The 130,494-nt window shown below is 45.8% G+C and overlaps 3 protein-coding genes and 1 pseudogene across 3 annotated transcripts; 2 read left to right on the top strand and 2 right to left on the bottom strand.

The window, feature by feature from the left end:
- Window positions 1–3,295: 3,295 nt before the first annotated feature.
- LOC144115634 (uncharacterized) lies at window positions 3,296–4,916 on the bottom strand (annotated as a pseudogene).
- A 42,989-nt stretch (window positions 4,917–47,905) lies between these two features.
- LOC144112829 (tyrosine--tRNA ligase, cytoplasmic-like) lies at window positions 47,906–50,543 on the top strand. The gene is made up of 2 exons (XM_077645641.1): window positions 47,906–49,414; window positions 49,854–50,543. The coding sequence occupies exons 1-2, from the start codon at window positions 48,042–48,044 to the stop codon at window positions 50,068–50,070; spliced, it is 1,590 nt and encodes a 529-aa protein (XP_077501767.1). The 5' UTR covers window positions 47,906–48,041; the 3' UTR covers window positions 50,071–50,543.
- Window positions 50,544–63,806: 13,263 nt separating this feature from the next.
- On the bottom strand, window positions 63,807–119,503 carry LOC144112828 (zinc metalloproteinase-disintegrin-like protein F1). Its single transcript, XM_077645640.1, has 19 exons — window positions 119,354–119,503; window positions 119,189–119,271; window positions 117,974–118,077; window positions 117,743–117,791; window positions 117,565–117,646; window positions 117,396–117,467; window positions 116,979–117,148; window positions 114,413–114,497; window positions 106,862–106,998; window positions 104,373–104,544; window positions 101,200–101,295; window positions 98,807–98,938; window positions 97,447–97,619; window positions 90,726–90,927; window positions 85,553–85,630; window positions 85,111–85,222; window positions 84,092–84,233; window positions 80,325–80,688; window positions 63,807–65,478 (listed from the first exon to the last, which is right to left on the bottom strand). Exons 1-19 carry the CDS (start codon window positions 119,435–119,437, stop codon window positions 65,062–65,064), a joined length of 2,754 nt encoding a protein of 917 aa, XP_077501766.1. The 5' UTR covers window positions 119,438–119,503; the 3' UTR covers window positions 63,807–65,061.
- LOC144115605 (uncharacterized) lies at window positions 69,171–74,798 on the top strand. The gene is made up of 3 exons (XM_077650027.1): window positions 69,171–69,194; window positions 69,668–71,512; window positions 74,793–74,798. The coding sequence occupies exons 1-3, from the start codon at window positions 69,171–69,173 to the stop codon at window positions 74,796–74,798; spliced, it is 1,875 nt and encodes a 624-aa protein (XP_077506153.1).
- Window positions 119,504–130,494: the final 10,991 nt, after the last annotated feature.

The raw sequence follows: 130,494 nt of genomic DNA, 5'->3' as shown, positions 1-130,494 counted from the left end.
ACTTACTAAAGTCATCTGCTCGACATGTGTTTAAAAAGATCCCGTAGAGCTTTTCTTTCGGTTTAATTTCATGGTGTAACTCAGATATTATCCAGGGTTTGCGAGTTTTACGTTTTTTCCACGCACTTTTAATGGGAAGAATTAATGTTATAGTTGCGTAAATACTTAGAGAAACTTATTGTAAGCCTCAGTTACGTCACTGGTATTGTCAGTGATATTCTACTTAACTTGTGGCAGTGCACTTTGATATAAATTGAGCGTAGCATTAGTTATATATTACTACATAGCTTTTTCCTTTCGGTACTTTAGCGGTCCAGTCCTATACATACATACAAACACTGGAAGATGGTCACTGAGTGCACATGATATTACTCCTTTGTCAGCTATTGGTTGGGGGGAGTTCGTAATCACCAGATCGAGAAGAGACTCGGTTGCTTGTGTAATTCTAGTTGGAGCGGTCTCAAGGTTAATGAAGCCATTCAATGCCAAGACAGGGTTAAAGTCTTTAACCAAAGAATTGTCCCTCAACGTACCAATATTAAAATCCCCTCCAGCTATTAGAGTGTATTTGCCGTCTGTTATAAACGAAACAAAGCAGTCGTGCAATTTCAAAAAACTTAACCACATTTCCCTTCGGAGGACGATAGCAAACCGAAAACACGAACCTGTCGGTACAGACAAATAGGACCTCAAAATCATCAGTAAGTAGACTATATGAGTCCAGCTTGTCGCGTTCAATGTCATTAGACACCAATAATGCTACTCCACCCCGACGGAGACCAGAGGGTTTCAAGTAGCAAGTTGTATAGTTGGTCATCCTAAAAATGTCAAAATCATTTGTGCTCCATGTTTCACTGAGCATGATCAGAGAAAAAGGGAACGAAAATTTATTTATTTATTTCAGTACCCTCATGGCCCGAGGGCATTACAGAGGGGAGTGGGGTACAATAGACAAACTAACAAAGGAACAGCAGTCACAGTAACACAAAAATGTGAACAAAAATATGGCTCGCGCAAATCAGTAGGTTAGAGCAAATACAATCAAACAAATTAACAGTCATTTAACACGAAATTATGAGCAAAGAATAAAAGTAAGCATAAAAGTAAGCATACCACGCAAAGAAGCATACCACGCAGACCAGGTCTGTTTGAACTACCACATAAGCTGAAAAGAATAAATGGCAGGGCGCAAGAATTACATGTACTATGTTACCATCAAGTTAGTTAAAGGCGATTTAAACGCAGAATGGTCACTTATTTCGACGACCGATCGGGGAAGGTGATTCCATTGTGCCGATGTGCTGGGGATGAATGAGTTGTAAAAGTGGTTTGTTTGGCATGAAAGAATACCAACTTTATGACGATGATCGATCCGAGCTGAAACGTAGCAAGGTGGCGTTATAAATTTTCTCTTAAGGATGGGGTTATCGTAGTAAATCTTATGGAATAGACAAAGGCGGGATATATTTCTACGTTGTGACAGTAGTGGGAGTGATAACCTTGATTTCATGCAACTGACACTACAGTTACGGTGATAATTCGAGAGAATGAAACAGGCCGCACGGTTCTGTATAGATTCGAGTTGGTATATTAGTGTCTCTTGATAGGGGTCCCAGATAGATGCAGCATATTCTAGTTTACTACGAACCAACGACTTGTAGAGAAGCAGTTTTACGGAGCTAGAAGAAAGATTAAAGTTACGGCGTATGTAGCCCAGCATGCAGTTAGCGTTATTGTTACATAGTCTATGTGCACTTTCCAAGAAAGATTATGGGAAATGAAGACACCTAAATATCTGTAAAAAGGCACAGACTCAAGGCTGCAATTATTAAGACGATATGAAGGCAATGTGGTGTTACGACGAGAAACCCGCATGTACTTGCACTTTTTTATGTTTAGTTCCATGTTTCATTTGTTAGTCCATTCAAGAGCATGATCAATATCCGATTGAAGAAGAGCTATATCAGAGTCACTGTTAATTTTGCGGTATATGAAGCAATCATCAGCAAAAAGATTTATTGTTGAACATAGATTGTCAGGTAAGTCATTGATATATATATAAGAAAAAGCAAGGGCCCTAAAACAGAGCCTTGTGGTACTCCAGATCCAACTGGAGAAGTGAAGGAAGAAGCATTATTAGCGGTGACAAATTGTGAACGATTAGTGAGAAACGAATGCAGCCACCTAAGAACGTTAGGGTGGAGGTTAAGTTTACTAAGTGTAAAAAAAGCAGTTGATGAGAGACCTTGTCAAACGCCTTTGAGAAATCGAGGAATATGCAGTCGACAACGGAACCACTGTCGAGGAATGAGTTTAGATCATGTGTGACGGTTAAAAGCTGTGTTTCGCAAGAAAACCACTTCCGAAATCCATGTTGACTGTCCGTAAAAAAGCATTAGAATCAAGGAACGATGCAAGGTGAGAGTAAATAACATGCTCCATGATTTTACACGGAATGCAGGTAAGTCAGATGGGTCGATAATTATGCGGGGAATGTTGATAACCAGATTTATGCAAGGGAATGACCTTCCCAACCTTCCAGTCATCAGGTGTACATGCTGTTTCAAGAGATTGCTGAAATAGGTTAGAGAGTAGTATTGCGCTGTATACTTTGGTATTAATCAAGAACTTAGAACTAATGTTATCAACACCACATGATGAAAAAACCTTTTGTTTTTCGACTATTTTTTCCACTCCAGCAGGATCAAAGACAATAGAATCCATCGGTAAAAGTCAGTACTGGTATATGCAGGGGTTACCGAACACTGATTTTTGGAAAAAGCTGAAACGAATACACTGTTTAGAACATTTGCACATTCATTAGGATGAATTAGTTGGTCACTGGAGTCTTTAAGGCTGATGGATGAATTGTCTTTTTTGTTAACGACGCTCCAAAATTGCCTAGGGTTATTTATCAAAAGGGAAGGTAATGTGTCATTGAAAAACAAATCTTTGGCATCCTTCAGTGCACTTTTATATTCAAGGGCCGCGGCCTGATAAGCAGTCCAACGTTCTTGGGAACCGGTTAGTTTTACAGAGCGGAACATGTGTTTTTTCTTATTACAGAGTCGTTTTAGCGATTTAGTGAACCATGGTGATTGACGGTTAGAGGTTATGACTAAGCGTGGAACATATTTTTCAGTGAGCGCAGCAACTTTTTCTTTAAACAGGCTCCAGTTAGCATTCACGCAGCGATCATGAAAGCTTAGCAAGTAATGGTCTAGAAAAAGAGACTGTTCAAGGTTAATAGCATCTAAAATCAGCATTTTTGTAATCATGGATATATTTACTGTGGTTACGTTGATGGGGAACTGCGCAGGTCAAAGCAAAATGAAGGAGTAGGTGATCACTTAACCCCGGCAAGTATGATATGGGCTGGAAAAAATCAGGCGATGTGGTGACTACCAGATTGAGGATATTAGACGCAGTAGGTGAAATTCGAGTTGCCTGCGTTACAAGCTGGGATAAGTTAAAATCACTGCACAAATTCAAGAACATGTCGCATTCACTTGAAAAAGGTTCACAATAAGAACTCACATTAGACCACACTATGTTGGGGAAATTAAAATCACCCAGTAAGATAAAGGGACTGCTCGGATAACGGACTGTAATCATATGAATGACATCATGAAGATCGTTCACAAAGGTGGGGGAGGTAGACGGCGGACGATAGCAAACGCCCACTATCAATTTCCTAGAGCATGTGCGAATTTCAACCAGTACAAGTTCCAATGCGCTTACAAAATGGATCTGAAAAGACATAACAATATCAGCAACAGCTACAAGCACGCCTCCGCCACATCTAGAACCCCTGTCCCACCGATAAATGTTATATCTCTTTTTACAGGTAAGAAGTTCACAGCTATCTATCTTCGCCGATAGCCAGGTTTCAGTAAGACATACAATGTCAGCATCGCAAGCATCAACTACAGAACAAAGATCATCTCGTTCAGGTATTATGCTGCGAATATTTGTGAACAAAAAAGATAGTGGGGTAATGGCCGGGGACTTAGTTCCACTGTCCCTCGCGCAGTGATAATTGGTAACAAGTTCGGTCGGTGGCGCGGAGGCGCTGTGGGTATCATTCGTAGGGTCCTCAGAACGGTCGGTTGGCAACGGGAAGGCGCTTGGGATTTCATGAACGGAGTCATCAGAGTGATTGTAGGAGTAGCATTTATTTTTTATGTAAAGCTTATTGAAGCGAAGCTTGAAAGTGAGCGGCTGGGATTTGCCAAATTCGACCAGTTTTTTCTAACGTGACGGGTGGCGAAAGAAAAATCCTCGCTAAGCGTAATTTTTTCATCCTTGAGCTTAGAACAGTTAAGCAGTATCCTCTGCTTTACCTTGAAAGATGAAAATTTGGCAATAATTGGTCGACATTTTTCCGATGTGAACCCACCGAGCCTGTGCGCTCTATCGATCAAAATTTCAGAGGACGGAATTTCCAAGCAGGATGAAAGAACCTTGACTAGCTTTTCTTCTGACTGAGCCCAGTACTCTGATTGCGCGTCAGGTATGCCATAGAACAGAAGGTTATCGCGTCGCTGCCTGTCTTCAAGCTCAGACAGGCGCGCGCGCAGCTGAGAGTTTTCACTAGAGAGTTGGTCAACTAACTGCTGAAAAGGATGTACTTCCTTCTCGGTTTCGTCAATGGTAACAGTTTTGCGCTCAACGTTAATCTTTTGTTCATTTCACTCAAATCTTCTAACTTCAGCTGGGACTTCTTAAGATCATCAATAGACTTTATGAAAGCCTTTTGGTCCAGTTGCATTTTCGCAGTTCGCGTGTTCAAAGTCTCCAGTATTGCAAACATATCTTCCAACTGCTTAGACGACGTCAGGAAGAGAGTCCTGTACCTGATGCCTCGTGTTAGGCCCAGGGTTGAGCTCGACGTCCCCGGACAACGCCAGCAGTTGGTTTACAATATCAAAGCATTCACTGAACACACAAAGCAAAACTCCCGGGCGTGGGAACAGCAACAGGCACACGTCCTTAGATTTCTTAGCGTACAGGGAAGTAACAGAACTAACCTGGACGAAGAAGCAGAGCGGATTAGGTGGCCGCATCCTGGTGCTGTTCTCACGCCCACTAAGGGCGCCGGGGGCCCGCCAGCTGTTCTATAGGCAGCAAATGATGTCGCTGTTGATCTGGATCTTTCATGCGATGGTGGGACGGCGATGAAAATGTGCCTGTCTTGCGGGCATGCGGCATCACAAGTGTCGTTGAAGTGGCAGGGCAGCTTGCTGATCTCATGGGTAGGTGACGATAGCGGCGCATTGCTGAATAGAGCCCATGCCGTAACCTGGACGAAGAAGCAGAGCGGATTAGGTGGCCGCATCCTGGTGCTGTTCTCACGCCCACTAAGGGCGCCGGGGGCCCGCCAGCTGTTCTATAGGCAGCAAATGATATCGCTGTTGATCTGGATCTTTCATGCGATGGTGGGACGGCGATGAAAATGTGCCTGTCTTGCGGGCATGCGGCATCACAAGTGTCGTTGAAGTGGCAGGGCAGCTTGCTGATCTCATGGGTAGGTGACGATAGCGGCCTATTGCTGAACAGAGCCCATGCCGTAACCTGGACGAAGAAGCAGAGCGGATTAGGTGGCCGCATCCTGGTGCTGTTCTCACGCCCACTAAGGGCGCCGGGGGCCCGCCAGCTGTTCTATAGGCAGCAAATGATGTCGCTGTTGATCTGGATCTTTCATGCGATGGAGGGACGGCAATGAAAATGTGCCTGTCTTGCGGGCATGCGGCATCACAAGTGTCGTTGAAGTGGCAGGGCAGCTTGCTGATCTCATGGGTAGGTGACGATAGCGGCGCATTGCTGAACAGAGCCCATGCCGTAACCTGGACGAAGAAGCAGAGCGGATTAGGTGGCCGCATCCTGGTGCTGTTCTCACGCCCACTCTCACCAAAGAATTCCTCTAAACACATTGTCTTGTTTTTTTACAGAACGTTCATTCAAGTGAACAGCTTTAAGCGATGTCGGCGCAACACACGAAGCAGTGCGGTTCAGGTCGCTGGGCAGGTAATAACACATGTGATGCATTTTGGTTATGTTTCAAGAAGAAAACACGAAAGATAAGATCAAAAATGCTATAACTGACCCTATGTCGCTCTTTCCCCTCACATGAATGGCACTCATTCCTTCACTTTTTGTGGCGAAAATCTTTCCGTTGACATACCAAGTAAACTTATAGCCTTTATCTTTGCCGCAGTCTTTCGTTGCTTGAAGGAGTTCTCTGTTTCGGCATGTTAAGTTTTCCTGCAAGAATATGGGTTGATCGCTTTCCTTAAGGTTTTTCTTATTCTTAATCCAGTTTTTTCTTATCGCTTGCCTCACGAAATGCACAATGATGCCTAACACCTTATCACGTTTGGCTGGGAGTCGATGAACGTGTGCAATTTCCTGTTCCGTCAAGTGAGGCACTCGAAGTTTATCATCAACGTTATTCAATGTGGCCGTCAGGTCCTCATCGTGTGCTTCTTTTATTCCATCCATTTCTAAGTTCAGCTGCCTGCTCCTGAATTCGAGGTGATGTATGTCCATTTCCAACAGGGCTTGGGCTACCTCTATAAGGCCATCTTTTTCTTCAAACTCCGTCATCCTCTTTTTAGGTCTTCAATGTCAGCCTCTTGATGGCAAAACTTTTGCTCAAATTCATCGAACTTCTTAGATATGAAGTTAGGACTCTCTTTCATGCTCTCAGTTTTTCCTGCCAGGGTCACCAGCCGTTATAGTTTTTGATTAAGTGATATGAGTGCGATTTTAATATCTTTACTATTCAGTTTATTGGTGTACTATTCATTTACTATCTTAAGGAGACTACCATGCACAGAATTGATACCAAGGAACTGATGTGAAAAAGTACTACTGATGGCCTTTCCCTTTCTTCCACAGTACTCATTAAGAACACTGAATTCTCTGGGCAGTTCTTCACTCTACATGTGCTCATTCGCTCCTCCCACTGGTTGGTTCTTTTTCAGAGGACGTCAATATCGTTCCCTTGCACAGCGTATTCCTCGCCTGTGAGAAGTGCGGAGGCCTCTTCTTTATACAATACAACTTATAAATGCATACCCGGTGGAAACGCCGGCATAGGACGCAGGGAATCTGCAGCTGCGCGTACTGCACCTACACGAGCAGTGGCAGGTAGGCCTTAAATCGTTTTATGGCGCCGTTCCTTGCTTGAGGCCATTGTGGCTAGTTAACATGAGAAATGCCCTTTCTGATGCCGAGCCACCTTTTCAAGGCGTACATATGTTATAAAAGCACAAATCGTGAAGTCGCCGTACAAGTACACAATGAACGCTCGAATGCAACGATTTTCGGACAAAGCACAAAGCAGTCATCAGCATCACTAGTAGCAGTAACCCACTCGAAAGTGTCCTTTCGCGCTTGTTGTGCTCGCTTTGTGTTCATTTTCCATCAAGAAACAGTGCCCGCTTTTTTACAGCAAGCTAACAATTACAGTCCAAACGTGCCTCACGGTCGCCCTGATTGTGTTCGCTGTATCCGATGTTTGTAGTGAGTGAACTTCTAGTATTACACCCAAATTATAAAATCAGACAAACAATAGATATAGTTTGTTAGTTACGTGCGCCTGATACTTTAAAGTAAGCCCTATCAAAGTGCATTCTCAGCTGTCCACGGGGTTCATGTGCTCCCCGCCGAGAACCTTGCCGCCAACAATCTGCTTTAGGGATGCGACATATCTAATTAAGGTTGAAGCGTTCAAGGCTGGTGGCAATAGGTCGACCTCCGCGTCGTGGTCTTCATAATGTTCCTAACAGTCTGGGAGTGCTCGTACTTCGCGTCAGTGCTTCATCAGTTCGTGGCTCAGTGATGTCGGCGTTAACGATGTCACCCATGCTGGCCAGCTGCTCAATAACGACACGTTGCCACAAACACCAGGTGCGTCACCGTCGTCTGCCATGCCTGGGTCTATACGGCCATGAAACTAGCGCAAATACTCGCAGAACGTATCAACTGCACAGTCTTGGCATTGTCTACTTACGGTGGCAGCGCAGAATGTGGAGAGCCGATTGGGCTGGTGACGCCACGTGACCGGCTGGGCAAGCTAGGCATGTCACGTGACTGCTATTCAAACTTCTATAATCGCTACCATTGGTTGATTGCCGACCCCGCTCTAATATCACTTGCACTTTAGAGGCTTTGCCCAGCCGGCACAGCCTTACGCAGTGATGAGCGTTGTATGCGTTAACCCGCCGGCGCGCGCTTCGCCGGCGAGTTTTTGTAGTTTTAATGCTGCCGTTTGTTGCTTTTTTGTGTCTCGAAGTTCTCTCCAGAGCGATGTCACCGGGGCTGGGTGGCGCTGTTCGCCATCTGCGGTCACGGGAAGCGCGAGTTTTTAGACATCGGGGTCGAGTTCACGGCGCCTGCTTGTTCGTCCTAACCGAGTTGCACGGCTGCAGTCGTTCGTTATATCTGAGACGCGGTGCCATTCCTCTTATACACATTTTTGCTATAGCGCCGCCTTCATTCGTAATAAGCGAGTGTTCGTTATAACCGCGGCCGTTATTTGCTGCCTCCGCTGTATGGAAATTGGTAGGTCGAAGCCGCTCTTGCGGTGTCAGAATGGAGTGAATCTATAATAATATTAATTGGTTTTTTGGGGAAAGGAAATGGCCCAGTATCTGTCTCATATATCGTTGGACACCTGAACCGCGCAGTTAGGGAAGGGATAAGGAAGGGAGTGAAAGAAGAAATGAAGAATGAGGTGCAGTAGTGGAGGGCTCCGGAATAATTTCGACCACCTGGGGATCTTTAACGTGCACTGACATCGCACAGCACACGGGCGCCTTAGCGTTTTTCCTCCATAAAAACGCAGCCGCCGCGGTCGGAATCTCCCGTGTACGAAACGCCCCTGCTGGTGCTTTTGGTAGCGGCCTCTCACGAGGACTGGCGCATGTGTACGAGCCGCCCGCGAAATCTGGTCGCCTCGTAGCCAGCCCCTCATAAGCACCGACCTTTATTGGACGCTTAAGAATTGAGCGTGACATGGCGCGTGTGTGTTTCAATACTTGCAGAGCTGAACTGAGCAGTGGCGCCTCAGACACTCCTCAATAAGCCTGATTAGCATTACTCCTGAGTCGCTCACATTACAACTGAAGTACGGGTCTACCGCGGTTCCCTTAGCAAGGACCTAGGAACGAAACGTCAATAGGAGACGTTCGCTCATGCAGAAGAGCTGCTTCAGAAACAGGCAAAGATGCGCCTGGCACCAGCGTCAGTGGTATAGATGAAGGTGTGAACATCATTGGCAAAACCATATCCTTGGAAGGGATGTGCAGACATAACTAGACACCTTTAGCCTACCGTCTATCTTGTAACTGTTGCTGAATCACCGGGAGCCCGCCCACCGCCGGTGAGCACGCGCTGATTATTCCTGATGCTGCATGCGCACGCGCAGCTGCCGGGTACCTGGTTCCAACTGGGGCCGTCAAAGCAATATGCGAATGTGCATTGGCTGCGCGGGCTCCCGGTACTACGGTACCGGTAAGTACCGGTAACGGTAACAAGGTAGATGATATGCTAAAGGTGCCTAGTAACGGAGGCATCGGGAGCAGAATTTCGTAGTCGTGTGGTAATTCTGCTTATCCTTGCCCTTCATGTACGCAGGGCTCATATCATCAGGCACGAGCGTACCCACGTTGACAAGGAAAACTCAGTGTGCAATTTGTGTCAGAAGAGGTTCTCCCAGCCGGGCAATCTCAAGGTTCACATGAAGATTCACACTGGTGAGAAGCCCTACGAGTGCGGCCAGTGTGTCAAGAGGTTCAGGCAACGCGTCCATGCAAGGAGGCACGAGCAGATTATACACTTCCGCCGGTACCCGCTGCACTGCCCGCGGTGTGGGGCTGGTGCCGAGGACGTCACCAAGCTCAGGCGCCACCCATGCAAGCCGCTGGGCACGACGGAGGGTAAAGAAGGATTCAAGCTGGGCCTAGAACGGCCACGCTTAAAGGCAGATGGAAGTGCGCCAACGGTACGACCGCGAAACACAACGGAGGGTACGCCGCTGGAAGGAGGAGTGAAACGGGGCCGACGTCGACCACGTAAAGCAGTAGCGCAAGATACGTAAGCGTCGAGACCGCAGAAGCCTACGAGACTTGCACTACCGCAGCAAGGATTGAAGCCACGTCGAAGCCGACCACGTAAAGCAGTAGCGCAAGATGCGTCAACGTAGAGACCGCAGAAGCCTACGGGATTTGCTCTACCGCACCAAGGAGTGAAGCCAGGTCGCAGTCGACCACGTAAAGAGGTAGCGCAAGATGTGTCAATGATGTATCGAGATGTAGCGAGATGTAGCGTTCTCTACTGAATAAATAACCTTTTTGTCACATACACTTTACATCTCCTTTCCTCAAATGCAAAGCAAGAAGTCAAACATTAATGCAGAAGACGAAGCCGTAGATAAGGCCCCGGAATGTGATTACACTCAATGACAGCCTGTTTTGACAATGAAGGGAAGGCTATATGGGGAGCCTGCCAGGGACTCCGGAACTTGTTTTTGATTGGTAGGGGGGGGGGGGGGGGGGTGCAAGACTTCGAGCCTATTTTGCTAGTTATTTATGCTCATTTACATAAATTTTTATTTTTATTTTTCAATGTTCAAAGGTTGATGCAAATTGTCACAATGTGGTGACGAACCGCCGCGGTCGCTCAGGGGTTATGGCGCTCGGCTACTGACCCGAAAGACGCGGGCTCGATCCCGGCCGCGGTGGTCGAATTTCGATGGAGGCAAAATTCTAGAGGCCCGTGTACTGTGCGATGTCAGTGCGCGTTAAAGAACCCCAGGTGGTCGAAATTTCCGAAGCCCTCCACTACGGCGTCCCTCATAGCCTGAATTGCTTTGGGATGTTAAACCCCAATAAACCAAACCAACAACGTGGTGACGACACTCCCGCAGTCAGGAAGGCAACGAAAAAACTTTCAAAAGAAACTGTTTAAGGGGCTGACACGCGCCCAATAAGAACTGAATGCCTCTTCGGCGGTGATACCCACAAGCGTGCTCGGTGGTCATAGAACTGAATGCTTGCAGTTCTTGGCCACGGTCAAATTAAAGGAGGCAAGGAACCTTTGAGATAATGAACTAAAAGCAACTACAACAATCTGGAAAAATTTGGAAGCATTTGCACCTGGCCACGATCAATGGAGATAAGTCTGGTCGCATCTGGCGTCACAAAGCAAAATGATAAAGCCGCATGCCGGCGGGTTTGAGTGCGAACGAAAAAACAGTGCGAAGATCCACGACAATATAAAATGAAGTGGAACGGGACGCTTTATAGACGGGAAGCATTACAAACGAGGAGTGGTCAGTTGCATAAAAATTTTCTGCATAATTTGTTTAAATTCTGCTAATCATGATCATGTACACAGAACAGACAGTCCACTTCTGTTGGGACATGGCTGTTTTACGTTAGTCATATACGAAATGTTCACAACTGGCTACGAAACCAAATAGCTCAGTCCAATTGTGTTTGCATGAAAAGATTCCAAGCACTGAAGTGTTTCAATTGTCAGAAATTTGATCCAAGTGCAAGAAATTGGAGACACCTAGGGGGCGAGGCGCTGCCTCCTCTAGAAAAATGGTGGGGGGGGGCGATTTTCCTCCTTTCCACCACTGTTCCGGGGTCCCTGAAGCCTCCGTAACATTGTCACGCCGTCAAATAATTCTGCCATAGGACGGTACGTGCGCCTTTATGGTCTGCGCTTTCATGCTCGATAGCTACAGCCCATTGATGGGGTCATCATCATCATCATCATCAGCCTTACTACACCCACTGCAGGGCAAAGGCCTCTCCCATGTCTCTCCAATTAACCCTATCCTTTGCCAGCTGCATCCACCCTTTGCCTGCAAACTTCTTAATCTCATCCGCCCACCTAACTTTCTGCCGCCCCCTGCTACGCTTACTTTCTCTTGGAATCCACTCCGTTACCCTTAAGGACCAGCGGTTATCTTGCCTTCGCATTACATGCCCTGCCCAAGCCCATTTCTTTCTCTTGATTTCGATTAGGATGTCATTAACCCGTGTCTGTTCCCTCACCCACTCTGCCCGCTTGCGATCTCTTAACGTTACACCTATCATTTTTCTTTCCATGGCTCGCTGCGTTGTCCTTAACTTAAGCTGAACTCTCTTCGTTAGCCTCCACGTTTCTGCCCCATAGGTGAGTACCGGTAAGATTATGCTGTTGTACACTTTCCTCTTGAGGGAAATTGGTAAACTGCCACTCATGGTCTGCGAGAATTTGCCACATGCGCTCCACCCCATTCTTATCCTTCTAGTTATCTCCCTCTCATGATCCGGATCAGCTGTCACTACCTGCCCTAAGTAGACGTATTCCATCACTATTTCTAGGCTCTCGCTGCCAATTGTGAACTGTTGTTCCCTTGCTAAGCTGTTGAACATTATTCTGCATGTTAATTTTTAGACCCATCGATCTGCTCTGCCTGTCTAACTCATTGATCATGATTTGCAGTTCACCTCCTGAGTGACTCAGCAAGGCAATGTCATCAGCAAATCGCAGATTATTTAGGTATTCTTCATTTATTCTTATTCCCAACTGTTCCCAATTCAGGCCTCGAAATACCTCCTATAAACATGCGGTGAACAGCATTGGCAAGATCGTGTCTCCTTGCCTGACGCCCTTCCTTATTGGAATTTTATTGCTGACTTTATGGAGGACTATAGTAGCTGTGCAGTTGCTATATATATCTTCCAGTATTTGGACATAAGGCTCTTCTACCCCCTGATTACGCAATGCCTGTATGACTGCTGAGGTTTCCACTGAGTCGAATCCTTTCTCGTAATCAATGAAAGCTATATATAGAGGTTGGTTATTTTCTGCGCATTTCTCTATCACCTGATTGATAGTGTGAATATGATCTATTGTGGAATATCCTTTACGAAAGCCTGCCTCATCATTTGGTTAATTAAAGTCTAACGTTGCCCTGACTCTATTAGCGATTACCTTAGTAAATACTTTGTAGGCAACGGATAGTAAGTTGATCGGCCTGTAATTTTTCAAGTCCTTGGCGTCTCCCTTCTTATGAATTAAGATAATGTTTGCATTCTTCCAAGCTTCTGGTACAGTCGAGGTCATAAGGCATTGCGTATTCAGGGTGGCTAGTTTTTCAAGCACGATGTTCCCTCCATCCTTCAACAGATCTGCTGTTACCCGATCTTCCCCAGCTGCTTCCCCCCTTTTCATTGCTTCTAAGGCTTTCTTTACTTCATCTTTCGTTACTGGCGGGATGACGCATTGCTCTGCACTGCTGTCTTTCTCATTAGCACTCTGATTACATTGGCTACTGTACAGGTCTGTGTAGAACTCTTCGGCTACGTTAACTATCTTATCCATATTGTTAATGACATTGCCCTGTTTGTCTCTTAATGCATACATCTGGTTTTTACCTATGGTTTTTACCTAGAATGGTAAGGTCTAGAATTAGCTTAGACTTGAAGAGGGAACGGAAGAAGCTAGTGAAGAGGAAGACCATTAACGAGTTAGCCGTAAGAGGGAAAGCACAGGAGTTTAGGATAGCGCTGCAAAACCGATATTCGGCTTTAACTGAGGAAGATGATCTTGATGTTCATTCAATGCACGATAATCTGACATCAATAATTACGGAGTGCGCAGTAGAAGTAGGCGGTAAGACAGTTCGAAAGGATACCGGGAAGCTATCTCAGGTAACGAAAGATCTGATTAAGAAGCGCCAAAACATGAGGGCATCTAACCCTACCGATAGAATAGAACTAACGGAGATATCAATGTTAATAAATAAGCGCAAGGTAGCCGACATAAGGAAGTTTAATATGGAGAGAATCGAGCATGCTATAAAGAACGGAGGTAGCCTAAAAACAGTGAAGAGGAAACTAGGCATTGATGGGGTAGCTGGCGTCATCTACCGAAGCATCTTGACACGAGACCTGCCTAGCAAATTCATTTCAATAAAAAAGATTTTTTTTTTACTTTGTATGGTTTTAGGTTGGCGGTTGTTTTACAGATATGACTTCCAGAAAGGAGAATGTTCCACCGCGTAAGAAGAAAGGGAGGGTTTCGACTTTGTAACTTCCAATCCACTGGGAAAGCTGGGCGGATTCTAGGAATACCTCCGCGGACCTAGCCGTGGAGGCGAAACTAGACACTAAAGCGGCCTACGCTTTCAGAGAATCTGAGCCATTTCTGAGAAATTAAGCCTATTCGCTGAAATTAGCGCAGCTGCCAACAGTTGACGTCTTTTATTGTCTTACATCTGCAATTCACTCTCGCCCTACCATATGCTTTCTGTCCCGGTTAGCTCAGTTGTTAGAGCGACTGCTCCGGTTACGCGGTGGTCCCAGGTTCAAACCCCCGACCGGGACGAACTTAACTGAGAAGTTTCTGAGAAAGTTTTACAATAGCCTTTCTTTATAGGCGTATGTTAGCGGTTGGGTGGAGTAATTACTCCCTTATTACCAACCTAAGAGGCATGGGAATCCAGACTTTATGCCATACATTCAACCGTATCGCAGTGTAAGTGATGAACAAAGCTCTTGCCGGGGCGACGTCATCACGTGCATTCTAACACGGCGAAAATGGGGGCTGGTTGGCTAATATTTATTGTACAGGACTGGACTGTTTGCAATACGATAAATACATGAACGTACAATTGTTGTTAATTCGTGCGGTCTTCGTTTTTAACCAGTTTTGAAGGATTCCCTGTACAACGATGTGCATTCTCTCTACGTGACAGTAAACTGTGACACCCGCATGACTGTGACACACTTTCCATCCAGGCAGTATGAGGGTGGTACGCATTAGGAATGGGCGAGGATGCCACCTGCTTAATTTCAGGGTGAAAAGAAACAGTAAAACTGCGTCTTCCTGCCCCACTCAGGCATAACAGTATAAATCAGACCTATTAAAAGAATTGGATCCTAGAGAAAGAGCAGAATATATCTATTTACATATAGGCGAGAAATAATTAAAAGAAACCATTAAAGGCTTGGTTCTTTTACTCCAAAGGCCAGCATATACCACGTGAAGGCTCCTTTTGCTCTAGTAGACCAGAATCTACCAGGACATCAGTAGACCAGAATCTACATTGCATTATGAGCGCTTAAGCATCATCGTCACTACCATGTGTAGCCAATTCGCATTTAAGCCAAGCCAAAGACTGCATCCACAACGCGGTACAGTGATCAAATGCTCTAGCTCACTATAACGCCGACTCATGTAAGCGACTCCCACGAGCCCATTGTGGCACGATGGATAATTCTCAGAAAAATGAGTGATGCCTTTGTACATTTGCATAAGGTCAGCCGAAAGTCATGCGCAGAAATTTCGCCGCACGAAGAAAAGGCGCGTTGACGTTAGCCTGCAGCTCCCTGCGTGTACCGAAGCTGGCTCTGATCCAATGTCAAAATGGTGCAACCAGCTACAGCGTGTTGTGTGTGGAAGGAAACATTTTGTTCCCGACACTGAGGACGTGCGGAGCCCTGGCCCCAGGAGTGAATACGTTGAACCTGGGACCTCATCGGTTTTTTGTAGATTTAAGCACTTATTGACATCATCAGGAGCTTTGTCCTTTAAAGGAAGGCTGTTGTAAAACCTACTCAGAAATTTCTGTTAAGTTCGTCCCGGCCGGGGATTTGAACCAGGGACCACCGCGTCACCGGAGCAGTCGCTCTAACAACTGAGCTAACCGGGACAGAAAGCATATGGTAGGGCGAGAGTGAATTGCAGATGTAAGACAAGAAAAGACGTCAACTGTTGGCAGCTGCGCTAATTTCGGCGAATAGGCTTAATTTCTCGGAAATGGCTCAGATTCTCTGAAAGCGTAGGCAGCTTTCGAGTCTAGTTTCGCCTCTAAGAACAAACCCCACTGCAGAGAAAATGCTTCCCCCATGTCTCTCCAATTAACCCGGTCCTTTGCCATCTGCATCCACCCTTTTCGTGCAAACTTCTTAATCTCTTCCGCCCGCCTATTCTTCGGCCGCACCCTGCCACGCTTTTTCTCTTGGAACCCACTCCGTTACGGGTAAGGACCAGCGGCTATCTTGCCTTCGCATTACATGTCCTGCCCAAGCCCATTTCTTCCTTTTGATTTCGACTAGGATGTCATCACCCCGCGTTTGTTTCCTCACCCACTCTGCCCGCTTCCGGTCTCTTAACGTTACACCTATAGTTTTCTTTCCATGGTTCGCTGCGTTGTCCTTAACTTAAGCTTAACCCTTTTCGTGAGCCTCTACGTTTCTGCCCCGGAGGTGAGTACCGGTAAGATGTAAAGCAGATCACGAAAACGATAATGAGGACCAGTTAAAAATGTGGGCAATAGAAACTGGGTGTTCGCACGCCGCGGCCACGTCGCTTTTGGAAGTTCTCAGCAGCCACAGGCGTTTTTGTTCCCGATCTGTCTTATATCGGCGGACACCTGAACCATGCCGTAAGAGAAGGAATATAGGAGGGAGTGAAAGAAGAAAGAGGGAAAGAGGTGCTGTAGTAGAGGGCTCCGGAATAATTTCGACCACCTGGGGATCTTCAACGTCAGGGCACGTTAAACAGCCCCAGAAAACCAGGCAATCGCGCGGATGTGTGTTCCCTTCAGCGTACGCACAACTGTTCAATATGCGGTATGCCGCACCCCCAAGAGGGCACACCGACATGCTCCCCAGCCTGCATAGTCTGTGGAGGCGCCCACATCACGGGTACTAAAGGTTGCAAAGAAAGGGGACGCCGCTCACCGCCCGCTTTACCGCACCAGCACATCTCCCGCACACCGAAGCGAGACGCGGACCGCGCCAGCGTCGGTCGCTCCAAGTCTCGCTCATCGTCTCATCGTCGCCAGGACCAAGAGTCTCCACAACTTTCCTGGGCGGACAAAGTAGTAGCAGGCAACAGACTCAACTCTACCAGCAAGCCCTCAACTCCCCCGCCCACACAGGTCGGCCCCCGTGACTGGGAGCTCCAGGCCCTGAGAGTGAGTCGTCTTACCTCTCTCATCAAGACCCCACCTCCACCCCTCTACCGCTCCCGCCAATAGTCCCTCCCACGCAACCTACGCTGCTACCTCAAACACCCACTCAAAACATGGAACAATCGGACTCCCAAACCTCCACCTCACCCCCACCCTGGAAAAAATGTACAAGAGCACCCACCCGTCACCCAGACCGACCTTCAATCCTTAGAGGTCCGCATGGACACTAATCTCGCCGAAATGGACGCGCGTCTAGAGGTCAAATTCAATCACCTCATCGACCACCTGTCCCAACGCTTCGGGCAACAAATTGAAGCGAGATTTAAGCGCATGGTGCACATTCTTGAGATGGGTCTTGCACGCTACAACACCTGCCTCCAAACAATAGAGCAGGCCCTTCCATCGCTGCACCTACCCAATCCCCCATCAATCCCACCCACCTACGCCGCAGAACTCCCTACCCAAACCACCTACCCTCACCCTACCCAAGCTACAGTATGGCGGGGAGGCCATCTAATTCCTTATCAGTGCTGCAATGGAACTTGCCAATCTTGACGCGGAGATTACGAAAGCAGAAGTCAAAGCGGCCCTCCTGACTCCCCGCCCTGACTCCTTTTCTGGAGTAGACCGTATCTCCAATAGCATGCTCCGCAATTTGGACGATCAGTCGATTGCCCAGCTCACGAGGTACTTCGACACATGCTGGCGGGAGGGCACACTTCCGCGATCCTGGCGTCACGCCAAAATCTTATTCACACACAAGCCACACAAACCCCTTACACCTACAAAACATCGTCCCATCTCACTAACGTCATGCCTGGGCAAGCTTTTGGAGCATGTCGCACTCGTCCGACTCACCCAACACATGGCGGAGCAAGACCTCTACCCGCACAGCATGGTGGGTTTCCGTCCCCACCTGTCGGCACAGGAAACCATACTCCAGCTCACACAGGATATATTCGAACCCCTCATACCAGGCCACGCAAAAGCTGTCCTCGCCTTGGATCTCTCCAAGGCCTTTGGTCGCCTAGACCATCAAGCAATCATAGCGGCGCTCTCCTCTTTGGACATTGGTGAACGTATGTACACCTGCATTCGGCAATACTCTGCAGTCGGCAGCTACCCTCACTCAAACACATGCGCGGAGTATCAGACTCTCATGCTCTCCGGAGAAGTCGGAGCTACTAATACTCCGCCCCACAACCCGAAACTGCCCCACAGCCCCCATAATCATGACACTCGAAAACCGGTACACCCCGGAGGTACACACTCTCTGGGTAATGGGCCTCCAGATCCAGAACAACGGGAAAAACACTCTCACCATCGACAAACTCAAGCAGACGGCGATGTCGATATCCCACTTAATCCGCCGAGTTTTTGCACACCACCGGGGCATGAAGGAGCATGACCTATGTGGTCTCATTCATGCCTTCGTCCTCAGCCGCTTTCTCTTCACGCTTCCTTACCCTCCAAGCCAGAGAAATCTCCACCCTGGATGCCATGATCCGAACAGCATTTAAAACAGCACTACACCTACCCCTAAATACCTCAACCGAAAAACCGCTCCAGCTAAGCCTACACAAGACGATAAGTGAGCTTATCGAGGCCCACCGACAGACACAATACATACGTCTCGCGAGAACCACCACCGGCAGACACATCCTAACCACCCTCGGCATCAAGATACCAGTCACGATCCCACACAGCTCCAGGTCCCCCACCGTATTCACCGCGAACTATTTATTAAACCTCTCCCCAAAAACATGCACCCCACCTACCAAGAACCCCGCCGCAGAGCTCGCGCACGGGCGTTTCACATACACTATGGCACGGAACCGGATGTCGTGTGGGTGGATGCCGCAGGCACAGGCGAGTACGCGGTTGTAGCCATCACGAACCCCTCCCTACAACCGATTGCCACTCTTCACATATCCCCCATTGCCACTTCGGAGGAGGCTCAAGAGGCCGCCATTGCCCTAGCCATCACGCGCACGGATGCCCGTTGTATACTATCAGACTCCAAAATTGCCATACTAAATTTTGCTCGCGCGAGAGTTCACGTCCCTGCAATTCGCATACTGAACTCCCTCGCCGCACTCCCGCCCCACCACATGGAGCTCATATGGGTACCTGCCCACTCCGGGAATCCCGGAAACGAGGCTGCCAATGCTTTAGCCCGAGGTTCTCTCAACCGGGCACCGACGGCTTCCGATCTAAGGTTCTCTCGGGAGCGCATGCATTCATTTAGTGAACTGACACAGACCTGCAAAGGCGAGCGTCGGCTCTACCCCCCATCCCATCCCTCCCTCAACAATTACTTTCAGACACTTTGGAGGCGCCTCCAAACACGCACCCTCCCCTTATATACGCTCGCGCTATCACCAAGTCCACAAAGACCCCGCCTGTACCCTCTGCCACCACCCCAAAGCCACTCTTGATCATATCCTTTTCCTCTGCCCTGCGGATTCTCTGCCGCGGGGCCTGGAGCACCTTAACACTTGGGAGGGTTGGGTGACCTTACTGCGCTCCGAGGACCCAGCCAAGAGAGCCATCGTCACAGGTCGGGCTGCCAGCGTCATGAGCCCCCGGGACATGAACGTTTCAGTGCATTTGGGCCGTGCGGGTGCCCAAGTTCCTGCGTGTCCTAAACAGAGGTGGGCAAATGCTCTCATTTTTACTTTTCCTTCCTCACCCTCACTTTTGAATCCATGGCCCTCACTCACCTTCGCCCTCAATTTGAAAAGTTATCCGGCCCTCCCTCGCCCTCACCCTCACTACAAAAAATTTGCGGGGCCTCCCTCGCCCTCACCCTCACATCGGCGGCCCTCCCTCACCCTCACTAACAGTCATTTTAAAATTCCAGTTATTTTTCCTAGTCTGCAACTTCTCGCAATATTACTTAGTAACAAACATACAAGGCAAGCCCTCGAGGCTCTGTTGAACAAGAGGCTGGATGCTTATATTGTTGTGTGTGTGCGGGTACGTGTGTGTGAGGTGTTTGAGCTAATACGTGAGGCAAAACCGAGACAGTTACGAGTTGGGCCTAAAATATCATTCTGCCTTTACTTCTGGCACGCACTGCATGCATACATGTGCCCTGCACTTCATTGTTATCTATATTTATTGTGCTTAGACTGCAATCCCCACTGGCAATTTTAACAGGGAGGGATACAAGTCCAAGTGAAGTCATTAGGGATCAAGAGTCCGAGATACTTATAATGTATCTCGATAAAAACTCGAGAAAAGTTTCGATAGGATGAATGCTCAGGTTTCTTATCTAAAGTGGCGTCTGTAGTAGTGAGCAGTACAGCTTTGTGGTCCTGTATTTTATCTACTATCTTGCTTTTTGTTTTGGCAGTAATTGATCGGCTAACAAAAAAGAGGTGGAGCATTGATGAGAATTGCCCTGAAATATGCTATTTTTTTTCTGCAATCTGCAATAAGTCGAAGGGGAAACTTGAAAAGCATTGCCAGACATAGCTTCACTTTGGGGGTCGTGATGTTTAAGTGAAAAATTTTACCGGTCTACTCAGCCAAATTAAAATATGCTGAGAGTATAATACGATTATCGGGTTTAAAATTCGTGCAAAATTATTGTTTCAGTTCCTATACTGCTGCAACGGTAGAGTTTGGGGGCCTGCATATTGCTCCAATAATATATCTCATGCTTCCACACTATTTTGTGCAAAAAATGCACTCTGCATTGGATACATCAGGTACATCAGGCATTGGTAAAATTCACAGGGATGATTTAAACAAAATTCTGACATCTCCATCTCTACCGTCACGATCCTTTCGGTACGAACTGTAGCCAGTGTGAACAAACTCACTGTCAAACACTGTATTGTTAAGCCCAGTTTCTGTCAAAACCGCTATTTCAGGGTCGTGCAAAAGCAGAAGGGCCTCCAACTCAGTTGTCTTGTTTATGACACTTCTGCAATTAACACTTAGTATTTACAGGGTCCGAAGTCTTTTATTCCGGAGTCAGTTTCATTTCTTTCTAAGCCTGAATCGAGGAGCTCTTGTTTCATCCCAACCATACAGTACGCTATTAACGCTTAGCTTATAATAGATTAGCTTTAAAGTCTGGCGTCCTCTTTCCCCTCTTCTTCACAGATTTTCAACTCCTGTTTCCGTATTTCCATAACTCGTTTAGAAAAGTCCTCAGCTAATGATTTTGACCTTTTTTTGGTGTTTGGATTTTGAGCTGATTTTGGTGTTTTTGAGCTAAAAGCATGATCGTAAAATTAAAGCTTTTTCACAGAAGTCGAGGAGTTTCAAAACGGCCTTTCGCGCCTTATTTATTCTTTTTCTCCCACCCTGTGGCATCTTTCGACACCACTCACTGCTAAACCTTGTTCCAGAAAAAAACACCATCAATTGCATCCTTTCCCAGTTCCTCGCTAGTCTCCTCGCTAAGCTTTTTTATTCCGTAAATGATCAGGTTATTTCCCCTGCCTCTCTTTTCTGAACCGTCTATCTGGTTTCTAACAGCACTAAGCTGCTCGTGAAATTCCGATATTGCCGATTTCATGTCTTGTACCTTCGTGGCTAAGACATTTAGGCCCGACTTTTTCTCAGTGCCATCAATTCAGTGAGTTAAACAGGAATGTTTACTTTCAGTTATGTTTTGAGACGTCTTCAGACCCCTAATTGTTGGGTTAATCTTGCTCTGGCCTTCTAGCAATTCCGATCGCATTTGTTTTTCAATCGGGCCAAGATTTGTTTCAACACCGCCACAAGACAACAGATATTTTGATAATGCGATCACGCAAGAAAGGAAACGCTGAACACAGAGTGAGCAGGGCAGCAGCACTAGCAAGCGATCGTCACTCCTGTTACAATGTGCAGATTTGGAATCACTAGCCTGCATGGCAAAGCAAAAAGGATTGCTTAGCATGCTGCCTTGTTTGCTGCTGCCAGCCCACTGTGAGAAGATTAGGGAAGACGATGGCGAAAAAAAGAAGGAAAGAGAAAAAGAAAAGGTGAATGGTGAAATCAAGCGCGCACATACACACGCACACACGCACGCACACGATTGTCAAAGAATGTCCACCAAACCCGTGTTTCTTAAAGACACTAAAAATTTTGTCCCGCGCACACCCGAAGTCGCGTCCCTCCAGGGTCCAAGGACATGCTCCAGGTGCACGGGGCCGTTCTGTCGGAGTCCTAAATCACTTAAAAGTGTCTTGCGATGATTGTTGAAGACTTGGCAGCGGGAGATCAAATGTTGAATATCCTAGGGCACGCCACATATGAGGCACAGAAGGCTACCTGATGCACCAATTTTATGTAAACAGTATTTAGTGAAGGCAACGGCCAGGCGAATTCGGTGGAGGCAATTTCGATCACGTCTGTCTATACTGCGTGGCAAGCGCAAGTCACAAGTGGGGTCGATACGTAGAAGGGGTCTGTATTGACGCTGCGGATCACACCACAAGGAGCGTTGCGTCTGCCAGGATTTTTTAGCTAGGAGCCTGGCGCCATCACTGCGAGAAAATGGTATCGGTAGGAGCAAGGAGGTGTCACCATGCGCCGACCTCGCTGCACCGTCAGCGTGATCGTTGCCTGCAAGGCCGCAATGAGCGCGTAACCACGTTGCAGTAAAACACGGTGACCAAGCTCACAGGCCCCCCGGAGTTAATCGGAAGATTAAGCAGTCGTGGCCTAGTGGCCTGGGCGTCCGCTTCGGTTGCGGGAGGTGGTTGGTTCGAAACCCACCGCCGGACACCCACCGGTAAAAATGGGTACAAGCCACTCCTGCCCGGCGCCCGGCTTCTTCAGAGGTGTGTGCTTGCAGGAGGCTCCGCAAACGCCGCTGCGTCCTTTCGGTGGCAAACCCAGTTTCGAACACTCAGCCTGCAAAGGTGGTTCGTGTTTCACTGCAAAGTGAAGAGTTCGACTCAAAGCTCGTACGCTCTAACCAGCGTCAAGTTCAACACTGCTGTAAGCGATGCTCCCTCAGAAGCTTCATCAGAAGCGTCAACTTGAGTATCACTGCGGTCCTGGGCAAGTCCGGTTTTTCCGGCTGTCCGTTGTCGTCCGTGGCTGTCCGTGGCTGTCCGTGTCCGGAGCCGTCTGTCGGACACAGTGTCGGACAGCCGAAAAAAAACGGACTTGTCCAGGACCGCAGTGATACTCAAGTTGACCCTTCAGACGGATCGAGCTTCAGCACTGTTGAACTTGACGCTGCTTAGTCCGTACGAGCTTTGAGCCGAACTCTTCACTTTGCAGTGAAACACGAACCACCTTTGCAGGCTGAGTGTTCGAAACTTGCTTTGCCCCCGAAAGGGCGGAGGGGGGTTTGCGGAGCCTCCTCCAAGCACAGCACAGCCACCAGACGAGAAGAGTTAATCTTCTCTTGTCTATACCGCCATTTAGCAACGGCTGGACTCTCCTTCTGTGCATCCATATCAAACGTTGTGATACAGCCGCCCATTAAATTCCCGCCTTTTATACGCAATGCTGCGCATACGACGCGCGGTGCGGGTGATAGAGCGCCTTGCGGCGAGGCGGACATGAAGCGCGCAGAGCACCTGTGGGCTCTCTCTGGTTACCATGGTATCGGCGCATGCGCACAACTGCTCATCCGCGTGACGTCACGCGCGGCTCCTACGGTGGAGTGGGCATGCGGCCGCGGTGACAGAGCACCTGCTGCTCCTCTCCGGTTGTCATGGTAACGGCACATGCACACAACTTTCCTCTCCAGACCACAGCGAAATGATCATGGGGATTCCTTAAGGAAGTTGCTGACACCTTCTATTTCCTCACTGTGCGCTTTTATTTAGACTACCTCTATAGCCTCTCCAGAGGGCAGATGACTCAGGCACTTACAGAGTATTTGTTCTCTGTACCGTTGTATCAGAAGCCTTTTCTGGAGTTCCTTGACACCAGTGTTTTAAAACGTCTTAGGCGAATGTGCATTTTTTCTACGCAAAAACATTCTTCTTTAAACTGCACACATCCACGCTGCCTGTGAAGGCATGGCTTCATGCTATAAGGAGATGCTTGCGCCATGGACGGTGAATTACCGCCTGTGCAATACGCCAGAGACAACTGGCCATTGTTTTATTCTGTGCATTGATGCTATATTCTTGTCGGATATTTTACAACGAACAGTTAAGAAGGACATTGACGTCACACTCTACGGTACCCGTTTTTTGCGTGTGGAGAAAAACTGTGTGGCGCCATATGATCTATTTATGTTGCTGGCACTATTTAGTCTCTGCAAAAGCCGCTTGATGGACCGTCATGCCGAATCACCCGTGTCGTCGAAATCTTTGTATCGTGAACAATGCGCTCTGGTGCGGGGAGTATATGCGGTCCTTCAAGCGCCGCCTAGCTGGCTCCCCTATCTGGGTGGCCTGGTGTTTTGTGGCGCAAGCGCGCTTAAACTTTTCTTTTCGGCAATATTTCCATGCATTAAAGAAAAAAATAGCCGTCATGGTGAATTGGTAGCGCTTCCAACGCCAAAGGCCCTGGTTCGATTCCCAGCCTCGACGCAGGTTTTTTTTATTTTTATTCAGTGAGTGTGCTGAGGTTTCAGTAGCTCCCATAGATAGCGCCACCGAATACGTTGGTTAGTGGTTAAGCGCGTAAGGGCGGGCTCCGCGGCGAGGCGCGCAGTGTGACGTCATGTCAGAGGGCGCGGCGAGCGTGCGTCGTCCGCCAGATAGAGTCGTTGCTAAGCAACGGCTCTGTGCCTCCTTCTCAGGAGTGCCACAGCGAAATCAAAAGTTCGTGGCCAATGTAGCTTTCGGTACAGAAAATTAAGCCTACACACCACCAAGCAATGGACATTGCTACCGTGAACTACGCTACGGTTTCCTGTCCGGCAGTATATACGCGGGCCGCGAGTGGATATATGGTACACGCTAACGCGACTCAGCAGATCCTATCTACCGCGAGGAATTCGCAACGCAATTCGGTGCTTTCATGACGATAAGAATCATCTGAATTCGGAATGTACGAGTTCACAGCAGTGGACGACCCTACTTATAGATTGCCGAAACGTGCAGAAATGCGTATGCGAAGGCGTGACCATATACTCCGTTTCAAACATCATGTGCAACGCTGCCAAAGCTAGCGCTCTTTTTTGCGCTGCCTGCATCCCCGACACAAAATTGTGCGTTGCTTATGGTGAGCGAAAAATAACAAATGCTTTGCCGGCAGGCTTCGTAGATAATACATTTGTCATAAGCGTGACAAAAAACGCTTTTATTGCGAGCGAATCGATCGAGATCTGTGATTTTGTATTTTGCGTTTGTCGTCTTTTTCCATTTCACGTTTTCGCTGTCCCCGCAACCCTGCCCGCCGTTACCGCCATGTTTACTTTCCCGGCTCCCTTTCACTCTTAATTTTTAATTGGTTTTTTGGGGGAAAGGAAATGGCGCAGTATCTGTCTCATATATCGTTGGACACCTGAACCGCGCCGTAAGGGAAGGGAGAAAGGAGGGAGCGAAAGAAGAAAGGAAGTGAGAGGTGCCGTAGTGGAGGGCTCCGGAATAATTTCGACCACCTGGGGATCTTTAACGTGCACTGACATCGCACAGCACACGGGCGCCTTAGCGTTTTTCCTCCATAAAAACGCAGCCCCCGCGGTCGGGTGTCCAGCACAGCGGCACAAGAAAATGGTGTACAGCACAGCGGCCGCGGCCACCTCTCCTGTACGCATTTTCTCGAAGGTTCGTACATCCAAACTGTCAAGGCACGCCAAGCAAGTAATTGCAAATGTGTACTCCCGTACCAGGACCCTTTTTCCGGAGAAGTCTGTTCGAGAAGCACTGAGTGCTGCGAGCGAGGATACCGGAGTGTCTCCCCATACCGTTGCCAAAATCAAGGCGGAGCGTCTGTGTGGGCCTTTGGCGTCTCCGAAGAAAAGACCTCGCGACGTGAAGATTTCAAGCTAGCGAACAGTAAAAAATGACAGCTTCACAGTCCATGCCATCCGCCTGAAAGTGCACAGTATGTACAAGAGGGAACTCCCAACTCTGGACAGTGTGCTAAAGGCTGTCAATGAGGACGGCGACCTGCCGAACTTCAAGAAAACGACGTTGTGGATGTTGATGAAGGACGTCGGATTCACATTTGAAAAAAGAAAACGGATCCTTGCTCTGATCGAGCGAATTGACATCATGCCTGGCATCGCAGGTGCCTGCGGGCGATCAAGGAATTCCGAAGACAGGGCTGGTACGAGTCGTTCCATGTTTATTTTCTTACGCGCCACGTTTAGACTGGCTTCATATAGAGCTTGATGTTAGCGTTGCAACCTCGTAGTCGTAACAGTGAGTGTTGCTTCAGAATAACACATTTAAAAGAAATCGTCTTGACCGCATTGCTGTGGCCGACCTTTTCGTACAGGTGACGTTTCACGACCAGTTTTGCGCCACGTTTGTGTGGGGCACGTGTCTGCACGAGTCAGATTTAATCGCTAAATCCCAGTTGGTGCGGCAAGCAAAAACAACAAAACTGCCAAAATTGTCTCAGCATTGCAATGAGTAGTGCTATCTCGTCGTCACAGGAGGAACGAATGAACGCCCACTGTACGCTGCCCATTGATCCGGTGGTGCGAGTTACTGGCGCTACTGCTGAGAACGTTGGCAGTTTTTGTTCGCAGTCGCCGCGAGTGACGATATTTCAAATGTTGCCGAATTAGTCAAGCACCCCATGCAAACATACAGTGAATATAAACTGGCTACCAAATGCCGCCTGGGCGCGAAATATAAGCCGGAACAATTGAGCAATAAAGCAGAGATAATTCTTTTTCTCGATTGTCTTTGAGCGGCTGTTTGTGAGACAGTGGTCAGCAGTGTGTTTGTTTCAGTGCGTTGCCTACTTACATGCTGCAGTTTGTTTGTTTACTTGAAGCATAACTCGTGCGCTCAGTTGCTTCGCATTTACAGGTGCATCATCTACCTAGATGAAACCTGGGTCAACGCAGGGCACACAAAAGAATACTTCTGGCAGGACAAGACTGAATTCATCTCAGGATGCCTTCCCGTAAGGTTTAACAGCAGGATTGGCAGCGCCTTGGGGCAAAGGGTCCCGTTTGTTCCTTGTACATGCTGGGAGCAGTGCAACAGGATTCGTGCAAGACGCTGCTGACTTCTTCAGAGGAAAAAAGGAACCTGTTTGACTTCAAATGGATGTGTAATACACATCCTACTGAGAAGAGAGAGATGACTCATCTGCATGCTGTGATCACCTTTGGGCGTGCGTGGGTGGAAAGGAGAAAATATGTGTGCATGTTTGTGTTTGTGTTGACCAGTCTACCGAGGAAAGAGAGAAGACTCATCGGCATGCTGTGACCACTCTTGTGTGTGCATATGTGTAAAAGCACATGCTCATTAGCATCAAATTGTATGAGGCAGTAACTTGTAGTATAGGTGTTGAGGTGGATGAGAAGGACGTGGTGGTGGTGTTGGTGGTGTGTGGTCGTGTTAATAGTATCTGTATAGAAGTAGAATTTGTAAGGGGAGTGCAAATAGTACTTCTTCCAATTAGAATATGAGTAGTGTTACACGCCGTCAATGTGGGCAATTTTTGGGAGATTCATTGCAGAAAAATACAGTAGAGCTTAATCAAGCGTTGTGTCAATTATTCGAAAAGTATCTGAAAATCTGAGAGCAAATTCGATTGGTTTAAAATAATTTTGAACATGTACTGTTTGATTCATTCGACTAATTTAACAGGAATTTATTCAATTTGCAGTCCAGAAATTTCGAACATTCCCATACCCCTAAGAATGGACCTCATTTTGTGTGTGAGGGTTGGGAATAGTATGGGTGTCTGATCTTCATGTCCTGGAAAGGGAGTCCTGGTTTGGTGTTGTCTTGCGATACTGTCAATCTCGGGTCGTTTTGACATGTTATGCAATGCTGCAGTGCCAGTTTTGAGGTAGCCAGTACTGATGTTTTGTCCTTAATTTTTGGGGCTGTGAATGATTTCAAGCTGGCTCTTGCTCGGTTCAGTGTGAATTTGTTTCGAGTCATGTCATTGTTAGTACATGTCCCAGGAATTTGATTTTGTTGACTGAAAATGCACTGCTTTTTGAACCCTGTCCAGACATTGGTCAGGTTCTCGTTTATGAAATAATGTTGTTCAATGGCCTGCACATTTTTTTCAATTTGGGAACACTTGACTGATTGTGCCTTGATGTACCTCCACTGCACGTGTCCTTTAATTTGTATGCTCTGTGTTCCATGCCACTGGCTGTTTCCAGAATAAAACATTTCTCGCAAACATTGCTGGGTCAACATTGTTAATTGCCCTGGCTTATTTATTGTTTGCTCTTTCGAAATATTTCTTCATAGCGTTGTACAACTTTTACTGCATTCTTACTTGGCGCTTCCACAGCTCGGAACTCTTTTTGCCTGGCTGCATGAAAATCCTGCCTGAGCAGCTTCTGCTCTTCTATAGTAGGATACAATTTTAAAAAGCAGCAGTTGTTAACATTGGGCCACGGTCCACAACGTACTGTATTACTCCGCTAGCCAGTCACAAAAGTGAACGAAATCAGCTTTTTAATATTTGACTTTATTAAGCAAGCCAGGTATCGAAATTCAAGAGCTTATAACTTTTTTCTCATGGTTAGCTTCTTGTTTAGGTGACAAGAGAAGTTTTAACAACGGCCTACATTTTTGTCGTGGAGGAATTCTGTGCGCCGGTCCTGAATTTGGGCGGAGCTTCACTGCAGACTTAAATTGTATCCGACTATAGCAGAGCAGGGAAATCGAGACAAGCTGACTTTCCTCTGTATTGCCTTCATATACATTTGTGCATGACAACAAATCTGTAACTCTTGAGGCAGTACTATTTTCTGTCACTGTGTGAATTAAGACTATGTTCTAAATTTAACACTTAACACGGGAAAACAGGCCATATTGGGGTGGTGTGTGTATAAATAATTTGACCCATCAATTTAAATATACTGCTCTTCTGCCGCATATCATAGCCCCGTTATAGAGCTCTCTTTTCAATGACAAAGAAAAATGCGCTTTGCTTAAGAACGAAAAATATCTTACCAAAGACAAAACAATTGCAGATATGCACAAGAATTTTGCGTATATACAGTCAGAAAATAGGCGATTAAGAAGTCTAGAATATGTTTTCTGCGCTCATGTATGATAAACCAGCTTTCTAAATTAACAGACATCTTCCTTCTGAACTTTACGATCAGTAAAAAATAATTGCTCTCGCCAAGTCCTTTGGGCTACTCTACAGTACAGTGCCAAAGTCGGTCCCAGACTCTTTATTGATGAGCCTTATGGATGAGTCACTGCCTAGGGTTGGCCTGGCTCTTGATCCCGGGTGGTGGCCAACAGTCCATGACGTGCGGCGACCTCTCCAGCCCACTCTACCAGCCGCCTTTGTGAGGCCGGTTCGGAGCTGAAGACCGCGATCTCCCAACCCTCTTTGTCCGTGAGGTTCCAGCGAGATGGTGGTTGGAATTCTCGGCAGAACTAAAAAATGTGGTCAACGTTGGCTCTCGGAGCCCCACAAAGAGAGCATTCGGGCCTGTATTGGCCTGGGTGGATAAGGGCTAACAAAGCCGGTGAAGGGAATGTACGAGCCTGGAGCTGTCTCCAGACAGTTTGTTGTTCTTTCGAGAGGCACATATGTGGTGGGGAATAGACGAGTCTTTGCTCCCTGTAATGGAGGGTTATTTCATGATAGGTGACGAGCCGGTCCCTAGCGTTACAATTCATGACATGCCAGATACCTCAAGAGAGGCCCACAAAGGAGTGGGTCAATTGCAAAATCGAAATTTGCAGACGGCCACTTGTTAATCGGGGCACGGCGGAGGACTCACCACTGTGCTAATTGATTAAGCCCGACGAATGAACATCATCTTTTCACACAAATCTCTCGCTTGCATCTAAGTCCCAATGCTGCAGAATTGGGAAGAAAACCGCCACTGCTGGCCAAAAGCCGGTGCGAGCTCACTGACAACGGATTTCGGACAGCTCACATTAACGCGGTATGCATCAAATGAACAGGTGCATGCAGTTCATTTCAGAACGCGGCATAATATTCAAGCGATACTGAACAAAACGAGCTTTCTCATTCAAGTCACGCGAAATGAAACTTGCGATGAAAAAAAGTTTCACCATGCGGGATTCGAACCCACGCACCCCCAGTTGCATGTCGACTCTCCGGAGCGACGCGATAGAGCACACGGCCACAGAACAGCGCGGAGTGATACGCCTCTCTTTGTTTTTATTTTACAATTTCCGTAGCCTTCACAGCGTTGCACTTGATGTTTGAAACGGGGTATAGGTGCAGCTTTCTTTTGTAAATTGACGTAGAAATCGTTCGCGTGAAAAGACTACATTTGCATGTGCAGCGGAATAGATACACTCTTCAGTGTATGCACACCGAAAGGCAGAATCTGACTGTATGTTGAACCACGCCTGTTACGGCAGCTGCTCTGACATGCCATTCTGTAGAAAGCGCAAAGGCGCTCTGGTTTCCAGCTTAAGTTCAGCTTCACTACGTGTGGTATTTAAAATACACACATTATCCCGCAGACTTACCGGAATCGCTTGTAAACGAAGGTCTTAGTCTTTAATCCAGAGGTTAGGCAGAGAACCTCACAACGAAATAAAACAAATATAGGCTGTTGCTTTTGCAGTACTTTGAAGGTTGACGTTTCTCAGAGCCTCCATCTCTGCGCAGAGCGCGAGGCAGTGAAAAAAAAAAGGAAATTGGTTTAGAGGAAAGGAAATGGCGCAGTAAATCTCTCCCACGTCTTGGTGGACACCCGAACAGCGTCGTAAGGGAAGGGATAAAGGAGGGAGTGAAAGAAGAAAGGAAGAACAAAAGTATAGCAGTGAGTGGGTTCCGGAATAATTTCGACAATGGGGGATCTTGACTTACACTGACATCATACAGCACACGAAAAAAATTGGTTTTGGGGGGAACTAAATGGCGCATTATCTGTCTCACATCTCGGCTCGGACCTGAACCTCGCCTTAAGGGAAGGGATAAAGGAGGGAGAGAAACAAAAAAGGAAGGAAGAGGTACCGTAGTGGAGGGCTCCGGAATAATTTCGAACGCATGGCGATCTCTAACGTGCACTGACATCGCACAGCACCAGGGCGCATTTGTGTTTCGCCTTCATCGAAACGCGGCCGCCTCCATCCTTTCCCCCAAAACCAATTATATATAACGCAGTAATTAACTCATCTTTCGGAACGACACTCGAACCGCACGGTTCGGCTGTCCAAGAAGAAAGAGAAAACAGGTGCCGTAGTGGAGGTCTGTGGATTATTTTCAACCACCTGGAGATCTTTAACCTGCACTGATATCGCACAGCACACGGGCGGCTTCGCATTTCGTCTCCATCGAAACGCGGCCGCCGCGGCTGATGTTCGAACAAGGGAACTCCGGCTCAGTAGCCGAGCGCCTCACTACTGAGCCACCGCAGCGGGTGCCAGCCGTGACACCTACGCCGCTTTGTGAGAAAAAAATAATTGGCAGTGGCTTAGCTCCGCTATGCCAGGATATGCGTAGCGGGAGGTACGTTTCCCTGGCTGAGCTTGTTGTTCTGGTAAGGCGTTTTCATACATTGGATCACTCACTGGTGTCAAGTCCTTTTGGTGCCACAGTCTGCCGCACACACTACAAATAATAATTGGTTTTGGGGGAAAGGAAATGGCACAGTATCTGCCCGATATATCGTTGGACACCTGAACCGTGTCGTAAGGGAAGGGTTAAAGGAGAGAGTGAAAAAAGAAAGGAAGAGAGAGGTGCCGTAGTGCAGAGCTCCGGAATAATTTCGACCACCTGTGGATCTTTAATGTGCACTGACATCGCACAGCAGACGGGCGCCTTAGCGTAATGCCTCCATAAAAACGCAGCTGCCGCGGTCGGGTTTGAACCCGGCAACTCCGGATCAGTAGCCGAGCGCCCTAACCACTGAGCCATCGCGGCAGTTTCTCCAAACGGATTGTTCACAAAGTCTTCTTCAAATGTCCGGGTCCCAGATGCACTTTCGGAAGTTCGAACGGTGTGATCAGACACACGACGGGCCTTCACATCCTCTTCGGTTGGTTCCCGTTGACTGACGCCTTCCATAGGCTGCATCTCGGCGGCTATGAGGCGTCTACTACGCTTGGCAGTGTGGCGTCTCCGTTTGGCAAGGCGTTCCTCTCTCTGTTCGGTCGTCTCCGCTGCTCTCTTCGCCTTCTGACGGACGCTCATTCTCTGTTTGTTGAGTAGCCAACTGCCAGGCGAGAACCTCCAAATAGGAAGAGTTATTGTTCTCTTGTCCATACCGCCGTTTAGCAGCGGCTGGACCCTCCTTCTATGCATCCATATCAATCGTTGCGATACAGCCGCTGGATACATCTCCGCCTTTTATACGCAATGCTGCTCATGCGACGACGCGCGGTTAGGGTGATTGAGCGGCGTGGGGCGAGGCGGTGGTAACGAACGCAGCACAGGTGTGGGTTCTCTCTGGTTACGATAGTATCGGCGCATGCGCACAACCGCTCATCTGCATGACGTCAAATTCATCTTCGACCATAGAGTTTCTTACTATTAACTAGAGGGAAAGCTGGCGGCGCTGCACCTGTATCTCCATGGGCGCGCAAAGCATCATGGGGCGATGAGCTACTTGGTGCGGGACAGTAGGTTTTTTCAGGAATATAGAGTGGCGTTACTGAGGTGTACCATTCCGTATCCACGGCGCGCTTCGCGCGCAAACGACGTCGGCGTAAAAGTAGTGTGCAAAAGCCATAGTAGCGAAAACGCAACAGCACACGACGCCAATACAAGGTTATTGTTTTCCGAAATGCTGTGGGAAAACCTTTTAAATTGTTGAAGTGACAACAATTTTTTCAAAAACATATTTCTTTTTAAAAGTGCGCCTGTTAAGCACGAAATGATGGCTTTTGTGGTCTGCTATGCTTGGCGAATAGGAGAGCAAGCCATCGGTTATTCTGGGCAAACTTTACATTCACGTGTTTTTCTTTTTGTTTCTTGCAATTTATAGACAGAATATTAAATGATATGACATTCTTGATTATCGAGCAACGGTTGTTTTTCATTATTTTTTGGGCAAAAGTTGCAGTTCAGCAGTCGGTAGCTCTCCGCCCCATGATGCTTATAGCGCCCATGGTGGTACAGGTGGTCTCGAGGAAGCTCCATGCAGACTCCCATAGGCGGGGCGCCAGCTTTCCCTCTAGTTAATAGTAAGAAACTCGATGCCTTCGACGGTGGAGCGGGCGCGCGACCTCGGCGACGAAGCGCGCGGGGCAGCCACTGCTCCTCTCCGGTTGCCATGGCAACGGCGCATGCGCACAACAGGCACTACGGCGCATCAAAGCAGACGGTAATAATGATCATGACAACATGGATGGATGGATGGATGGATGGATGGATGGATGGATGGATGGATGGATGGATGGATGGATGGATGGATGGATGGATGGATGGATGGATACGGCTGAACCCTTTAAATCGGGCGGTGGCTCAAGCCACCTAGCCATGTCTTGTGAAATTTTACTCCTGTCTTGCTTTTAGCCACCAATCGTATAACCTGCGCTTGGTTACTTCTACCCACTTAAAATCTACTATCCCTTCACTCAGCTCAAACCCCAATGCCTTGGGTAAATCAGCCCCGCTGCTTTCCACTGTAGGGTGAAGCCCTTTACAGGAAAGTATCAAGTGTTCAGCCGTTTCCTCCTCCTCTTCGCACGCAACGCACAACGTGTCTATCTCGTGGTACCTCACTCTATATGTCTTAGTCCGCAAATCTCCCGTCCTGGCCTCAAATAACAAAGAGCTTCCCCTACAATTATCATAGATATTTTCTTTGGCAATTTCCTGTTTAAAGGTCCGGTATGTTCCCAGTGCCGCTTTCGTCAACATTCCTGTTTTCCACAGAACTCTCTGTTTCTTTAACCTTTTTCTTAACCGATAATTGCTGATTTGCCCCCGTGCTGCTGTCCAGATATTTGCTTGTCAATTTTCTAGTTCGCTTTCTCCATTTCGTGTCAACATTCTTTATATACAGGTATCTGGAAACTTTCGTAGCCTACTCCTTTTCCTCCATCTTTCTCAATCGTTCCCCAAATGCTATCTATCTTACTGCTAGCTTCTCTGTTCTCGAACGACGCCCATCCCATATCATCCTGTACCCCCTGATTTGGTGTATTGCCATGTGCTCCCAAAGCTAGCCTCCCTACTCCCCGTTGTTTAACAAACAGGGCAACCGAACGCCCTCAACGGCCAAAAAGTTAACGAAAGTTGGCGCACGCAGTCCCATAGGACCCCGCCAAGTGTGCAGGTCTCTAGTTCAGTAGGTCTTGGTCATAACATTAACAAAGCTGTGTCATGTAAGGCTCCAAACATTGCATATGCGATAGGCGGTAGTGGGGGAACGGTTTATTGTTTAAAGACGACGTTCCCCTCACTGAATCATTTTAGTGCGCGACGTTGCCGTGTACTCATTTTCGTGTTACAGCGAAAGCTGTATGTGGTACGTTACATGTTTTTTTTTTTCGTTGCGCAGCCACACGCGTACGTGTCGCTTCGCACTGGTCTGCACACGGCGCTGGTCAAGGGAGCTGGTATAGTACGACTTAGCCAAGACTCATCTTTCTCTCAAGAGAATGACAAGTCATATAAATGAAAGAGAGAGGGACATGGACACGCTTGTGCGAAATAAATGAAAAGGACGCTCGTCGCGCTCGTGCTCGCCAGGCTCGCCGTCGGCTAGACCCAGTTGGGCTGCTGCCGAACGAGACGCCGATCGTCGGCGTAGCCAGAGCGAGGAACGGCAGGCGACGAAGACCTCGCCGCAGCGAGAGCGGCCCCGACAACGGGAGCATCGCCCATCTGCCGGCTGCTCATGCCCATTGTCTAACTGGGCCACTGCCCATTTCAGCCAACGTTTTGGGCTCTTTCACGCTGTGCGCGACCCTCCCTCGGTGTGCCTGCATTTTTGCGCTGGGTACAGTTGCCCGAGAGCAGTAAATGCGAGTAGACGACTCACATTTATCCCCTCTGACCCGAACCCGCTGTGGTGGTGGCTCATCGCATCGCGGGTTGGGGCTCACAGCTCTCACTATCCGGGCTGACATGCAGGTGTTTCGCGCGTTCGGTGATTACGCGAGGAGTAGTCGTTCGATGCCAGGCGTAGCCGGTAAGCTACGCATGCCGTGTTAATTAACAGGTAACAATACCCCAACTGCTTTTATAGACTCGGAAAGAAGAATGCAAAAGGTTTTGAAAGAGCGGATTAATGAATATTTTACAAAACGGTAACACTGCGAATCGTAAACGCAGTGAATTCAGTTTGCATTGAAATAAGCACTGGTCTGCACAGATCAAGACATGTGCCCAACTAGTTCAATCGAAAAGAAAGCTGAAGGGAGCAAACACATACATCTGGGCGGGGAGTGCGGCGGCAGTCCGTCTACAAAGAGAACGCGAGCGGAGCGGCCCTCGAAGGCGACCGTCCTGCCGGAGCGGCGCGGCGGAGGCTGTACCCCCGACGAGCGGACTCAAGGTAGTGTCGATTCGGCCCCTTTTTAAGCCATCGGGCGCTAAAGGAGGAGGCACTCGTCGAGGCTTGTTTGCGCACGGAGTTGTAGTCCAAGCATCGACATCATCATCAGCTTGACTACGCCCACTGCAGGGCAAAGACCTCTCCCATATCTTCCCAATGAACCCTATCCCGCGCCAGCCGCGGCCACCGTATCCCCGCAAACATTTTAATCTCATCCCCCCACCTAACTTTCTGCCACCCCTGCTACGCTTCCCTTCTCTTAGAATTCAGTCCGTTAATTACTCTTAAGGACAATCGGTTATATTGCCTTCGCGTTAAATGCCCTGCCCAAGCCAATTTTTTACTCTTGATTTCGACGATGTCTTTAACCCGCGTTTGTTCCCTGACCCACTCCGTCCTAGTCTCTAACGTTACATGTATACCATTTTCCTTTCCCTACCTGACTGCGTTGTCCTTAACGTGACACTGAGGAGAAATTGAAGTTGTCTTGTATCGATAGAACAGCAGCTCCTGATCCCAAAAACGCCACTCTTACTGAAAACAAAGCTCTTGTAATGTAGAAAATAGCAAGAACCAAAATACAGGTATCGCCGCCACAGGCCAATCTCGCAAGTACAAGCGTGATGACTTCCTAGGACAAGAGGCGCCACCTTGGAGGAGTTCTCCTTACTTTATGGATGTCGCGAATCTCTGAGGCTGGCAAAGGAAGGTTGCACACCGAACCGCTAGCCGTCAGAAATCACGGAGTCTGCGTTTACATCACGTGTCACGTCACTCCGTTCTGAGACGTCGTAAGAGTTGCCGTGGCGTCATAAGTTTCCTGAGTTTGAATCAGAGCGGCGGGAAAAACTTTTTCATCTTCGAATCCAAATTTCTTTGAAATAAATGCATCTTTCGCGCCCGGACAAGCCGCAACAAAGCCATGAAATGCCGAACTATCAGATTTTGCTAAGAATAAAAAATTGATAGAGTTCTCCTCAGTGCCCTTTAAGTTGAACCATTTTCGTTATCCTCCACGCTTCTGCCCCATAGGTGAGTTCTGGTAAGATACAAAACTCTGCTATATGTACACTTTTCTCTTGAGGGAAATTGGTAAACTGCCATTCATGATCTGAGAGAACCTGCCAAATGCGCTTCACCCCATTCTTATTCTAATAATTATTTCACTCACGTGATTCGGATCCGCGGTCACTATCTGCCCTTATTAAGTAGACGTATTCCCTTACCACTTCCAGCAACTGCCCACTAATTGTAAACTGCTGTTCCCTTCCGAGACTGTTGAACATTACCTTGGTTTTCTGCATGTTAATTTTTAACGCGATAGCGTTAAGGAGCGTATGTCGCAGAAAATTCGGCGTCTTAAGTGGTCGGCGTATTTGAGCGTGAGCTAAAAATCCCCGAAAAATTCACCGAGAAGCAACCCAGGAGGCAGATGGGCCACCTAGGTGACGTGACCTTGCGGCGTCATCACAACCTGCCCAACGGATTGTGAGCAAACTGTGGACTGTGGCAGGTGGCTGTTAGATTAATGATCGGTCACGAGAGGTTGCTGGGAAGAGAAACCAGCATCGCAGAAGTCCCTCCGTTGGCAGCAACTGTCATCGCAAGCCAGCGGCGCATCACTTAAACGGACTATGCAATAAATTAATTCACATTACGTAAAGCAGACCAGAGATAGGCATTCGATCACTCGTCACCCAGTGCAAGAATTTTTGAGCTAGCATCAACTACAGCGAAGATATAGACGATTAAAAATTACGCTCCTCCTCTCCCCCCTCAACTCGTACACGAGGAGCACCAGAAAAAAAATAAAGAAAACAGCTCTGGGACTGGGCCCCGCCCATGAAAACGTCATCCGCTGACGTTCCTTTTGCAACTTCCGGTTGTCGCTCCTAGCCCCCCAGCAGCAGCGTCGGCGGCGTGGCGGCATCTCTCCGGTCTCTTCTCCTTCCTGGATTGCGGCGCGCGTCGGGTTTCTTTGCTTGTCATCTGTGGTAATTAGCAGTAATAAACCCGGACCTCGAGGTGCAACTGCTCGCTTTTACGAGCGCGACGGGCATCGAGCCCTATGCGTGCGCACGAAGAACCGTGCGAGTGGCTCCGGAACTCCCGACAGAAGGAGGCGGCAGAGGAAAATTGAAACCATATGCGCGAAGGCAATGCCCTGGCTCGCGCTTGCCCGAGAAGGTCGTGCGGCGGCACAAGCAGACGATTTTCACGGCTACCGGAAGTGTGCCCGTGTCGTCGTGGCTGCCGTGGCTCCAGCGAATGAGAGCGTGTGGTGGCCTGGCGACGTCATGGGTAGTGTGACGTCTTTGTTTCACGATTTTAGTTCCAAAATCGGTCACTACGAGCACACCAATAGGCCCGCGAATTTTAAGAAACACGGTTTTTAAAAGGTCATAATAAATTACCAGCTCAGTTCTGAAGACTCATACTTGGTGTGAATGCCTCTTAGCATCATTTCTAAGCACTGAAAACATTTACAAGTGACTTTTTATTCGTTGCATAGTCCCTTTAACCGTTGCGCCAGGAGGGGTATGAGGTGTCAGCGATCTCTAATTGTTATGCAGAGAATGAGCAATTCTTAATATATGGGCATTAACTCTTCAGCTACCGCGTCATGCCCTTAAGGCGGAGCTTAAGTGTCCCCTCCAGTTTTTTAGACCCACCGTTCTGCTCTGCCTGTCTAACTCATTGATCATGCGCTTTACAGTTCATCTCCTGAGTTAGCAAGACAATGTCATCAGCGAATCGCAGATTACCAAGGTATTCTCCATTAACTCTTATCCCCAACTGTTCCCAATCCAGGCCTATGAATACCTCCTGTCAACAGCCGGGGAATAGCATTAGCGAGATCGTGTCTGCTTGACTGACAGCCTTACTAATTGGAATTTTACTGCTCGCTTTATGGAGGATTATGGTAGCTGTGCAGCCGTTACAGATATCTCCCAGTATTTTTACATAAGGCTGAGACAGATGCTTTTTCGTAATCTATGAAGGCTCTATATAGGGGTTGGTTACACTCTGCCCGTTTCTCAATTGCCTGATTGTTATTGAACATAGTCATTTGTCGAGTATCCTTTAAGAAATCCTGCCTGATCAACTGTTTGATTGAAGCCTAAGGTTGTCCTGATTCTATTAGCGATTACCTTAGTAAATACGTTATCGCAAACGGAAAGTAAGCTGAGTGGTCTGTAATTTTTCAAATCCTTGACGTCTCTTTTCTTATGGATTAACATAATGTTAGCGCTCTTTCGGGCTCCTGGTACGCGCTCGAGTTAATAACACATTGCGTATGCAGGGTGGCTAGTTTTTCTAGCACAATCTCCCCTCCGTCCTGCAACAGATCTGCTGTTACTTGATCCTCACCAGCTGCTTTCCCTATTTTCATTGCTCGTAAGGCCTTCTCGGTTTCTTCACTTCTTCTTTCGTTACTGGCGGGATGACTTATTGTTGTGTGCTACTGCATATCTCATTTAGGTCCTGATTCCATTGGTTACTGTATAGATTTGTGTAGAACTCTTCGGCTACTTTAACTATCTTATCCATATTGCTAATGAAACTGCCCTCTTTGTCTCTTAACGCATACATCTAGTTTTTGCCTATACATATTTTACTCTCTACTGCTTTTACGTTACCTCCGTTCTTTAGAGCACGTTCGATTCTATCCATATTAAACGTCCTTATGTCAGTTACCTTGCGCTTATTGATTAACTATGATAGCTCTGCCAGTTCTATTCCGGGTTTGTTGCTTTCATGCTTTGGGGCTTCTTAATCAGATCTTTCTTCTCCTGAGGGAGATTGACGGTATCCGTACGAAAAATCCTGCCGCCTACCTATGCTCAGCAGTGTTTATGTGAAATTATCGTTTATAGCGCACGCCAAAAAGCGCACCAAATACTACAGGCACAAAAGAGGGGCCACGTAGAAACCACATTTCGACTAGTACTACTGCATGGCTGCCATGTTGAAGCTGACAAAAAGTGACAGATAAATAAAACACGGCTTTGGCTCTGGATGGGGTGACTTTGGGGCAGAAAAAACAACGCACAGCAAAAAAGGAGACACGTACGCCAACGACTTCCGTCCTGCTAGTGGTCGTCTTGCAGGCGAGAAAAGTTTGCGAGTATACGAATGGAGCTCGAGAGTTTGGCCGTAGTAGGAGTGACTTTGATCGAAATAGTGAGAGACAAAACAAGCAGCACGTACGCCCTCGCCCATGCACTGGAAGCGGGTGAGCTGACTGGAAGAAACTACCACAACTGGAACAACGCGCTCGTACTATTGATTTCTTCAATGACCGAACCGGAGACACATATATACAAGCTACGTGGACGCATGTTCAAAGGCAACTGATCAGGCGTTAGAATTAGACGAGTTTAAAAGGGTGGAATGTGCGAAACCTGAAGGTAGGTAATGCGAAGGCTTTTGGTGCTAGCATTTGAAATGGGGACGTAATTGCCGAATAAAGCCACGCCGACGTTCAGGCTTCTCTGCAGTGCACAGCGACGAGCAGAGGCCTCAGTGATGACGTCACTTACGGCGGCGTCATGTTTTCAGAGAAGAAACGGTTGTTCCAAGGAAGGAAACCAAAGCCACCGAAGGTGAAGCCCACGAAGCATTGTTTGACGGTAACGGACGACTCATGGCAGCATGTGGGCAAAGGCAGAGGACATCTGAAATTTCGGCAGCAATGACGTCATCATCAGTTTCTGCGCACTTAATTCTCCAACGCCGTGAGGAGAAGCCTGAACATCGGCGATTACGTGGCCATTTTAAATTCTAGCGCAATACTGCTTGGCATGCTTTAACTAGAAGCTTCATACATTCGAATTCTCGATTCACCTCGAATTCTCAAAAACATTTCAGCTTCCCTTTAAGGAAACGAGGACGCATCAGTTTTACATAAACACAACATAAGTAAATTCAAGGATGCCGACACTTCTGTGAGGAGGTGCTGCAGATGGCGACTACCGCGTCTATCTCTTTGAGAGTTATTGCAAGAATAACTCTCATTTACTCTATCGACACGCAGAAATGGCTCAGTGGTTAAGGCGCTCGGCTTCTGAGTCAGAGTAGCCGGGTTCGAACCCGACCCCGGCTGCCGCGTTACGATGAAGGCGAAACGCAAAAGACGCCCACGTGCTGTGCGGTGTCAGTGCACGTTAAAGATCCTCAGGTGGTCGAAATTATTCCGGAGGCCTCCACTACTGCACCTCTCTCTCTTTCCTCTTTCACTACCACGTTCATCCCTTTCCTCACGGCGCGGTTGAGGTGTCCACAGAGAAGTGAGACAGTACCGCGCCTTTCCTTTCCTAAAGGAGGGAGTGAAAGAAGAGAGGAACAAATAAGTCCGTAGTGGAGGGCTCCGGAATAATTTCGACCACCTGGGGATCTTTAACGTGCACTGACATCGCACAGCACACGGGCGCCTTAGCGTTTTTCCTCCATAAAAACGCAGCCGCCGCGGTCGGGTTCGAACCCGGCATCAGTGAAGAAGTACACATTTTAGCGTGTTTACGATATATGAGACAGATACTGCGCCATTTCCTTTCCACCAAAAACCAATTATATATATTCACTGATGGCGTCGCGTGACCTGACAAAAATCACAGTGAGAGAGCATGTTCCGAGTCCCGATCGGAGCCGGTGAACTGGACGGCGAACAATAAGGTGTGTACCATCAGCGTCAAATGAAGCGCGAAAAAAACAGCTGAAACGCGAGCACGAAGGTCAAAAATATTAGCGCCCGGAGAAGATATACAGGCGTGGCCTATTAACAATTGCAAAGAGCGGTCTTTACGCCTTCAATGCGAAAATCAACAGCTCTAGTATTCTGCTTCCCTAGTGTATAATGCCTCCCAGTTTTGCAGTTCGCGTTTCAATTCTCGCGTTCGCGTTTCATGTGACGCTGAAAGTGCATGCCATTTCGTCACGCAATTTCAGTTGTGTCCTCCAAAGTCATGAGTGGCGTACTCTATCGCTTTCTCAGGGTCTGGATGGCGCATCGGGCGCTCTAAAGTGAAGCCACCGGAAGTAAGCGGCCTCGTCCTTTTGGCCACTTTGGCAGTGCCCGAAACGGAACACCAGCACAGTTTTTCAGTCTCATTTTCCGTTATCACATTGGCGTTCCGTCTTTCCGTCGTTATCGTCTCTTATCATGACAATGCCTACCTGATGCGCCGTCAACTGCATGAGAGATCAGCAAAGCCTTCGGGAAAGGCGTTTGAAAAAAATAAAAAAGGCTACTTACCATTGCAATGGGACATTACATTAGACGCTGAGAGTATTCGCACTAACAGGGGCTCAGATACACGCACATCTTACACTCACGCTATAGTATCTACTAATGCAGTGACACACACGAGGCCTCACATTCACAGTGGATCACGGAGTACGCTCACTTCCTTACTTGTACTCACATCAACTGGCTTCGTTGTCAGGCGAGTACAGTTATGAGTACGCCGGCCTGAGCATGTGGATAATCCCAAGGAGATTGAAATTAAACTCGATCCGAATCCTCCGCTACTACGTCCACTCCCTTAATTCCCTCACGTTTCAGGTATTCACAGTCGCGAGGCGGGTGCTGCGCATTTGCCTTTGCCATCAGGAGCCGAGTCAACCATCCCCTCATTTCGGCCTAGGTGAAACAATGTTTCGCTCTGATGATCAGCAAAGACCCGCGTCTTGGCTGATCGCAGCAGTCATTTTGCGCAGCCTGTTCCCCGCGCGTCACTCAGTGAAAGTGGACCGAGGCACGCCTCATATGCCAGGTATGCTGCGCGGGATAGAACATGATCGAGCGGATCTTTTATTCTTATAAGTCACAAAGACTCCGAATACATTTAGCGCTGCATGCTTATGAAACCACGTTTAAGGTGCTCACAACAAGCGTAAAGAAATTTCACATGGCTGCACCACCATCTCAAAGGAGATATGATCAATCTGCATGCGGTTATCTTCATCAGAGGACAAGACGCTATGAAAAACCGCCACGAACTTGCCAACACGCTTCGCATAAAACTCACTTTACGTACTTGCTGAGGCTGGAGCGGCATTCCGCGGACCGCGCAGTCTAGTGGCGTCGACAGGGAACGAGGATCTCACAAGCCGCCATGAACAGTACGGAGCAAGGCGGTGACTCTGCGTCAGTCCGAAGTGACAGAAAACCCTGCGGAGCGAGGACACCACCGGCTCTACTGGCAAGATATGACACGTACACAACGTAAAACTGCATAACATGCTTTATTATTGCGCTATCCAAAGCATAAGCAGCACATTTAATAAAATACAATGAAAATATTATAATCTGGCACAAAGGGGTAGCCTGCGCAACGGGGCTCAAAGCGTATATTCTGCGCTCGTTGGTTCCCGCCAAAGAAGTTCATTTTTAGTACTTGACTCGGTTCGATGGGGCCGCGTATAGATGTGCCAGCTGGCTCTGTGCCCATGTGCCCCCGTAGATTACGGCAGTCTTCGGGATGGAGTCGTGGGCGTGTAGTAGTCGCTGGCCGTAGCGGACGACCCCATCCCGAAGTACATATATAGACCATTTCAGTTTGCTGCACGGCCGTAACCAATCTGAAAAGTCGTTTATCCTACACTCGTTGGTTCGTTCCCGCCAATGACAAGGAAGTTCCTCTTCTCCTTTAGTCCTTGAGTCGGTTTGTTGTGGCCACTTAGATGTGGCAGCTGCTCCCAGCCAATGTGTGCCCCCGTGACTGAGGGTGGTCTTCGGGATGGAGTCGAGGGCTTGTGGGAGTCGCAGGCCGCAGCGGACGACCCCATTCCGAAGTACATATATAGACCATATCAGTTTGCTGCACGGCCGTAACCAATCTGAAAAGTCGTTTATCCTACACTCGTTGGTTGGCTCCCGCCAATGACAAGGAAGTTCCTCTTCTCCTTTAGTCCTTGAGTCGGTTTGTTGTGGCCACTTAGATGTGGCAGCTGCTCCCAGCCAATGTGTGCCCCCGTGACTGAGGGTGGTCTTCGGGATGGAGTCGAGGGCTTGTGGGAGTCGCAGGCCGCAGCGGACGACCCCATTCCGAAGTACATATATAGACCATTGCAGTTTGCTGCACGGCCGTAACCAATCTGAAAAGTCGTTTATCCTACACTCGTTGGTTGGCTCCCGCCAATGACAAGGAAGTTCCTCTTCTCCTTTAGTCCTTGAGTCGGTTTGTTGTGGCCACTTAAATGTGGCAGCTGCTCCCAGCCAATCTGTGCCCCCGTGAATGAGGGTGGTCTTCGGGATGGAGTCGAGGGCTTGTGGGAGTCGCAGGCCGCAGCGGACGACCCCATTCCGAAGTACATATATAGACCATTGCAGTTTGCTGCACGGCCGTAACCAATCTGAAAAGTCGTTTATCCTACACTCGTTGGTTGGTTCCCGCCAATGACAAGGAAGTTCCTCTTCTCCTTTAGTCCTTGAGTCGGTTTGTTGTGGCCACTTAGATGTGGCAGCTGCTCCCAGCCAATGTGTGCCCCCGTGAATGAGGGTGGTCTTCGGGATGGAGTCGAGGGCTTGTGGGAGTGGCAGGCCGCAGCGGACGACCCCATTCCGAAGTACATATATAGACCATTGCAGTTTGCTGCACGGCCGTAACCAATCTGAAAAGTCGTTTATCCTACACTCGTTGGTTGGTTCCCGCCAATGACAAGGAAGTTCCTCTTCTCCTTTAGTCCTTGAGTCAGTTTGTTGTGGCCACTTAGATGTGGCAGCTGCTCCCAGCCAATCTGTGCCCCCGTGAATGAGGGTGGTCTTCGGGATGGAGTCGAGGGCTTGTGGGAGTCGCAGGCCGCAGCGGACGACCCCATTCCGAAGTACATATATAGACCATTGCAGTTTGCTGCACGGCCGTAACCAATCTGAAAAGTCGTTTATCCTACACTCGTTGGTTGGTTCCCGCCAATGACAAGGAAGTTCCTCTTCTCCTTTAGTCCTTGAGTCGGTTTGTTGTGGCCACTTAGATGTGGCAGCTGCTCCAAGCCAATGTGTGCCCCCGTGAATGAGGGTGGTCTTCGGGATGGAGTCGAGGGCTTGTGGGAGTGGCAGGCCGCAGCGAACGACCCCATTCCGAAGTACATATATAGACCATTGGAGTTTGCTGCACGGCCGTAACCAATCTGAAAAGTCGTTTATCCTACACTCGTTGGTTTGTTCCCGCCAATGACAAGGAAGTTCCTCTTCTCCTTTAGTCCTTGAGTCGGTTTGTTGTGGCCACTTAGATGTGGCAGCTGCTCCCAGCCAATGTGTGCCCCCGTGAATGAGGGTGGTCTTCGGGATGGAGTCGAGGGCTTGTGGGAGTCGCAGGCCGCAGCGGACGACCCCATTCCGAAGTACATATATAGACCATTTCAGTTAGCTGGACGGCCGTAACCAACCTGAAAAGTCGCAGCTCTTAGTGCATGAGTTACGTTGGCGTGGCCCTCGGCTGAGCTAACTTGACGCACCTGTCATGATGCAATAGAATGTTTAATGAAGATCTCAGGGATGTTTGGGGCACGGGCAAAAAGCCAGAAGGCTTTACTAAGGCCCGTACCCCAATACATGGTAAGCAAAGGCAACGTAGGAGGAAAAAAAAACTGCTACTACAGCGTAAAGATTTTCTAAGCATAATGTACAGCTATATTCTGTCGTGGTTAAAAATAAATAAGAAATGAAAATGCTGTCAGGTAAAACACTACGGGACAGCACAACACAGACAAGTCAAATATGAGCATACATGAAAATAAAGCGCACCTTAATGAAATTATTAGTTTAACGTGGTGAAGCGTATACAAGTTTAGCCATACAAGCAACATGATTCAAAGACATCAGCAATAAATAAAGTAGCTAAAAAGTAAAATTAAAAAAGTAATAAAAGCGAGAAAAGTAAAGCAGAGAGCGGCCGCGGAGCTTTTAAGCACGGATTCCTCCCCTCCCGCATTCCTAGTGGCGTCGAAAACTGCACTTTGGCGCATGGCTTCATGGTGCATGCAGCTGGGAAGGGAGGCCAAACGGAGCCGACCACACCGGCTGAGGTGCGCTGGTCCCACTCCTCGATCAGAACGGCCGGCGAAGGTTCCATTAAATGCAGGTCATTAAGTCCTATAGTTCCGACGCCAATAAGTCGCTGCGCTGAAAGCCGAATCGAAGTTCCGCACCAACCTTTGAACGTTCGGTCAATTGAAGATTTCCTTCCACCGTGACGTTGCCTTGGGTCACTAAAAGATGTGCGGCGTAGATGCTGATGCCCTACTTTTCCCGTCTTCATGGCGCGGCAAGCCTAAGCCGTGGTTCGCTTGCCGACATGTCATACACACAATGCACTCAATAAACGCGTCAGGCCACCCCAGCCAATGTTCTATTGCATGGTCTATTGGCTCTATCATGGCCGACGTGGTCATAACGTTCATACAGTAATCAGTTTCGCAGCCTCCCATACTCGTCCGCTAGCTCGCGCGGAGACCGTGGATTTCACTGAAACTAACTGAAACTAAAGTCCGGCTTTCCTACATGTCTCGCGCATCGTCTGCTACACCTCTGGAAAGCGGCACCCTTATCTGCCGGTAAATCCCTTTTTTTTTCTTGCGTCAACAAAACAAGAATCTGGCTTTGCTGGTGCATTTTTTTTATTGCGAGAGTGCGCCTCCTGGCATAAATGTATTATCTAAGTTTAGATACACACTGGACTCTCGAAGGAAGTCCAGTGTGACGTCCTGTGGCGCGGGCCCAAAATACAGTCTTCTACATCCGGTGGATCCACACCGGTGCTGGTGCTGGTGCATGATGAAAAAACCACCCTGCTTGGAGGGCTCAAGTGTACATTGAGATTGGGACGAACAACATGGTACTGGACGAGGCACGCTTCGCCCTCCTACGTGTTGCGCGTGTCGGATAACTTAAAAACACTGTACTTTGTCACTATGTTCTTTTCAGCGGTTATAGCACCCAACACCAATCGGATGTTTTTACAGAATTGCTTCAGTGCAGAGGCGATGAGCTGTTCACTATCATGCAACATGCTGATGGCACCAACGCCAGGCGCTGAAAAGGTAGGAGATCAACCAGTGCCCTTTCATTTCCTTGGTCTGTAAATACTGAGAGTGCTCCTTTCAGAGCCAGGACCTTGCTCCTTTTTTCCACGCGGCAGTTGTCTGTGATGAACAGTTTCCAATTTCACTGCCTGTACGTCAAGATTTGTCTTTTCACCTGCGCATAATTTAAACCACATCCATCATGATTCTCTCAAGGACAGTGATCGAGGCTGGAGTTTTAAACTGTTGCTTGTGCAGCTTGTTGCAGCCATTCACGACGCAGCTACCATTTTCCTGAAAACAGCCTCCTGAATGATAAGACGGCCTGCCGCTAGCTTTCTGGTGCAGAAAACTCCACATAATTTCCCTATTAATTCATCGTTCATAGCTTCATGTCACCTGTCCGTAGAGGGTGGCGTCACAGCCGGAAGGTCACCAAGCCACCAAGCTTCAGTGCAGACGTAATACTTGTTTCAGCCGAGCAGGAAAGTGGCCCCAACTCATTCGGAATGAGTGCATACGAACGGCTCGCTTGAAAACGACGAAAGTACTGCCGACGCAAGATTCTCCGGACTTATAAGCCTGCATGAAATCACGCTTTTTGGATGACTTCGGCCTGCACTGCACATTTTTTTGTTTTGAGAATCGCTCTAGAAGACAGGGAAAGAGTTTAGGGATATGGCACCGGGCAGCGCGCCGTCCTGCGAGGGATGCGCATCTACTGACCGCTCATAACATGCGCTTGTAGTCATTGATAATATCATTATGTTCTAAATGACGCTCACACATCTTAGACGTGCGAGACAGCTGTTCTTAGGATGCAATATCCGCTTCCACTTTCACTTTTTAAATAGGCTGTCATCGCGTGGCGGTGTGAGAAAATGATCGGTGGCATCGTTTCTGTTGCCACTTATGCAGATAGGCGCAAAGCAGGATGTCATGTGTAACACTCGCTTGAAGTCATTTGGTGCACAAATTTCACCACAAAGATGCTTTCCCAGTCCCTACGAGCCCCATCCATGCAAGAACTAGCCTGAAAATCCGACTAGCCTGTTACCGCTGTTATTGCAGCGAACGAAAGTGCCGCGCTGGCAGACGACGTAGAAAAGCTCGACTACAGCGCCAGTAGTTCCGGCGTCCAACGCTCCAAGGGAGCAACAGCCACTTCAGCACCGATCGGAGCAGCGAAGCTGACCTGTTTTGGAAACAAATGTGCTAAAATTAGCGTTTATTTGATTGTTTTATTTGTTTTGCAAAACGTTTCCGAGACATTGTGCAGTAAAGTAAGTAGTTTATTATTTAGGTTAACTGCCATATAACACACCGTGAACTATTGCGCAGGGCGCCCTCAGGCGCCGCCCACGATCGGTGTTCACGTCAATGCCTTTCGAGTGTTGCGTCGGTTGCGTGGAACAGCTGCCACACGTGTCTACGTACCGTATGTTCGTTGTGCGGTTGTCGCATTAGTAGGTCAGATTTATTTCACCTCGCTCGTTTTGCACTTCACCGCCTACAATGGCAGAACACACCGTTGAAGCGAATGGCGGGAGCGCAGCTGTTTCGGCAAAGGTGAACTTTGTTACAAGAAACCTCCAGGAAGTGCTCGGTGAAGCCCGAATGAATGAAATCATGAAGGAACGAGATCTGAAAATCTACTGGGGCACAGCCACAACCGGCAAGCCCCATGTGGCTTATTTCGTTCCTATGTCGAAGATTGCCGACTTCTTGAAAGCAGGATGCGAGGTAACCATTCTTTTCGCTGACTTGCATGCATACTTGGACAACATGAAAGCTCCTTGGGGCCTGCTAGAACTGCGTACTCAATACTATGAGCAAGTAATTAAGGCGATGCTGAAGTCGATCGGGGTGCCGTTGGAAAAGCTAAAATTTGTGAAAGGCTCCACGTACCAGCTGAGTAAGGAGTTCTCAATGGACGTCTACCGGCTTGTGTCTTTGGTAACTGAGCACGACGCAAAGAAGGCTGGGGCCGAGGTGGTTAAGCAAGTCGAGCATCCACTTCTGAGCAGTATGCTGTACCCATTGTTGCAAGCCCTGGACGAAGAATATTTGCATGTCGATGCGCAGTTTGGGGGAGTTGACCAGCGCAAGATTTTCACTTTCGCCGAGAAGTATCTGCCTCAACTGGGCTATGAAAAGCGCATTCATTTCATGAATCCCATGGTGCCTGGCCTGTCGGGCGTCAAGATGAGCTCATCGGAGGAGGACTCAAAGATTGACTTGCTTGAATCGCCGGCGGCTGTCAAAAAGAAGCTGAAGAAAGCCTTCTGCGTGCCGGGAAACCTGGAGGACAACGGCGTTCTTGCTTTTGTGAAGCATGTGCTGGTGCCTCTTCAGAAGGGCGCTGAGCTGGTCATCGAGCGTGATGAGGCACACGGCGGGAACATCACCTACTCGAGCTACGAAGAGCTAGAAGAGGACTTCAAGAATCTGAAGTTGCACCCGGGTGATTTGAAGGCCATGGTCGAGGTGCACTTGAACCGGCTTCTAGATCCGATCAGGGAAACATTCAGCGACCCGAAACTCCAGAAGCTGGCCGCTGATGCCTACCCTCCGCCAACGAAAGCTGTGTTTGATGAAGTGACTCCGCAGCGCCTCGATTTGAGGGTTGGACGGTTCATCGAAGTGAATGACCACCCGGACGCGGACACGTTGTATGTGTCTCGTGTGGACTTGGGTGAACCTGCTGGACCCCGCACTGTGGTCAGTGGCCTGCGGAACTTGGTACCAAAAGAGGCGCTTCTCAACCAGAATTTTGTTTTCCTGTGCAACTTGAAGCCATCAAAGATGCGAGGCGCGGAATCACAAGCCATGGTTCTCTGTGCTTCAGTCCAGGAGCCACGGCAGGTCGAGCCCCTCAAACCACCAAGGTGAGCAGAAGCATGCTTTTGGACGTGTTGCAGCAAGCTTAGTGTGCACTAGTGCTTTCTTTCCCTAATGACAGACATTGCTACTTAGCATTGCGGTGAAAATGTGTGTGCAACAAATATGTGTTATGCAATTAAATAAACTATCAGTTTATTAATTGCACAACACCATGCTGTCCTCTGCACCTCCATCTCAGTGTTGTGTGCTCCTGTTACGAGTGCCTGTTACTGCATCAGAATGTACTTTCAGCAAGTTTATTTTGGCGGTGCGAGCAGTAAGCATAGCCAGATATTAACATGCATTCTCTCTAGATGCTATCACGAGTACTAAGTGGAATGCTGCCCCAGTGGTCACCGACGTTAGCCTCTAGTGGAATGGTAGCTCAGAGGAGTCCATTTTTAATTTGGCAATTTGAAGCAAATGTGTTCTTTCTGTTTGCAGCAACTGCACTCCAGGAGACCGAGTGTTTGTTGAAGGCTATGAGGATGCCAGCATTCAGCCAGATGGCCAGCTAAACCCCAAAAAGAAGATTTGGGAGAAGTTGCAGGTGGACATGAAGGTTTCTGCATCCCTGGTGGCCGAGTGGAGAGGCTGTGCATTCCTAGTGAATGGTCAACCTGTCACCTGTACTTCACTCAAGGGAGCACCCATCAAATAAGAGCCTTCACTTATAGGGCAACACCTTAACTTATGCATCCTACACTCAAGTTGATCTTACCCGAGTCCCATTACTCTGGGTAGCTTGAAAGCATCAGAATTGGTGGAATTTGGTTTCATTGGTCTTTGATTGGTCTGTGTTTATTGTGATAAGTAAATTCAGAGTCAAGTATAAGCCCTTTCACTGTTTGCGATGATTTCTTTGATCAAGGTCAGCAACAACGGCTATAATGTGAGAACTCCATCTGTTATGCGTTTGCACTGCACCTGGGAACTATACCAAAGGAGTAAACGCACATGCATGCATTGATATTTTGTACCTGTTACTTGTTAAGCAAGTAAGAATATTTTTGCAGGAATTTTGTATCAAATGTATGCTTTGTATGGGTATCTACACTGACAGATGCATTCATATATCTTGTAAAGGCTTGTATTTCTACTACTCCTGCAATAAAGTGGCGTGCTCCCAGGGAATATTGTCTTTACCTTGCTGACTTGCACAAGAAGTGATGCACGCCGACATGCCATTGTGCCTGTATTACACAATTTTTTTTTCTGCCCCCTTACAAGGCACATCAAATGGTGCTCTCGCAGGCAGAAGTCTTAAGCAGCTCATCTTGCCACGGGGGCTCTTGTCACCCACAGGCCAGTAGCTAAAAAGGAAGGTACAGGGCAGTGCACCCCTCCTGCTGTCTATTGAATAGTGCAAAGATAGGCGATTCCAACCTCCAGGTTTTTATGCAAAGTATGTCTAGGCACTGACTAAAAGCATGGCATGATGAGTGGGTGTTGTGGATAGCGATAAAGATGTCAGAAAAGATTAACAAAGATGGTTCTGTCAAGTGACAAGGTGAGGCCTTGTCGCTTGGCTTGCAAAAATGCAGCCCAAGGGCTGCATTTTTGGGACATCTGTACTGTAGCATCACCAGTGTTTAGTTTTATACTTAAAAGCCCAATGTGCATGTCATCATCAAATATCATCATTTAGAACAAAAGTAGTGCAGGTTTTTTGGCTTATCTAGTGCGTGGCAGCATTCTAACTAGATATGAAGTTTCAGAATGGTTGTTGTACATGCCTTCTGACCAGTGGAAATGGAAAGCTAGTGGTTCTGGCTCTGCTTCATTAAAAAAAATTCACAAATTGTTATGCTACTAACTTAACACGGCCTATTACAGCAAAAAGTTGTTTACAGCAGGGATGTCTCCATGTTGTCCACATTCCCACCTTCATTGTTCACTGTGGTGTTTGTGGGTACGAGTAAGGCAGAAACGGCACGATTGTAATTATTGGCTTAGCTTTATGTTTGGCCATTATCAATAATCTTTATTATTGCAAGCTGTTCATTATAGGGTCGCAGGTTAAATAAGGTGTAGAGAACTTGGCACAGCTGGCATAAGGGGGTTTGTAATCGGCCTTGCTGCCAGGCACTGCACAACTGATATTAAAGTGAAAGGTATTGGCGCTCCATGTTCTTTGCTGGGGTGGCATGGGTGTTGTGTACCTTGCTGTTATGAGGCAAGAGCCATATGGATTGGCAACGTGCTAGTTAATTTTGTGTTGTTGACACGTAATTAGCAGAGGTACATCTCCTTTTTTCACATCTTCCATTTTCCAGTACTTCAAATGCATATACCTGCAAATTTACTGCGTCACCAAACTCAAGTTGGAATAAAATCTTTCACCCCTCATCTCATGCTGCAAAATAGCCAGACAATGTCTATCACTCCTCGCTTGGAAATTGTGTTATCACACCAGCCCACCATGCTTCTGACTGCTTTAATAATCATAAAGCAGTTTTACTCAACATCTGCTCATACCATGCTTTCTTTCACCAGATAACCAGTGAATGGAATCAACTTCCTACTGGTGCAGTTCATCACGCTAATACAGCATATTTAAGGCATTCATTGTAAAAATTGACAATGCTGCAATGATCCACCCCTCATTTAATACCCCAACAGGGGCGTTCGAAGTATCGATAAATAAATAAATAAATCACCTGCATGAAACGGGCTTCCTTGGCACCTTCATCACCAAGCCCTGAAGTGCTATGTTACTCTGCTGGCATGCAATGTAGACATGCCATTTCAGTAACGTTACGTTGCCGGGCTAGTTGGTTTTGCGTGTGAAAGTGGGCGTAGCTCGATGCTACGTGCTTCACTTTCAGAATAAACATAAATTATGGTGAGGCATAAAAAAAGAAGAAAAAAAAGAGAGCCATTGGAAGCTGGCGCCTGTCCTTTGTCTCCTCGTCTTTTTGGCGTGTACTTGTAGCGCCATGTCTTTTAAAAAAAATAAACATACGCCATGTTTTTGAGCTTCATCTGGAGATAAATAATGTAGCGTGAAAGGGTTATAGCAAAACAAAAGCAGTTTGAAGTGATATTACAACAAAAGAATAAGAGATGTGTGACTGCTGTGTCAAGCTCTGCATCGCAAAATATAGATGATTTTATAAAGCATAAATTTTCTGATTAGTTGATCTTGCTTGTTCCATTAATAGGGGATGTGGGAATCAAATCATGATAATCTTGAAAAAAAAAGTGGATGTTAGAAAACACCAGATTTGGTATCTATACAGTCTCTTTAATTACGTCACAAAATATTTTCCCTTGAAAAGAGCCCCAAACTGACTAAAAAAATGTTACCATAGGTAGCCAAAAACTGGCTGAGATATCTGTGAAAGTGCCAGGAGTTTCTTGATTCGACTTCCCTGCTTGCAGAAAGCACAGCATGGCAATGGCTTCACAGATTTTCATGCGGTTTGTTGCACTGTGTTTCTCGATAAATTCTTTATGCAGTGAAGCTAGTATATGATTGGTTTGCTAAATGGCAAGTGAGTATTATCGAAAAATCAGCCATCTTGCAAATTACTAGGAAACATAACGTATTGGACTTTTCATACATACTAAACAATATCCCGCTTCCCGCAGTTACACAGCACAAATACCTAGGTTTAATTTTATTATCTGATCTTAAATGGGACTCGCACGTGAACTGCATTATGTCATCTGCACTGAAACGACTTTTCTTTCTCAAGAGGTGCCATCAGACATTAAATTACTTTCCTATAATACTTTAGTGAGACCTGTGCTTGAATATCTGAATATAGCCTAGTTTCCGTTTACAGATAAACTAATAAAGAAACTAGACGGAGTTGAAAGGAAAGCTGTAAAATTTACAATAAATACAGACAAACTGAATCACCCACAAAACTGATAAACAACACTGGAATACTCACATTACAGAACCGTGCCAGGCTTGCACGACAGAAACTACTTTACAACTTATTCATAACACGGTGAACATAGATAGTACAAGGTATATTTCAAAACCAGAAACAAGAACAACGAGACATAAGCACTCACAAACAGTGGAAGAATATCGATTCAGCACAGACTGTTTTAGACAGTCTTTTTTTCCGTTAGCTATTAGAGAATGGAATAACCTACCATCAACTGTAACCAGCTCAACCTTAGGAAAAATTTTAGCGACATATGAAGCGCACCTACTAGCTCTGCAATGTGCATTATGAACACCATTTCGTCAGCTCCAGTGCTCCATTTTAAGTAATGAAAATTGTTCTTTCAATCTAGTGTAATGCGTCATGCTGTTCTTATTTATTTTTCCCTTATTGTTGCTCCCAAGTTATTTCTCACTGATTATTATTATTGCTACTAACCTAACAGCCTGTGTTCACATATAGTTGCAACGCTGTGTTTTATGTACGTGCTTTGTTGAATTCTGTTTTTGCCCTTTCTGCAATGATCCCGATTGGGATTGGCAGTATTTTAAAATAAATAAATAAACATTCCTATATTTTTGATTTTCTCATTTTTTCACTCTGTCACTAATTTCACATGACGATAATGAGTGCATTATGAAAGCATGGTTGTATACATTCTGTGTAGAAAAAAAATAAGGTTGCTAAAACTATTCAGCAACTATTTGGAGAACTTCACTGCATCAAAAAATTCTTTGGGTAAAACTTAGGAGTGACTGCAGACTCCTACCATGTTTTGCTGTCACGCCAGTCTTTCTGCAAGCTTGGTATAGCAGTAAAGCATATAAAAAATTTTATGTCAAAACTACTCAAAATATTGCAGAGAAACTTTTTTATTTAGGCATTCAGTCAACTTGCCACGTAGCATCCCAAATTTCATTGCTCTACACAAAAAAAAATTAATTTTGCCTGTAATCCCTGCATCCTCCATAAGTGGTTGAACAGCACTAGAATTGCCAAAGCATGCATTTGCTGTATGTCGGTGGTGATCTTTGCAAGCCTCGATTTGGTGCGATGCAGTTTAGTGGTAGCACATCCAAGGCATTGCCTTTCCTCAGTGTGCTTTTGGATGCTATACATGCCATTGATCTAATGGTATTGGTTTCCTTCTGGCATCTTGACGAGGGTGGCCCTGAAATTTTATTTTCTCAAGGAAAAAGGAGCCTTTCGTGTGGGACTGCTCGCTTCACCAATTTGGTTTATTCAGAACTAATTTTAATTAAAGCATTGAATACTTTAATATTTCAAACAAATATTAACCAAGGCATCTATATAATCAACCTCTTAAACTTGAGCAGAATATCAGAATGAAATTGGAGCAAGAGATGCTTTAAAAATAAGGCTTGGAGATCTCAGTACACGAACATTTCGGCACATGTTGTGACCAACTGCAAGTGCCACAAGGCAAACAGGTGCATATTTCACATTGGCTAAGACACACATTGCCAGCCGTGATTCTGTCGCAGTTAAGGGCAGTCCGGAATGATTAACTGCAGAGCTCCTTGCTCTTGGGAAAAAGTGGACAGGCAGACAACCGAGAAAGGTCGTAGTAGGAAATGGTTATCACTATGGCCATGTAAAATCCAATGCAGAACCAAGACCAACTGCTTTCTGCTCAGTCCCATCCTCTGGCAGGCATATGCAGCCTACCCTAGAAAATTGCCCGATTTTATCTCCCCACCCGATTATACGCTGACACAGCTGTTTCCCTTGCCTTGATATCCATTATTAACTGAAGACTGCCACATATTTGCCATTTGCATCACAAGTTTTGTGCAAGTTAGTTTTCTCTTTATTTCAGCTGGGATATCAACTCACATTTTTTGTTCTCCATTTATTATGCTGCTGTCAATTACCCTTATCAGTTTTCTTTCTGTAGGTTGTTGAGCTGTCCCTACGAGTTTTTTTTTTCGCAAGCCTCAAAGTTTTGGCCCCTATAAAAGAGTTCCGGCATGTTACGTCCCTTATACTTTCCTTTTGAGGGATTTGATAGGCCACTTCTGGGAACTTAAGAGTCTGCTAAATGCATTCCATAGCATTGTTTTTTGCTAATCTACTGCTTTTTACTTTCTGCTGAAATTAACATGTAATAAGAAGTGAAGAGAGATAAATTCCCTTCGATAGACACGCTCCAAATGTAGAGAGATCACAGGTAGTGTTCATGAAGCAGTCTTGGCGAGGAGGGACCACGAGTACCCAAGGACTCAATGCCTGCTAGTGCCAGCTGTCCTCTGAACAAGGGAGGCATAATAATGATATGTACACGGAAAAGCTGCGTAAAGGATTAGCCGATAGATGCCCCCAAGCTTCCTCTGCTGTGGTAAGGTCTTGAGCCTTCTGGAAGCAATTGGTGGTAGAGGAATGCCACATCTTCAAGTCAGGATCTCCTGCACTAAATCTGCGACAAAGTTTCGTTAGTACCTACCATTGCCTTTTTGCTGTAAATGGACACAAAGCCCCTAGTCAAAATTTGTTGAAAATGCCAAGAAATTGTGCTGGCGCAAAATGGGTGCTTATGAATGCTGAAGTTATGAAATAGAAATGCCGAGAAGTACCGGCTGAATTTTGTAAAAATCAAGTGCTGAAAGTTTAACCACTCCTATAGTTACCATTCACCCTGCTGGCTAAGGAGGCAAGTCATTCTGCTGCTAAGTGCAGCATTACAGGCTTTATGGCCACAGTTGCCAGATTTACTTTCAGGCGATGCATAAGTGACATAAGTATCGATTACGATATCAACGAATAATTTCAAGTTGAGAGAAATTAGATTTTAGCCAAAACAAAGGGTGTTACATACCGTATTTACTCGTGTAATTTGTGCACCCCTAATTTATTACCTGGGTTCCTAAAAAAATGCATATTTTATGCTCCCTGCTGCGCCAGACCACCAGCATGCACACGGGTTCGCGCAGGGCAGTGCGGCTGTGAAAGGTGCGATTGGCGAGAGGTCAACTGCGTGCAGTTTACCCAGCTTGCTTGCGCTGGCAGTCACTTTCCTGGGCGTACAGTTGCAAGAGCAAACTTCCGGTAACCTCCAGCTTGTGCCGAATTCTGAAACTACCTAACAGTTTGCTGCTAGTTGGCAGAGCCGCACGCGAGGGTGTCGTTCCATTGCTTTTTATCTCCATTTTCTTTGGACTGCTGGCTTTGAGACTGTATCGTTGCGCGTGTATTGCTCTGAGCTGCGCACATGCAGTCATGCCATCAGACAGGGAACTACATAACATGCCACAGAGTGGGAAGGGGTGCGAGTCTTATGTTTGGAATAGTTTTTTTTTTAGCCAGTGAGGAGAGTTGGGGGGTCAACGTATAGGTGGAAATATATAGTACATATTGTGCGCAATGAGCTTTGTAGAGCTTTTTCGGACATGTTCACAAAATTTTTGCGTAATTTGCACTCCCCCTTTTTAAAGCCGTAACATACAAGAAAAAAGTGCACAAATTATGTGAGTAAATGCGGTATATAAAGTACTTACATCATTAACTAGTAATCCATACCAAGTAACCGGTAAGCACCTAAAGCTGTGACAAACAACAGGGATTGAAGAAATAAGATACATAAACACGAAGCAATACCAGCAGTTTTATGATAAATTTGTAGCAACAGCCAGCCATTATGTGGCAGTCACTGAGGCTGAATTTAATGTACAGGCATGTGCAAATGAGGAGAGACCACACAAATGATAGAGTGTGTTTTTTTGTCGAAAAAGCAGTGCCCGACGGAAATGCACAGGCAAGCAGGCTAGCATATTAGGGAGGGCTTACAGCGCATATATCAACAACAACAACATGCACCCACCGCCAGATAGCCCTAACAAGCAGTTTTGCCTCAGTTCGCGTGGTCTATACTTTTGCGCATGCCTGCACATCTGTGAAATGTACAGAAATGTCATTCAGGCTGCAGCAGTGTACGTACAATGCAAGGCAAAAGCCACTCAGAGAATGAGAGCCATGGACAAGCAGGAAATAAAATGTTGCATTTTCCGATCTTCTCCCGCATCAATATGTCTACAAAGAAGCAGAGACCAGTCAGACCACACAAAGTTCATAAATAAACGGTTTATTATGTACATATGTATACGTCTATATATATATATATTTATATATATACTTAATTATTTATATATGCTTGTTCACAGAAGCAACCTTTGCTCAACACAGTAAATACATATGTACAGGGAAAAAATAAAACTGTGACATTCACACTTTGAAACTGCACTAGTGGTAGTCCTGCACAAGAAATGTACAGCTTGTCTATATTGCACACGGGCATGGGTGTAAACTTCAGTTATCTCACAAGACTGAAAGTCATTGTGTGCTCTAACCTATTACAGCATTCTATTGTAACAACTGCCACATGCACTAGAAATGCGTGGCCTGCACATGCCAGTCAGAAACAATGGCTGAGGAAAAGCCTTTTGAAGGAAACACATGCCTCCTGTTCACGCGCAGAGAAACAAGAAATGAATAGATGTAAAATGTCTATAAATAGGCACTTACAAAAACAAACATGCACAGCTAGGAGTTGTGGCAGGAGGATCACGGATGTAGAACCCAGAAGCTTGTTCTCATTTTGCTTCGCCATTGCCAATGAACACAGTGCCACTCTTATGTGCGCTTCATTATGACTTGTCTTTGTATCACACACAAAGAAACTTGTGCCAATCCAGCATCGACGACTGCTCTTTTTCCCAGTCACAGCATTCTCTAATACTGGTTGCAAAATGAAGTCTGCCAAGTTGTCCTCTACAGAAATTAATGTTGCAATGTGGACTCGCACATGCTGTAACTTGAAGAACAAAAAAAGTGTCGCAACACTATGTTCACTTCATGGCACACGGCACAATATGGCCAACTTTGTAACTCTATTTCACATATTGCATAACCAAACATGGCTCACACATGCCGCACCCAAAAACCTTGTCTTGTTCTGGCTCGCTTTAGGATAACAACTGCAGGTTACTGCATTATTACAAAGCCACTCTATGGTGAATGGTAAGGCTCCTGTACAGATAGCTTTGCTGTCCTGTATTTCAAGGATTGGAAATTCTAAGAACCTACATGCTTCTTCATTTATTAAAACATACAACCACTGGATATCAAAAAAGCCAAGAACGCAGACAGAAGTTGCACTACCTATCACCTGACCAATGTCTACCATGCGAGAGCAATGAGAGCAATAGTAGACTCACCTTGAATGAACAAATGAAATGTCAAAGCTAGCACAGCAGCATTCATTCAAAGGCATTATGGTGCAAGACTACTTGTACAGCTTTTCAAGCCTTGCAAACTGTCATACGATTATAAAGGTTGAAAGCACACTACATCAAAACAGCATGCAATGAGCTTTGTACCATGGCAGAACATTAAGTAGGAGTGCATCCTCAAAACAGCCAAGCAGCACTACACTCAACGCAGAAATCTGCCCACAACAGATTCCTGCTCAACACTGGATGCAAAACAACCAACTTCAACTTATACCAGCGTAAGGGGAAGGTCATGCTCCACAAATGCAGGGCCATAAATACAGCAAGCCAAGGGCACAGCCCATTATGCACCGAGTATTGGTGTTCTTCTCCACCCTGCCCTGGAAACTGCAAACACCAGCATACCGCTTGCCACATATGTACAAGGACTCCCACGGGGAAATGTTTTTGGGTGCCCCAGAGACTTCACAAGACTTCCTGCATGTCAGAACAAGTCCCCATGAGCACACTGGCATGCACATCTGCAAGGCACAGTTCTTGTGGCTACTGACTACAGCATTGTATCTAAAGAAGACAAGACAAATGTGCAGCTGTCAGGCACGTGCACTCCATGATGTTAAAGCCCATGTACGTGACAGATGTTCCCACCTTGGGTTTTCACTCGGGTCAAGAGGCACGAGTGAAACGGGTTGCAAATTGTTTTCTTGTTAAAGCAAACAAATTTAGAATGTATGCATGCATGCTTGAATATACCTGCAACCTTAAAAAGTATGTCAGAAGAACTGCTTGCTACCTTTTAGGAAAACCTGCCAATGCACCTAGTACACAAAGTACACGCTAGCCTTTCCGGCCATCTGTCGGGCATTGTCAGACAGTGGAAAAGTGTGCATCCGGTCAGCGGCCGGGCATTGCTTGACGCATTTTATGTAGTGAAAAGAGCCCCCCATCTCATGGGGACAGCTGTAGCCTGCAGATTAGCATTTTTTTTTCTCCCGATAGATGGGTGCATTGTACCAATGCAGAAATATATCTTATCAGGTGATTTTGGAGGCCCTGAAATAGTATGAAAACAATGCGGCGTGGCTTGCGTCCCACTGCTCGTCTTTTCCGGACAGCTGTCAAATGATTTTGCTGAAAGCGAAGATGACTTCAATGCTGATGAAAACTATGTGCGTCCTTTGATAATAAAATTAGCGGTGATCAACTGGACCACACAGAAGAAATGCGATAGCATGTTTCTTTCATTTATCAATCTATTCCAGTTCCCGATTCTATTCCCATTCAGAGTTCATAGTCGTTCACTCTCCAATCTATTCCAATTCAGACTACGCAACTACACAAGATATATCGCACTGTCAGATCGTAGAGAGTCCTCATGCCATTATCGGCACAGTGGCACAGCAGTTAAGCAATGTGTTACCGTACTGGCAGGTGACTGCTTCAAACACAGCCACCGGCGGCACCTGCAAGACACAGGTTGCCCTTCCCGAGCAATGTGAGATGCGATAGCTCCGGCAAGCTTCATTTTTGCGCTGGTAGTTCTTCGGGAGGCTGTATGGTTTGCAGGTAGACCTACTGTTGTCCGAGTCACTTTCTGCTTAGTCATTTTCATTTTTGCAGAGTCATCCTTCATCCCTCCTCTCTCCTACAAGTTGAGAGGAGGAGGAGGAGAGGGGGTCAGATGGAAACAGTCACATCTCCCTAAACACCATCTAGCAGGTGGAGGATTTACACAGATGCCGCCGGACAGTTTTCACCTTCATGGCACTCCTAATGTTCTCGCATTAAAAAGTTGATGTCAAGAGTAACTTCAGACAGTGAAACTGAGGAATGCAGCAGTGAAACCTGCAGCGATGATGATATACCGAAGAACGGTCCTAGAAATACCACACATCGAAGAAGTTCCGTAGAAGACATAGCAAAGCAGAAAAAATGCTGTAGATAACTATTTACAACCAAATTACCCTTTCCTTATGAGGGGCAAGGCCCAAAGGAATGCTGACTGGACCACTAGTTGGTGGGGAAACTACACCCGACAGGAAAGGGTTAATGCCCTTTGAGGACTGTGAGCACAAGGTACCTGGTGAGCAGTATCTAGTCCATGAAGAGCAGACCGGTGACTGAGTAACACATTTGCTTGCAGTTTACGTTGTGCCCAAACAGATTTAACTCCCATCAAATGAACAACTTCAATAGCAGCTCTTCCAGGGTTGAAATAGACATAGTTCAAAACAAGGATGGTGATAAATTTCAAGACAAATTATTAGATTTTATTGCTAAGCATTAACGATAAGTGTACTCAAAAGTAAACAACATATCCAACAATTTTCCCTCTCTGAGCACTGGATGTGCATCATGCTTGTCTTTGCTTGCTATGTTTGATTACATTGGTAAGGTTGTGGCAGCTGTTTTTGTTAATAAAATAAGGCCTTGTAAAAAGCACGTAGTATAAAAGTGATGCAACCCAAGAAATTGTGAGCACCTAAAATTTTTGAGCACGTATGAGCTTTACCTGCTGTTATCAACATAATTTTGGACGACATACTTCAGCGGTGTAGCACTGCAATAGCGAAGCGACACTCCACGAGACAAAAGAGCACTCATAGAAAGTGACATAGCAATTTCCCGCTCAATTGGGGTATTAAACACCTATCACTCACAATAACACTTCGTGGCCTTACTAGCAAAGCTCAAAGGACGAATGCCAGAATCCAGTGCTGTGTAGATGTCGAACCAATCGCTTGTGCATACAAGTTCGCTGAACACCCAAGGCACTCACTGTGCTGGTCATCGCAATGCCAAATGTTACTGTCACAGTAAACGATCCATTGTTCATTCTAGCTGCAGCTGCAGCTGACCCAGCATTAGAAACCAATCATGGAGCTATTTGCAAAAATTTTTGTGATTGCCCACTGCTGTATACTGTGTCACAAGTGGTGAAAGAATGCAACAGCGGAATGAACACAGCAAAAGATACAGCCTCAGTATAGTAAAAGGTCATTAAAAAATTTGGCCCCCATTATTTCAGACATCCTGATAACTCAACTGCTGGCTTGGTCCCGGCCAACCCCCATGTAAGTCTGTGGCATTAGACGCTCATTAATTCGTGTGCTACAGGTCTTGCACAGGTTGATTCGAGAAGGCTCCCAAAGGGAAGCCACGCCCAAGTATGACCGGTGCAGGCACAGCAAAAGATCATCGAAACAGCCCTACTCAAAACCTGAATTCCATGCTGCAGAGTCGCTCGTGCACTTCTGACGTGTGCGTGATGGCCGGTGTGATAACAAACAGGCGGCCCTGTGTCAGAGAACAGTCTGACCGCTTAGTTTCGGTTTCGTTTTTCCAAGCTTTGCATTGCACAGCAGCGACGGTGGATCGACTAGCCAGCATAAGCCAGCCATGCTAGCCCAGCAGAGTACCGTTCCGAACGCTGATTGGTACATCGCTCAAGTTTTCTACCCCCCCCCCCCCCCGCCCATTTTTTTTCTTGCTGTTTCGTCGCCGCTAAGCAATTGCCTTCATTTTCATACTCGTGGTTCTGTACTTCCAGTGCGCCAAAACTGCGTGCTCTTCATGTGCCGTTCGCATTTGTGTGGTGAAGCCTCCTCACCCATGACAGTACCATTTATGATTGGTGTGACACGGTAGCAGCGGGGCTTTACCACGTCACACCATGAAGGTTGCAGGAGGCGCTCACGATTCTGAAGGAGCTCTGCTTTGTTGGTCCCGAAAGTATGCATGCAATAAAGCACTGATGGAAACGTGAAAAACAGTCATTGCCGCGCTGTTCTCATCCCAGATTCAGGCACTTGTTGCCCAGTCTTTCGCCAAATAAATTTACCTTGATGCAAGCAGTTCTTGACAGCTTTTTCGGGGTCACTAGATAGTTTGAACATTTTCCCCTGCCCCTTGAAGTTTGAAAATAAGGAGTTTATACTGTACTTGTAATGACTTAAAGCAGTGTAGGAACATAAACAAGGATTAGGTGTGCATGTGTGTGTATGTGTGTTTGTGCTTGGAAGTGTGCCAATGTTGTAGTTCTTGCAAGTTGGTCAAACTGAGCACACATGCATACTTCAAAACAGTGTGGAAAGTTTGTATGACCGTACTACAGTAGAACCATGCTGTTACATTTTTCATGAGACCACGAAAAAGAACTGTACCAGCCGGGTAATACAGCAGCTGAATACAGTGCGTGAAGAGATAATGCAGCATTGTCTGCCTTTTTTTTTAATACGGTAAGCGCAACATGCTTTTTTCGAATTTGCAAGGCTTTGCGACTCTCTTCATCGAGAGCACCTTAAATGCCCCATAATGGCTCTGTTTGCCTGAACAGCTGCCGGTGAAAGGGTGGCAGCATCAAGGAGGGAGTGTGCACAGAGCGGTCCATATTGTGACATACATTTGCTTCTACACTGTTTTCTCAGCGGCCACACATGACCCTTGCCTATTGGAATTTAGAAATTTAGTCCTTTAAGCTGCAGGCTACAAGAAAAAAGTGGATGATAAAACGAAAGCCTTGGAGCCAACCCGTCAACCGCGTCTTGTACAATGCTGTCCGAGTGACATAGCTTTGTTTTTGTGCTTTCAGTTATTTGCATGCATATCGCAGCAGCAATGAGACTGCACCAACTGCTGAAACAAAATTCATGCTGCCCATAAGCGTGCATGCGGCAGCATGGCTGCGGTGTGCCGTTGGAGTGTGGAGTTCCATTTTGGAGCTGCTGTGCCATCACTGTAGCGTGTGTGCTAAACATAGGATGCCAAAATGCCAGCATGGAGTAAAGCACCTGAGCGAGGCTACATTTGCAGCATTTCATGTGGGAACACTACTGAAATTGAGATGCGACGGCCGAGTTTGTATCACACGAGTTTCTATGGGGGCTATAGTAGGACTGACTCACTACAACAAGATTGTGCAAGTTCCAGAAAAGAACTAACCGACTACAATTACAATTACTCCACCTGAAATGCAACTGTTTTCAGTGGTCAATTGCAGCCCCGAAAAAAGTAACTGAACAATTACAAGAAAGTAATCGATTACTACTACGTTAGTTTCCTTCTAACTTTTATTAGCATGAGGGAAATATATATGTAGAATAAGCTAGTGCAGCTACCTTGATCTGTTGTCTATTGCAATTCATACACTGTAAATTTTTAACCAGCAGTTTTTTTTCCAAATTTTCACCGGTATTTTTCCCATGCTTCCTTGTCACTGTGACATCAGCAGCGACACTGACGGCTCTCTCTGTGTATGCACTGGAGGGAAGGGTGAGTTATAACTTAAAAAGACCTTGTGTACCAGCTTGTATTTACGCAAGGCTTCACGCTTCGTTGCTAACGCACTCTAAGGGGAAAAGGCTCAAGCTCACTAAACCTGACATTCCGTTGTGCCATCATGAAGAAATGCAAACCACAGAACACAGGGTTAGTCAAATGCAGGCCGCTCAGGCTTGCATGTCCCAACATTATTGTGCACATAGCTTTTACGCAACCTGACCATTGTCTCTCTATCGCGAAGGAATATTCGGCACTAGAACTAGTGTTTCCCAGCATGTTCCGGTTCTCGAAGTCATACTGGTGGTTACGACTCGTTTTTCGAACAGAAGGTAACTTTTACAAATAACTGATTCTTTGAAGAAGAAAAAATAAATAAATAAAAAATTGAATTACTGCGAATGTTACTCCTTGAAAAAAATAATAAACGCATTACAAGAAATCAATTACTTGTAATGCCGTACGCACAACTCTGACTACAGCGTAGCAGTTGGGAAAATGCAGCATTCAATAATATAACAGCAGGATTCTATTGTATAACTTTGCCTTATAACAAAACAAGATTCACAATGAAATGCAGGGCTTACTGCTTCCCGAAAAAGTATACAATGGTTGAGAAGTGGTGAAATGAAATTTAGCAATTAAAAAATGCAGCATAAAGGCCAAGTTCTGCAGCTGGGCACAAGCCCTTTTTGCACAAGCCATTTTTGTCCAGTTCGATTGCCTAAACTTGAGACATGGCATCTCCAAGCCAAAACAACGAATTGCCCATGTGCCAGAGCATAGGTGGAATTCACTACCTTTTATTCTGACTCAGTTGCCACATGTATTGTGTCAGCTTGGTATATGCAGATGTCTGCATTTAACTAATTCCTGCAGGCTCCTGTTTGTAAAACAGTGTCAGCCAAAATAAAGATATACTATTAAAAAACTAATCATGGCAGCCAAATCCGGTCCTTAGTCTTTCAGTAATGCCACAAGCTGTGCAAACATGAAATCTTCATGATCACATGACCCCTGCTTGGACTATGAGACGCAGTGAGGATTTATGATGAGTTCAACAGCCAATGCGCAACAATGTCACAACCTGCGGTGCTCGACATGCAGAGGTGTACAGTTCTCCTATGCCTTGCACCTCAGATGTGGCCACGGCAGAGAGTTAAATCCAGGCCAAGCAACCACATGCCTAGTGCAGTGTACAATGCCAGTGTGCTATGAGGATGCTCATGAAAGTGTTGTTGTGTAAGACCGCTGCCCTGGTGTGGGCTGTACTCTCCCGTGATGTGGCTGGGAAGACTCTGTTGCATTCCTTTCAAACTTCTGCGCCAGCGCGGCTACCCCTCCTACAGTGGAGCGCGAGTTGACTGGTGTGGGTCGGGAGTTGACTGGTGTGGGTTGTGAGCTGGCAGGTGTGGGTCGTGCAGGCAACGGCCTATTCACAACACGGTTCTGCGCACTGTTTGGCTCATCATGCACAAAGGCTAGTGGGGTGCCTGCAAACTCTAGACTTGTGGCACAGTCATCGTACAGAGGCCCGTCAGGGGGTGCAGGTGGCCGTGGCGGGGGTGGATGTGCTGGCCGAGGACCGTTGCTGCGCTGGCTTGCCGAGCGTGCTACTCGCGGGCGCCCACGCATGCTCCCCTGCACAGAAGTCACACAGCCAGAACACAATTGGTGAACTGAAGACAAGCATTAAAAGAAAGCAGCACTATGCCAGCACAAAGAAGGTAGTTTTTACTCCCAAGAGGACCTTACGGTGACTGACCAGAATAAAGAGCTAAGCAAGTATGCACAAATGCAGATAAGGTTATCGTGCCATATCAATTACAAAGCTCATCATCTTACAGCAACCAGGCTGCTACTAATGACTGAGAACTATAAATTGTAGGGCCATATACTATGCACTGCAAAGCACACACAATTAATGTATAAATAGGATTCTGTGCTTCTTAATTTTTCTTTGAAGTGAATATAGAAGGCGTTTTTGGAAAAAATTTGTATTTTTTCACAACTTTCATCTGCTGTGCATCAAAATTAGGAGTTTTCCAGATCTTTGATGGCACTGATCTTGAAGCACATAGACAAGTGTTTGCATTTATGAGCAATGAGTGAACATAGAAAGACAACTACAGTAACACCTGGATCATTTGAACTCTCTTAATTTGAAATCCCATAATTTCGAATATAAATTTGACCGGATAATTCGAAGCGGCGGCCTGCATCAAACCGGTTGATTCGAAGATCTTGGGTGCTATGTGGGAATGCCCGATCCCAATTTCCCCACAAATTGGTGAAATGCTGGCCTATCGGATCCGTAAGGCGGCGCCGCAGAATGTTGCAGCTGCTCGACAGGCCAATATTGATGCAAAGCCCCAGTACTCCTAGCACAAAAACCAGCCTATGGTATGGTCTGTGGAATGCTGAAGAGTGCATCTGCAGAGGAAACAATGTACTTCACTATAATGCAACCGTGGATATCAGTTTCAAAGTAACACGCTCTTGGGGCTTCGTCCCGGCACGGCAAGACTGAAAACAGCTATGTGCACGCTCCTTGGTCCTCTCCAGCCTGTCAGTGATCAAAGCAGTGTCTATCTAGTGGAGGTGCTGACATCGAAACATCTCCTAACCCTAGTAGCGTCAGAGAGTGTACGCGACTTGTTGGCTGCGCGCAATGGAGCGCCATTTCTTTGAATGATGTTCTGTGGTTAGAGGGTTACAGACATCTTTGAGTACCGCCGCACATCAGTCGACCTTCAGAAAAATGAGCATTCGAAATGGGGGGGGGGGTCGACCTATATGCGGAGCCAACCTATTGTGGGGTCTAAGATAGTCTTGGACGAGCAGAGGGCTGTACCCTCATGCTGATGCCCGTTCCTGGCAGGAAGCGTGGGGCTCCATGCGTTGAAAAAAGTTAATTCGTAAGCAGATTGGTTACGATGAAGAAAATTCAAATTGCATGCCGTTTACTTGGCTTGTTTTATTAACGGTTGCTTCCTCAGACAAGTAGTAGGTTGCACGAAATCAAGCTTCCGATTAGAGTCACTGGATAAGTTTTTAGAGTATTAGATCCTCCTCTCCTCGCCAGTGGATTCAGAAGCTTCATGGCTTCCCCTGCCTGATGTTCTTGGCATTGCATATATCCGTGTTTCCCTGCGTATCTGCCGCCGCAACTCATTATAATTGACAAATTAAACTTCGGCGCAGTTGTCATAGCTGTCTTCGGAAATATTTTGAATGGATACTCTAATAAACCAAGAAATAATTTTCGTACCAGTTGACGCAGTACCTTGTGCATGCACGCGGGTTCTAGAGGAAAGCCCAGAGGCTTTGGCAGCCCGCTGCTCTATGGAAACCGCCTTCAAATACTGGTGCTGGCTGTTTAGGCAGCACTGGGCTGTGGCAGCCATGTTTGATCCAAGTCTGGTGGCACGGGCAAAAGGAATGTGGTATTCTGCAAACTTATCCAGTGACTTCACTTCCGATAATAACCGGGGCATGCATCGTGCCGGAATCTGAAACTACAGGACCGTTTGCAGTTCGGTTTGCCGCCAGTCAGCAAGGCTGCACGCGAGTGTGGAAGGCAGAGGAGAGTGCTGTTTTTTCACTCGTGGTCTCCACTAGCTTCAGACTGCTATCCTTATAATTGCTTGAAGCAACAAAACAGTGTGGCGGCGGAATGAGGCGGGCAAGGGAATGGGTGCTCCAAATAAAGGCACGCATTGACCTATATTTGGAGTCAATTTTTTTTTCTTGCCCAGCAAGGATAATGAGTTTGGGGGTCGACTTTTAAACAGCAATATATGGTAACTGCAAAGTTCATCTAATATAGGTAGTGCGTTCCCGCAGCAGAATTTTCTGCTTGGGTCCCATTTGTTTGGTGTACTTGGTTAACTTGAAAACCCGGTTAATTCAAATATTTTTCACGGTCCCGATGATTTTGAATTAACGAGGTTTCAGAGTATGATTATCAGGTTGATAGGTCTTTGCACTGCCAGCTGTATCATCTATTTTGTGCTTATCTGAATAAATACGCACACATTCCACAGTATTGTGGCCCATGACCACAGTTCAATGTTGTCATGTGAAAGCAAAATACATCAAATTTTTTTTGGGCTATTACTACTGGCGAGCACTGCACATGGTGCACAACACGAAAGGGCCAGTCAGTTACAAGCTAAGTCTTACAAGCTAAGTCCTTCTGCTGTGTTCGGAGTCTACAATTTCCTTTTCAGCATGCACCTCATAAACTTAAAACGTAACTAACTGTGCAGTCTCAGCAGTGAAGCCTGTGAGTGGGTCTGAGGAACGATGTCCATGCCCTGTGGGAAACTATTCTCTAGCTCCATCGCTGCACATGCCATACATGGCTCTTGTAGGGTTCGGCGCGCTGTCGCATCTTTTTGAACATGTGTTGCGAATATTCCGCGAGAGGGCAGTGACCTAGGCTGCGCATCCGGTTTTGTTTTATTTTGTTTTGCTTTGGTGAACGCCGTTAGAAGGGGACTCGTGCCTTTTTGGTTAGTCTCCCCATTCGTCCTTGCGGTTTCCTTCGCCGCTCCGGACGGCGGGGCTATCTGCCGGCCTCGACCTTGGACCCCTGTCCCCTTGGCGGATTGTGAGACCACCTAGGGAGCAACTCGTGGGTAAGGGAAAACGCTGACATCAGTTCTGAGCTTTCCTATTCGTCAAAACTGATGAGCCGCAGTTAGCAGTTTATTTTTACGTGTGGAAAGGGGCGCGGGCATCTTCGGGGTGTACCCGCGAAGGGAGCCGCACCCGTGTGCTTTGGTCTCTAGCGACTCCTAGCTGGCAGGCGCTCGGTCTGGCCGAGTGCGGAGGGAGTGACCGTTGAGAGCTGGTGCAAGGCGCGCCAGTTTGACTGTTGGGACGCAGTGTCCCTCGCCTCTGTGCAGGCGGTCGGCTAGGCCGGCCGCGGATAGCTGTGGCCGTATACTGACTTATTTGTACCCAGCTGTAAATAGCCTGAATAAAAGTTCGTTTCTCACTAAATTGCTTCGCCTGCAAGTCATATCATCGAGAAGCCTTCAAGCGGTGCATCTAGTTTCTGGAAATCACCGGACCAACACCATCGGCAAACCTTTACTGGCGCAGTCGACAGTACTGGTGCTCTGCAGCGGCCCCGAGGAACGGACGAAGACATCCACGGAGAGAACGACGAAGTTCGGCATCCAAGGCGAGATACCGAAAGGACGACAGGCTACGGGGTACGAAGGTGCGAACCGCATCGGGCGTGAAACGCCGAAGACAAGGCCTTCAACAGACACAGAGTGGTATTCCTGAGCAACGGCGGCAGTTGGAAGATTCAAGCGGACATGGCCTTCAGCGGACAGAAAACGGCATCCCCGAGTAAAGGCAGCAGCTAGCGGCTTCAGTCGACACCTGGTCCGAGGTCGCTTCCATCCCTGCCCGAAAAGAGGACCCTGAGCGCAGCTCCGAGTGAGTTCCCTGGTTCCTTCGTTTTCTTAGCGGTCACTGTTTGACTAAGGCTTGCGTAGTTGATGATAACCCGATTTGGTCATCTTAACCCCGACAAGGCATCTATGATTGACAGCGGTAGTGACAGTGGTGACAGGGGGGACGGTGGAGACAGGGGCAGCAACGAGGCGTCGGGGTCACGGCATGGCCAAAACATTGAGAAAGAGTTGGAATTGTATAAAAAAAAATAAGAGCCATAGAGCTCGAGATGCAAATCATGCGTGCTCGAAGCCAGAATGCGGCGCTTTCCGAGGACGAGCGGTTGAGACAGTATGCTAAGCTACTCGCCGGCGCGTTCCCCAAATTGCCGGCAGACGGTGAAGTACCCGTCTAGTTTGAGTCAGTGGAATGCTCGCTCGTGGCTTACAACGTGTCGAAGGAACATTGGGCGCAGCTTGTGTTCCCGGTGCTGGCTGAGCGGGTAGCCTACTTATCGACACGGTTCACCGCAGAGCAGCACAGGGACTATGACAAGTTGAAGGCGGTGGTCCTAGACGTGTTGAAACTTTCAGCCGCAGAGTATCAAAGGCGGTTTTCTGGGGCCACCAAGCGCCGCGAAGAAACCTGGAAGGCTTTTGCCACACGCGTCCAGAGTTACTTAAATTTTTATTTAAAGTCACGATGCGTGTCGTCTTTTGACGGATTATTGAAGCTACTGGTTGCCGACCAGCTCAAGGCGGGGCTATCAGAAGAAGCACATAAATATGTCAAGCTGCGCGAGGGTGAGAAATGGCTGAATGTGGATGAGATAGCTGCACTGCTACAGACATACGAGGAGGCCGCCGGGAAGGGAAGCGCTCAGAAGAAAGCCGACAGCATTAAAGGTTTTGACACGCCCCCAAAACCGAGAACTGAAGCCCCACCCACGCGGAAGCATGGAGCAGAGCGAGGAGACAGAATAGCCGCAGTCAGGCCAGGAGGAGAAAAGAAAAAGGTATCGCGGTCGGGTGGCTGTTTCCGATGCGGAAGCTGGAGACATGTCGCGAACTGCCCATTTGATCGTGAGAACCCAGCTGATAGACGAGAGAATTTACCGCGCGATGATAGGCTAACGGCACGCGTGTCCACCCATGCCTTGCAATCCACGCGTCCAGCGCTCAGGGACATTAAAATCTGCTCTAGGGAAGCGGTTATTGGCGCTATTGTGGACACCGGTGCAGATATCACCGTAGTGCGCGAAAGCCTTGTACCTGAGGAGTTCGTATCCCCACATGGGACGATCGATCTCGTCTCCGCTTTCGGAGAGAAGGTAGAGGCAAAACTGGCAGTAGTTCCATTGGCGCTGTGTCGTGGCGCTCCCCTGATCGAAAATGTGGACGATGCGACACCGGTGTTGTGTACGCTCACCGACAAGCTCACACAAGCCGACTGTCTAATTTCCGCAGACGCATGGGAACAGCTGCACGACTCGGGCAAGACTGACAGTGAGAGTCTCGTGCAGGCGGTGGGAACTCTGTCGCCGCCGGCTGAAGACAGACCAGATAGATCAGGGCCAGACGTGGGCACCGAGCCCGTCCTGGCGTTCGCAGACGAAACCCTGCCCCAGCAGACAGTTGACAGTAATGAGGTCGAGCCATCACAGGCGGGCGGCACGGCTGAGCTTAGCGGGGCACAGAAGTTTCGCGCGGAGCAGCATGAGGATGAGACTCTGCGTCAGGCCTGGCAGAACGCCAAGCAAGGAAAGGCGGGCATGTCTATCGTAGACGGAGTTTTGTATCATAAAGACCAGGTGCTAGGCCAAGGGGTACAGCAGTTAGTACTGCCAAGATTACGGTGCGAGGCCGCACTCAGCCTAGCACACGAGTCCTATTGGGGGGGACAGCTGGGCTTTCGCAAGACTAAAGCTCGCCTAAAGTACAGTTTCTACTGGCCGGGCATGGAGTCGGATATTCGCAAACACTGTGACAGCTGCCATAGCTGTCAAGTGCGTTCAGACCACCGGCGAACCGATAGGGTACCGATAACGCCTCTCACTCGCCCGAAGTTTCCCTTTCAGAAAGTGAACGCGGATATCATAGGTCCGATTGAGCCATCATCTGGCCGAGGACATCGGTATGCGCTTTGCATAATAGATCTGTACACGCGTTGGCCAGAAGTAGTTTGCCTAAGGTCTTTGTCCGCCAGGGCAACCTGCGACGCGCTGCTTTCGGTGTTTAGCCGGACTGGGGTTCCCGAGGTGGTGTGTTCGGACTGCGGCACCAATTTCACAGCCGCACTTACGAAGGAGTTCCTCGAAAGACTCGGCTGTACCCCGCGCTTTTCTGCTCCCAATCATCCGGAGAGCAATGGGGCGGTGGAGAGGTGGAACAGAGTCTTTAAGACCACGCTCTCACACGTATATGAAAATGAACCGAAAGACTGGGACAAGTTCGTTCCCTTTCTTCTTTGGGCCTATAGGGCGGTGCCACACGACACCACTGGCGTGTCACCCTTCCGAATGCTTTACGGCCGAGACCCAGTAGGACCACTCGGTATCCTGAAGCAAAGCTGGGCAGGAGACATTGAGGTACTCAGGGAGCTAGCGAGTGCTCCCGCTGAGTATTTGAAAAATTTGAAAGCACAGCTCGAGATCGCGGCCGACATTGCGGAGCTAACGACTAGAAAACAGCAAGAGGCGTACTCGTCGCACTACAACAAGCACGCAATGGTAAAAACCTTTCGCGAAGGTGAGGCGGTCCTCGTCTTTGATGACAAGAGGCCAGAGAAAATGTACCCGAAGTGGCTAGGGCCGGCGGCGGTGACAAAAAGGTACCGCGAGCACTCGTACTATGTGCAGATGAGTGACGGTCACCGCATGCTAGTACATGCAAATAAGCTACGCCCTTACGTCGGGAAGGTAGGTTCGGCGAGCGTCATATTTGATGACGACTGCGATTTTGGAGAAATCGAATATACCCCGCACGCAAGCAACGTCCCGAAGGACTGGGTAATGCCTACGCCGGATAAAACAAGCCACTTAGACAGGGATGCAGCGGAGCTGGTGCACGCCACGTTCGAGCAGCACCAGGCATTATTTGCGAACGAACCGTCGATCGCGCACGTGGGCAAGCACAGCATAAAGCTCGCGGAGGGGGCAACTCCAAGGCGAGGCCACCCTTATAGGATCCCAGAGGCTTTAAAAGACGAAGTAACGAGGCACATTGATGAGCTCCTTGCACAAGGCCTCATCTACCCCTGTAAAAGCTCTTTTGCACACCGGATCGTGTGCGTTCCCAAAAAAGGCGGGTCGGTACGTCTTTGCATAGACTACCAAGCGCTGAACGCGGTGACCGAGATGGACGCATTTCCTATGGTTTGCCCCCAGGAGCTGATCATGCGAGTCGGAGCCGCGATGTTCATAACACTTCTAGACCTCAGGCGTGGCTATTGGCAGCTGCCACTCACTCAGGATTCTCAGCTTCCGACAGCGTTCATCTCGCACCTAGGTCAATTTGCCTGGCGGGTGATGCCTTTCGGTCTTAAGAACACAGCGGCAACCTTCCAAAGGATCATGAACCAGTTGCTAGCCGGGCAAGAAGAATACGCTTGCGCCTATCTAGACGATATCGCCGTATTCAGCCAATCTCTAGAAGCGCATATCCATCATTTAAAGCGGGTGTTTTGCACTCTGGAGGAGGTAGGCCTGCACGCTAGCTGGGAGAAGTGCCAGGTAGCGATGCCTTCAATCCGCTACCTGGGGCACGTTGTCGGCTCAGGCCGGCATGGCCCAGCCAAAGAGAAAATTGAGGCCATCGAAGGAATTCAAGCCCCTAAGACAAAGAAAGAATTGAGGAGCACCCTTGGGCTGTGCGGCTACTACCGTAGCTATGTTCCCAATTTTGCAGAAATCGCTCTTCCACTGACACACCTGACAGGAAAAGGCGTGCCGAACAAAATACCGTGGCCAGATGACGCGGCCAAAGCCTTGAAAGCCCCGAAGAAAGCTCTAAGCGTGGCGGTTTCACTGACCACTCCGGACCCACGAAAGCCGTATCTGCTTTTTACAGACGCGTCGGCAGTAGCAGCCGGTGCCTGTTTAACACAGGTGCCTGTTTAGCGCAGCTTTCTGACAACGGCACTGAGGCGCCGATAGCCTTCGCCAGTCGCAAGTTCACACCATCGCAGATGCGGTGGGCGGCAATCGAGAGGGAGGCATTCGGGGTAATCTGGGCATTAAAAAAGTTTGAGACGTGGGTGTTCGCCGCCCCCGTGACTGTCATCACTGACCGCAATCCGCTCTCCTTTCTTACGAGCAGTGTGCCTCAAAGTGCAAAGCTTACGCGCTGGGCTCTTGCGCTCCAACGCTACAATGTTGCCATTGAACGTCGCAGAGGAACCGACCATGCTAACGCAGATGCCTTGTCTAGAATACCCAACGCTTGATGGGATAGTGCACTGGCTGACGTCCCGCAGTGACCGCTGGGGATAGTGGACCAGGGAACTGCGTACATGGACAACAAACTGTACTCGTTGTACTCAAGAAAGGCGCACGTCGATCGAACGAAAGTGTGGGATTTCTTTGCGTGTTTTTTTGTCTATATTTTTGTGGACCTTAGTAGCATGTATCTGTGTGTGGGACGAAGGGTCGCAGCATGCGGTCTCGCAGGCTTCGGTTGCTTGCTCGTGCAGAGGTACTCAACCGCCACTTGCCGAACCCTTTTTGTTGTTTGTTGTCTCGGCTTATCTCTGAATAGATTAGCCGAGTCTTGGGGGGAAGGTGTAGGGTTCGGCGCGCTGTCGCATCTTTTTGTACATGTGTTGCGAATATTTCGCGAGAGGGCAGTGACCTAGGCTGCGCGTCCGGTTTTGTTTTATTTTGTTTTGCTTTGGTGCACGCCGTTAGAAGGGAACTCGTGCCTTTTTGGTTAGTCTCCCAATTCGTCCTTGCGGTTTCCTTCGCCGCTCTGGATGGCGGGGCTATCTGCCGGCCTCGACCTTGGACCCCTGTCCCCTTGGCGGATTGCGAGACCACCTAGGGAGTAACTCGTGGGTAAGGGAAAACGCTGACATCTGTTCTGAGCTTTCCTATTCGTCAAAACTGATGAGCCGCAGTTAGTTTATTTTTACGTGTGGAAAGGGGCGCGGGCATCTTCGGGGTGTACCCGCGAAGGGAGCCGCGCCTGTGTGCTTTGGTCTCTAGCGACTCCTAGCTGGCAGGCGCTCGGTCTGGCCGAGTGCGGAGGGAGTGACCGTTGAGAGCTGGTGCAAGGCGCGCCAGTTTGACTGTTGGGACGCGGTGTCCCTCGCCTCTGTGCAAGCGGTCGGCTAGGCCGGCCGCGGATAGCTGTGGCCGTATACTGACTTTTGTTTGTGCCCAGCTGTAAATAGCCTGTATAAAAGTTCGTTTCTCACTAAATCGCTTCACCTGCAAGTCATATCATCGAGGAGCCTTCAAGCGGTGCATCCAGTTTCTGGAAATCACCGGACGAACACCACCGGCAAACCTTTACTCCTCTTTTGCCATAAATGCAACAATGCAGAGGTAGTGGGATCAGGTGCGGCTGCTAACAGGCATCCACTGCCTCCCCAGCAATAAATAAAACAAGAGTACTCCATTCAAGGCTTAACTGCAGTTGAACTCGCATATAATGAACTCGCAAAAAATGGCTAGTTTATGGTTTATGGGGGTTTAACATCCCAACGCGACTCAGGCTACAAGAAACACCGTAGTGAAGGGCTCCGGAAATTTCGACCACCTGGGGTTCTTTAACGTGCACTGACATCACACAGTACACGGGCCTCTGGAATTTCGCCTGTACTGAAATTCGACCGCTGCGGCGAGGATCGAGCCTGCGTCTTTCGGGTCAGCAGCCGAGCACCTTAACCGTTGAGCCACCGTGTTGGCTTTTGAACGCAGCCGCGCTTCTCCGGGTGAAATTCGCGAATCAAGCACAACAGTGCAAGCACGAGAAACAGAGACGGGTGCCCTTTCCGACGATGTGGGCTGGTGCTGGGCTGCTGGGCATGCGGTGCGTATGCCTAGTAAGTGTTCGTGGAGTCATTGCTTAAAAGTATATAACAGCTTTGTGTGTTTGAAAAATACATTATTTCGAATATGCCTATCGTGCTGTTCAACCTTTTTTTGTGTGCCTGAAGCATTCCAAATATTCGCTTTGAAATTATTCACAGAGAATTACTATTCGCTCTGAACCAAGAAACCCCTATTCGCACATACGTACTAAAAGACGGTGTGTAATGCGCCTGCAAAGGCATTAGTTTTATGCGTAGAAAGCCACACAGGCTATTACAGTTGGAAGAAGTGCACTGTTAAGGGCGCCCACATTGAAGGAAGAGTCTGTTTCCCAAACATTAGCAGTGAGCTGCGAACGGACCATAGTTTTAGGCACAGGACACAGCAGCAGTATCATACTGGTAGCAGTATTGTAGAGGAAGTGCCAATAGACATTGTGAGGGATGTCCCTTCAGATGACCTGCATTTCGTTTGCCTAGACGTGGTGCGCAAGTTGCTTGTGTTGTGGTTCCGTGTTTCGAAAGCTAGAAGGCTTGGCAGCAAAGTCCACATGGAACTCTGAGAGAGAAATGTCAAGGCTGCACAGTTTGTTCCTTGCGAATTTAACCGAAAGCCACACAGTCTTAAAGATCTAGATTTATGGAAGGGCAGAGTTTCGTTTCTTCTAGCTGTATGGAGGGCTTGTGCTACTATCACCTCTTCCATTAGCGAGGTATGGGAATTTTATATTTATTTTATTTAAACATACTGCAGCCACTGAAGACCAAGCAGGAGGGCTATACATGAATATATAAATAAATGCAACGCAGCACTACTATGAGCAAGCAACAAAACAAAAACAAAACTAACAGAAGTGCATTGGGACAAGAACATCTCAAAAAGAGGAGGGAATCCAGCTGTGTGATAGACAAGAGACCTTTAGCGGAATCTATGCTGCAAACAAGTTTTGCATGCGGCTATTACCATTCTTTCAAGGCCTAATGCCACACAAAGTGAAGGGCAGTACGCAGGGGGGTTTTTGAGTCATTTTGTAAAAGGCTTAGCAAAATACCTCTATGGTAAGGAGCATGTTTCACACAATGTACATGGACTATATCATCTGGCATCCGATGTTGAGCATCTGGGGCCATTGAAATCATGCAGCATGTTCCCATTTAAGAACCATATGTCTACTCTGACAAGGCTGCTCTAAAAACCAAAGCATTCACTTGATCAGCTCACTAACAAACTATCAGAGCAAGAAGCCATACTGAAGGAGGCTCAGCAGATGCCAAATTTCCCACTGCTCACTGCCCAACACAAGTCTGGGCCCCTTATTGCTCCATGTCAAGGGCCTCAGCTTAAAGTGAGAAATGGGAGAAAAAGGGAGAAATGAAGGCATGAAGACACGATTTGTGTGGCACTATTTTCACCTTTGTCGACATTTGCACTTTGCACGCAGCTTGAAATAATGTTATTTTTATTTTTGTATGTGCAGCAACTGCATGGCCTTGAGGGAATGGCTGCACCACAGGCCACTAGAAATATGCTAGAGTCCTTCATGACACCAGAAGTGGTTGTAAATTTGGCTGGGCCAAAAGGGCAAGAAAAGAAATTTTGCAGCCTTAATGTTGCACATGCGATCCTGAGTACGCTACTATTATTGATTTGGTTTTTCTGTGCACTGACATCCCTGTTACATGGGCATTTTCAGTGGTAACTGAAAATGCCCATGTTTGCAGACCATAGGTTAAACTCAATGCTTCTTTTGGGCTTAGTAGGTAAATCACACATTAAGTAACATTCATATCTGCATCACGTTTGACAGGCGATTGCTATACTCATGAATGCTTATGGCACAGATATATATGGTGTAGATGCGTTATATAAGTAATGTGTGGATTTGCAAGAATACATAATAACACAGCTCGAAAACAAAGGCATTGTGGTTGGAGTTTTAGTGGATTTTTCGAAGGCTTTTGACCTGGTAAATCACAAAATCTTGCTAAATAAATTGCAGTGCTATGGTATCCGAGGAAAAACACTATCATTATTGAACTCTTATTTACCATTTAGACAGCAAGTGGTATTGATTAATGGCATGCAGTCTGAACCGAAACCTCTTTTATGTGGTGCCCCGCAGGGGAGTACGCTGGGGACTTTACTGTTTTAATATTTACATAAATGATATTGTCAATATTAGCCACAATGCAAAGTTTGTCATCTATGCTGATGATATGGGTCTATTTTTTGCTGGTAATGACATCCATGATCTTATCTATCAGTGTAATTTGTGTTTTTGCGTTTATTTTTTGTGCAAATTTCACATGTGGTCAATTGCTATGTATATTTCCTGCTCAATCGCTGTTTGCCTTGTAATGGAGGCTGCGGGCTCTAGTCAAGTCGCTTGCCTCTAAAGCGACTTTTACTCGCAGTCTCCTCCATCACTGATGGAAATAAAGAAGTTATGATGATTATTATTATTATTATTATTATTATTATTATTATTATTAATACCACAATGAAAGCTCTCTAGGATTGGTGCACAGATAATTTACTGCAGATAAACGAGTGTAAGACTAAAGAGGTCATATTCAGGCCGAAAAATGGACTCATACCACCGCATCAAAATATTATTTTAAACTAGCGTCTTGTAATAGTGGAGCAGTTCAAATGTCTCGGGCTAATATTTTCCTCAAGTATGTCATGGGACTATCATGTTAATCATGTGTTACAAAAAATTTCTCATATCACTGGTGCAATAGGTCATTTAAAATATATCCTTCCTACACAAACTAAAATGATAATTTACAACTCAATCTTCAATTCTCGTTTAAATTATTTCCAGTTAAGTGTGGAGCACTACAACATTCACTAACCTTGAACGTATTTAATTAATCCAAAAAGGTATCTCAGACATGCATATAATTCATCGTGCCGACATCCGAGCGCAGCCTTCTTTAGCCGTTCTAGAGAAGTACATGTTCTGTATAAATACTGCCTTAGTGTCACCTTTAAAACACAAATTAGGAACAATACAACCAACCTATGGAAATTAGCTGAACTAAGGAACAAAGCATTAGGCTATCCAACAAGACATGGCGAGGAATGGATAGTGCCGACACCTCGACTGAACCTAGGGAAACAATCATTACACTCCTCCATCTCTTCTTAACATTTATGCTCTCATTAATTTCGATTTGTTTTCCTGCTTCCACCAAGAACTTCACACATTGTATTTAAAAAACATGGCTTAAATTTACTTCTGTGTACACATTGCTGTTTTGTATGTTCTTTGGTGGTTCTTTGATGTAAGTTTCAGTTCTGCCTCCCTGCTGAACATTAGGTTTGTAGACTCGTCAAGCTGCTCATTGGCAGCTTTTTTCTACAACCCCTCCATCTGTACTGTTAGATGGGGAAATAAATTGATTGAAAAAATATAACTGCTATGATATTTTTTCTTCACAGGCCATGAAGAAGAATTTTTCTGATGGCAAACAGTGCAACATCATAATGTTGTGAAGGTGTGGTTTCACCACTCGGATGAAGAGCTAAAGAAAAAAGAGGCAAAAGCGACAAAAGTCCTGCACAAAGGTGACTTTCGGACTAAGCCCAACTGATGTAGACTTTGAATGGAGGTCTTTCTTTTCTTAATGTTTTAGGTCGTGCAGCAGAACTATTTTGCTATGGAAAAACACTGCTTCAGTGCATGCGGTCATTTTATTCTAATATGAACCTATGAATACATGCCATAGTGACTAATTTTTATAGCAGTTGCCTATGCTGAAGAGCAGTGTTGCATTGTAAGTTGTAAGCTATGTTCAGTATGTGTACACTTATAACCACACTGAAAGTCATATTTGCAGCCCCTTATTGCACTAGCAACATAAAGAACAGTGCGCTTGAACTGAATTACACATATTCAACTGCTGATTTTCCATTTACATTTCGTTAGGCAGCACAGAATACAGCAGCTCAAAAGAGATGTAAAGAGGCCAGCACAGCACACCACACACAGCACACCAGCATCCAGCTAAAATCTCCTTAGAATGTACTCAAAACATCATGAATTGTCCTTTTGAGGACATTCTGAGGCTGTCCTGAGACCAGACACGAGGATCTCTAATACTTATTGAGGATCATTTGAGGATGTCCTTAGGATAAAGAATATGTTCAAAAAATGTCCTCAGTACATCCTCAGGACATTTCAGTGTTGTCTGGGACACATCTGCGCTTATAGAAGCAAATTCCACCATTAAAAAAAACAGAAGTTAAGAAGGAAATCACACAAAAACGCAAGTGGAAGTTTATTTCCAAAAAGTTAGAATTCCCTGTTTTTTGTTGGGATATTGCCCTGGATTGAGCAAGGGCGCAAGGTATCACGTGACCTTAGTGTTGACTGCTGTGATGGAACTGCAGCTGAAACATTGCGATAGCCAGAACATAATTTTTCGAGATGCGTAGGCATGATTCTGCTTCAGTATCGTTACACACAGCAGAGGAACCCACTTAACCAAGTAACTGCCCAAAGCAGGTGATGACAGTGAATAAACAGTGCTACAGTAGCAAACAACATTTGGCAAGGAGATGCAGCACCCTGGTCTGCAAATGTGTGCAAGGTAGCAGCACAATGCCTCTAAATGCACAACTGCGTTACTTAGTCCAACGGTACTATGTCTCACAGCACCCCTACCTTGTCAAGGATGCATGTCAAGGACACTGACCTTTTTCTGGTTATAAAACTGAATTTCGAAAATTGAAGTCAGTGTACTTTTATTGTTTTCTTTTCGGTTTAAACAGAAAACTCCAACCTCTATAGATATATGATTAAGGCTACATTTACTATGAGCTACTTCTGTTCAATCAGTTTCTGAAAATTGCTCAATAAAACTCAATTTACATTGTATTTTATTCTCTTATGCTGCCAAAAATAAAAGAATAGCAAAAAAAAACAATACTGTTTGCTGCCACCTGACTAAGCCCCAGACCCCAAATGATGTCCGTAGCCAATGGCAAAGTTTTGTAAAATTGGGCCCCGTGAACAATAATCGAGCACACCGACCTGTGATGGACACGAAGGAGCCCTCTGGACACCCGTGGGCCGCCCTGGGGCAGGCCGGGCAGGTGCGGGTCTGGCAGGCGCTGGCCGTGTCGGGGCCACATGGCTGTTGCTTGAGCTCTGCAGCACTGGCCCCGAGATGTCCACATTACGGAAGCTGCCACGCTCACGGCTGACACTGCGGTGCGGCTTTTGGTGCTGCGAAGGTGGCATTGGCGGCGCGCTTGGTGCTAGCGGCTGCTGTGGGACCATGGGCTGGGTCACTGGAGCCGAAATGTTGAGTGCCTTGATGGCCTCGGCATCTATATTAAACTTGGACAGGGGGCGGCCCCCACGCCGATCAAGGCCCACCTGCTGGGCACGGCTCCTGAAGAATGAAAGAGACGCAGTCCACATCACGGTCCAAGCAATGCACCAGTGCACAACTCCTCCCTTTAACTTAAGAACACCGAACCGAATCCAAGCTGAACTACGCCGTGCTCCAGCTTTCCACAGCCTGCAGCTATAGCACTGGAAAAGTGCCAACTCGTACATCCAGTGCACTCCAAGTCTGAGCTCTTTTTTTTGCTGCAAAATTATCAATATATTGTTATCAATAACTCAGCTCCAGCGAGCTAAATGCACCTTCGTCTTTGTTAAAAGGGCACTACTATTTATTTGAGAAAAAAAAAGGCTGTCAAAGCAGCAGGAAATCAGGCCAAGTACAACCATCTAAACAGATGCACCATAATGACTCCCTACAGCAGCACTACCATGTACAATACTGGCTAATTTTTGTTTCTGGCTCAGCTGTTCATTGCTGAGCTTTAGATTTTTTTCGTAATTATTTACTAATACCTCTTCCATCAATAATGTAAAAAGGAACTTAAGAGAATTGGCCAAAGTGCTGCAACAGGTTGGAAGTATGTTCTCTCAGTGGAGCTACATATGCAAGGCACAGAAGTCTGCACGTTGCTGCGAACAAGTCCACGTCTTTTTTCTCTTCAAAAAATGGTGATATGAAATTGGGGGATGGAGTCTACCTATCTGCAGGGTCTAAGGTAGTCATGGCCGAGCCACGGGTAGTACGTGTCTCGGGCCAGTGCCCATTCCTGGCATGATGCATGGAGCTCCATGTGTGAAAAAAAATGTTAATTCATGTGCACATCAGTTCCACTATGAAAATTCGAAATGCGCACCATTTACCCGACTCACTCATGCTGGCTGCCACTTTCCCTGATGAGCAATAAACAACACGAGAGCTAGCTTCCGGTAATCTCCGAAGCGCGCACATCGCGCAGGATTCCGAAAGCACAGGATCGTTGGCTCGGTTTGCCGCTAGTCAGCCAGCCACATGCAAGCATGGAAGGCAGGATGGGGCACCGTTTGACCGCCTTTGACATCCATTTGCCTCAGAGTCCTGGCCTTGAGACTGCATCGTTACGAGTTTTTTACTTTGCACTGTGCAAACCGCGATGCCATTCCGCGGAGGACGGGACGTGCCAGATTATATTTGGAGTCAACTTTTTCTTTTTAGTCGGCGAGGGCTGCAAGTTTAAGGCTCGGCTTACAACGGCGCAATATACCACATCTGAAGCATTTAACGTGCACCTGCTAACAATTCTTGGCTTTGCAGGATTGTTTATGTGATGCATAGCATGCATTCATGTTACGCTGCCAGGTGCTCTGAATTCATCTCCCGTCAGCACACACTATCACAGCCACTGCACCTGCGTGCCACTCCTCCTCCAGCTTCTCCTGTGCATGTGCAGTTTAAATTAGTAACAGGCGCATGCGACAGACTACAGCTGTAAAGCACATCTGCCACCTCACAACCGTAGCTGGCAACTCGCGGAACCGGATATCACCTGCGTCTCACACATGCGTTTGTTTTCAACCAGTAGCAGACAAATTTTTTGCCACTTCCCAGAAAGCACCATATCCTGTAAAAAAGGCGGATTCCTAAAGGACAGTACAATAAATTATGACTGTGGAGGTATGTTCTAGAACAACCTATGTCAAATTGCACTGCACGATTCAGCCATACTCTATAAAAATGCAGAGTTGAGAGGACTCCTCTCAACAATATCAGTACTTGAATGAACTACTTGCGTCAAAACAGATCACATGGCCATCTTTGCCACGTTGGCTTGAGCACGCAACCAGTGAACCATGCTATTGGATAAGCCCCAATAACCATGTCAAAGCAAACAGATGGCTTCTGTTGTATTAAAAACTAATACTTAACTACGACAACTTTCATAGTGACATCAACGACGATGTCAAAAATTTACTGACGATTTACAAACCGAGAAGCATGCAGTAGCAAAGCTATCCCTGAAGGTTTTAGAGATCACTGGGCTTCTGCAACAGTGGTAGAAGGTACTTGTTTTTTTACTGGGACACAGGTGGAGCAACTGCCAACATGCTAAATGTAAAGTTCTAACATATTAACCTCGCCACCATTAGCACAAAAAATACAAACAGTATCCTTGAAAGTGCCCTTTTCGAGAAAAATTTGTCTAAACATACATAAAATGTAGTGAAATAGGTCCTCTAAACCAAGTTCAATGGTTCCATAAGCCATGGGAATGCTCTGAACTGTGGTTTCCAAGTGGAAGTGGAAAAAATTGGAGGGGACACTTAAGCTCTGCCTCAAGGATATGACGTGATAGCGTTAATGGGTTAATGCCCATTTATGCAGAATTGGTCATTCTGTACTTACAGTCATAGACTGCTGAGAGTCCCCATATCTTTCCTGGCGCAGTGGTGCAGTGGTTAAGCGATGTGCCACAAACCTGCAGATGGCAGTTGCTACCACCGGTCGGCCTTCTGCAACCCAGGTTGCTCTTACCGAGCAACCTCTCACTACCAATCATTAATTTAACTGCCACCTGCCATGGTAGACAGTTTGCTCACAGTCCGGTGGACAGGCTGTGATGATGCCACAAGGTCATGTGAATTATGTGGCCCTGCCCCTTAGGTTTCTTCTCTAGAGATTTTTCGCAGGTTTTTCGCTCACGGCCAACGATGCAGACGCCACAGACGCCGACGACAGCTTTTCTGTGACACACGCTCCTTAACACTATTGCATTAAAATTGATGAAATTTGTCTTTAGTGTCCCTTTACCTCAACACACTTGGAACCCAATCTGACCCCGTATAGGTTATGGTTTACGGGGTTTAATGTCCCAAAGCGACAGGCTATGGGGGACACCGTGGTGGAGGGCTGTGTATAATTTCAACCAGCTGGGGTTCTTTCATATGCACTGCCATCACACTGTATACAGGCCTCTATCATTCGTCTCCATTGAAATAAGAGTGCCGTGGCCGGGATTGAACCTGCATCTTTCAGGTCAGCAAGTGAGCCCCATAACCACTGAGTTACCACGGTGGCCTTGACCAAGTTTAGCAGCATAAAGGAGACGTACTCGTCAAAGCCAAGGAGCATGCATACAGTTGCAGACAACCAGCGCAAACGCACTAGGCTGCAGCTGAAAATATTAGCAACAAGAACCAATTGTGTGGAAAAATATTGTGCACGTACACTACTTACCATGCAACCAAATCCTGTGTTAGCACACATATCCTGTGTATGCTAACATTGGATTTGGGCACAATGTTTCCGATAAGAGCATAAATGACCATATACCCCAACATATCATGGCACAAAAGCCAAATACAAAGAAAGTGCAAAACATGCTCTTATTAGTGTGCAGCATAAGCAAAAGTATTCACTAATTAGACTCGTTACTGCATGCCTACTGCAACATAACAAAAATCTGGCATACTTTATTGCTGCCTTGCGAGCTTTCGTCATCCACCATGTCTTCAGGTGACGTCGGAAGTAGTATATGGAGAAACTGGTGATCACAGCCAGAGGCACAATGCAGAGGAAAATTATGTACATGGACACCATAAAACTGTAACCGGCTGTAAGAAAAAAACAGAGTGAAACATACATTAGTCTATCTGCTCATCAATACACATACATTTAATTGATAAATATGGTGTGTACCGTAAATACGTAGCTATTTTTCCGTATGCAGTAAAAGCTTGCTAATTTGACCCCAGTCAAATTGGAAATCAGGATAATTTGAAGTGCTGGCTCAGTCCTGGCCAACAAAAGCCATATAAGTCTATGGCATCGTACACTTGCTACTTCCGATGCTACGGGTCTCGCATCAGTTAATTTGAACGGGCTCCCAAAGAGAAGACGCATCCAGGTATGACTGGCGTGGCAAGAGATGATTGAAATAGCCCTCCTCGGAACCTGAATTCCATGCTGCAGAGTCACTCGTGCACCTCTGACAATAGCGTGCAATGGTAGGAGTGAAGGCGTGACTACGGACGGACGGTGCCATCTCCGTAAACAGTCCAACTGCTCATGTTTGGTTTTCTAAGCTTCACGCAGCCTGCGTCACTCAGCCAACCATCCTTCCAGACGCTGATTAATGCATCGCTGGTATCCCCCACAGTAATTATGGCACAGCCTCAAGTGTGTGAGCAATTCAGTAAAGCCCAATTATTAAGGCAATGTGAGCTTTAAACAGGACAGGGAATTTTATGACTTATATCATACTGAAATTTCCTATCAGAAACAATCGTATCATAAAGATTCCACTGTATATTCCCAAAATACAGCTGTCCATACCATCCACAACAAGATTCAAGTAAGAGTATGAAAGCTGAACTGAAAAATAAAGACAATTTTGTACGATTCTATAACACTGTTGAAAGCACGCTTCCAATGAGCATTTTACAGTACAACTATCACGCAAGTTATCCACTGGCACACATCAGTACGTACCTGATGGGTCTGAAGCTGGGCCACTGTCTGAACTCCCACCGGGTCCTGGGTAATTGCAGTATGGAGGAGCATAGCCCACCATGCAATGGCAATTGCCACGGCTGTTGCAAACCTGCACAACCAGCAGGTCATCATGCTGCCAGCAATTTGTGCAACACCATAACAAATAGAGCTTTAATGGCAGTTTATTTCTCAGCTTGAGAAATATTCTCAAGCTGAGAAAAATAGCTTGACAAATTTCTCAGCTTGCTCCATGTTGCTAGGCCTTATGTTGTGACACTATCCTTTCGAGCAGTGGGCCTCTTTATTGAGGCCTTAATAAAGAGGCCTGCTGATAAAAAAGAACAAAAAAAAATGAAAATAGAAAGAACGAATAATAAAAACCTATCTCTAGTATGAAAACAGACTACGATAATTAACAAAATGATAAAGGACAACTTACCCCATTATTATAACAGTCATAAGGGCATTTGACTCCATAGATTTTTTCAAGAGGGACGCACTTCTGGTTCATACAAGCCTGCAATGCATCCAAAAAATGCTTTTGTTTGCACAGTTATTTAGGCACCACCTGCTCCTCTTTGGCCACACAGATGCTATGGTAAGTAGGACCATTCTATAGTAAAGTTGCTTGGCCCAGCAAAAACATTTGCTATATCAGTGTCTATATCAGTAAAAGGGTACCGTTTTATTGTCATCAAAATTAATTTGCCTTGCTATTACGCTGTTATGTGTCTGTTGCTCCAAGGCGTCCTAGATTGTGCGTGTGCTGCGATCACATCGTTATGTGAGTACACTGCATGGGTGAACACTCTTAAGTATAACTTTGTTTATTAAAGCTGCCATTAAAATAAAAGAAAAAAATGCACAATCATCCACGGAAGGTGAAATGTTTCACTGGACTATACTAGTGTTTTTGCTATATGCAAAATTGCTATGGTGGGGTTCCACTGCACATAGAAATCGCACAACATACAAAGCTGCACAAGTGAACAGTGGTGAAGTAGTATTTAAGCAAGATTCTCCAACGGCTTTTTGACCGTCCTGGCAGAAGACTGACAAAAACTAAGGTGAGTTACCTCTTTCTCTCTCGTGAGAGAAGTGAACTCATTTTTCTGTCAGGTTGAAATTTTTAAAAAGATAGAAAGCTTGATAAATGCTTAAAAAGAGAGACAGAGGCAGAAAGAGGTTCCAAATTTTACCACTATAGTGGGACCTTTTAGAATGAAATGCGAAAGTAATTAATAACATGAAACCGCTGTACATGTCAATACAAAAATTTCTGTGACAGTTGAATAAAAGCATGATAAGATACCCAATCATTGAAAACAATTCAACGTGAAAATTCCAAGGACAAAAGAGAAGACGAACAAACACAGTAAAATCTTGTTGATACCCTCCCAGTTCCCAAGTACAGAATCCCGGCCATTAAAAATGTTCCACAGAGTTCACTATTTTTTTTTCAGTTAATAAATTCTGGATATCACAGATCCCTGCAACTGCACTGAAAATTCTAGCAAATCCTAGTTGCATAGTACGTTTAGCAACCAGCTTCATGTGTGCAAACATACCACTGGGCCAAACCAGGGGGCACGCGACATGAAAAGTTGCAATTCAACCACAGTCGCCCGCCATGGCGTTTTTCTCTGTACTGCCTTAATTAAAAGGGGCGAAGCATTAAAATTAAAAAGTAAAGTGCATTTACGTATGAACGGTCATTCCCGCAAGGACGCCACAAAAAGAGCAGAAACGCAGCGGCTTCTTCAGAGTGCCTTAGAGCAAGCAGGCGAAGCATCTGAGAACTACATGGATGCGCTAACATGCAAGCAGGGCTGGGTATGGGGAATGCAAACCAAGGATGCTGCGACAGTAACCTGCATGGCGGCGTTTCTGCAGTGCATTCATGCAAGAGGGCAAATCATCCTTAAACAGGGAAGAGATCGCTAATTTTGCCACTGCCGTAAATAGACCGGATGGGTTATGAAGTTTCTTCCCTGCCAAGAACAACGCAAATATGCAATCAGTTCTGTGGGCACTCTAAAAGGGGCTGCTCAGACCTTGGACCTAGGAATTCTAACAGAGATTTTTATGAAGTAAAAATGCCAATAAATAGTTTTGTATCTTACTGAACAGTTACATTTTAAAAAATTGAGCAGTTTGGATCGTATGTTTTTCTATGGCGTTTTTTGTTTTAACATTTCAACGAGGTTTTACTGCAGTAGGCTTTAAAAATAATGAATTTCAACAGTTAAAAATGAACCAGTGAAGTTCACATTTAAAGGAGGATGGGGATGACATGGCTTAGCTATAAGGTAAAGTATTTCACAACTTGGTTAGAGAAAACTCTACCATTTCAATTCTGTAGTCAGTAAAAACTTAGAGGAGTACAAAATATCTCTGCAATGAAAATCTAGCAGGATTATGGTTACTTAGTCTTCACATATGAATACGCTGAAGAAAAAATTTTGAGAGGATACACAAGCTCTGCCTTAAGGGTATGACGTGATATTGTATTGAATTCATTCCCATATATGCAGATTGTCATTCTCTACTTTACATTCATAAATCCCCAGGAGTCCTCATACCCCTCCTCCTGCACAGTGGTGCAGAGGTTAAGCGATGCGCCAGTACAATTTGCAATGGCAGGTGCTCCCAGTAGTGGGGTTTGTGCTCTGGCTGCTCTTCCCGAGCAACCAATCATTAGTTGGTTGCAAACTGCCACCTGCCATGGTGGGCAGTTTGCTATCTGGTGATCAGGTTGTGATGATGTCGCAAGGTCACATGACCTATGTGGCCCACCTGCCTCCTAGGTTGCTCTCTGGGGACCGCCTGCCTGTGCCATGCCCTTGATTTTTTGCTCACAATGCCGATGCTGACGCTAACACGGATGCCGACACAAATACTGGATTTTCTGGACAATGAGGCCTTTAACCCTACCATGTCAATATGGTTATTTATCGCACGATATGCAAACACACCAAGATTAAATTTTTTTAGCTCTGGTATACAAAGAATGGTTTGGTTTGGTCTGGTCTGGTTTATAGGGTTTAGCATACCAAAGCGACTAAGGCAATGAGGAATGCTGCAGTGGAGGGCTCCGGATAATTGCGACCAACTGTGATTCTTTAACGTGCACGGACAATGCACAGTACAAGGGCCTCTAGCCGTTGACCTCCATCGAAATGCGACCGCCATGGCCGGGACCGAACCCACGTATTTCGGGTCAGCAACCGAGCACCACAAACACTAGCCACCACGGCAGCTTAAATGGAGGTGTGTACAGAGCATAATTAAAGTGTATAAACCAAACTAATGTCGTATTTAACAGAACTAATTCCATAAGAGGTTTTTATTCGTACCTGTTGAATATACAAGTTTAATCTGAAGTAATTATACAGTCTGGCATTATGAAATGAACAATGGTAAGGGCATGCGGGATAAGAGCTGATAGAGGACATGAGTGTTGTTACATGCTTGGAAGCGAAAACAATGTAATTAATTGCATTCAGCTCGATTGAATAGGAGTCCATCGTAACATTAATAGAAACACCAATAAACATTAACATTAATAAAATCTAAAGTAAGCTTTGAAGTTAACATATTCAAGGAATTCTGCTAATGCAGTAAGGCATTAACTACCTATGTAGATAGCATTAGTAATTAATTTATTAATGTCTAATTTGCATTAAACAGCAATGTTTGCTTCCATATTTTCTGCAGACTTCATTATATGCATTATCAACTTGTGCTTTTGTCACATTATCCTAAATTCTATAGCTATAAGTTGAACATTGTTATGATGTTTTTCTCTCGATTTTAACATGATGTTTATATCCTGCATTGATGCTTTGTAAATGCATATTGTTAAATAACATTCCTTTCTGTTATAAAGATGTTGATAGGCATATTATATGCTGTAGTGTTGAATGAAGCGTTGTGTACTTTTAGGTTCTGTTCTCAATTAAGCTGCTGTAGGGGGCGAGGACCCCACGTCAAGCCTATACCTAGGCTTTCTGTCCCAGCCTCTCACATCTCTGGTGTGGAATAAACCTGATTGATTGATTGACTGACTGACTGACTGACTGACTGATTGATTGAAATCGAAGCAATTCAGTGCAGCAACTTTGCCAAACATCAAATTGTTTACAGTGCAGGACATTAAATTTTTCTAGATGATTAAACAATCTTAGATATCTACATAAAGTTTCTAAATTATTTTACTGAAAAAAAAAGGAAGACTGGGGGTGGCCCAAAAATTACTGATGATATTTTATTCCCTTTTGAAAACAGACAAATAAATTTTTTTCTCTTGGGGGAAACACACCTAATTAAAAATTAAGCTCATTATGAGTGTGAAGATATAAGCAATGACATCTGCAATCAGTTTCCTACCATTTTCTTAGATACCATCTAGGCCAGAAGTGGAAATATTTATTTATAATATACTTCTCACTTCAGTAGATGATGTGAGGAAGAGGAAGATTCAATGCTGACAACAGACAGTTGGGACAGTTGCAGAACAGTTGGCAATGGTCATTAGAGGAGCAGCTGAAGCAGAGGATTGGCACTAAAATTACGAGCAATTTCCAGGGGGCTACAGAGAGTTACTCTGTCGTGAGTGATAGTTGGTATGGAAAAGTTGTTAGATTTCTTGTTGAGGAAGAGTTAGACGCCACTGCTGATTAGAGTCTGAGCAAAAAATTTCATTTTCATAGTAGCATTCTTTAACAGTATGTTCTAGCAAAATAATATACGACCAACACAAGGAAGCTATCAAATGACGGAACTTTGGATGATTAAAGATAAGTCTTTGAGAAGCTGGTAGTAGTACTTGTGACATGTGGACTTTGGGTCATTCCACGCGAAAGGAGACGCGCCAAATTTTCGACATCTTAGATTTGGCTGACAAAATTTATATCAGTTAAGACAAGTTCCAACAGAAGTGTACAGACCTTCTTTTGAAGAAAAAAAACTTTCTCTCCAAATATCGCGCTCCAAAGTGCAAGAAATCGCCTTAGTCTGGGCATTTTTAGAAAATTATTGCTCAGGAACTGTTCCTTGCCGAAAAAGTTTCTCTCTTCATGCATTCAGGTATTGAGATGCCTTGTGTCCCAAAAGGTAAACTGTGGATGACGCCAATTTGGTCCAAAATAGAAGTGCTTAACAGGAGAAAAATTTCAAGATTTCCACATTTTTTAAAGTAAACTTTTAGTCTAAATTTTGAGACAACTTTTTGGAGCATTGTCTGAAACCCTGTTATAGCAATGTTTGTGTTCAACTTGACTACTACGCTTGCGTTGTTGTGTAATTCGTTGTTCTAGAACTCTGCCATTGGTCCATGCAACCAAACACAACATGTCTATTCCAAAAACTGAGCAATGAATTTCTATCCAAACAAAATCACTGACATTCACTCTCAAGCAAAAGCCCAACCTTCAGTTCACTCATATTTCACACCAGTAGATATGGCAATTACACCAGCAGTATATGGCTAAACCACCATGATCTGAAGAAATGTGATGACAGTAATCAGGGGAGTAGTATCCTATACATAACAAAAGAAGCTGACTCTTTCAGGCAACATAATGGCAAATATGCACTACAAGTCAACAAACCTTGTTGTTGCCACAATTTGCACCATTCGGCGACTGGCCAACATCGGCAGTGAATAAGCCCAAGTCCACAATGGCTGATCGACACGTGTATCGTTTGTCATTTTCATCAATGTAAAATTTGGACTGCACAGCTGCTGACTCTATGCCGAAATCCAGTCGTTCATTCAGGTGCACACAGTGCAGTGTTCCACACATAACATCCCTGAAAAAGTTTATGGCAAAGTTAGCACCTTTCTCGCTAGCAAGATAGTTTCACTGATAAGTCACACAAGAAGTTTTCGTGAGCCTTCCTATTTTATTTTCATTTCCAATCATCCCCACCTTTATAATTACAACCATTTCTCATATTACATGAACTAATCCCAAAGGAAAAGAATGTCTACAGCAGATTACACGGGCACAATAAAACATGCACTGTGGCAACAAAGGCTTTGATGATGTGCAATAATGCATACATTTCTTATAGCAGAATAGCAGCATCAGCACATCACAGTTAAAGGTTTCAAAACGAGAAACCTTTGCCAAATAGACCAAATTGATTTCATATACCCACAGGAAGCATCAAACAGCTTGAACATTTCTTCTATCGGGACATACTGAATTCAACACAAGGGTATTTTTTCTATAGCCAATAATAGGCAGCTCCCACAGGCTGACCACTTAAATTTACTTGATATTATCGTATGTTGTCGACTGATGCCTAAAATAAAGAGTTCTGCAATATAGTTTTGCATCCAAAATTTTTTTCCGTGCACAGAACACTTTGTAAGATGAAGAGGTTCAGCGCCACGCTTATGCACTCTGCTTTCTCGGCAATTTTGGTTATGAATAAATTAAAATGTAATAACAATCGGTACCTTAAAGTTACTAGAGTGAAACTAAAGATGCTTTTGCCTGTGCCTTGCTTATTTTTTCTGTTTCAAAAACTAAAGTCTTTTTTTACTAAAATTTGACAAACTTGGCCCAAGTCACATTTTTTTATCGACTTTAAAGGTCTGTGTCTCAAGAAAGGAGTGTGCCAGAGCTACCACAATTATACATTGCGTTTTACACAAGTGGGACTATTGAAGTGAAGAGTGTCATGTTTACAGAGTTTATGGATAATGAGATGCAGCCACGCAAAATTCAAAAAAACACAGAACAATGAAAACTGACTACCATTTAGAAAAACATTTTTGATATTTCTAAACTTTGTTTTTATATTCTTTGCAACAATGTTTATAATCATCAAATGCATATTAAATAGCGCTGACAGTGTAGTAATTTCAGCCCTTTAATGAGACCCTTGTACAAGGCTCGGCACATCATGTAGCTCTGAGGAGAGTCCTTGTGTGCGACTGTAGAATGCGGGCAATACTAGGATAGTAAATAGGTAGGTAAATGAGCAAAATATTCCAAAAAATTACCAATCCAGACGTAATTTCAAGCAGCGCTTGAAATAAAGCCCCGCTAAAAGCGTGTCTTACATATGCAGGCAGCAGAGCAAGTCTGAGGACAACGCACTTTCAAGGATGGGCTGGAAGGTTGTCTTGCTTCGGATGTATGGGTGACACAGCACAGACTTCATACAGCAGTGCTCGTGAAAGCAAAGAGTCCTTGGCTCCCAGTTCTTTCTTTTAGTGCACGCGACGCTCCCCCTGCACTGCGCACCACGATAACACCACACGGTGCACCGCGCTCTGGCAGCAACAAACCTTCCTTCCGGGCTGTTCTTGTTCTCCTCACTGTGTTGGTTTTGATGAAAAATATAAGGCACCGGAAGCTATACTGACATAACAAACAGGGTGTACACTTCCCCCCAAACTTCAAAGCCGACTGCACAGCGCAAACGTGTTCATGCAAGGCTTGTTTTTGTCTGCCCTCGGCAGCCACGTTGTCTTTTCAAAAATTAACTATACAAATGCTATGTTAACAAACGCTCCCAGTCCTTGTTGCAGAGAAGACAACACATGTAGGCTTCCCCTTTTCCCCTCTCACTCGGGGTGAAGCCTCCTGGCAGTTGTTGACATTCACTTTCGTCACAGATCAGCGAGACAGCTGAGACTCTGTAGTGGAATTTTCCTCTTACTTCGCTGTTCACGTGCACCCCATGGAGATGGAAGAACAGCTCTCAGCGACTGTTTTGTGCAGGTTGGTACTTCAAGTCACCCATACATCCAAAGCACAAGAACCTCCCAGCCTGTCCTTGAAAGAGCGCTGTCCTCTGTATTGCATGGCGGCCTGCAGATGTACAACATGCTTTCAGCGGCTTTACTTCAGGCACTGCTTCCAATAATTGTGCCTAGACTGGGAATTGTTTGGAATATTTTTTTCATGTAGCAATCTTTTTACTGTCCTAGAATTGTAAGCCTGTTATACTTAGTGGTACAGGCAGGGCCACTTTCCTTTTCGTTCTTTTTATCGCCCCACAATATCTTTTGTTCTAGTATTGCAAGCCCGTTACGCGTAGTGGAACGGGCAGCAACACTTTATTTTTTGTTCTTTTTGTAGTCCCACAATAATTTTTGTCCTAGTATTTCCCGCATTCTACAGTAGTCGCATACAAGGAGTCTCCTCAGAGCTACATGATGTGCTGAGCCTTGCGCAAGGGTCTCATTAAAAGGCTGAAACTGCTGCAGTGTCAACATTAGAGAACATGTTTTTGACGATTATAAACATTGGTGCAAAGACGAATACGTGGACTAAGTTTTAAAAATATCAAAATGTTTTTTTTAACTGTCGTCGGAAATTATTGCTGTTCTGTGTTTTTTGAAATTCTGCGCGACCATATCCCATTATCCATAAACCCTATAAATATGACTGCCTTCACTTTGAAAGACATGCTTGTGTAGAACAGAATGTATAATTATGGCAGCTCTTACACACTCCTTTCATGATATACAGACCTTTAAAGTAGACAAAAAACAAGCATTACTTCGGCCAAGTTTGACAAATTTCAGTAAAAAGGCTGAGTTCTTCAAACAGACAAAAATAACCAGGCACAGACTTAAGCATATATAGTTTCCCTCTAAAAATTTTCAGGTATCGTTAGTTATTATATTTTCATTTATTCACAACCAAATTTGACCAAAACAGCAGAGTGCTAAAGTGCGACACACTACCTCTTCCTAATAAAAAATTTTCTACGCTTTGAAAAAATTTTGGGGACAACACCAATTGTAGAACTCTTTATGCTAGTCATCAGAAAATAACATATAAAAATATCACGTAAATTTAAGAGGTTGACCATCCACCCTTTGGTTGATCTTGCCTGGAACTACCCCGCAGACAAACTAAATCTATGTGGCTAGTGGCGGCAGTAGCGTAGTGCTCATCCTTTAAAAAAAATTTGATTTCTACATTGACTTATTGGCTGATATAATCACAGACTGCTATTGGCAGGCAGCCTGGTAAACTAAGGGGTCACAGTGGCTGGCTACACTACAACTGCAGTGTCCAGGTAGGAACTTTAGATAGAAAGGACCTTTCTCCAATTGCAATATTCCACACAGCTGATAACAGCCATTTGCACTTATATATTTGTGTTAAGACAATATGTGCACCCCATAACAAATTACGCAGACAGTGAGGCACAGTACCACTATATGTCAGAAATGGTTTATGGTTTATGGGGATTCAGCGTCTCAAAGCGACTCAAACTATGAGGGACGCCGTAGTGAAGAGCTCCGGAAATTTCGATCACCTGGGGTTCTTTGACATGTGCTGACATCGCACAGTACACAAGCCTCTAGAATTTCACCTACATCGAAATTCGACCGCTGCAGCCGGGATCGAACCCGCGTTTTTCGGGTCAGCAGCCGAGCGCCATAACCACTGAGCCACCACGGCGGCTATATGTCAGAAACAGGCTGCAGGACTTTCTACTGCTGCTGCTTTTGCAGGAGAGTCTGTTATGAATTTTAAGTGGTGAAATCTAATGCTATAGCTTTTACTTTGCATTAAGAAGTTCAAGCACACAAACCCATATACATGCAAATCATTTGGGACTAAACAGCAACTGATCTTTAACAACCCTGTTTTATGTGCTGCAACAGAACCTATCACCCAAAGTGCCTAAATAATTTTAGAATGACTGCATAGACAATATGATAAAAATTTTCAACATCATTGTCTATGCACATTCTCTTGCATAAACAAAATGTTGACACTGTAAGTGCATAAACTGGAACAATAGTAATTCCATGCAGGGAAAATTAAGAAACCGACAATGAATGCGGTTGCAAAAAAGAAAACTTCCTTTTTCTTGCCGATGAACGTGATTGTTATTTTAGGGAGTGTCCTTGATATTGAACAGGCAGCTATATCATTTCCTATGCTAATACGATGAATGGTGCGAGTGCAGTTGGATGGCGGATGGTGTGACTGCATTGGCTGCAGTGCCACATTTCTATGATTCCAGCGAGCCATTGTCCCACTGAAGAACAACAATGGCAGATGCACCTACAGTGCATTCCCCACAGGCATGCACAATGCCATTGCTGGTGAAAAGAAAGCATATGGCAATAATGCTGGAAACAAAGTGCAAAGTTGTAAAGAACCACAAGCATGACCAGAAAGTGTCAGCCGTCATTTTAAATACGGACAGCCTCGACCAACAATTTCGACAATCATATGCTCCGCAAGCAAGCTGCTTGAGAAAGAATGGAGTAGTTCAAAGAACAATGCATGGAAAATAGATTCGACAGGGAACCTACAAAGAAATGGAAGAAGCCTTATACCAATCATTTCTTGGTGCCCAAGTGATGAATCTGCCCATCAGGAGGCCGATTCTGGCAGCAAAGGTGAATCATTTTGACTTTTATTTTTCTTGCCTTTCTTCTAATCTTCTAATGTTCACTTCCAGCCAAGTGGCGGCTAGATCACACAGTTCAAAGACAGGCACGGGATCAAGTACGAAGCCATCACCAGTGAGGAAGCATCACATGATGTGAAAACAAGACAATCCAGAGAAAAAAAACAGCGTCACAATCTTTGAAAAGTAAGCGAACAGAAATATCTTCAATGGCAATGAAACTGAACTTCTTTTACAAACGCTCCCTCAAAAACCCATGTGCTCAAGGGGGCCCATGCAAGGGTGACAAGCACAGCAAGTTGCATGTGACCATATTTTGTAGCGAGAGCTACACTGGGCTACCAGTTGAGCATTTCGCAGTGGCCAGGAGAGGCCAGTTGTGCGCATGCGCCGTTACCATGGAAACCGGAGAGGAGTAGCAGGAGCGAGTGTGCTCTTTGCCATCACCGCGGCTGCGCGCCCGCTCCACCGTCGGAGCCGCGCATGATGTCGCGCAGATGAGCAGTTGTGTGCATGCACCGATACCATGGTAACCAGAGAGAACTTACAGGCGTGCCGCGCGCTTCGTCGCCGCCTCGCCACACGCTGCTCAATCACCTGAACCACGCGTCACATGCGCAGCATTGCGTATAAAAGGCAGAGATGTAATGGGTGGCTGTATCACAACGTTTGACATGGATGCACAGAAGGAGAGTCTAGCCGCTGCTAAACGGCGGTATAGACAAGAGAAGATTAACTCTTCCGATCATGAGGTTGTCGCCTGGCACTTGGCTACTCAACAAAGAGAGAATGAGCGTAAGAAGGCAAAGAGAGCAGCGGAGACGCCCAAACAGAGAGAGGTACGGCTTGCCAAATGGAGATGCCAGACTGCCGAGCGTAATAGATGGCGCATAGCCGTCGAGATGGAGCCTATATGTCTCTCATTGCTAAACATACAGTGACCACAACAAGCTCAGCCAGGGAAACGTACCTCTCGCTATGTATACCCTTACATTGCCGAGCTAAGCCACTGCCATTTTTTTTTGTGCAAGTACGGACGCAAGCGGTAAGTGCATCTCATCTGTCACCGGAAAGTCGAAGCTTCCCCGCAGCTTCCGAGGTGCCATCAGAATCCCTGTGCACTACTGCCACAATAGAAAAGCATGGATGGCGCAAGCGCTTTTTCACAAGAGGCTCGCAGAATTCAATGGGCACACGGAACGACAGAAGAGAAAGGTTTCAATGGCCCTTGACAACTGCAGTGTGCATCGTTCCATGCTAGAGCACATGCAAGCCTTCTTTCTTCCTCCAAACACCACTGCAGGCTTGTAGCCCATGGATATTGGTGTTATCGCCCATTTTAATTAAGCTCCTGTACTACTGCTGCGTCCTGAACAGGGCCACTGACGAGGCAACAAGGCAAACAGGTATGTGCGAGCGGTGAGAAAGAGTGACAGTGATGATGCCACTGATGACGACACGGTAGATCAGGTTTGTTGGTTTTATGTGGTTTAATGTCCCAAAGCAACTCAGGCTATGAGGGACGCTGTAGTGGAGAGCTGACGTGAACTGACATCGTACAGTACATGGGCATCAAGCATTTTGCCTCTAACAAAATGCGACCACCAAGCCAGGGTCGAACCAGAGCCTTTTGGGTCTAGATCAGTTTGTCCAGGTTGTGTTCTCGCAAGATGCCCTGCAGATGGTTCAGTGCCCCTGGGACTTCGTTTTCTCAAAGGGCTTTCTACCTGACCATGTAGAGCAACTAGGTGCTCTCGAGAAAAATGTCAGTCAGCTTTGCGTGAAACAAGCAAAGCTTGGAGTTGATTAAAATGTTTGAATCATTGCTTTGTGTTTTTTTTGCTAACCCGATGAGAACTGGCATTTCCATGGCACTTGAATGTTGTTATAAGAAAATGTTTTGAACACTTATAGCCCAGTGGAACTTACTCTTTGTTGCACTTCTTGTAGGTCTTGTTGAGACGGTTATATCCACAATTGGCATTTACCTCACCATCATCATTGCGCTTAAAGCATCGCTGATCCGCCATACGCCCACTGGAACCCCACAGCAGCTGGCACTGGTCATCATGAGAGCGGCACTGCTTACCGAAGCAGTAAGCCTATCCAAGGAAACAATTCACCATGAAACACCTCATGCTTGCACACTATATTCCATGAAGAAAAAGTTCACTGTCGAATAATTTCAGCTCACTCCAGCTCTGGAGAAAAATGTGCTGTAAAAATAGCTCAATAAAATAATAAAATAGTCTAGAACTGCTTAACATTCTAAGGCAGCCATTAATGAGTACACTAGCACAGAAAAGTCTGCTAGATTTTTATGGTGCAAGAGCCTCTCGGGCTAAAGAGCGCCATGGCGCATTGTATTTTTCTTCTTCTCAAGGTGGGGCCAAAGACCCATTTCCCAAGCAATTCACCCTAAAGAAGCCGAGCACCAGGCCAGGTGAAAGCTCGTACCCATTGTATCACTGGTGGGTACTCAGCGGCAATGGGTATTGAACCCCGCACCCACCGCATGCGAGGTGGGTGCTCAAACCACTCGGCCACTGCTGTGGTCAAGTCTGCTATATGAGTAACAGATATGCTCCCACAGTTCAAAGTTTATGGAATGCAAAATGAATTAAATTTCATCACTGTCCTCGCACAGAGCCTAGAACAGATATGCAGTGCCTAATTCTGTGCATGCAAATTGCAAAGTGCACCATTAAATATCAAGCAATGCATCCTGGATGCCAGGAAATTAAATTCCTTTTCCAAAGAAATTAAATTCCTTTTCCAAAGTTGCATTTCAGAAATTCATGGCAGCAGGCGCACATAACTCAATATACAGAAAGAAGGTGTAGCTAACCTTTGCTATACAGATACAGTTTAATGTACAGACAGAAGAAAATGTACTACAATATTTACATGAGATGAAACTGCTGAATCTCTTCTTTTTAGAAGTTTGCATGAAAAAGCATATATGTGTGCAATTTCAAACAGAAAAAAAATTGAACTGAAACTTAATTTGCAGTGATTCTTCATTGCTTTCACCAAGGAAGATAGCAAAAATTACATGTTCAGAGTAAACAGGAACAGGGGGGGGGGAGGGGGGCTTGCTAGGATATATACTAAAGTATTCAGTCCTTAAAACTGCGAGACATACAGAGAGGGTATTATTTCCCTTTTGCTTTCCTTGCTTTGAAGCTGAAGACTACAGGCTTCTTTAGCATAAAATTACACAGAGATTTCCACAAGCGACTAGTAAAAAAGCATAAAGAGAGCTTTGTCCAAATATTCAGCCTCTTACCTTGCCTCCTCCACATTCTGTTCCATCTTGTACAAAGACATCTACTGGACAGAACTCCGAAACTCCATCACAGTATTCTGGCAGATCGCACTCCGTCACAGTATCTCGACATAATGTGGCTGCTTTGACCACCTAAATGAAAATGAAAAATGAAATATGACTGCTCGCATGCTGACAACACTATAGAAAGCTATAACATTTGCAATGGCTAACATCAATGAGCCCTTCTTTTATTCTATCAATAATGTGGCCATTGATAAGTTCCTGCAACAAAATACCTAGGAGTTCACGTTTCTTCAGGCTTGACATGACACAAACACATTGATTACATAACCACCAAAGTGTCCAAGACCACCAGTTTCGTTAGGCATCACCTGCACTTTGCAAATCAGGAGCATACACTACTTTTGTTAAATTACAACTAGTATACACCGGTATCATTTGGAATCCGCATCAAGCCTATCTTGCCAGAAAACTCAAATCACTGCAGAATAAGATTGCTATATTTATCAAAAGGAAGTACTCTCTCTACTCCAGCCTTACTGACATAAATCATCTCTGAATTTATGCTCACTCAAAAACAAAAACTTGTTATGCTGCTGTCTCACTTTCGCAGACTTTATCACAACCCTTCGCTATTCACAGAACCTCATCTCAAACCGTCCCATCGTATCTGTCCCTGATTAGACCACCCCCTTTAAGGTGCAACCCAAGGTTGCTCGTACCAAACTTGTGCAGAATTCACCACTGTTCCTGGCCATTTACCACTGGAATAAGCTGCCTGAAGAAACTGTTCCCGGGAACAATTATGACTCTTGTCAGCAAACTGAAGCGCTTACTCTGTGCCGACTCTTCACAGACTGTTGCGAGAATTGCATTCTGTTATTTTTATCGCTAGCGCTGTTGTTACTTTTTTCAGTGTGTGTTCTCAACCCATCTAGTTTTATTGCTGGTTTATCAGTGCATGTTCTGTCCATGTTCTCTGGTTTAATGATTCCCTGTGTTGTGTATTGCAGCTCTTAAGTGCGTTATTTTCAACCCACCTACATAATGCCCATAAAGGGCATTTAGAGTACATGAATACAGTTGGCGAACAATTTTTCGGACTCGGTGGGACCCGGAAAATGGTCCGAATAATCGAACAGGCCGAAAAATCTGTGAACTTAAAAAAAAAAACTTCCTGTGGAAAACCGGGTTTAAAAATCGCGAACTTCACCGTTTCCCATGTTCTACTTGCAAGCGACAATATTACACTTCAACTGAGCCACATTCATGTTTTCATCATGTCCGCAGCACCTCGTGTCACGGATAGTCACTCTATGTCACGATACCCGACAGTGCGAAGCGGCCGCAGATCATGCCACAAGTGAATGCATATGCCGCGCAAAGGAAGAACAGCCCGTTTCCGTGGGCAACGAGGCTTGCAAAGACCGAGAGAGGTAATCCACAGGCTGCTCGTGCCTCTGAATGCACCCCCCCCCTCACACAGTCCGAAATATTGGTCGTAAAAATGTACACATTCCTAAGAGGTGTGTGACGGTTCCTCAGCAAGGTCCGAAATATCCCATAGGTGCGAATTATTGGAGTCTGAAAAATCAGTTGGCTATTGTACAAAAAAAAATAATCTGTGCACATGAGCAGAAAAAACAAAGCAATTATAAACGAGTAGTAGGTGGCTTACCTTAAATGTACAGTATTCATGTCACCCTTAAATGAACTAAGATATATCCAAAATCTCAAATTTTCAGAAGAGAAACTTAACGATGAAACTTTTTGAGAACGTTAGTGATCAATAAAAATTTACCGCAATGTTAACAATGATACAGGCTTCAGCCTCAGCTGACATTGCATGTAACAATGCAGTATTGTTATGCACGTGACACCACCTGAAATTTTCATAATTTTGAGTTACCATTGCTGCAAGCTTTATTTTGTTACCTACTCTGCATGCAAACACGGGCACATCATAAGCTGCTTTACATTACAATGACAGACCACAGTACTCTACCAGCACAGAGGATGTTCACTATCAAACATGACCCCGTCACATCTGCGGACAGAGCTTGTCTGGCCTGCTTGCCACAATCACGTGGCCAGGCCTCTTACCAGTGCAGCTTATTTACATGTTCACTCAACACACATTTGCGCAACAAAAATTTCAGATAGAGAAATTCATATCAGCTCTGTAAACGAGATGCACAACAGGAAAAATGCTTATGCTGTTGGAGTTCTCTTTCTGCCCATAAATGCAAGGTTGCGCTAATGGACAGCTACCACACAGGGGTTTTATAAATTGACTCAGCAGGTGCCACCGTTCCAGTCATTGTAGAGGTTTTGTGTGGACAATGTGATTAGCAGACAACACCCCAAAAACAGCTTGTGCTAAAAATTACCTGACAGGTAGAAACATCACAGCAGGCACCGATAGCACACGCAGCGTGTGGTTTGAACTTGCAGGTTGCTGCATCACAGCATGGAGTTTTGCAAAACTGAAAGCCAAAAGTGAAAAGGATGTGACATTCTTTTCAATTTTCAATGTAAATTCCTTGCTGCCATAGCCTTATTAAAATCATGCAGTAGTGGCTTTAAGTCTATTTCAGCTGAGGGCTCAGAATGCATGAGGATGATATAAATATTTGCAATTTTAAATTAAGTTAAACCAAATGACATGCATTCATATTATATAGTAATGAAAGATGAAACCTACCACCACTATGCAGCTGAGCAAAGATACTGCAACTAAAATCAGCTTAAACTGAAAGAATATGGTTATATGAATCCCTGAAACCTTTTACACACTTGTTTAGAATTTATTTTGTGCAAATTGTTCATTGTAATGCATATCTTATAAAGCAGCATCAGTTGAAAGATATTAAAAAATATACATTCAATTTTTTTGCAAACACAAAGTAGAAGAGGAATCTTACTGTATTTAATCTGTGAATTTGTACTAATTTATTTCATTAAAGACATAAAAACAATGAACTCTTTTATAACTAATAATTATCCCATGTTCAGTGCCCACTGCCTCCACTGCAGTATACATGTACGTTGCCCATAAAACAGCAGCCAAACAACACGGACAGAATTTACTAAGCACAGAAGACGTGAGCAGCTTCCTGGGGGCTACCTGCTGTAAGCAGCTTTTCAAGAAACTGTGGAGAAGGATTCCACTTGCTAGAGTCCCTCATAACCTGAATGTGCAGTCTATACATTTCCCAATGCTCGTGTCCTGCATTTCCTTGAATTCTTGCTCAAAAGTTGCTTTCTGGGTGCACATAATTCCACCGGAAAATTCACACTGTAGTGGAGGGCTCCAGATAATTTCTACCACCTGGGGTTCTTTAACATGCACCGACATCGCGCAGCATACGGGCGTCCAGTATTTTGCCTCCATCGAAATGTGACCGCCGCAGCCAAGATCAACGTTTTTAGATAGGGGCAGTTGGGGGAGAACACTGTTGGTGCGCCAGGGAGCAGAGCGGAACCACGCAATCGTCGCCTGGGCGGTGGCGCTGCGGTTGCTTTAGGATGGGTGTGACATCTGCTACTCCCAGCTTGAGGAGCGTCAGCAGATAGCGGCTCGCGTGCGTACAAAAATGTATTTAAGAAATACAAGCATAGTTTTTGCCTTGATCTCTTTTGTATTAACGAAACAAGATGGTTTAGTAACATTTAAAACCATAACATTAGCCGGGCACGTTAAAGACGCGTTGCTCGTCTCATCGCGACTTCTTAGCTGGACAAATTTTCAGGGAGCCGATATATTGGGGGAATGCAGTGTTCAGTCATGGAAGCTTAAAAGCTCATTGTTCAGGCTTCTTTAACCATATCTGCATGCATGCCGGGGCAAGTTAGTTTCTTTAGCCTCCTAGAATCTGGTTGTGGCAGCTTGTAAACATCAAATTTCATATTTAACGAGGTAATTTTATGAAGTAAATGGGAGTTTGCACCCAGGCCGAGGCTGCGAAATTCAGTAGGTATTTCAACTGCTTCCAAAAATGTCAATCAGTCAGTGTTTTATTCCTTAACACAACTGTTAAAAGAAGCCAAGGGAAAATCTCCTAATATGGTGCCTTTCACCTGCAGTCGGTGCTGCAAGGTGAGCAAGGCGGAAGTTAGTACTCTTACTGAGACTTCAGCCACAGTTTTAGAGGTGTTCTAAGCAACATGCAAGAGTTGTTGCACTTCACATTGCCAGTAAGATAAGGAGGAAGGTAAGCATCAACAGTCAGCAGAGATGTGGCATACACTCAGCTGATGAAGGGGTCCTGCAAACTACTTTGCGCAGCCACATAATAGCCAAGTGAAGAATTTTATCATGCCAAACTACAAGGGAGCAAGCGGTATGTTGTGTTCTTCGATTTTTCCGTGTGGAACCACGGAAAGAAGGGCTTTTCGTTTCGGCCGAGATCTTCACCCCAAAGATCAACCCCGAGCATCCTGCCCTCTCGTACCCCTGGCGTAGAGCGCACGTGAATTTCGCAATACATAGACGAAATCCAAGCAATGAACAACACTAGCTACGTAGGGCTTCAAGAAGCTCCACCTGGCGTAGACGATGCAAGGTGCGAGCCAGCTTTGACCAGTTATGCAGCAAACTGACCACGTGACCAAGCACAGCCAATGGGCATCGCGGTGGTGAAGAGAAAAACAAGAAAAGTAACCCAGTATTGTCACAACCCTTGACATGGAGCTTGAGTCTCCGAGAATAAAGCGGCTACAGAATGGGGCTGCATCCCTGGAGCAAGTTTTACAACTGTCCTTATCTACAAACGTTGGCCGAGTTCGAACCCGCGTCTTTCGGGCCAGCAGCCGAGCACTGTAGCCACTGAGCCACCGCGGCGACTGTAAGAGGCCCCAGCAGAGCTTTTCACATTGGCTATAGTTACTCATTTTTACAATCAAAATTTAATACTAATAATGCCGCATATAAGTCGACCTTTTTTATGAAAGCAGCCATCCAAAACTGGAGAGTTGACCTATATGCAGAGACAATCTACTGCAGGATCTAATGTAGTTTCAACAGAGGCACAGGTAGTATATGCTCCATGCCAGAGCCTAGTCCCAGCAGGAAGCACGGAGTTCCATGTGTCAAAGAAATTGTTCATTTGTATGCAAATCGGCCCAGCTAAAAAAATTTAAATTGCGCGCCATTTACCTGGCTCGCCCAAGCTGGCAGTAGCATTCACAAATGAGCGGAAAAGAGTGTGAGGGCAAACTTCTGGTAATCTCCAGAGTGCAGTGGAGGCTTTGAACTGTGCTTCCTGCTAGAATCTGAAACTACAGTACTGCTAGGCAGTTAGGTCATTTCAGTTTGCTGTTGGCCAACGGAGCTGCATGTAACTCTTTTATCGCCTTTGATTGCCACCTGACTGACTGCTAGCCTTACGATTGCATTGCTATGCTATTTATTGCTTAGAGCAATCTGACTTATATGCGGCACAATACGGTAATTATATGAAGAAACCTACCTTCACAATAATTCTGAGAATTCAGCATGCGATCAACTAGCAGAACTACACCTTTGCAAGCCTAGATAGCCAACAACTTGTAAGAAGCGCACCTCCATGGGCCCGCAGTCGCACTGTTCACCCTCTTCAAGGAAGCCATTGCCACAGACGGGACCCATGATGTCCTCAGGGAGGTTCCAGAGGCAGAAGTCCATGCCCTGCTCAAATGATGACTGCAGGTACTGCTTAGAGCATGACGACCACTGGCTTGGACTAGGTGGGTTGCTGCCGGGGGCAAAATGGTTATCAAATGATGTTCCCCACACATCATGAAAATGCGCACCACTGCCTCTAATGAATGTTGATAATACGCTCCATGCAGAAGTGAATATTAAAATAGCAGACTGTGCACCTTATTTGGTGTGTCTGCATTCCTACAAACACAATGCCATAGGCTTATTTTTTGCCTTCATGAACAGTCAGCACAAGGGAAGATTAACAAAAGGGATGGGGGCAGGGGAAGGGGCAGTCAAGTAAAAAATTTTCCGTTGAAAAAGCACAATGATTGTTTTCCCTCCATATTGTTTTTTTTTACGATTCAAGAAGGTATTATTCAGTGACAACAAGGAAAATTTTTACACAGATATTTGGACCGATAGCCTGTTGGCTTGTCAGAGGTCCAATACAAACATAAAGCAACCGCACATAGGGTCAGCCATTACAAATACAATGAGTATCAAATCAAAGTTGCAACCATGCTTGTATTTCAAGGAAGTGTTGCTTACAGGCAAGTTTACAATTCCTAGCCTCTTTTATTTCAAAGTAGAAGACTGGGTGAGTTGGTTTGTACTCATACTGAAAAACAGCGCGCATAAAGCAGAGACGAAGAAAAGGAACGAAAACACGAGCACTCGTGTTGTCACTTCTTTTCTTCGTCTCTGTTTTGTGTGCGCTGTTTTTCAGTATGAGTCTTTTATTTCAATCGGTAACGAGCTCCAAAATTTTGTTCCACAAAATTCTATTAGTCTTTCTACATACACAATGCAACAGATAGATTAATTGCTGGCTTTCCTCGTATTGCGAACAGGCATACAGAATGCACGAAGAGGCAGGAGGTAGTTCATATTAATGGTATTGTTAACAATGAGAGATGTTTTTAATCGTGTAAAGCATTCAACGACATTACATGATGAGCTTCAAACATGACATTCCTAGAACTTTCAGAGAGAGCATGACCTATGCTTAGCAAAGAGCATTTTTAGTCTCAGCAATGGCAATAAATATGTTTCGTATGTTACTCCCCATGATTCACTGCTGTAACCGAGATGGCTATGACACTATGAAAAGTAAAATGACCAAAGCATGGTGCATGAAAAGCGGTGGCATGCCTTTGCCAGAGTATGCAACCTTTTTACAGGCACTGAGCACTTGTTCCTTCCAAAGTTAGCGGCAATCAAATATAACTCCTAAATATTTAAAAGAGAACACACTCTAAATAACATTATTATCAGCAGACACAGAAATAACACTTACATCAATAAACCTTCGTTTTGAGCAGAAAACCACATACTTTGTTTTTTAGCTAAGTGTTAAGAGAAGCCATGTCAAAATTCATTGTAGTTCATTATTTATAGCATTTCTATTACGAGAAGTGAGTTGCCATTAAATACCAGTGCAGTGTCACCTGCATACATCAAAACCTCCGAGCACTGCAATGCCTTCCAGAGGCCCCAAAATGGACCTCGGTGGTGTACCACAAGTAATGTTTTGATATTTAGACTGAAATGCTGAAAGACCCCATGTTTTTTTACACTTGAATAAAGTGTAAAAAAGTACAGTGCAAGGTGTTCCATATGTTGTTACACCTCTCTTCCCTCCAGTGCATACACTGGAAAAGCGTTCAGTCAGCTTCAAGAGGAAATATGAAAAAAAAAATAAGCGACGACAACTTTGAAAAACATTTACTCTTGATAAATAACAACATGTAGGAAAATATCAAGCAAAAACTAATTCATTGTAGTCTGAGTAAATTTGTGTTATGACAATAAAAGTTGGAAGGAAAAATTGCAACTGAAATCGATTACTTTTCTGTAATTGTTCAGTTACTTTTCTGGGACAGCATCCGTATTGTCTTCTTTCATGTGTGTTGTATGTCTTGGCACCAGAATCCTTTTATTATGGCTGTAATTGATCAATGTAATCAGTTACATTTCTGATGTAGTAATTGTAACTGTAATCGGCTACTTATTTTCTGTCGGGACATACCTAAGAGCCAGGTATACTTTTAGCTATCAATGTCGAGCTCTGCAAGCACATCATACATCATACTTTTTTCTTCAGAACTTTGAAGCGCTGCAAGTCTTGCCGACTCCAGAGCTTATTGCAGATGTGAGGCATGAATAAAATGCGAGCAGCTGTTCACGAAACTGGCTATAATATTGTGAGCTACTGAGCAAACTCGGCCTGAATGCACCCTTTGTAGGCTTTGAAATTAAACCAAAAGTCATTAATAAGTAAATTACCCACCAACATAATCCAGCGATTAAAGCTTCTTTCAACAAGCAGTAGTAAGAGGCAAAACAGTCAACAAATGGAAGCCAACCTTGTTGATGACGCCATGATACACCTCTTTTCGGGGCAGTGGCACTTAGTGTCCTTGTCATCATGCTCCATGCCAAAGTTGTGGCCCAATTCATGTGCCACAGTAGTGGCGACAACGCCAACCACTTCATGATGGTCCTGAAAAAGGAAGTAACAGAAAAAAAAAAAACAGGCAAAGAGTTAAGGCAATCAATTTTCTATACTGCTACAGAACACAACCACATTTAAATAATATGTGAATGAGCGATGAAAAATAGAATACAGATGCTTGAATGTGTGTTCGATCATTCTTGGTACTGTGTTGCCTAAAATTCCACTCGGTGTAGTCACAATATCAATTACCCTTACAGTCTATGGCACAAAGCTTAATTTGTTTTGGACAATTGGTTCTTTCTATGTTTTTCCCTCCTCACTGATGATCAACAAGCAATCCGTAGTAACCACATCACCACTGTGGCATGTAAAGCAAGGGTCTATTCTTTCTGTCATGAAAATACAGAACCCAAAAGAAAGAAAATAAGTACTTTTCTCACATGCTGCTTCGTTTTTTTTATTTAAGTCAGTGCTGTAGCACTCAACTCAATCAGTGCACACAACCATCATAACCAAATAACATGCATGAATTATTTAATCCATTAAACAAGCAGACTACATGAGCGACATTTGCCATTGATGTTCTCTATGTATTTTCTTAATGAAATAAAAGAACTTTTGGCCATGTTTCAGAGATAATTCTGTGCACAGCTCATTCTGTACTATACAGTCATGAACTAAATTCACTTCACACTCCTAAGAAGGTAATGTACGAAAAAAAAACAGACAAATGAGGCTGTGTAAAGGAGTTACATATTCAAATATTTTCAATATTTATGCAGGTTAGTCAGAATGTAATACGTGCTACTCATTCTATTCTTACTCTGCCAGTGTCACCCCCAGCTCTTCTTGTGAGTGTAAGAGCTCATGCATGTGGCAGTCAACCTGTGTTTCGTAGGCGTTATCGGTTCAATTTATTACATTGTTTCGCATTTTATTTTTTGCTGTTACTTGTATGTGGTGACGTCGAGGTGAATCCGGGCCTTGACAATACTGTTCTTAAGCAACGTTTAAAAGGTCAAAAGGAAATGACAAAAATGTTGGAGGCTACTGGAAAACACCAAGCCAAAATTAAGGCTGCTATGTCTAACCTGAATGAACGTATGACTAAGTTAGAAACGTCACTCTCAAAACTTCAAGATTTGCACAGCGTGGTCAAAGAATGCAGAGAGATTTGCGAAGTACAGCAGGTCCAGCTACTGTTCCTTACTGATAAGGCTGACGACCTTGAAAACCAATGTACGCGGTGCAATTTAATTTTTTTTATTGTGTGAAAGATGACGATTAGCACAAAACGTATGAAAAGGCTGAAGAACCCATCTGAGAAATTTGTCAGTGGAAGCTACTATGTGAAAAGTTTCCAGTTGAAATAGCACATCGTCTTGGAAGATTTAGTTCCAGTAAAAAGCGGCCAATAATAGTCAAGTTCCTCGCTTTCAAGGACAAGCAGGCAGTGTTATCAAAGAAATTAAAAGGCACAGATATTGGCATTTCAGTGGACTTTTCGGAAAATGTGAGGAAAAGCAGAAACGACTGTGGGATTACGCTAAAGGCAATCAAGTGAAGACTGACAAAGTAAATCTTAAGTTTACTACTCTTTACATAAATAAAGTGAAGTACATCTATGATGAATCCCTAGACACAGTTGTGCAAGCACATTGACAGGGACTGAAAACGGACGAGTCAGTTCTTTCTTTCCTTGTTGTGAATAGCAGAAGTATTCGAAACAAAAGCGATGAATTTTTTAGCCTCATTGATATTGTAAATAAAGTGAAGTACATCTATGATGAATCCCTAGACCAAGTTGTGCAAGCAGATTGACAGGGACTGAAAACGGACGAGTCAGTTCTTTCTTTCCTTGTTGTGAATAGCAGAAGTATTCGAAACAAAAGCGATGAATTTTTTAGCCTCATTGATATGTCTAGACCAGCGTCGTTCTTGGATCTGAATCCTGGCTCGATATTGACGTCACGGATGACGAAGTATTTCCCAAGGGCTTTACTACCGTAGGGATCACAATTGTTTCTGCGTAGGCATTTTTATTTTAGTAAGTGCGGCAATGTGCTGCCGAAAGATCGAAATTGAAGGCAGTCAAAGTGAAATGCTGTAAATTGAGATTAGATTGAAGAACAGCAGGTCACTGTCGGTATGTTCGTTTTATCGCCCGCCAGGAAGTAAGGTTAATAGTCTAGATGAGCTTACCAATGTTACAGAAGCAGTGAGCACCGATTATCTATTTACAGGCGGAGAGTTCAATCATCAGAAACCAATTGGTCATTGGCTGACCCCAGTTCTAGTGCTTGCAGCCAGTCTACCAAAGAAATGTTTACTGTCTGTCACCTTTTCGATCTAACACAACTAGTTTTAGGGCCTACAAGAGCAACTAATGTTTTAGATTTGCTTTTCGCTAACATGCCTCAGTTGGCGCGGTCTACAATAGTGCTACCTGGCATAAGTGACCACCGAGCTGAATTGTGAGATATGAATCTGCAGTACGTGAAGGCGCTCAACAGTGGTATGCGGCATGTTTATAGCTATCACAGAGCACCTACAAATGATATGTCCTTAGCTTTGGATTCCTACTTCGATGTATTTGAGACACTGGCCGAATTTGTGAATACGGAAAAGTTGTGAAAAATTTTTAAAGCCAAGATGCTCGAGATACGTGAAAGATATGTACCGTCATGGGTTATGACTGCGTGGCGGAGCAAAAGCAAGCTGTGGTGTTCGCGAGACGCTAAACGCAAGGCCAGATAGAGTGCGCACGTTTACGCTGCTTATAAGAAAAACCTCTCATTGAAGCTTAAAGGTAAACTCAAGCAAAAGACTGACTATGAAAACTGCATTAAAAACAGCTAAAGATAAATTATTTGACACATTCCATCTGTGTATACAGAAAAGACCAAAAGAACTGTAGCAATTCTTTAAAATGAACAGTAAAGACGTATTATCAGTACCGGCCCTTGTCAGCGACGGTTCTGCCATCCATAATGACGTTGAAAAAGCAGAGTTTTATCTCATTTTTCAGTTCTGTGTACACTGCTCTCATTAATGCGCATAACACTGTGGTGCAATCCGCTGCAGTGGTTAGTGAGCCCATGAGCGATATCAAAAATGACCAGCGAGGTATAGAAGTCGCTCTCAAAACACTGAACGCGTCTAAAGCAACCGGCCCTGATGGTTTATCACCTGCTCTGCTTTCTTTATGCCCATGTAAAGTATGCAAATATCTGTGCGTTATCTTCACGTATTCTTTACAAGAAATTTCCTTACCAGATGACTGGAAACTTGCCAATGTTGTCCCTGTACATAAGGGTGGACTGCGAAGTAGTGTTTTAAATTACCAGCCTATCTCACCAGCGTTGCATGTAAGTTACTTGAGCACATACTCTTTACTAATATTATGAGCCATATGAATGCGCACTCTCTATTTAATCTCCAACAGCATGGACTTCTTTGGATAAGGGTACCTCTATTGACTGTTTGTTTCTAGATTTTAAGAAGGCGTTCGATGTCGTCCCTCACTCTCTGTTGGTAGAAAAATTAGAAAAGTATAATGTAAACAATACATTTGTGAACTGGATCAAGGAATACCTAAATTTAAGAAGACAAAGAGTGGCGCTTAACGGCAAAACATCCCGTCAAGTTGATGTGTCCTCAGGTGTGCCTCAAGGATCAAATATAGGACCGCTTTTGTTCCTCATCTACATAAATTACATCTTCACTGATAATTCATCACAAATTAGGTTATTTGCTGGCGATTGTGTGCTGTACAGAATTATTCACATTACCCAAAACTGCATTGTTTAACAAAATGACCTCAACAAAGTAACTCAGTGGTGCACCAAGTGGTACATGCTTATAAACATAAAAAAAAAAGTTCATATGTGCTTTTCGAGGAAAGGAACAGGTCATGACTTTTGTTACACTATAAACTCAAGATACTATCAGGTCAAAAGCACAAACATCTCAGAGCGTATTTCACCCCTGTTCTGTCTTGGCGCCCACACATCGATCATATCACAAGTAAAGCACGCCAAGTTCTAGGTTTCTTGCACAGAAATGCAAGGAAGTTACCAGTTCAGGCAAAGGTATCATTGTACAAATCAAATGTGCAACTTGTTCTGGATTACACTTGTGCTGTGTGGGATCCGTGGTTGGCACGTGACGTAGACAGTTTAAAATGAATTCAAATCATAACTATGTTTTGTTTTTTCAAATCATACCAGGAATTTCAGTGTTTCGAGAGCGAAAGAAAGCCTTGTTTGGGAACCACTTCAGAAACATAGCGAATATTTAGACAAACTTTTACATAACATTTCACTCTCTCACAAGTATAGACCCACACAGGTATTTTTACAAGCCTGATTACACTTCACTACGGCTGGACCATGCAAATAAGATCAGAGAAATACCATGTAAATCTTAAGCATTTAAAATGTCATATTTTCCCAAAAATATAGGTGAATGGAACAAGCTTCCATCCAATGTCGCTACGATTCTCTCAAGTGAGGTATTTGCTAAATCAGTAGACCTACTAAAGTAAAGCAGCATATTTTGTGTGTGTGCGCGTGTGCGAGTGTGCATGTGCGCATGTGTGCGTGCACGTGTGCGCGTGTGTGTGCGCGCACACACCACCATAACCACTCAGCCACCGCAACCGCAGCGGCCCGCATTATTTAATGGTTTTTGTTTTCTTCCCCCCCGCTGTAATGCCCACAGGCACTGTGGGTATTGTGATAAATAAATGAAGTAAGAATACAGTTCCTCAACAAAATTATCGAGGCCCCTCTTCCATTTCATTCACAAGCATGAGAATGAGCAGCACCAATCTGAAGTTTGCACACTAAATATTCTAAAGACTATTAGGATTCTCTCTAATGGGAAATTTGAGTGCAGCTCTGTCAGTGTCTCAGGCTCTGTAGGCTCATTGTTTTGCTTTGCTGAGGCATCGGCATGTCTGGCGATGCTATCAGTTCAATAGTAGTATTAGTTGATGGAGACTGCTATGTGCAATGCACAGCACACGAGAATGTGCATATATTAGTTCGATAGCAGTATTAGCAGAAGACGATGATGTGCAATGCACAGTGCGAGAGTGTGTTGCAGTTTAACCCGAGGCGTGATCGGCTGCGGCGACAGCCTAGTGTTCTCGTGCAGTGGCCTGCGAAGCTGTTCTGTTCGCGGCACCGCAGGTTCGAATCCCATTCGCGGTAATGTTTATTTTTGTTCATTTATTCATTTACGGTTTGGATCAGTTACACCGACGGCAGCAACATGGCTCAAACCACGAATGGGTGCTTAAGAGCTATGCTCTAAAACTGCAGTAGACTTGCCAAGTGCGCAACTGCCATGCTACTCACCTTAGCTCAGTTACCCAATCACAGCCTGAACTTGTCTGCAATGCTTATCATCTAAGCAAACCTATAAGTGATGAGTCTTCTTAATGTCTACGACCACAGTAAAATGCACAAATGTACAATATGTTCAAATGTATTTCACGTATAAGTAGTGGCTCCTATATTCTAGACAGACGGATAAATTGGTTGCACACAAGAGACTAGCATAAGGAAAAGGGCTGTTTTTGGCAAAGAGCCAGGGCAAAGTGCACCATATTAAAGGTAAAGTTCCAAACAAACATATTTTTTTCCCATAGTATAGGCAAACCAGCAACCAAAACATTGCAAACAATTAGGCATGTGTACGGTGAAGATGCCTATACTCAATCTTACATCTCTATGTGACACAAGCATTTTGCCCAAGATATTAAAAAAAAGGCTACTAACATTTCTTCATTAAATTCGGACAATGAATGACAATGACCGGAGATTGGTATGCCACTTCTGACAATGGCATGAGAAATACTCTGCCATTACAAACAACTTCACTTTGGCTTATGACTATTACTGCAAGCTAGCACACTGTTATTATAAGTCGTTTGAAAAGTAAACTGCAAGGCACGAAATAAACCCTGCAGGTATGCTGAAAAAACATATGAAGAAATTAATTAGCTAACCCACTGTTCTACCGAAAATTTCTCAGCGGTGTCACTGTAGGACTTAAATCCATTACTGAACTTTGCTAGTTGATATGTCACTGTCGTGAAAACTCAGCATAAACATGAAAAGGGACACAAGCTGTGTACTGTGCCTTGTCTTTCTACTATGCTATGTTGAAGCTGGCTCAAAACAAAAATTGTTGACGATTTAACCCTGTCTGTAAATGCACTATATGTGTGATAGCCCTTTTACACCCTTGTGAAGCCCTGCCTGGCTATGAAGAACTCTGTTGAGAAGTTTTGGTAAATGTGTTATTTTGACATCTTATAACAAGTACAATGTCTGAAGACCTCGCATCTCCACGGTCTTTTTTCCATGTCCAAATGGGGTTGACAGTGCTCAGGTATGAACAATACAAACACTGTTTTGTGATCGGTAAAGTAATTTGACAAACAGAAAACATCTTGGACTTGTTCTGAAAAATGGTTTAAGGTTTATGGGGGGTTTAACATCCCGAAGCGACTCAGGCTATGAAAGACGCTGTAGTGCAGGGCTCCGGAAATTTCGACCACCTGGGGTTCTTTAATATGCACTGACAACGCACAGCATACGGGTCTCTAGAACTTCACCTCCACCGAAATTCAACCGCCGCGGCCGGGATTGAACCCGCATCTGAAAGACTAGTTAGGTATACATGTTTTCCTATCAGTCGTAACCATGTTTGGTGGAGCTGTTGAAGAGAAGCCACACTTGTTTTCCAACCAACCACGCCATTGCTCCCACCTCCACTGCTGCCACTTTGTTACACTCTACGACCCCTACCACTGCTAAAACCTTGAACAGCCCTCTGTATTATGCTTGCTCCTGCCTTTCATCAGGCTCCTTCACTAGCCCAGAGGCCTATGTATCAACATCAATCGCCAGTGGTGACACAGTGCAAGATTACACAGAGCCACTGCTCCCTATCATCTCTGTACACTCCGAACGTGTGCAGTGACCTTGGCTGAACAAGTCAGTTTTCAGTGTTCTCTCCTAGCAGCATCAGACGGTCGCTGCCCTCTTTTTGTTGCACTCCTGTCCACCTTGCATTCTCTTGAGTAATATAATTTCATGTTGTAGGGCTGCGTTTTACTCGTGTTTTTAATTACACCATGTAATCATGATGCCCACTACATCTACACCTGTTTAACAGCGGCACAAAGCGCACGTGAAACGAGCGCAAAGCATGTGTGAAGCAAGCGTGGGAGTAATCCACTTCATACAGCAGCTGCTGTGCCGAGCAACACACGTAACCCTCCTCTCCTCGTCCAAGCGTGCACCACTGCGTCATGCAACCCTCTCCGCCTCCACCAATCCCACTGCGCACCTGTTGCTTATCAGGCTTTATCGTGACACTGACGCCTTTTTCGCTACCGACTGAGTTAGTGCTCTCGCACTAAACATAAGTTAGGAAGATTTACCTTGTTAACACCGCCAGAGTATTCATACGTGCAGATGGGTCCCTTGAGTGCCTTTCCAACAACACTGCTGTCTAGTACAATGTCTCTGAAAGTAAAAAAAGAAAGGAATAATAATATGAGCAAATAAGCAATTCAGATAGAGAGACAAAGATGTAAGGTGCCATCTGCAGGTTTTTACATCTCTTTAAGCATCCTTACTCTAATAATACACACTTTAAAAATTATTATTATTGAAACAGTATGGCACAATAAGCAGAAAAGCATCGGAATGCTCGCCACGAAGTCATTGTGCTACCCAGGTATAACTAGGGGTTGGGCTTTTCGGTTTTTATTTCTTGAAAATTCGGCTGACTTTGGTTTTTATTTCAGGATGCTGCATTTGGTTTTTTCGACGAATATTATTTTCGAAGACTGAAATACTGACTTTTCTTGGTGACTTAATGTAGCAATTCTATGTGGTCAAAAGTCATTTAAAGTCTATCTTGGTATTTTTGTCATCCTGAACAGTTTATTTACCAGTAATTAAGGTGTAAACAGTAGTACTTGGAGCTATGCGTGAAGAAAAAATTCCTACCCTCATAAAAATTGTAACAAGCTAAATGAGATGGCCAGCAGATAAAAATGAAAGTGGAAGTTTACTTCTAAGAACTAGGCTGGCATGTTATCATTGGGTTGTCACGCTGCATTGAGCGCTAGGGCGACACATTCCGTGATCTGTGTGTTGATGGCAACGATGGAACTGCTACCCAATCGTCGTGGTAGCCAAAACATACTTTTTTGTGATGCCCATTCGCAGTTTTGTGTCAATGTCCTACATGCATTTGATTAGCCCAATTAACCGACCATCTGCTCTAAGCAGGTGATGAGAGTGAAGAAACAGTGCTTATCTAGAAGACGTCGAGGAGATGATGCTTCCCGGTCTGCAGAGACGTGTAAGCTAACGGAACAGTGCCTCAAATTACACAACTGCACTGTTTATCCTACAATAACATTGCATCATGCCCCTGGCTTCCCTACTTAGTTCATTTTTTAACTTCAAGTGAGTGTACCTCGCAGTCAGCAGCCAGCTAGCTATGCCTTGAAAGCCAAAAATACAACTTTTTTGGCTAAAAGCGAATTTAAGAAAGTGAATTCGGCATACTTTTATTGTTTTTTTTTGTTTGTACTGAAAAGTCCAACCCATAGTTATAAATAAATTATGGCTCATAGGTCATTATTATAACCAACTTTGTAGATACTGTTTATGCGAGCATTTAAAGGTAACAACAAAATGAGTATGAAGCCTGACTCTACCCCGGTCAGACATAAGCATTTTCTGACTGTGTGCAGTTTTTACAAAAAGAATTTTTGAGTATCTGAATCATACGTCAAGCAAGTGTTCATTCCGTCATGCAGAAAATGACTGGTTGTAGATAGCTTGCAGAAATACTATACAAAGAGCCATTCCAAATTTATTCTTAACGTCTACAAGAGGGCATGTCAAGGCCACATGCACTTCTGCCAGGAATGAGTTTCACACTGGTGTGTTTAAAGATAACCGTGCTGTTCCTGTTCAAGTGTCTCTCGCACAGAGCTGATTGCACTTTTCTTGTACCAAGTCCTCTACCCACATGTACGAAGAACAGCAGCTATAATGATAAAAATTTTGCTTTGTTTGCAGTTTCATCAGAACAAGGTTAACCTGTACATCTAGGCATGCATCAACCTAAGTGGCATGGGCAGCTACAAGTGGGATGGAGAGGGAAAATAAAATGACTGAAAAATAGATTCAAAGTGCATTTGAGAGAAGGCTTTTTATACCACCTGTTTTATGAGCTTCATTGAGTGTTTATAACCTTACAGGCCAACTCCAGGGTGTTCTAACAGGTACATGGATCTTAATGAAGCTTTTACTGCGTTTTCTCTCCACTATCCTGACCATTTATATCGTATTAAGCAGCTGTAGGGTGTATTGTACCTGTTTATATCCATTTTGAAATTTCCCGCAGTGTGAAATCAGTGACAGTAGCCCCACAAGCTACCACCTGTTTACCGTATCACAAGCATGACCTAGCTATGGGAGTCCAGTTCAAAAAGAAAAAGAGAACGTGGTTGTTTCAGGAATTTCAGATGTTTCATAAAAAAGGTCCTTAATTGCACTCGCTAGTTAAGCCATTCAACAAATGCTCCAGGGTTTTGCTGATAATGCCCAACTGCAATGCATGCAAAAGCCGGCTGGCAGCCAGAAGTGCCACCCTCCAGCCGCCTCCCCACCCCACCCATCTAGCAAGGGGGCTGCCCACCTACCCACTGCCACGCTCAGCCCACCTCCCCTCACCTTCATCTTAATTTTAAAATGTATTCATTGTAAAAAAGAGTGGGGGCTTTGAGAAATATAATCTCAGAATCAACTCAAAATATCCAAAAAGATCTTGGACTTGCCATTTCAATGCCTAGACACCACACTCATGAACACTGGCAATTAATAAGGTAATGAAAAAACAATATTAGTTGATTGTATGAGTGGCAAGATACCAATGCACAGAACAAACTGAAAAGATCAAATGCAGTATGACATATTACTCACGTTATTAGCTGAGCATTGTCATTTGGGTGCTCTCGAGCAAGCCGCTCTCGTCGATATTGTAAAAACTTGGTTAATGTAGCATCGCCATCCGATGACATGACAATCTCATCATGCTCTGTCCAAACAATAACTCCAACCAATGCAATAAATATATTCAATGGGGCATAGAGCTGCAATGAAAGCAAGATATTAAACCATGTAAAAAAAAGATGCCAATAATAATAACTGGTGAGTAATATCAATGAAGGGAGATGCAGCTATTAAAGAATACAAATTTCACTTTGCCACATAGCAGCCCACGTGTGCACTGCCCCCATTCCCTGCTCCCTCCACCAAGGAAATGAGATGGCCCTGCTTTTAGTTGCATGCAAGTTTAGCCTAGCAACACAGACTGGCAAATGAAGCCTTCAAACTCACCGCATTGACTATGTTAGCTATTTCCTTGCTTCTCTCAAAAACAGCTTCTTTATTCCGCTTCATCTTTATGAACTGTAAGTAAATAATAAGCCCAAAATAAATATACACCGTGCTGTAATGTAAAAAAAAAGTGAAGGCCAGCACAGCAAACTGAAAGAAGACAACTTGCCTCTTTGTTATCGTTGACAATTAAAAGCTCTACATAGCGAGATCTTGCATTACATTTGTAAGGGGGTTGAATCACAACAGACCTCTTAGCCTAAATTAGATTGGAAAAAAAAACATTTTAGTCAGCAACTCAAACAAGGCAAAAGACCTTGCAAAAGACAGCTGAAAAAAAAAAAAACCTTCCCCGCTTGTGAGCATTGCCCCATAGGTCCTGTGAGTCATTGAATCCTGGCCAGGTAATAAAAATAGAGTCAACCAAGATTCCAATAAACAGCTGGAAATGATGCTTTTGGGCCCATGCAGTTTTTGCGCACAAAGTTTATATGTACTGTCACGCATTTCTATAAATTATATAGCCTCAATCAGTAAGCTTAAGAACAGTCTAGAACTGGCATGGTAGCAATACATACCACATCTCCAGGTCTTCGCTTTCATATCAGATGCCTTAAAAAACAAATGCTCAGGAAGGTCAGGGTGAATATAATGAATCTCCGTTCCATCAAACACAACTCCACTGTAGGGAAAAAGGAGAAATAAAAAAGCCAATTGCGTTCATGTTTCAACCAAGAAAAGTGAGCACTGCACAGACAATATCAATTACACTGATACTAGAAGCTGGTCAATATGATGTCCTGCACTTTAATACGAAAAAAAAGTAATATGATTCCATGGCAGCAAGATGTTGCATGAAATATTCAACGTTAGAGGCCAGTTAAAAAATCCAGGTTCTACATATTCAGCATTGATGGCATTCCCTCACTTGCTTATTTTTGGACTATTAAAATATCTGCACCATCTCAAGCATAAAAGGGAAAGTAGGTAAGCCCACTGAAAATGAGCAAGGGCAATTAATGACACAGCATAGAAGATGTATGTTCAGAGTAGCTAGCAATTACTGCCAGTGCTACTGTGGCACAGTGTTTCCTACCAGGCAACTTTAATGTGAACCTGTTAACGTCTAAAAGCACTGGTTTGAATAACTTATTACCTACATAAGAAACTTTGTCTATGTATTGCTAAATAACCTAAACTTGTCTATGCTTTGCAAGCTGCAAGCTTTCCAAGTGAAACTAATGCCCTTTCACTTGTACTCCAGCATCTGTGACGCAACTTTTTGTGCTCACAGCATGCTTACCATAAGATCACTGAGGAGGGTCACAAGGTTTGGTACATGACACTGCCAACTTCTCTTTCCATGAGGTTAAAAATAAATAAGCAGTGCAGCATCAAGTAATAACAAATTCCAAGAAATCATTTCACCGTGCCCTGCCTAGCTGTGGGGAAAATTTACATCAGAAAATTTATCGGCAGGAAAACTCTTCTATTTTAGTCCATGCAGGTTGAACAAGACATGACAACATTAACCTGCATGATGAATTACACTACTGAAATAAAGCTATGATCTCCAAAGTTGCCATAATACAGATTTACAAACTAAGTAAGCGCCCTAAAACTGGAATCGAACTGCTCTTATCTTGTCTCACCAGAGCCTGAAAGATTTACTATATATGTGTCGCAGCTTGAGACTAAACCTCATAAAACTGCCACTCAGAGGCAACAGTAAACAACTTGCAATGCCAAATGTACTCACTACGACCCTGTGGAAAGAAAAGAACCCTGCTCACCTTAGTCCATTGCATGTGCTAACAGCAACCCAAGAGTTTTTCTGTCCTCGAACTGTGCCGTGATAATAGCAGTGCTTGTTGGTCTATGTGGAAAAAAGAATAGCATAACAACCCAAACAAATAACACAAGAACCTATATATAAGTGCTACAATGAAGCAACTTACCCTCTTCATAGGATGATCTATGACGTGACTACTGTTTTCATGGTGCTTTTCAAAATAATTTAATGGCAACAAGTCTTTCTTCATTCGCAAGTCTAGAGTGTAAGGCTGACCAAATGCCTTGAATGAAACTTGCAGAACATCTTGATGAGTCTGAAAAGAGTAATTGAACCTTACCATTAATCAATTAAATCATATTCACTACCTTCCTTCCTTCCTCATCTACTCACAGCCTAAATTAAATAGCATACAGACTTTCATGCAATTAGAACAAGTTTGTGATATGAACAGCACACTTGCTACAAAGAAGCTAGCTAACAGCTGCAGCTGTTAATACACAAATAACCATTAAAAAAAATGCTTCAAACACTTACAGTATTTTTTAGGCTCAAGACGTCCCGACGTCTTCGCCCATGACAAAAACTTTGGGATGTACTCGCTCATACCTAAGGAAATCTTGCCGGGCACCTGGAATACAAAATAAAATAGAAAAAATTAAAATCATGAAAGTTTCTATCTCAAACCACTTAATGTAGTCTTTGAGTAAAATTATGTTGTACATTTCTGCTCTCAATGGCAACATACATTATTTGGGGGAAAAAAACATTCAAGGGTTGGCACGATAAATTCAATTGTGCCAGACAAACAGGATCATGAACTTTGAAAGAGCATGAACGTTTGACCTCATTTGGCACTGGAACTTCCTCACGTCCTCAACGTCCCTAGGATGTCCACTGGGACTGAGCAGCTGCTTTGCTAAATCAAAATTGCCGTTTGGGCGAGTTGGTTGGACATGATTTGAAATGACCAGCGCGGAAACAGATGGGAACACGAGAAGAAAAACATTGACGACAGGACAGGCGCTGACTAACAACTCTTTATTGTCGAGGAACACCCAGCACAATACAAGCCAAAAAGCCATGTGACAGTCAGGGGGCCAAAGATTACAACCTAATCCACAGTCATCAAGGGGCGGCCAACACATGTATGAACCAGAAAGAAAGAAAACCACCAAAAAATGAAAAAGGGCATGAAACTTAATGAAGTGAACATACCAAAAAGCACTTTAACCAGCAAAAAACCAAGGAAAACACACGTGCCAAACAACATCGTGGCCAAAGGGCGGTGTCAAGAACCCTTTAACAGCCACAACGAGCGAGCCTAAAAGGGCCCAAGCAAGCGAAGCAAAAGCATAATCAGAAATCTAAAATCAGATAAAACGTCATACAACCCTACGGATGCCACAAACAACTAAAAACAAACGAATACAACCTAAAATGGAGCAAGAAAACTTGTCAATGCCAAGAAGATAAGAGGTAAAAAACAGTCTACATGTAATACACAATTTGGACGATTACCACTTATGAGCCGCACCAAAAACCTGAGGAGAAGAATGCGCACCGGCTAACATAGGAAAACTACATGAGCAAACGGGAAGTGGCAGGCAAACATGCAAAATCAGGAATCTTTAGGCATGGTCAAGGAAATGCATTTCTTTCTCGTGCAGTGAAATTGAGGGCGTGCTTATTCACCTGTCCCCTGCCTTAGCAATAAAGTAGGCCTCAATGACCTCCCTTTCTGTTTTGTTTTTTGATGTTGCTAAAGGTTTTGCTAAAGGTTGGGTGTGCAAATATTTAGATCGAGAAATGGTGACCATGCATCCGCAGTAGGCACCAGATACACAGCCAAGACACGCACAAAAAGCGTGAAGAAAAATACTAAACCAATGGGGAATTCATTCAGGAAGTAAATTTGGAAAATGCTTGGCTTTCGCATTAAATGTCTCTTCCCGTGTACGGTTAAATATGGTTGGCCATAAAGCATATCCACTATTCGCAATAAAGGAATTAGACAGTGCTCATCACCAGCAGCGCGCGTCTGCCGTCTCTGCGCGGCACAAGCAGTTCGAATAACAAAAGCTGCCACGGTGTCATAAACGAGTGAGACAATTAAGCCGGCTTGGGAAGCGAAAGCCCCGACGCGAAAAGCATCGATGCGCGAGCCAGCTTGAAAGCTGGCGCTGAACGTGGACGCGACGCTGCCCCAGCCACGACCGTACGGGACAAAAGGCCATTATCGGTCCCGCGAGCAGTGTGCCCGGGCCAGAGAACAATGCCCCACCACCGCAGCAGCCATGCGCTACGCAAACTCGCCCCTTCCGCTCCGCGCCCGCGCGCCGCACGGAATCGATCACAATACCGTTGTGCTGCTGCTGCTGCTACGAGGCACGCCGCCTCAGCTAGCGCCAACGTTGGCAAAGCAAAAAAAAACAAAGCGAACGGGTCTTCGACAAGCGCGCTTCAGTGGCTCCACCACCTGAACACAATGAGCATGCGGTGGCCATGCGAAATGTCAATGACAACAACCTTGGTTTTGACCCGCTGCGACAACCCTGCGGCGCTCTGCTAACCACAGCGTTCGCCCGTTATCCGAGGTCGCAGGTTCGACCTCCAGCGGCCGCACTCTGACGACAGCCAGACGCGCAAATTGATTGTAAACAGGCCTCTGGTCGCCATGTCGGATAATGGTGCATGAAATATCGGCTAGCAGTTTTCCACGCAATAATAAACATCCGCGTACGCGTTTCAAGCATCAGGGGCAAAGGTCGCGTAGCCACGGCTAGGGTGTTGCACGCCTGCAGCTCATCCTTGCAGGTGAAGTTCTGTTCTGGAAAACCCCAGATATAAAAGTAAGCAGGAAGTAGCTTGGTCCCTTTCAACATGCGGTTTAACGAAAAACTAAAGGGATAACGTACGTGCGAGCGGTTTTACCAGTCAGCGGAAGGCTGGGACGCCGTAGCTATATATGTGCAGGGTTCAAGTTTAAGTGTGTCTTTCGGCGCGAGCGCCCACAAAACCAGAACACACGGGCGCCCGTGAGCTTTGAGCTCGCCACTGACAGGCCCCAGAAGGCGGGAGAAAAGAAAGCATCAAATCCAAAGAAATGACAGACGACCGTCTAGAGACACAAGCGTATGGAAGAGCTGGCGCGGGGGGAGCAGGGGTGAGCACAGCTGACTTTCTGCCAGATCCCTGTTTTCATTTCGTTATTTACAATTACTAAAAAAAAAACGTCTTGGCACCTGGGAGGCGGTCGCGGCGGCTACAAAACCAGGAAGCCCCCCCCCCCCCCCATAAGACCGTTGAACCAGGGCCGGTTTTTAGTGCACTTATTCCACACGTATACACAAGCCGAGGGTAAACATGCGCACATCTGCAGGCACTTGGGTTGAGGGTGAGGTACGTACTCGGCGCTGACTACAGGAGGGGAACATTAAAGCAAACAGCAAAACAACAAAACGCCAGTCGCCATTTCTAGCACAAACATTAGAAGGCGCCTGCTTTTGTTGTTTTTTTCAGAGCACCGAAGTGGAAGACACGTCGCCACCACGGCAACCAGGGAACCCACAAACTGCAAGGCCGCAAAGCGTACAGTTGGGTACGAGCCCACGCTGAAAGATGGGCCAGTAAATGACACAGGCGCCAGACGTAACGATGGAGACAGCGGAAACAAGCATTTTGCAGCTCACGAACTTGAGCTGCGCGCTGTAACTATCTGCGCACAGAGGCCTCACGCGGAATTCCGAAAGTGTGCTTCCACCACACCATACGCGTTTCACCATGAGACTTCGCACAATTCTTTAAAAAAATAGGCTTTTTTGAGTTAGGAGAGCGCTTTTTTCGGCATAGCGTTTTCAGCGGTGCAGTACATCAGAATAGAGCTATAGCGTGCTAACTCGCAGGCTGGTTAACTAATATTGAATAGATAAGAAAATGCGTGCGCTTTCGAGAAGCTTGCAGGCAAAGCAACCTCTCCAGTGCACGTGACTCGTCGAAGTAGCCAAAATTGCCTGGGCCACAGCGCCGAGGGTAACTGCGTTTTCGAAATTATAAAAACTGATACGGATATTACTTACGGTCGGCTTCACGCCTCTCAATAATTTAAGGAGCCTAACAGTTAACTATTTAATATTAATTACCAGCCTGCTAGTTAGCACATCTTAGCTGTATTCCGATGTACTACACCGCTGACAACGCTAGGACGACAAAAAAAAAGCGCTCTTCTAACTCAAAAAGCCTATTTTTAAAAATCAGGCGAAACACCGTGTATAATATATTACAGAACCCGTGATGAAGACCGCCGCAAAACAAACGTGAAAAAGACGCACTTCCTGTTGTCATCGCTCCGACACCGAACTCTCACCTAACGCTCAGCGAGCAGGAGTGATGTCTGCAGCCAGCAGTAGCCAGTTGCAAATGCTAAATTTAACTCGTAATGCCACTACAACGCGAACAAACCTTCGTTCCGGGAATTTTAACAGCATAGGCTCTGCAACTGCAGTTCGCGCCAGAGGAAAAAGCGCGAGAGAAGTGTACCCGACACGCAGTGCAGCGTCCACGTATAGTGTACGTACACCACAGAGCTATCTATGCCCAGTAAGCGCGATGAAGCACGAGCGGCAGCGAGAGGCACTGGAGTTGCCTTGTTGGTGGGGAGAGTCATCTTTTTCGAAAGGAAGGGTGCAAGTTTCGGGACAGGTTGCAAAGGGTGTCGAGTATTGCCGGTCTTGTGCGCGGGCACGCCCCCGTAATGTGCGTATTGAATGGGTAGTCCTAGCAGTGGCGGCAGGAAAGGCATCGGGGAATGGTCGCCGCTCGCATATTTCGCGTTTGACGGGTTCAAGAGACGCGGTGCTTTTATTATTCGCACTTCTTTAAGTGTAACCGTCAACAGCCCTTTGTGCAGTTGTTTTCGATGGTCGCGCGGATAGCAGGATACGGGCCAGAGGATGGGACATTTCAGCGCGGGAAATCGAGCGCGCTCCTCTTGAGGTTTTCTCCATATACATAATATACAGCAAATACTCTGACGGCCCTGAATACGCTGAACTATGACGCGTAGGCGACGGACAGTCGTTAGACGCTGTATGATGGGCGAGTGCGAACTAGAGAACTGAGCAACAACGGTCGAGTCAGAGCACAGCTTCCCTCAGCAAAACATACTTCGCGAACGTGGTTCCACAATATTCATATCAAAAAAACTTCTGCGCAGGTAATTGTTACGTAACCTACCAGAACTAAGTCATTTTGTTATGTATTACTAGCGCCCCCGTATTCACGGTTGGAATCTATGCAGCGTGGTCATGACGCTTCACTGCAGCACAGGATCGCGCACCACGAAGCCGCCTTCGCGGAAGCAGGTCACCCGGTACGGCCGCAGGATAGATCTCTACGATGGGATGCCCAGCCTTTCACGATGTCTGGTTACCCATTATTTATTGCACTGCCTGCAGTATCAACACACTTCTTTCACCTCCCGTTTCTAAATCCTCCAGAAACGACGAACAAAGAGACTCTTGTTCACTGACGCCAAGATCGTTTATTTACCCTCGTACCGCTACAAACAAGTAGGCTTTGAGAGAGATGCAGGAAATAAAAAAAAAGGGAAAAAGGACGTGCTAAGCGAGAAGGGATAAAAATGTTAGCATTAAGGTCCTCGCCGCTACGCATGCGATGGCGTTACGGCCGTTTTGCCGATGATGCACCTACCGACCAACACACAAATATCCGCGTATAAGGAAAGCGTGCGGAGGTGTGGCGTTGCAACCTGACGTTACATTTTTTATTGGCCAGACGACAAACGCCCGATCAGTTCTTTCGCAGCGTTCGCGGTGTTTGCCTCGTTAATTTCCCCTCTCGTGACCCGGTTGCGTAGAATCCGTTCGCTCCCATTCAACCGGCGAACGTTGCCTGAAGTGGCGCCACTTTCTTCACCTCAGCCTCGCTTTCACTTCTCCACAATGGGAGGCTGTCGACAGCGCCAGATTAGCGGCCACCCGGAGCACGGACGCAACGCAGGAAAGCGCAACGACAGCGATGGAAAAAAAAAGAACAAAAAGCAACGGAAATATACTCCCAGCACAAGCGTAGCCAACCTGGGCAACGCAATCATCCGATAACGCTCACTACGTGACCGGGCCACGCGTATAGAGCGCGTGTCACGATCAGCCGCTACACCGCGCTTTCACGCTTCCTCGTTTCCGTTCTTCCAGGGATTTTTTTTTCTCTCTCTTTTATCTCTCTCTCTCTCTCCTGTGGTTTATTTCGGCGCTTTCCGCAACCTCCGAGCCAGAAGGGACTCCACGCAGGACTCGCCGCTTGCCCAAAAGAACACCGGTCCATCGGCCTCTCGATTGAACGCAGGATCTTTCTTGACTGCCGGTCGGCGCCCGTGAACGCTACTCCGCAGACGCGCGATTCACTCGTCTGTCGCGCACTTCGCGTACTACGCTGCGGTGGATTCTCGAAGCAGACAAAACACCGGCATGAACTTCCGCAAACGCATTCTCCCCATTCAGAGGACGAAACCCGTGTGCGAGCAAAAGCCAGAAATCCCCAAACCTCGCTTCAAACTGCAACAATGACGCACCAACATAAACAACGCCCCTGAAGGCTTTTTGTTTTTGCAGCGCTGATGGTGGAAATTGCTCCTTAAATGATACACCGATCAAAAGAGCACAGAAACCTAAGCCACGGACGGAGCCCCTTAGTTCTGCTGTATGGGGAACTTGCGCTGAAGTTTGCGGTGCCGATTGCAGCGCCATAACACTGCCTAGCGAGAAGAGCAAGCAGTTTTGGGTAGTACTCCTAGTACTTTTCCGCGCCACCTTCAGGCGCTTATTGGCGTGAGCCTCCGCGCTCTGACGAAGGCGCACGTGCCGTGCGTCAGCTATCTGGGCTAGGCCGAGAGAAGCTAGGCGATGAATGCTGTCAGCCAAACGCGGGTATCTAATCGCGCAGAATGTGTTCTCGCGTTTGCAGCGCCCCAAGCGGCTGACAAAAGCAGTTTTGAGCTACTGATCCGGAGTTCCCGGGTTCGAACCCGACCGCGGCGGCTGTGTTTTTATGGAGGAAAAACGCTAAGGCGCCCGTGTGCTGTGCGATGTCAGTGCACGTTAAAGATCCCCAGGTGGTCGAAATTACTCCGGAGCCCTCCACTACGGCACCTTTCTCTTCCTTTCTTCTTTCACTCCCTCCTTTATCCCTTCCCTTACGGCACGGTTCAGGTGTCCAACGATATATGAGACAGATACTGCGCCATTTCCTTTCCCCTAAAACCAATTAATATTATTATTATTATTAGCCACCGAATGGAAGAATTGCAGTGCCTTCTTGGTAGCGCAGGTTCCCTCCCCATAGTGCAGTCCACCGCGTGTCGCGGACAGAGCTCCCGATGTGCAGGCAAAAGATCCCGATTTGCTGGCTTGCACATTGCCCTCCCTTGGCTTTGCCACTTCATTTCACGTCGCATGATCCTATAGCCAAGTACGATCCTGCGACTCGTTTGCATCCCCTCCTGACACACACACACACACCAAAAAAACGAAGGAATAAACGGAGTACGCGTGAAGCGCTTCAAAAAAAAAAACAAAAAAACAAGCCGCCGCTGTCTTGCATCCCTACGCCCAAGTTTTTCGCGGCGCACAGATGGAGCTTTTCCGAGTTTGTTGCAACCAATTATCGTCGCAAGCGATAACAACGAATCCGTTGCGCGATAGCAAACCAGACGCGGAGAAAGCGACAGCCACGGCTCCGACTTCTAGAAGGTTGTGCCACGCCGAGTGTTGCAAAGGAAGCGCTCCTTTCGTTGGGCTTGTGCTTTTAATAATAATAATAATAATAATAATAATAATAATAATAATAATAATAATAATAATAATAATAATAATAATAATAATAATAATAATAATAATAATAATAATAATTGGTTTTTGGGGAAAGGAAATGGCGCAGTATCTGTCTCCCATATCGTTGGACACCTGAACCGCGCCGTAAGGGAAGGAATAAAGGAGAGTTAAAGAAGAAAGGAAGAGGGAGGTGCCGTTATAGTGGAGGGCTCCGGAATAACTTCGACCATCTGGGGATCTTTAACGTGCACTGACATCGCACAGCACATGGGCGCCTTAGCGTTTTGCTTCTGCTTTTGATTTTTACATTCTGACGCTCTAAAATTCTTAATTCTCTTGACTAAATGAACGGCAGGCTAACGATACGAATGATGGTAAACGCAGGAAAGCGTAGAAAAGCTTTATTTAGGATTTATTCCAGAACAAGCCCAGTAACTGCGGCACAGTTTTTTTTTTCATCGGGAGATCAGATGAGACCCGCCGCGGTGGCCCAGTGGTTAGGGCGCTCGACTACTGATCCGGAGTTCCCGGGTTCGAACCCGACCGCGGCGGCTGCGTTTTTATGGAGGAAAAACGCTAAGGCGCCCGTGTGCCATGCGATGTCAGTGCACGTTAAAGATCCCCAGGTGGTCGAAATTACTCCGGAGCCCTCCACTACGGGACCTCCTTCTTCCTTTCTTCTTTCCCTCCCTCCCTTATCCCTTCCCTAACGGCGCGGTTCAGGTGTCCAACGATATATGAGACAGATACTGCGCCATTTCCTCTCCCCCCCCCCCCCCCCAAAAAAAAAACAATTATTATTGTTAGATCAGATGAACAAAACGTTCTTCAGCTGAACGCTGATCAAACCAAACGCAACCAAACGAGTTGCAAGTTGCAAGAAAACCTGCACAACGCCGCACTTATCGACTTGGACTACCATGGAGACTGTCGTCTGAGGCTCCCGCGAGCCGGTTTTGAAGTACACGGGCGACAAAAAGAGAGAGAACCGAGCAGCTTCTCGTAATGGACAGCCGCATAATTTTATGCGCGTCTGAAGACAAGCAAAGCAGAACATCAATTGGCCACAAACCACAGGGTTGGACGTGGTCCCGCTGGTTGGGCAGCTGCAGCAATAAAAATTAGCGAGGCGGCATTCAACGCACTAAAGTGGCCCGTTGCCGACTTTCAGAACAATATCAAGACAACAGATAAATAAGTCACAAAATGAACAGCTTGGTCGTAGTTCCCTTCATCCCGTACTTCAGGCTTGCCAGGTTGCTACGACTCAGTGATGGCGGTAGTTTTGCAAAAGACCGGACTCTGACCACCTCAGACAAAAGCATGAGGTAGCAGCGCGTGTCAGAAAGATATGACGCAAAAATTACTCTCCTTTGTTCTCGGGTTCATATCGAAACTTGGTGCGTATCTGTTGAAGTAACTATCATTGCGTCTTAGAAGTTGCGCCTGTGGTCGCGAAACGAAACCAGCCAGTCGCATAGCTTACTGAATTTGCTCTACGCTCCTTCTTGAGCTGCCCAGGTGCCTTCCTCTTTCATTACCCTCTCAACTGGAACCGTGCGACACGGTAGCGAAATTCACAACGCCAAGTGCCTCAGGCTCAGTGCATGCACTTCACAAGCACAGATAGTACTGGACCGCATCTACAGTTCCCAAGAAGAAAAAAAAAACGGCCAGATAGGATGATAAAACAAGAGGACGCGCGCCGTGCACGCAAAAGCCAGACCAAACAAACGCAAAATAGTGGGCGGCCAGCGAGACGAGAAAGAGTGCGTCAGTGAGAGACGAGGCTGGCGCACGCGGTCGGCCCGAAGTCATTACAACGTCAACAAGTGGCGCAAGACGCACCAGCCGCGCAGTCAAGCTTGCGCAAGGCGACAAGTGCGCACGCGACGACACCGGAGACGCAGCCGACGGAAGGACTTTTGGCGGCCCGCGCGGAGCCGCCGCCGACGGCTCCAAAGCGAGGAACGCCGAAAAAACGCGCAACCTAGATTCTCTTCCGCTTTCAAGCAGCCGCGCGCCTCCGGTAATGGATACACGAGGTTTCTCCCCTGTCGGGATGAGCGCGCGCAAAGCCGCGCATGCGCAATCGACCGCGCAGACAAGACTCGATCGGGCACGCCACATCCGAGCGCTGACACGACAGGCAGACGAGCTCCGTGCAGAGAAAGGGGCGAGCGCAGCGCACGAAGTCGGCACGCGACGGGCAACGATCGTCGGACGAGAACAAGCAGACGCTGAAGCTGCCCGCACAGTAAGCGACGACACGGCGGGCAGCGAAACGTCTCCCACAGCGAACACGTACACGCAGCCAAGACTAACAGCACAAAAAGCGGAAGACAGCGCGGTGCACTCTCTGCGAAAGCGAAGAGGTGAATTCCCGCGCGCGCGTCAGACGCTCGAGGCCGCACCCAGGGCCGGCGACCTTGTTTCGAACCACACGACACACTGTGGCGATACTTGATTCAGTCGTATCCGCTTTTTGTTCCGTACGGCCCGAGTAACGTTTGAAGCTGGGTGAAATCTCGACGCGAAAATTGCGCCCACGCTGCATGCCACGCGGAAGATGCCACAGTTGCTTCTTGATGCTACCGGCACCGATAACAATAATTACCACAATGCCGACACGCGGTAGGACACGACTAGATCGTCTAAGTACGCTCTTTAACGAGCCGCAGAAAGCAAAAGTGCAAACGATGAAGAACTGGGCGCAATGAGCGACGGATCGTTCGTGCTTTGTTGCCGCGCCACTCAGCCGGATGCGCAACGCGCGTTCGGCGGCGAAGTTGGCGCGTTTCCACGTCCACTGCACGCACATTAACGCCTGGCGTTAATTAACAGAACTACGGGCCGTCACGATGCGAAGTGTTTCGGAGCAGCGGGTATCCCACGAGTCGCGAACGAATGCGCTCACGGCAGTGACGTCATACGGAGCACAGATTTGAAGTGTGAAAAATGAAAGCTGGGGAAAAAAAAAGACATCAGCTGCCCATGTTCTGACAGAACTATTTCGATGGGTAAACCCCGAGCAATATCTTGCGATGTCTGTGGGTTTGTGACATCACTGTCGACAGTGACGCCATCCCACAACATCGCTTAAAACTCTTAGCGACCAAGCCTGGCTGATAATTGCGCCCACACTGCGTCGCCGGTGCGCTCCTACAGTCCCAGCTCAGGACGCGCGACAGCCATCGATGCCGGAATCACGCGAGCAACCGCGTGGCGGCGATGGACGCGCGCTGCTCGTGTCTTTTCATGCGGTTGCGTTTGAGGCGGTGTTGCCTCAATTGATTTAATCGGTCTAAATACCTTAAACACCCTATCATTTACGACATAAACAGCATGATAAGCCAACAGTAAAGCAACAAGACAAGTCAAAGTTCATGCAATTCAGCTTTCGCACGCTTATATAGTTTAAGCATTTATCCGCTCCAGACGAGCGGGTGAAGACTGT

The sequence above is a fragment of the Amblyomma americanum genome, chromosome 1 (genome assembly GCF_052857255.1).
Source record: "Amblyomma americanum isolate KBUSLIRL-KWMA chromosome 1, ASM5285725v1, whole genome shotgun sequence".
In the NCBI taxonomy this organism is placed as follows: domain Eukaryota; kingdom Metazoa; phylum Arthropoda; class Arachnida; order Ixodida; family Ixodidae; genus Amblyomma; species Amblyomma americanum.
The sequence above is the reverse complement of the archived record's forward strand: the minus strand, read 5'-3'. Positions and strand labels throughout refer to the sequence as shown.

Coding starts and splice junctions, on each gene's coding strand:
- LOC144112829 (XM_077645641.1), top strand. CDS start 48,042: ATGGCAGAACACACCGTTGAAGCGAATGGCGGGAGCGCAGCTGTTTCG. Junction 49,415..49,853: donor GAGCCCCTCAAACCACCAAG/GTGAGCAGAAGC, acceptor TTCTGTTTGCAG/CAACTGCACTCCAGGAGACC.
- LOC144115605 (XM_077650027.1), top strand. CDS start 69,171: ATGGCCTTCAGCGGACAGAAAACG. Junction 69,195..69,667: donor CCTTCAGCGGACAGAAAACG/GCATCCCCGAGT, acceptor GTACCCGTCTAG/TTTGAGTCAGTGGAATGCTC.
- LOC144112828 (XM_077645640.1), bottom strand. CDS start 119,437: ATGAAGAAAGACTTGTTGCCATTAAATTATTTTGAAAAGCACCATGAA. Junction 119,272..119,353: donor TAGATCATCCTATGAAGAGG/GTAAGTTGCTTC, acceptor TTTTCCACATAG/ACCAACAAGCACTGCTATTA. Junction 117,468..117,564: donor TTGTCAACGATAACAAAGAG/GCAAGTTGTCTT, acceptor ATTTACTTACAG/TTCATAAAGATGAAGCGGAA.